Source organism: Saccopteryx bilineata, chromosome 7, assembly GCF_036850765.1.
Source record: "Saccopteryx bilineata isolate mSacBil1 chromosome 7, mSacBil1_pri_phased_curated, whole genome shotgun sequence".
In the NCBI taxonomy this organism is placed as follows: domain Eukaryota; kingdom Metazoa; phylum Chordata; class Mammalia; order Chiroptera; family Emballonuridae; genus Saccopteryx; species Saccopteryx bilineata.
In genome coordinates, this window is record NC_089496.1 from 59,996,819 (window position 1) to 60,138,088 (window position 141,270).

The 141,270-nt window shown below is 46.0% G+C and overlaps 3 protein-coding genes, 3 long non-coding RNA genes, 8 other non-coding genes and 1 pseudogene across 18 annotated transcripts; all 15 read left to right on the forward strand.

Moving 5' to 3' along the window:
- Positions 1-30,571: 30,571 nt before the first annotated feature.
- SNURF (SNRPN upstream open reading frame) lies at positions 30,572-39,071 on the forward strand. 2 transcript variants are annotated; one of them, XM_066240194.1, is made up of 3 exons: positions 30,572-30,720; positions 36,154-36,249; positions 38,150-39,071. In XM_066240194.1, exons 1-3 carry the CDS (start codon positions 30,707-30,709, stop codon positions 38,250-38,252), a joined length of 213 nt encoding a protein of 70 aa, XP_066096291.1. In that variant the 5' UTR covers positions 30,572-30,706; the 3' UTR covers positions 38,253-39,071. The 2 variants fall into 2 exon arrangements, with proteins under 2 accessions (XP_066096291.1, XP_066096290.1); XM_066240193.1 differs by lacking the exon at positions 30,572-30,720 and adding an exon at positions 31,365-31,552.
- Positions 38,231-47,258, forward strand: SNRPN (small nuclear ribonucleoprotein polypeptide N). 3 transcript variants are annotated; one of them, XM_066240191.1, is made up of 8 exons: positions 38,231-38,301; positions 43,121-43,176; positions 44,197-44,348; positions 44,661-44,772; positions 45,899-46,051; positions 46,386-46,524; positions 46,872-46,997; positions 47,096-47,258. In XM_066240191.1, the coding sequence occupies exons 2-8, from the start codon at positions 43,174-43,176 to the stop codon at positions 47,131-47,133; spliced, it is 723 nt and encodes a 240-aa protein (XP_066096288.1). In that variant the 5' UTR covers positions 38,231-38,301; positions 43,121-43,173; the 3' UTR covers positions 47,134-47,258. The 3 variants fall into 3 exon arrangements, with proteins under 3 accessions (XP_066096288.1, XP_066096289.1, XP_066096287.1); XM_066240192.1 differs by lacking the exon at positions 38,231-38,301 and adding an exon at positions 43,658-43,818; XM_066240190.1 differs by lacking the exons at positions 38,231-38,301; positions 43,121-43,176 and adding an exon at positions 43,201-43,516.
- A 624-nt stretch (positions 47,259-47,882) lies between these two features.
- On the forward strand, positions 47,883-54,228 carry LOC136311045 (uncharacterized). The gene is made up of 3 exons (XR_010726673.1): positions 47,883-48,247; positions 50,076-50,150; positions 52,382-54,228. It is a non-coding gene; the product is annotated as an uncharacterized lncRNA (long non-coding RNA).
- TRNAD-GUC (transfer RNA aspartic acid (anticodon GUC)) lies at positions 50,677-50,752 on the forward strand. The gene has a single exon. It is a non-coding gene; the product is annotated as a tRNA-Asp (tRNA).
- LOC136311423 (small nucleolar RNA SNORD107) lies at positions 52,135-52,208 on the forward strand. The gene has a single exon (XR_010726808.1). It is a non-coding gene; the product is annotated as a small nucleolar RNA SNORD107 (small nucleolar RNA).
- Positions 54,229-54,239: 11 nt separating the features above from the next.
- On the forward strand, positions 54,240-69,234 carry LOC136311044 (uncharacterized). Its single transcript, XR_010726672.1, has 4 exons — positions 54,240-66,506; positions 66,789-66,901; positions 67,291-67,400; positions 68,022-69,234. It is a non-coding gene; the product is annotated as an uncharacterized lncRNA (long non-coding RNA).
- Positions 69,235-69,571: 337 nt separating this feature from the next.
- On the forward strand, positions 69,572-77,885 carry LOC136310568 (uncharacterized). Its single transcript, XR_010726587.1, has 4 exons — positions 69,572-69,722; positions 75,724-75,823; positions 76,736-76,776; positions 77,840-77,885. It is a non-coding gene; the product is annotated as an uncharacterized lncRNA (long non-coding RNA).
- A 19,467-nt stretch (positions 77,886-97,352) lies between these two features.
- On the forward strand, positions 97,353-97,419 carry LOC136311427 (small nucleolar RNA SNORD109A). The gene has a single exon (XR_010726812.1). It is a non-coding gene; the product is annotated as a small nucleolar RNA SNORD109A (small nucleolar RNA).
- Positions 97,375-116,160, forward strand: LOC136311028 (uncharacterized). 2 transcript variants are annotated; one of them, XM_066240174.1, is made up of 9 exons: positions 97,375-97,989; positions 99,537-99,636; positions 104,379-106,004; positions 106,615-106,749; positions 107,556-107,690; positions 110,095-110,229; positions 112,090-112,180; positions 113,318-113,432; positions 114,518-116,160. In XM_066240174.1, the coding sequence occupies exons 4-9, from the start codon at positions 106,733-106,735 to the stop codon at positions 114,661-114,663; spliced, it is 639 nt and encodes a 212-aa protein (XP_066096271.1). In that variant the 5' UTR covers positions 97,375-97,989; positions 99,537-99,636; positions 104,379-106,004; positions 106,615-106,732; the 3' UTR covers positions 114,664-116,160. The 2 variants fall into 2 exon arrangements, with proteins under 2 accessions (XP_066096271.1, XP_066096273.1); XM_066240176.1 differs by having other exon boundaries at positions 113,321-113,432.
- LOC136311385 (small nucleolar RNA SNORD116) lies at positions 106,810-106,903 on the forward strand. Its single transcript, XR_010726777.1, has one exon. It is a non-coding gene; the product is annotated as a small nucleolar RNA SNORD116 (small nucleolar RNA).
- Positions 107,751-107,843, forward strand: LOC136311379 (small nucleolar RNA SNORD116). Its single transcript, XR_010726771.1, has one exon. It is a non-coding gene; the product is annotated as a small nucleolar RNA SNORD116 (small nucleolar RNA).
- Positions 110,290-110,382, forward strand: LOC136311380 (small nucleolar RNA SNORD116). The gene has a single exon (XR_010726772.1). It is a non-coding gene; the product is annotated as a small nucleolar RNA SNORD116 (small nucleolar RNA).
- Positions 112,406-112,501, forward strand: LOC136311386 (small nucleolar RNA SNORD116). Its single transcript, XR_010726778.1, has one exon. It is a non-coding gene; the product is annotated as a small nucleolar RNA SNORD116 (small nucleolar RNA).
- Positions 116,161-137,795: 21,635 nt separating the features above from the next.
- LOC136311374 (small nucleolar RNA SNORD115) lies at positions 137,796-137,872 on the forward strand. Its single transcript, XR_010726769.1, has one exon. It is a non-coding gene; the product is annotated as a small nucleolar RNA SNORD115 (small nucleolar RNA).
- A 1,509-nt stretch (positions 137,873-139,381) lies between these two features.
- LOC136311370 (small nucleolar RNA SNORD115) lies at positions 139,382-139,457 on the forward strand (annotated as a pseudogene).
- Positions 139,458-141,270: the final 1,813 nt, after the last annotated feature.

Consider the following 141,270-nt stretch of genomic DNA (forward strand, 5'->3'; position numbering starts at 1 on the left):
CTTCCGGGGTCCCCAAGGGAACCTTATGTTTGCACCTAGTTGAGAACACCGATGTTCTGAACCTAATTTTATCTCCCATTGAATTTCTGCACATATTTACTACAATATGCTCCTGTTGCTGAGCAAGTGTGTTGAATAGTTTGCTGTTACACACCACACCATAACAAAGGTCCCCTACCCCGTGCTTTCACACCTGAGCAGTGACTTCTATGAGGAGAGTGCAAAGGTAAGATTGTTGAATCAGCTAAGAGGTTTACATTTGGACCCTTCCAACCTGACCACCTTACAAAAAAGGGTTCACTCATATAACCATCCATGGGTGCCAAATAATAGCATTCATTTCCCCACTATTTTTACCTATATCCAACATAACCTTTTTAAATCTTTACCAATCTTTACCTGCCAGTTAGCCTCTTTGGACTGTATTTTCTGCTTCAGTAAAACGAAAAGTATAGAACTTCCATCACTGTGATTTCTTTTTCTTTTCTTTTTTTTTTTTAAGTTTGAGGAGAGAAGATAGTGAGACAGACTCCCGCATGTGCCCCAACTGGGATCCACCCAACAACCTCCATCTAGGACTGATGCTATGACCAACCAAGCTATCCTCAGTGCCTAAGGCCAACACTCGAACCATTTGAGCTACTGGTTGCGAGAGGGGAAGAGAGAGTTGGAGAGAAGCAGATGGTTGCTTCTCCTGTGTGCCCTGACGGGGGATTGAACCTGGGACATCTGCAAGCTGGGTTGATGCTCTATCCAGTGAGCCAGCTGGCCAGGGCCTAAGATTTCTTTAACAAAATTATTTTCTTATTGATTTTAGTGAGATAGGAAAGGGGAGAGAGAGTAACATCGATTTGTTCTGTAAGTGCCCCGACCAGGGATCAAACTGGCTACCTCTGTGCTTGGAGACAATGTTCAAACCCACGGAGCTATCCAGCCAGGGCTAGAATTTCTGTATTAAATGAGGTTATATAGAGGGAGTGCTTGGGATACTGCCTGCCTCATAAAAGGTTCTCAAGCATATACTCTTTTTCATTTTTATTTGCATCTCTTTGAGTAGTGACGAGATACAAATACACATGTCCCTGCCTTTGCTGGGAATCCCATCTGGACTCCCTGAAGCACCTGTTTGTACACACGGACCAGTGGGCTGCCTTGCCTTGGTCTTCCATGAATGGAACATCGATGGCTCTAGGTCAGGGATTGGCACAACTTTCCTGGTAAAAATGTTCAGCCAGGCACTTTCAAAACTGTTTTATTCACCAGATAGGGTGGCGGTAATCTTTGTCATTAGACGGAAGAGGTTAGAGACTGCACAAGGAAGAGATGTTATTTTCCATTTTGTGTGGTCTCTCATCAGAGTCTCTTGTAACATGTCCACTTTTATCCAGGGTCTGCCTCTCGCAGAAGGCGTGGCTTTCCTAGCGCCAGCTTTTCAGCTGAGCTGGCTTCTCTTCTTTTTTTTTTTTTTTTTTTTAATTGTTGATTGATTTTTAGAGAGGAAGAAATGGAGGGAGGGAGGGAGGGAGGAAGGGAGGAAGGAAGGAAAAGAGAGAGAGAGGTGGATTTGTTGTTCTACTAATTCATGCATTCCTTGGTTGATTCCTGTATGTGCCCTCACGAGGTATCAAACCCACAACTTTGGCATGTGGAGATGATGCTCTAACCAACTGAGCTACCTGGCCAGGGTAAGGGGGCTTCTTGAGCACTTGCCTTCTGCATTGCATGGCAGTCATCAGCACCTAGTGGTCAGCTGCTTCCTAGAGAACTTCCCTTTAGGTGTTTTCTTTTTTCTTTATGTTTCTTTTATATATTTTAGAGAAAAGGCGAGCAGGAGAGAGACAGGAACATCTGTTCTTATATGTACCCTGACCAGGGTTTGAACTGGCAACCTCTGTGGTTCAGGATGATGCTCTAACCCACTGAGCCATCTGGCCAGGGCTTCCCCTTAGGTGTTTTCATAGTGGTGTGCCAACAATGAGACACCTGCCTGTGAGTACCTTTCCCTGGCAAGTTCCACTGATGCAGCATATGGTGACTCCTGCCTTCCAGTGAACCACTGCCATGCACCCTCTAACAAGATGGATTGATACACAGTTGTAGTTAAGAAATATTTCAACATTCTCTCTTCAAATGCTTGTGTTATAGCCACCCCCTAACTGGACCTGTGGTGACCAAAAAAATAATAGTGAGCGTGGTTCCAAGAGATAAACCCACAAAGGTGAGACTGGCCTGCCGAGACAGTGGTACAGTGGATAGAGAGGACCCAGGTTCGAAACCGTGAGGTCACCAGCTTGAGTCCAGGTTCATCTGGTTTGAGAAAGGCTCACCAGCTTGAGCCCAAGGTGGCTGGCTTGAGCAAGGGGTGACTCTGTCTGCTGTAGCCCCCCGGTCAAGGCACATGTAAGAAAGCAATCAATGAACAACTAAGGTACTGCAACAAAGAACTGATGCTTCTCATCTCTCTCCCTTCCTGTCTGTCTTTATATGTCCTTCTCTGTGTGTGTGTGTGCTTCTGTCTCTGTCACACACACACACACACACACGCACACACGCACACACACACAAAAGATGAGACTGAGGGGTTGTTCTGGTCATTGCCATGTGCTTGAGCATGTCCCTGACTCCTTGCCAATGTGAAATGGGACACCCACCACCTAGGATACGCAGTGCTATCAAAATTAAATAACCACCCATTATTTTAATGTTTCAGTTTAGATCTGCATCAACTTTTCATTTTTTAAAATAGATTTTAGAGAGAGAAAGGAAAGGGGGAGGGAGAGAGAGAGAAACATCAATTTATTGTTCCACATTTGTTATTCATACATTTATTGGTTGATTCTTGTATGTTCCCTGACCAAGCATTGGACTCGCAACCTTGGTGTTTGGGGAGGACACTCTTAAGCAACTGACCTACCTGGCTCAGGCTTGAACCTCATTATTTGAACTCCACTGTCTATAGGGCCCCCTCCTCCCTCACCAGCTTGCACTGAGCTCATTCTCCTGCCTCAATGACGCCTTCAAAAAAACCTGGTTCCCAGAGCTGGTCTCCTCCTTCCCACTTCATTGGATCTTACAAATACAGCAAAAAGAAAAAATTATTTATCTGTTGCATTCCACAATGTAAGCAGTCAGTGCTCCAAACGACTCCAAAAAGCATTACTTTCTTATTTCCTTAAATTATTTGGAAGTTGACTTAAAAATTTAACGCAATAACAGAAACCATGGGAACTACAGGAAAGTTAAAGAGGGCGGCAGGGAATAATCCCCACAGGATAGACCTCCTCGAGTCATATCGAGGCCTGACCTTCAACTATTCCTTCAAAAAATCAAGAGTTTCATGCCTGTATATCTAGAGGATATTGCCCACGTTGAATTTATTTTTCAAGGCAGGATGTGGGCTAATGTTACAAAGTGAAAGAATAACCGACTCAAAAATTAGCAAATAAGCCCTAGCCCAGGCTGGTCGGTTGATTAAAAAATTATCATTCCCATCCAGCCACCAGGTTGTGGGTTTGAACTCCGGTCAGCAGGGCACAGAGGGATCAGCCAATGAAGGCATGAAGAAGTGGAACAAACTGATTTTTTTTTTCTTAATCAGTCAATTTATTTATTTATAATTTTTTAAAAACTTTATTCACTTTTTTTTTTCAGAGAGGAGAGAGAGGGAGAGAGAGGGTGGGGTGGAGAACGAGTAGAGGGGGAGGAGCAGGAAGCATCAACTCCCATTTGTTCCTTGACCAGGCAAGCCCAGGGTTTCAAACTGGCGACCTCAGTGTTCCAGGTTTATCCCACTGCGCCACCACAGGTCAGGTTCAATCAGTCCATTTAAAAAACTCTTTTTTTAAAAAAATTAGGCGATGGAAGCCCACCTCGGACTCCTGAGGCGCGCAGCTGCCCGCTGCAACGCCAGCACTCTGGTTTCTTTGTCTTCAGAGCCACACCCAGTGACTTCCTCTGCGCATGACAGCAGAGGTCACACCGCGGCACTGGTGGCCAAGGTCGCCAGCGCCAGCCTTATTTAATTAAGAACCCATGTTTGAGGTCCAGTTGATTCTCCCCCCCCCCCAAAAAAAAAAAATATTTTAAAAATAGGATTATAAGGAAAGTAAGGAAAAGATCCTTTGAAATGTTCTTTTCCCCCAGCTGATTCCATCCCTTCTGAATCACGCTTTGAAAAGGGACGCGTGGGCAGGGGGCGGTGCGAAACATTTTTTTAAGACGCGTGTTTCTGCAGGAACGCGTGGCAAAGAACGTTGTCTCCGGCCCGCCGCGCATGCTCCCTCTGAAATGCCACGCCAGCTTCCGCCTTGGGGGATATCAGAGCTCTGGGTAGCGTGAGAGCCCGGCGGAAATGCGTCATCGGTTGGCGCCGCGGGCTCCCCGCGCGGGGCACTCTGGGAGGGCGGTGTCGCGCCTACGCAGTGCAGTGTGCTCGCCACCTCCGCTTCCGCAGGACAGTTTTTCCCCCGGGAGCGGAAACCTGCGTTGTTTCCTGTTTGGGGTTTTCTTTGTTTTTGCGTCTAGGATTTACATTCTTTTTTAGAATTGACTTTTTAAAATGAGAAGGTGCATGTGCATTCTTAGGAACGCCGATATAATGCAGGTTTTTAAAAATAGATTACATAGATTTAATTTATTGTGTTGACATGCTTTCCATTATCCCACTCACTAGAACACCCGCGACCCCTGCAATAATGCAGATTTTTAAAAGACCGGTTCCCTATTTATCCTTGACTCCCTTTTGCTCAGGATTCACACACGTGGCCTGTAGGGAGTTTTATATATATATACACACACACACTATAGCTATAGAAAGCATCTATGAGCAAATCGCACTTCTTTTAAAATTATTTTGTGTTGTTTTAACCTGTGTCCATGTCTCTTAAGTCTCATTTTTATGTCTCATCTATGCATTGGTTCATATAGTTCTTAGTTGTTTTTTTTTTTCTAAAAAAAATGAAACTAGACCACCAACTTACACCATTCACAAAAATAAACTCAAAATGGATAAAAGACTTAAATGTAAGCCGTGAAACCATAAGCATCTTAGAAGAAAACATAGGCAGTAAGCTCTCTGACATCTCTCGCAGCAATATATTTGCTGATTTATCTCCACGGGGAAGTGAAATAAAAGACAGGATAGACAAATGGGACTATATCAAACTAAAAAGCTTTTGCACTGCCAAAGACAACAAGAACAGAATAAAAAGACAAACTACACAATGGGAGAACATATTTGACAGTATGTCTGATAAGGGGTTAATAACCAAAATTTATAAAGAACTTGTAAATCTCAACACCAGAAAGACAAACTATCCAATCAAAAAATGGGCAAAAGAAATGAATAGACACTTCACCCGTTTTCTTTTTAAATATATATATCGCTAAAGCAATTATCTTTTCAAGACAATGTAATCCCATAAGTTAGCCCTCTCCTCCTTTGTGGATATTTGCTCTTCTCCAGTGGTTCTGCTCAACTCTTCTCTAACCATCTCTTGCAAAGCCAGTGATTTCCCCCCATGTGCCCCCCCCACACACACCCAAAACCAAAGCTCGGCTGGGAGACCACTTGAGCAGCTGATGCTTTGTGGTCAGTTCTAAGTTGAAGCTGTTAAAGGTTTGTTCTGGATGGTGTGGTACCCTTTCTGGTAGGAGGGAGTTAAAGGACATGCCTTCTAGGTGTACTAACTTCCCTTACCACCTCAAAACAGCTTCTGATAGGACAGAGATACCCCCAGGACTTGCCCGGTGGGACATTCATACATACTGGGAGGGTGGCATAGATCCAAAGATAGTGACAATATTTGTGGCAATGCCAATTGCCCAAGACTCTCCCTAATCAGTGCCTGGCAAGATCCAACCCAAAGTCAATGGACCTGAACCACAGGCGAACTTGGTGAAGGCTTGTGAAGCAGCAGCCCTTTAAGAAGAGTAAGTAGTATTGCCCTGGCCGGATAGTTTGGTTAGAGCATCATCCGGAAGCACAGAGGTTGCTGGTTCAATCACTGGTCAGGGCACATACAGGAACAGATTGATGTTTCTGTCTGTCTCTCTTTCCCTCCCTCCCTCTCTCACTAAAACCAATAAATAAAAATTTAAAAGAGTGGTGTAAAACAGGTGAATGGAGTTGTCCCCTGAGCTTACTCAGAGGATTAGTGAGAAAGCAGGTGGCTGCTTTCCCATGCTTGAAAAACGTGGGTCCTGGGGAATTACGGCCCCTCCCAGAAAGCATTGCTGCAAGATTAGGCTGGGAGTGAGGTCTGCCTGCTCTGGAGAAGTGGCTCCTCTTTGTCTACAAAGAACACCACTAATTTTCCAGGTAAAGTGGTGGGAGGGACAGTGCTGTAGAATCCCAGAGTTTATGGGCTGGCTGCCACCCAGGCAACATGCAGGGTCGGTTTCTCCAAGTCATCCTGTAGTTCAAAGGACGCCAGAGAGAGAGAGAGAGAGAGAGAGAGGCTGAAGAGCAAGGGGAGAGAGAGAGAGAGGCTGAAGAGCAAGGGGAGAGAGAGAGGCTGAAGAGCAAGGGGAGAGAGAGAGGGAGAGAGAGAGAGAGGAGAGAGAGAGAGAGAGAGAGAGAGAGAGAGAGAGGCTGGCTGAAGAGCAAGGGGTCTGAACAGCCTTGGACTTGGTAAACAACCTTTATGGCCAGCTCTGGGCTGCTTTCTACTTGGCATGCTCCAGTCAAGTGGCAGATACTGAAAAGAACGTGGGCACAGCCACCTGGACCAACTCACTGTGGTCCTCTTTGGCCCGTGAAAACAGGGCTGCTTTTGAGCAGAACCTAAGAATGTCGGGCGTTGACATGAATGGAACCAGTATCGACCAACACCTACTGAGCACGTGTTCTGTATTGACCCCTGTTTTTGCTTTCTGTGGAATGCTCCATTTTCCAAGTTAAAAAAAATGAAAAAGAAAAAACGCCATATACAGGCTCGGTGTTTTGGACTCACATCCAAGTGAAGAAAGAGAAGGTTCCCCAACTACCAGGCATCCCCTCCCAGTCTTGACCTCCTTTTCCGACAGAGGCGACTGCTCTAGACAGTTTATCCCTGGTGGTTACATATTTAAGCGGTAGGGGTACAGACAGCTGGTAGAGTTTTGCTGACCCTTAAAGGTATACGTTTCTGTGTTTTTCACTGAATACTGCTTTCAGTGTTTTATGTATGTTGCACATAGGGGTTTTTTTTTCTGTATTTTTCTGAAGCTGGCAACGGGGAGAGACAGTCAGACTGACTCCCGCATGCGCCCGACAGGGATCCACCCGGCACGCCCACCAGGGGGCGATGCTCTGCCCCTCCGGGGCGTCGCTCTGTTGTGACCAGAGCCACTCCAGCGCCTGGGGCAGAGGCCAAGGAGCCAACCCCAGCGCCCGGGCCATCTTTGCTCCAATGGAGCCTTGGCTGCAGGAGGGGAAGAGAGAGTCAGAGAGGAAGGAGAGGGGGAGGGCTGGAGAAGCAGATGGGCGCTTCTCCTGTGTGTCCCGGCCGGGAATCGAACCCGGGACTTCTGCACGCCAGGCCGACACTCTACCACTGAGCCAACCGGCCAGGGCCTGCACGTAGGTTTTTAATTTTCGCCTGCAGGTAGTAGTTTTATCATTATCTGTATCACCCCGTAGCGCTACCCATTGCCACTCTGTGTGTGTGTGTGCACCCATGCATGTTCTATGTACGTGTCTGTGTGCTTCTGTATGTGTGTATGGATAGAGTGAGGTTAAATATACATGTCTAGATGTGTGAATGGTGCCGTCACATCTGGACCTGTTGCACGGTAGGTGGGTCCCTCTACACCTGACAACTGTGTGTGTCCTGTATAGTTCGTTGTCACCAACACTGCTTCCATGCACACCTTTGTACGTGGCTCCTCAGACCCTGATGCCCAGATGTGGGAATACACAGCACTCAGCAGGATGCACACCGGCAGGTGACAGTTAGGAAGAGGCTCCCGCAGGTCGAGCAGGAGGCTGGTGTGGGCACCAAGAGAGCCAGGCTTCTGTTTTCTGGCTGCGTACGTGCAGAACCCTGAGCTTGCTCCAGCGTGGGTGGTGAACACCGTAAGGACAACATCCCTATATTGTTTTATTTGTTGACCTCAACGGAATTGTGTGTGAAGGCTTGTACTGCAGTTACGCATGGTGGAGACCGCAGAATCTAAAATTCCAGGCTGTGGTGTGTGTTTGTTCCTTTTCACCTGTGCTGCCAAGTACATGGTGCATCTGTTAGTGACTTAATGTATAAAGGGCTCTTGGGAGAAAAGGCATTTCCAGTGGTTTATGTCATGACTGAAAAAAAAAAGTGCCTATAGATTTTGTCATTCTGCAATTCTCAGAAGCAGGGCTGGGGGCCCCCCTGCTGGACCCCCTCACACTGTGCTGCCTCCGTGCGCCCTTCCTCTGTCACCACGTCTGACAGCGGCATCCTACTTCATGAACTTAGGTACCATCCTCGTGAAGGCTCCCTTGGTGCGTGGGTTTTTGCAAATCATTTAGAAGGACGATTGGGAGGGCAGTGACCCAGAGGAATATGATGATGGCTCGGGAACATGAGAAACCACGTGTGGCAGAATCCTTACAGGTAGTAAATTTAGGTACAAAGGGTGTCTCGGGTTTTCGCAACTTCTCTACGTGCAAGGTAGTTTCAGAATTCAAGTTGTGTAACAATCGCATGCATATCCCCATTTGTTTTATTTTTTTAAATAGAATTTATGGTTGTGTTTACTTCCATAGCATGATGTTCGTGAACAGGCACAGACGCTGACAATGCAGTGGCTCTGCCCATCCAGGGTGGCGGCGTGGGAACGGAACGGGAGCCTGACGAGCAGGTCTGTGTGATTTATCACCCACGCTAGCGTGCTTCTCAGAGAAGGAAGGGGTTCTTTATACTGACACGGGGGGGTGCCTGTAACCTGAGTCTTGACCAGGAAATGGGGCTGTATGGCCGTCGGATTCAACGCAGACTTCTTACTGCCTGCCATTTCATAAACATGGGGTTTTTAACTAGGCAAACATAGTAGCTATTCAAATATATAAATAATATAAGCATATGGTTCTATACGGAGCCACCTAGCTATTCAGCAATGTAACACCCATTGGGAACTGGCTGATTTATTGGAATATCCAGAGAGCAGAATATCAAGTTGCTATTCAAATAATTAGGTAGCTCACCCTGGCTGGATGGCTTAGTGGGTTAGAGCATCAACCCCCATGCATAGAGGTTGTGGGGTTCTTTTAAATTAACTTTCTTAACTTATTGATTTTAGATACAGGAAAGGGGGGAGAGAGAGAGAGAGAGAGAGAGAGAGAGACTGAAACAATTTGTTCCTGCATGTGCCCTGACAGGAGAGAGTGAGCCTGCAACTTCTACACATCAGGATGATGCTCTAACCCACTGACCAACCCGGCCAGGGTGAACTTGTGGGTTTAATTCCCCAGTCAGGGCACATAACAAAAGGATTGATGTTTCTGTCTCCCTATCTCTCCCTCTCCCTCTCCCTCTCCCTTCCTCTCTCTCTAAAGTCAATAATTTTTTTAAAATTAGGTAACTCCATTCTATACTGATTTCAAATCCAACCTTTACTCACAATAAGATAATTGTATACATATATAAGTAAATACATATTTAGATTATATTTGTAAATTTTAAACAAATGGGTATATTCATGATGTTTTTACTTAACTTTTGTTTTGAAACCTCAATCTCTCTCTCTCTTTTTTTTTAGCAAGAGAGACAGTGACAGAGAGAGAGAGACAGAGAGAAGGACAGGCAGGCAGGCAGGGAGAGAGATGAGAAGCATTAATCCTTCGTTGCGGCTCCTTAGTTGTTCATTCCTTGCTTCTCCTGTGTGCCTTGACGGGGGCGGGGTGCTCCAGCCTGCCAGTGCCGCCTTGCTCGAGCCAGTGACCTTGGGCTCCAAGCTGGTGAGCCTTCCCTCAAGCTGGCGACCTCGGGGTTTCATACCTGGGTCCTCTGCATCCCAGGCCGCTGCTCTGCCCACTGTGCCACCACCTGGTCAGGCAAAAACAACTTCAATCTTATAGGTGACCCTGGCACCGTTGTTCACTGAGGAGACTTAACACTGATGTGATGCGTTCATCTGTTCTGCAGTTCCATATTCCAGGTTCTTAAACAGTTGTCCCCATCAGGTTCTTTATAGCATTTTCTTTTTCCTGCTGAGGGTCTAACTCAGGACCACAGACCCCAGGAAGCTGCCATACCTGTGGTAGATCATCTCCAGGCAGGAGTGGCTCCAAGCCTCCTTTGCCCTTCAGCTGGGTCGTCATTTGTAAACACCCCAGGCAGTTGCAGGGTGCCCTCCACATGCTTCCGTCTGACGTGTCCTCAGGTCTGTGATTGCAACCCCCGCCTGGTTGTGACTGCACAAGTGTTGACTGCTGTGGTCCCAGAATGGTTGTTTTTTTATATGATGAATTTTGTTTTTTAATTTTTTAATTTTTTACAGAGATGGAGAGTGAGTCAGAGAGAGGGATAGACAGGGACAGACAGACAGGAACGGAGAGAGATGAGAAGCATCAATCATCAGTTTTTCATTGCGCGTTACAACACCTTAGTTGTTCATTGATTGCTTTCTCATATGTGCCTTGACCGCGGGCCTTCAGCAGACTGAGTAACCCCATGCTGGAGCCAGCGACCTTGGGTTCAGGCTTGTGGGCTTTTCCTCAAATCAGATGAGCCCGCACTGAAGCTGGCGACCTCCGGGTCTTGAACCCGGGTCCTCTGCATCCCAATCCGATGCTCTATCCACTGCGCCACCGCCTGGTCAGGCGAATGGTTGTTTTTTAAAAAAAAAAAAACTACATCCTTCCTTCACTGTTTTGTCATTGGCATTCTGGCATAACCAAGGACTCCCCCACCCCGCCTGGCCCCTGACGGATTGCGTAGCATGGGGAGAGGTAGCAACCATGTCTCCGTGCTGCTGACAATGCTGTTGCTTTCAGATACAGAGACGGCGAGAGTGGATAACTAAACTCTACACAGTTGTGTAGGACTCGACAGGGGTAGGCAAAAGTAGGTTTACAGATATAACACCAATAAGTCACGCAATAGTGAATAAACGGTAATAAGACAAGAATAAACTCTGCTTCACATCCTCCCCGCTGTAAACCTCCTCTTGCCCACCCCATATAGATACGGATAATGTGTGTGTGGGGGGGGGGGATTTGATGTGTTTATAATATTTTCAACCCCAATCCAGTCTCCAGGGTTTTTCCTTATTTCCTCATTTGTCCATTTTTCAAATTTTTTTGTTGGGTTAATTGGGATGACATTCCTTATTTGTGCATTCTTTTTTTTTTTTTTTTTTTTTTTTTTTTTTTTAGAGAGAGAGAGAGAGAGGAAGAGAAAAAGATGAGAAGCATCAACTCATAGTTGCTTTACTTTTAGTTCTTCATTGATTGCTTTCTCACATGTGTCTTGAACGGGGGACAGGGGGCTCCCACCATGCCAGTGACCTTAGACTCAGACCAGCGGCCATGGGATCACGATCCCACACTCCAGCCAGCGACCTTGGGCTCCAGCCAGCAGCAATGCTCAAATCTGTGACCCTGTGCTCAAGCTGGTGAGGCCTTGCTCCAGCGGGCAAACTCAGGGTTTTGAACCTGTTACCTCCGTGTCCCACGTCAACGCTCCATCCACTGCACCACCACCAGTCTCGCCGTATTTGTCCATTCTCATTGGCCTCACCACCTTCCACAGCGAGAACGCTCCCTCCCCGTGAGTCTCTCCCCTTCGTCCCTGTCTGCTCCGCTCCTCCTCCTCCCCCTCCCTGGTCCTTTTCTGTCCCCTCCCCTCCTAGGGGTTCCCAGAGCAGAGGAGCATACTCCAGGCATCCTGGATTAATGACAAACTTTGGGAAATGTCACAGATAATGCAAGCAAAGGGAGAGGGGCCTGATCTAGGAGGGCGAAGGCTATGGGTAGGCACCCAGGGACCCTGTCACACGCTGTCCCTGCACAGAGGTGTCACCCGGTCCGCCTGAGCCCTGTGTAGACCCAGCCAGCCCTCCAGGGGGCTGCCACACCGTGTCCTACAAAAAGCAGAGCCACAGTTCCTTTTTTTTTTTTTTCCAAGCTGGGTCCAATATTTATCTTCCTGTTTGAGAGCGGGCACAATGTGAGTCCTGGTCAATGGGGTGATTTTCCTGTCAACACCCGTCTCCGCCCCGAGGGAAAAACACTTTTTTTTTTTTTCCAAGTAAAATTGGGTTAAGGAGGTGACACGTTGGCCGGAAGATGACCAACATGTTTATTCAAGATTGAACTTCCACCTTGAGTGAGTCGAGAGTCTCTGAGTCACCACCGAATGGGTCATCTATTAGTCTGTGGAAAACAACAGTGGGGTGGACTGAGCTATTGTGTTACTTAAGAGGGCAAAAAAGTATTTCACACAAAGAGACTTTTCTTTCATTTTGACGAGGTCCTTGATTTAAATTCTCAGACAACTGATCTCTGTCATTAGAAACCTGTGGGTCTGAGTCCCCTCCCGTCTAGGTAGATGATTAGAAGTGAGTTTTGATACATGTTTTAAAGGCTGGGGGGGTTTCTTTTATATATGTATTTTTTTTTTGTTACTGATTTTTAGAGAGAGGGGAGGGAGAGAGAATGTGGGGAGAGGAGTGAGAAGCATCAACTCATAGTTGCTTCTCATATGTGCGTTGTCCCAGGAGAGCCCGAACTCTACGTCGATCAGGCGTCCCTGACTCGACTTCCCCGTGCAGTGGGACATCCTGCTTACCAGCAGGGCCTGCAGCCTCTTCAAGACGACTCTTGAGGCGGCTATGAGGATGCTACTGTTAAGTGCCACTGGAGGAAAGACACAACCAACACACAAATTAGTTGCAGTAATCACACAGGCAGTTTATTACTCACAAATCCTTTTGGTGTGCCTGGGTACAGCTTAAGGGGGCCCCGTCGGCGTCTTTGGTCAGAGCTCAGAGCGGTGGCATGGAGACAGTCCACATCATCATCGGAGTCTGGGCGACTAGACTACTGCAGCAGGGGGCCCCTCAGCTTTAGTACCCTTTCTGGCCAACGCCTTATAACAGGTGTCAATCTACAGGATTACCACCTCAACCCACCTTTTTGGGAGTTCCTCGCAGGGAATCCCCTCTATGTTAATCTACTGAAATGTTTACATTAAACCACTTTTTAAGATGTTCTTATTTACATTAATTTACAAAGTTAATGTAAATAACACCAAGTCACTTTTTATCTGTGTATAACTTCACACACGTACTAACTGGGCTCTGCTGGAAAGTCAGAGTCTGTTTATCACATTACGGAGTTATGGCACTAAGCCACTATATTAATTCCTATCCAAATGGCATAACTTTATTTAATTTTGATAATTATTTTAATATCATTTTAATTACTTTTATATACCTTCCATATTTTTATATTTCTATATATTTAATTACTATAACCTTATATTACTACAACATGCCTTGACCAGGTAAGCCCAGGGTTTCCACCCAGGGACCTCAGCATTCCAGGTCGATGCTTAGTCCACGGTGCCACCACAGGCCACAGGTTTCAAGCGCTGTCTTGCTGTAAGGAGGACATTCTTCTTTCCTCGGGGTCCCAGAGGGCTCTCACCCCTTGCCATTCTCTCCGAGTTTCTTTCTGTTGCTGACTGAGTTTGGTGGGCACACCTTGTGTGCTTCCTAATGATAGCTAAGCGTTGGAATCAGTGCCTGTCTCCCTTCCGGCAAACCACAGCTGACTCGGACATTCTTCCTCATCACACCATGCTTCTGCACAGCCTTCGGCCTCTGCCCCTCGGGCCACATCCACACTCTTATCTGCATCCTGCATGGAGATCTTACCAATTCACTGGCTGGTGCTTGTGACTTCCTTAGCCTTATTTTTTTTAAGATTTTATTTATTCATTTTAGACAGAGGGGAGAGAGAGAGAGAGGGAGAGGGAGAGAGGAGGGTGGAGGAGCAGGAAGCATCAACTCCCATATGTGCCTTGACCAGGAAAGCCCAGGGTTTCTAACCGGCAATCTCAGTGTTTCCAGGTTGACGCTTTATCCACTGCGCCACCACAGGTCAGGCCTTAGCTTTATTGTTTAAAAAAAAGTGGTAGACCTTGGCTAAGACTCTTCCACTAAATGCACGTCCATCTCCTTACCACTCCTCTGAGCCACGTGTTTCAAAAGGCCAGCCCTTACAACACCCGTGGGTAATGAGGACAACTTTGTTGATCAAGCAGGTGTCAACCCAGAGGTGGGATTCAAATAATTTAACAACCGGTTCTCTGCCCTGGTGACAGTTTTATATATATATGAAGATATGCTGAAAGGTAATTTATTATTTAATGCATTTAATACTTAAGAACAATAAGAGAGGTACACAAAACTAGATTATGTTATAAGAAAGAGTTTTAAAATATTAATGAAAAAATATTCAATAATGCCTGACAAAAAAGAACACTGTTGGGCAGATAAAATGTATTATGCTCACTTTGTTAAAGAGGCCGTTGCCCAGGTGATATTAATGTGTGTTGAGAATTGTTGTAGCCTGAGGCTTGGTTTTGGGATTAAGCCTGTCCCACCCTTTTTGGCGTGAGGTGGTACAATCCTATCATGCCTCATAGAAGTGATTTTGTATTAGAGACTTCCCCATTATGTATATTGGATTAAGGGTTTGGATTTCTACACTATAAAATGGGAACGGAGCGGGAGTTTGCTCTCTTGGTTCCTGAGGTTAGCATGAGAGAGCAGAGAGAATAGAGCCAGCAGCGGGAGGAGGCCACGTGGAGAAGGCCAGGAAAAGCAGCCAAGATGGCGGAGTACTGAGTGAGATGCCAGTTTGTACAGAGTTTGTATCTGGGATAAGGAAGGAAATGGGGAACTGAGGAGAATAAGGCTGTTGAGCTAGAAACCTTTGATTCTAGGAAACTCGGATAAATCAGTAGCTTTGTGAGCACTGAATGTGACTGGGGTTTTGGAGCCCAGTGTGTATTTTTACTTGCCCGCCGGGTGCAAGCTAGATTAAAGACTATGGCCCACCAGTTTTTGGCTCCATGGTTTCTTTACCGACTGTCCGAATCCAATGCAAACCTGCATGAGCCAGGCAGCTCTGATGCTGGCCATGGCCCTGCCTCCTGGCTTTACAAACACCAACAACAAAACTGTTATTTAAGATAGTTCCTTAGCGCTTCTCGATTGGCATCCTCACTTGGAATTCTTCTCACCCACGGACAGAATGGACATGATGACCGTGGGTGCTTAGACTGTGCTGTTGCGCAGATGAACGTTAAAAAAAAAGAGCCAGATGTCAATGTGTGATTTCCACATGGGGCGGCTGCCCGGGCGTCCACCACCAGAGAGAGACCCCTGATGACGAGTGAGTGCCATTTTAACAGCTAGTTCACCAAACTCAACAAAAAACTAGGTATCGGTTCTGCCGAACCAGTGGGAACCGGCTGAATCCCACCCCTGTGGCAACCCCCATGTCCCAAGAAGATGGAAGACTTAGCAATACCTTCGTTTCACTTTGCTGATGGATTACTGAGGTTAAAGATTAGTAAACTGGATAAAGGGAGTGGATATGGGAGGCAGAGAGAGGTTAAATTCCTGTGGTCTTTGGTCTCTAGACAAGATCTCTGGGGGGGGGGATTCTAAGACACTGTCAGAGGGTCCCATGTGTCATGGTGGTGATAAACAGTCTCCCTGTTTTTCTGCAGAGCAAGCTTGTAAATCATTGCCCTGGGGGCCATTCCTTTCAAAGAGGAGCAGAAACCTTGACTGGAGATGTTATCTATCCTGGGGCCCCAAGCTGTTGTTTGACCAGCAAGTCACCAGTTACAGACCCACCATTTAAACATTAAGCAACATTGATCCCAATCTCACTAGGCCCCTCACCATTTAAACATTAAGCAACTTATGTCTACAGGGAAAAGGTCAACAAACTGAAGCTCTGTTAGGGGGCCTGACCGGTGGGGTCTGGTGACATTCTTCTGAGGCTGTGTCAGAAAAATAAAGAACTTTAGGTGAAAAGGCCTGTGTGGAGTGTTTGAAGGGAAAAGTACAGGTGAACCCACCTCTCCAAGGCGCCCACCCTTTGGACTTTCTCTGCCAACCAGAGAAAACGGTTTACAGAGCTGGCATGGGCATGGGCACCAAAGACTGGTCCCCAAGGGCTGGCTGGGAAGTAGGCAGTAAGGGTTCGGCGCCTGACTTCAATGTGTGGGGAGTTCTTCCTCCCACCCCCACACCACTAAGCAGTTCTCGGACCCTTGTGTCCTACCCACAATTCAACTTAATTCTGACTCCATCTGCCCAGAGGTAGCACCAGAGCCCACAAGGGAAGGGCTCAGGTCCACAGAATGGCCTCCAGGCTGTCATCTGGGCTTGTGCCTGACCACCGGGCTTCAAGTCCGAGGTGCCCACGACCCAGGACTTGGGCTCCGTTCTTCCGCGAGAGCAGAGCAGGCCCACAGAACTGGGGAGGCCAGTTTGCTCCTTCGGTGGCCTGTTGACTGTCCAGGCTGTTGAAGGACAGGGATGCAGGGCAAGGCCCCGAACAAAGGGACTTCTGTCCCCACGGGGGTGTGGGCCTGGGACCACTGCGCACGGATGGGTTGTGATCCCCCACCCTGGAGGCTCCGGGACCCTGGCCCTTTCAGTTTCTATGGAAGCTTCGCCACACAAACAGGACTCATTAAGTCACTGGCCGTGGAAGGCTTGATTCCACCTCCAGCCTCTTCCCTCTCCCCTCCCCCCAGAGGACAAGAGATGGGAGTCAAGTCTCCAAATTCCAGTCCCTGGGTTCTCCGGGCAACGGGACCCACCCCCACCCTCCCATTGTCCCCCGAAGCGGCCATTAGCATCATAAAGGACACCTTCCATTCCTCCCATCAAAGGATGTGTCCAGGGCTTTGCAGGCCCTCTGCCCGGAAGGGGTGGGAGGGTGGAGGATGGTAACCAGACCACGTTGGGGGGAGGGGGCCATAAATCACGGTGTCACGAGTTATCAAGTTACCCGCGGTATCTGGCCTTCGGGCGGGAGCGCCAGATCTCTGGTCGCCCCCACCGGCCCCGGGTCCTGTCTCAACTGGAATGGCGCCTCCCCGGCCCCGCCTCTCAGCCACCCAGATTTTTGTGTGTTTTTTTCTGATTCTTGCCGCGAACATTCCTCTCCCACGGCCCGGTCTACACTGGGGAAGCGTGTCAGATACGCCCCAGGTTTTCTGGTGTGTTTCCGTTTTCTTCTTTCTCTATGAGATGGTGTCCTCCCAGCAGAGAGCCACGGAAAGTTGAGCGTGCGATGGACGCCGGCCCGTGGGCGCCACTGTTGGCAAAGCAGCCGCCGCCTCCCCCCTGCGACCCCCGTGGGGGGTGCTGGTGTGCAAATGAGAGGGGGAGCAGTCAGACATCTTGCTGTCTGTGAGGACAGGGACAGAGGGACCGAGTGTTGAGGGGCTGGGAAGAGAGGAGTAGCCTGTGTGGGGGTCCCCAGGGGAGATGACCATTGTGTTGGGGCCCAGGGGTGAGCTCTGGACATGGAAGTGCAGGGGTTTCGGTGGAGGCGCCCAGGCCAGGAAGCTGAGCACGTCGGAGGTCCTGCCTGAAAAGCAAAGAGCAGGGAACAGAGAGGCGTCACCAGGGGTTACAGATATGCAGGCCCGTGGAAGGCAGGGCGCCTGACATGCACAGAGGAGTCTCACCAGGGTGGTCTTTGCTGAGATACAGAGGGATTTGCAGGTGATTGGCAAACAAGGGAGAAGGCGATTGTAGAGATGCACTTGGGACTGACTCAAACTGGAATCATTTATATGTTATTATTTAAAATTATTTTTTACCCGGGCCAGATAGCTCAGCTGGTTAGAGCATCGTCCGGAAGCTCAAGAGGTGGACGGTTCAAGCCCCGGTTAGGACTCATATACAGGGACAGGTCTGTGTTCTTATCTCTCTCTCTCTCTCTCTCTCCCCCTTTCTCTTTCCCGCTAAAATCAATAACTTTTAAAAAAAAGAAATTAAAGTTATTTTTGATTGATCAATTTGAGAGGAGAGAGAGAGAGAAACATTGATTTGTTGTTCCACTTATTTATGCATTCACTGGTTGATGCTTGCATGTGCCCTGACCAGGGATCAAACGCACCACCTTTTGGCATAGCAGGGTGACCGAGAACCCCAACCATGGCCCACTGCATTCATTTCTACTGGGACCAGCAAAGGCCAACCTGTGGCCAAATCTGAATGCTGCTGGTGTGTGTATGGCTTGTGAGCCCAAACGGATTTTTTATGTTTGTAAGCAGTTGAAAACAACCAGGAGAGGAATACCATTTCTTCACATCTCAGTATCTCTGGGGAAAGTGGTTTTGGAATGCGGTCATGCCTGTTAGGTTACACGTTGTCACCGTTTTCACACGACAGCCAGGCCCTGAAGTGGGTGCCTCAGGGACTCCCAGCTCTTGAAACCTGAAATATTTATTCTCTGGCCCCTAGCAGAAGAGGTTGTCTGACCTCCGATTGATACATTTAAATTATTTGTGTTGAATGCCCATGTCAGGGGCAGGCACTCAGTTTCTGTGTATGTTGTGTGTGTGTGTGTGTGTGTGTGTGTGTGTGTGTAGGGGGGATCACAAATTAGACCCCTGCATCTTACAGGTTTCATTATGGTAGGAATTAGATTTTTAAATATATTTTCTTTCTTGTTTATAAATGGATTGATTGAAGGCCCTGGCTGATTGGCTCAGTGGTAGAGCGTCGGCCTGGCGTGCAGGAGTCCCGGGTTCGATTCCTGGCCAGGGCACACAGGAGAAGCGCCCATCTGCTTCTCCACACCTCCCCCTCTCCTTGCTTTCACTCTCTCTTCCTCTCCTGCAGCCAGGGCTCAGATGGTTTGAGCAAGTTGGCCCCAGGTGCTGAGGATGGCTCCACAGCCTCCAAGCAACAGAGTGGCCCGAGATGGGCAGAGCATCTCCCCATAGAGGGGGGCCTTGCTGGATGGAGTCTGTCTGTCTGCCTCTTTGCCTCTCACTGAATAAAAAAAAATAATAATGTAATGTAAATATAAAACAAAAACAAAAATATAAAAAGCAAACTAAACAAAATAAATGGACTGATTTTAGAAAGAGAGGAAGGGAGAGAGAAAGAGAGACAGAAACATTGACTTGTTGTTCCACTCATTTAAGCATTCACTGGTTGATCCTTGTATGTGCCCTGACCGGGGATCAAACCCACAACATTGGTGCATTGGGATGACACTGTCACCAACTGAGCCACCTGGTCAGGGCAGACTTTGTGAATAGGTGGGCTTATTTGATATCTGAGTAGAAGCATTAGCGTAGGCTTTGTGCTGACCTGTTAAGGTGTCCCCGCCTCCGGAACCCCCCCCAGAGAGGTTTTCTGAAGGTTGTGCTGTCCAAGCTGAGCTATGGGTGGAGAGCCAGAGCATCTAGGCAGCAAGGATTTGAGCCAAGATCTGGAGGTGAGGGGACCACGGAGAAATGGGGACTGTATCTTGTCTTGAATGTGAAGTGGGAAACATTTTGAGGACATGGTAGGGAACAGAGAGAGTAGACACGAGAGGTCCTAAGGGGAGTGACCTATACCAGGTTGTCTGGATTGCAGGTTGTTTTTGCTCCAGACATGCCATCTCTAACATAGGTGGAGCTATATGCATTTGGAGTAAATTCAGTCAAAAGAAGTTTTTTGTTTTTAATTTTAATGTATTGATAAAGAGAGAAAGAGAGAGAGGAAGGAGGAGAGAGAGAGAGAGAAACATCAATTTGTTGTTCTACTTATGTACACATTTATTGGTTGATTCTTGTATGTGGCCTGATCAGGGATCAACCCACAACCTTGGTGTATCAGGATGACGGTCTAACCCAGGGGTTCTCAAACTACGGCCCCCGCAGGCCGCATGCAGCCCCCTGAGGCCATTTATCCGGCCCAGAAAGAGCACTTCTTTCATTTGTGGTCAGTGAGAGGAGCATAGTTCCCATTGAAATACTGGTCAGTTTGTTGATTTAAATTTACTTGTTCTTTATTTTAAATATTGTATTTGTTCCCATTTTGTTTTTTTTACTTTAAAATAAAATATGTGTAGTGTGCATAGGGATTTGTTCATAGTTTTTTTTATAGTCCGGCCCTCCAATAGTCTGAGGGACAGTGAACTGGCCCCCTGTGTAAAAAGTTTGGGGACCCCTGGTCTAACCCATGGAGCTGCCCGGCCAGGACCAAAGGAAGTTTTAAACAGGACAGATTTCAGACCAATGGAATGTGCATAGTTACACAAAAATAAGGTGAGGTGTTAGAAGGTCACTCCTGTTCTTGGGAAAAGTAAACGGTGGGTGTTTTCCATCTTCAGGACCAGGCAGAGAAGTGTTACGAAATGTGTTGTTTAAATTCTTTCTCCAGTATGCACTGATCTGGCTTTTTTTCCACTGAAGATTCCCATGAGCGCTCTGAGAGTTGTGTAATTACAAAAACCTGCTGACAGTTGCACTTATTTATACAGTATGGTTTTGTGTAAAAAGCATGTCTTCACGAATCAGAGCTGAACAAACTCTTTGGCATCGGGAGGGGAGAGGACCAGTCCTGGCTTGAGAGCCCAGTTAGTTAGAGGGTCGTCCCCATACGCAGAGGTTGCTGGCTTGATCCCTGGTCAGGGCACTTATGGGAACAGATAGATGTTTATGTCGCTGTCTGTCTGTCTCTCCTCCCTTCCTTGTTCTCTAAAATCCTAAAAGAGTTGGGAACCAAGGTTGGTGACATATTAATCTTCAGGGAGCCCAGATTTCTGATATGGGATGATTAAGTGGTGGTCAACTGTGAGAGGGTTAGAAACCAGACTCTCAGCAGGAGAGAAGTGTAGTAATACATTTGTCCTTTGCTGTCTTACATACCTCTTTAAAAAAAAAAAAAAAAAAGATTTTATTCATCCATTTTAGAAAGGAAGGAGAAAGAGAGAGAGAGAGAGAGAGAGAGAGAATAGGGCAGGAAGAGCAGGAAGCATCAACTCTCAGATGTGCCTTGATCGGGCAAGCCCAGGGTTTTGAACAGGGGACCTCGGCATTCCAGGTTGACACTTGATCCACCGCAACCACCACAGGTCAGGCTGTCTTACCCATTTCATTCACATAATGTTCATCTGTCTTGTAGCCATGCTTCAGAATTCCAGGGTATATAGATGGATACAATGTATACATGCCACATGGGGTCATTTTATTTTTTCTTGGGGAAACAAAATGTCCCGTAGAGCAGATACCGCATTTTACATTTCAACAGTGAGCCACAAGAGTCCCACTTTTTCCACGTGCCCTGACCAGGTTTGCAACCTCGTGGTTGCAGGACGATGCTCTACCAACTGAGCTGCCCAGCCAGGGCCAACCTTTTCTGTTTTCTTGCATGTGTTTTTGTTTTCATATCCAAGCTATCGTAGCTAAATGAAATGATATGATCTAGTCCCCAGTGTTTTCTAAGGGATGTATGGTTTTAGCTCTTAAGTTTAGGACTTTGACTCATCGTGTTGATTTTTGTGTATTATGTAAGGAAGGGTCTGACTCCATTTTGTGTGTGTGTACGTGCATGTGCGTGTGCATGTGTGTGTGTGTGTATCCAATTTTCCCAGCAACCAATATTTCAAAGACCGTCCTTTCCGCACTGAATGGTCTTTGTACCCTTGTTGAAATCATTTGACCTACATGCAAAGGTATATTTCTGGGTTCTACATTCCAGTGGTCTCTATGTTTTGCATTCTTTTTAAAAAATAATTTTTTTTTTTTTTTGCCTGACCAGGCAGTGGGGCAATGGATAGAGCGTCAGACTGGGATGCGGAAGGACCCAGGTTCGAGACCCCAGGATAGCCAGCTTGAGCGTGGGCTCATCTGGCTTGAGCAAAAAAGCTCACTAGCATGGACCCAAGGTCACTGGCTCGAGCAGGGGGTTACTCGGTCTGTTGAAGGCCCACGGTCATGGCACATATGAGAAAGCAATTAATGAACAACTATGGTGTCACAACGAAAAACTGATGATTGATGCTTCTCATCTCTCTCCGTTCCTGTCTGTCTGTCCCTATCTATCCCTCTATCTGACTCTCTCTCTGTCCCTGTAAAAAAAAAAAAAATAATAATAATAATTTTTTTTTAGCTTTTACATTTCCAAAGCAGCCTTCCCTAGGACAGCTATTTTGGTAGATAAGTACATCAAGAAAGGTTGTCAATCACACTTTTCTGACCAGAAACCCCTGACTTTTGTGATATAGACCAAATGGAGACTATGATGGGAGATCAGCAAACATTTTTCTCTAAAGGGACAGTTCAGAACTGGTTGGGTAGCTCGGTTGGTTAGAACGTCATCCTGATATGTCAAGGCTGTGGGTTCAACCCTCGATCAGGGTACAAATAAGAATCAACCAATGAATTCATAAGTAAGTGGAATAGCAAATCAGTGTTTTCTCTTTCTCTCTCCCTTTCTGTTGCTCTAAAATCAATAAGTAAAAAAAAATTAAAAAAATAAATAGTAAAGGGCCAGTTTATTAGACAGAAACATTTATATTAAGATACTGACTCATGTGATTGGGTTGGCCGGGGAAGTCCACAATCTTCTTCAGGTTAGGATGGCAAACTTTGGGGACTCAGGGAAAAGAGGGACACACTTTTTAGTCCAAGGCCAGACTGGAGACCGAAATCCATCTTCTTTGGGAGATCTCAGCTGTTCCCTCTTAGGTCCTTCTCCTGATTGGACCAGTACCCCCACACACTAAGGAGGGTAATCTGCTTTAATTAAGGTCTACTGATTTAGATGTTAATCTCATGCAAAGAACACTTTCACTGCAATATCCAAGTTGGTGTTGGACCAGATCAAGTTGATCTCCCCCCCCAAAAAAAAATTACCATCTGAAGCCCACCCTTTGTCAATGTGCCCCCCCATAGGCACCCCCTTAAACCATACTTATTTCCCAAAGCTTCTGGGGGTAAATGTCGGTCCCCTCTACCAAATGACTCAACCTTGGAGGGGTAGGAGGTCGTGGGGACCACCACTGTGTAGCCCAGTGTGACGGAAATGGCGGGCAACCTGGGGACCTAACACTTGTGATCGGCCAGCTGAGTGAACACAGTCTCGTGGGTTGGACCCCTGAGCCCGTGGGGGGTCTGACACTCTCTCCAGGTGGAGAACATCAGAGTGGAGTTAAATTGTAGGACACCTAGCTGGTTTCCCAGCCAATTTCTTGATGTAAAGGAAACACACACACACACACACACACACAGACACACACACACAATAGATGACAGACGTGTCCGAAGTGAATTATTCTTTGTGAGCGTAAGCGACAACGGAACACACAGGAGACGGAGGGTTCTCTATCCGGCTGTGTTCTAACCGTGTTTATGGACACTGAGACTCAAACTTGGTGTGTAATTTTCAGGTGTCACGAAACAGTTTTTCTTCTGATTCCCTCACAACTATTTAAAAAAAAAATGGATAGGCAATGTAGGTGGGATTGGGCGTCATTTTTGCGGACCATCTGGGGTGTTCCTCTCCAACGCCTGGACCTTGTGGGGACGACTATGAGGGACAGCCATGGGTAGAAGAGTTAGAGGAATGTCTTTTTTTTTTTTTTTGTATTTGCTTGTGTCTCATTTGAACCTTCTGAATAGTAGAAAGGACTCCCCCCCCCTCCCCATGCTTAGCATCCTTTGAAGCTGGTCTTGGAATTTTCCGAGAAGGCTGTCCTGAGCAGGATGTCCCCCCTGCTGTTCCCAGGTGGGGGGAGGGAGCCCACCACAGAGATTTTTCTTTCCTGGTCAGCGCTGCCACGGCCAGACTGCCCGTGCGGTGGAAGGCTGCCACCCAGCGCCTCAAAAAACGTGTTGGTGCTTGAAACGCCCAGCTTTCTCCTGAGGCTGGAGTTTTGTAACAAAACCCTTTGTGGAGTAAAAACCACAATGAAGGGGGCCATTACCCATCGTGGACACTCTTTCCAGAGAAGGGTAGTCGTTAAGAGTGAAGGCCACCAAACTGTTGACTTGGTGGGCCGACTTGCTTTTCTGAGCCTCAGTTTCCCAATCTGGAAAAGGGAGGGAGACAGGAAATAACACCTTCTTAGACAGGGGTCCACAAACTTTTTACACAGGGGGCCAGTTCACTGTCCCTCAGACTGTTGGAGGGCCGGACTATAAAAAAAACTATGAACAAATCCCTATGCATACTGCACATATCTTATTTTAAAGTAAAAAAAACAAAATGGGAACAAATACAATATTTAATATAAAGAACAAGTAAATTTAAATCAACAAACTGACCAGTATTTCAATGGGAACTATGCTCCTCTTACTGACCACCAATGAAAGAAGTGCAGCGGGGGCGGATAAATGGCCTCAGGGGGCTGCAGGCAGCCCGCGGGCCATAGTTTGGGGACCCCTGTTCTTAGATGTTGTTTGAATTCATCTCCAAAGTACCTGGAACAGGCCCTGGTGCTTAGTAAGCAGTAACATGTTTGTGAAACAGACACATGAGAAACAGCAGCTTACACAAGACGCAGGCTTCAGATCACGTCGTCTTTGTTTGTACTGCCTAGGATTTCTGCTTCTGAGTTTTTATCTCTGCAGTCTCCTTTCCAACCCTGTTGTCCACATTCCACACATTATCTCTTCTTCTTAATATCTCTGCTGCTGGAGCGAGCACATTCCACACATTTTTAAGATACAGAGAGACTTTATCTGTGACTCAAATTATTTGCCTCTTCTTTTTATAGTTTTTATGTGTTTTAGTTTTGCTACCATGGAATGGAATTTTCCAAAGTAATGTTTTTTAAAAATATATATATATTAAGTATTTATTTTCATGGGATCTGAAGTGCTTTTTTTAAATTTAAGACAAGATACACTTTTTCTTTTCCTTTATTCTATTTTCATTTAGAGACAAATCTATTTTAAAGACGTCTGTAAATGTCTTACAGGCACAGGAAACTGAGGATTTCCAAGTGGTCACAAAAACAAAATTCTATGGTGTCTTGTTTTATATTTAAAAATTAACCTGATCTTACAGTTTGTGTGTTAAGACAGTTGTCTCTATTTTGTGTCCAAGGGCTTTCCACCCTTTCCAAAGATTTTTTGTCCAAAGGCAGCATATATATATATATTTTTAATTTATTTTTTTTCATGACTGGACCTTGTTTAAAATTCAGAAAATACCCCAAATCTATGAGTACCAAACATGGCCGTCTACCATTCACTTTTCAACAAGATTTCCTTCGCCTTGTCACTGTGTTTCATGCCTTAAGAAAAAACCCTCAGGCCAGAAGAAACCCGCCCTTGGCAACAAAGGACAAGTTTCTCTCCACTCCTCCCTCCCTCCATGCTCTCCAACTTTCCCCTTTGATCAGACCTCTGCAAATACCCAGGGGTGCGTGGTTTGAAGTTGGCTTGGTCGGTCCGTTGCAAAAAGCAAGACAATGCAAAAAAAAAAAAAAAAAGCATGGCGTCAGGATGCATGCAAACCGTGATTTTATGGGGGGGACCAGCAAGTGTGTCTCAACCCTGATAGACCTCATGGTCCGAATGGAACTATTTTCTTCTTCTCTTCTTCCCCCGTTAGCCTGCCCTTCCCCCCACCCCATTTGGCCATCACGGGGAGGGGGGAGGAGAATGGGGCCCACTGCCCCAGATGCAGCCACGTGTTCTTTGTTCTTGCAGCAGCCGGAAGAATGCTAGGCCTGGGGGTGGGGGGTGGGGGTGGGGAGCGGGGATTGTGGGGGTAGGGGTCGTGCACAGGCGCTACAGGTTTGCAGAAGACAAAAACTGAAAGGGGGGAAAGGACCACCCAGGTAGAGAGCTGGGGCAGGTGCAGCATCGGAGCCTTCACAAAAGACCAGGGGCTCTTGGGAACCCTGTCCCTAGAAGCGCCCCCCATTCTCCATAAAGAAGTCCTTTTGGATTTCTGTTAAGTTCTCGATGTAGCAGGTAGATGGACACGCATTCGTTTACTCCAAACCTTTCCGCCCAAGGCCTCCCTTGTCTCCTCGCGCTCCTCCTGAGCGGCTTGTGTGTCCTTGTGAACAGACCGGAGTTTTCTTCCTCGCAGAACTTTTTTTTTTTTTTTTTTGCACCATGTGCTCATGTACTTTTTGTTTGGTACAATGTATACCTTCAAATAAAAGAAAACTTTTTTTTTTCCTTTAAAAAAAATAGAATGACAGAGATTCTTCAGTTCTCCCGGCGACCCTGGTCGGCCAACTGCCTTCTCCTTTGTGAGTGACCACATGAGGACATTTTTGTTTGTCCTTTTCTGATCATTTCCCCTTTATTTACTTTTTATTTCAGAACACTTTTATATAGGTACATAATTATTTCATAGCGTTCCCCTATACCTTCTCTTTATATGTATTATGAACAGCTTACATTACTTTGGGACATTTCTTACAATGGATAAGGCAATAGATTATTATTTTTTTTGGTGGCTTTTTTTTTTTTTTTGGTGGCTGGTACATTATTATTAACTGAAGTTCATGCTTCATTCAGATTTCTCAGATTTTCTATCTTCCCCCCCCATTTTTATTGAATTTATTGGGGTGACACTGGTTAACAAAATTATACAGGTTTCAGGCGCACAATTCCACAACACATCCTCAGTACTGTTTTGTGTGTTCACACCCCCCTAAGTCTAATCTCCATCTATCAACATATATCCTCCTTAACTTTCCTCCACCTCCTTTCAACCCCCTCCCCCCTCTATAATAGCCTTTTTCTATTTCAGGATCTCATCCAAGATAACACGTGACATTTAATATGTATCTCAAAGCTCTTCTTGGTTGGACAAGTCTCAGGAAGTTTCTCATGGTTTTTATTTGTTGATTTTTAAAATTTTATCTTTAAAGTTTACATTGAGTATTATTAGATTTTTTTTATGCCCTTGACAATTTTGATGATTACCAGGCATTTGTAGAATGTCCCTCATTTGAGATTTTAAAAATAATTGGTTTTATCGTGCACGTATCATAACATCTGCTTCCTTAAAATTGCACAATTCAGTGCTTTATAGTATAATCACAATTTTTTTTTACAACCATCCCTATATTTTTATCATCCTATAAAGAGACTCCAGAATCATCTGTCATTCCCCGCCTGTCCCTCCCCCATGAGCTGACAATCCCTAATAATTTATTCTTCGTGGGTTTGCCTACTTTGAACATTTTTCAGAAGTATTGATCCAATCAAAATAATGATCTGTGGTTAAAGTCTTTCACTTAGCATACCATTTTCAGGTTTCACTCATTCTGTGGCATGAATCTATTCTTCGTTCCTTTTTATGGCCCTGTGATATTTCATTTTATAGATAAACCATTACACGTTAATTAGTTCAAACCATTCATCAGTTGATAAGACATTTGAGTTGTTTCTACCTTTTGAGTATTACTCATGTAAAAATTCATGGGGAAGTTTTTGCATATGTCTATTTTTATTTGGGGGGTGTTATAGATGTAAAAGTAGGATTGTGGTTTATATGGTAACTTTATGGTGACATTTTCAGGTTCTCCTGAAACTCCTTTCTGAAGTGGCTACACTCTTTCACATTTCTATCAGTATGAGGGTTCCGATTTTTCCACAGCCTCCAAGAAACTAGACAATCAAGTACAGTAGAGTCAAAATTAAATATCCAACAAGACTTACTGTCTTGTTTATTATAGGTCCCCTAGTGAGTACAAAATGCCTTCTCCTTGAGCTGTTCACTTGCATTTCCCTTATTACTGGTGATGCTGGGCCATGTTTTTATGTGCTGATTGGCCACCTGTTTACCCACGTATTGGTCAATGGTCTATGCAGATCCTTTGCCCGTTTTTTATTTTTTTATTTTTGAGTGGTGAGATTCCTTTACCAGCAGTATGATTTGCAAATATTTTCCACCCTTTTGTTGGGTGTCTTTTTCATTTTCTTAATTGTGTCTTTTGAAGCAGAATCTTTCCTGTCATTATGATAAAGTCTGATGTATCTTTTTGTTTGTTTAGGTTGCTTGTGCTTTAGGCATATCTCAGAAACCATTGCTTGAATCAAGGTTACATAGATTTCCACCTATGTTTTCTTCTAAGAAATTTTTACTTTAATCTCTCCCATTTAAGTCTTGGGTCCATGTTGAGTTGATGTTTGTATAGGATACGATGTAATCGTTCTAATCTCTTTTTGGTAGATTTTCCATCTTTGGTTGCATAAAGAATAGTTTTATTCCAGGTTCAATATCCTTTAAACTCACATTTTTGAGGGTTTGATTTGGGGATACGTCTAGACTTTGGGGGAAATGGAATGGTTTGGAGTCACATTAAGGTGAAAAAGCGTAAGTCCTGACTACGAGGATATGATCCATCTGGTTTATAAACTGATAGGAATTTTTCCTATTTAAATAGCTCTCTTGAGATTGTCCGAGGCTCGAGGAGTCCCTCCTGCCTTCTTTGGGATCCCAAGCAAGCTTCTTAATGCAGTAGAGCAGCCAGGAGACTGTGCAGCTGGGTGGGTAGAGCTGTCCAAAAGAGCAGGCTAGAACAGGGAGGGAAATGGGTCAAGAAACTAGACAATCAAAGTACAGGAGAGTCAAAATTAAGTATCATCTTATATTACTAATACTTATTTTTTTCATTCTAAAAGTCATGATTACTGAAAAAAAAAAGTATAAACATTGTGAAAAACCTCAATCAAATCCCCACCAATATCCAAATCGTCTCAACCAAGAAGAATAGCCTAAAAGAAACATGACTACAGAACACAAGACATATGTTCTTTTGAAACAGGAAAGGGATGTTTGGAATAAAATGAGGAAATCTAAATCAGGTATGAACTTGAGTTAACCACAAACAGTATGTACCCAATTGCTACTCCCTGGAAAGGGCCATTTCCAGGTGGAAGCATTGCTTTATTATTTGGTACAATTCGAAGGGCCAGCACTTCTGTTGATCTTTTCATCTGTATCAGACCCTGTTCTAAACATGTTCGTTAGCTCATTGAATTGTCAATTATTGAATAAGATAAATAAAATGGCTGCTATAGTCTATAGAATTAGGAAGATAAGGCACAGAAAGTTAACTTGCCCAAGGTGACAGGGCTGTCCACTGTCAAAGCTAATAGGAGTCAACGGAGTCGGAGTCCAAAGGGATATTTTATCATCAGACTATCATAGTGTTGTGTTCTTTCATACTTTACAGTGTGCATATGTGTGTAGCATGGAAATTATGCCGACATATGCCTACGTGACATATCCATATAAAATTTTACATTGTATTGTCCTATTCACTCCCATGATCAGAATCAACTTTCTATGCCTAGGGGAATTAACTGAAAATAGCCAATATGTCAGGAGTGGTTTGTTTGGGTGGGTGGCCTGTTCTCAACTCCTTCATGTGTTACTTCCCATACATATGGAAAATGAAGTTTGAAACATTGCCATTTTTTTTTCATCAAAAACCGTGAAACATTGATAATTCATACAGCACAGCCTCACAGTTCATTCGGCCATATTACATTTTGTTTGTTTACATACTTATTTAACCCCGATCGTTGTCCATTGAGGCACATTATATAGTTTCCAACGTTTTATTGCGACAGAAGTCTGAGTTGATATCTGGTCACCTTTGCTTGAATGTAAGATCATTGTTAACTGAGCCATAGCTTGGAGGGTGGGGGGGATGATATGTGAGCCATTCCATCTGCAATAATCCACCTCCCCCTCAGTTCTCGGCAACAGACAACTGAGACAAGGGCAAAGATATGTAAAATACTATGCAGATACCGGCGTAGGTAGGTTGGTTTCCCTTTCTCGGCGTTGTCTTTGCCCAGGTTATACAGATGCAGAGGTTTTGGAGTTAATCCGTGTTCCTGACATCTGTAGACGTTTTTAGGGGGAAAATGCAATGACTCCTCCCCCATGTTGCATCCAAGTGCTATTCCCCCCGCCCCCTTCCAGATACCATTTTTGATTGGTAACAATTTAAACGTATACAAGTTAATCTTAGTTATGTCGTAGGAATCTTAGTTTATTTCGCTGTTTGTTTTTTTACAAGAAATAAATAGCCAAATGTATCTATTGAATTCTGGTTACTCTGTATTTGAGAGTTTAATTACATTACTTGCCTTGGCACTATAGCATTCACAATTTACAAAGAAAAAGAAAAAGTCAGAAATAAGAAAAGGGGGGCTGATCTCCTCAAACGTGAGTCAATGCAGGATTTTTTTAGTTAGGTTTCCTGCTAGACGGGACTTGGTATAGTTAGCTTATTTGCATTGATTGCGGTTTTCCATGTGGGTAACACCCCACTCCCCAAACCAGCAGCTCTGGAAGGCCCCCTCTAGAGAGACAGGGTGGAGTGATTGTGAACCCGGACTGTTCTCTCCAACATTTGTTGGGAAGCAAGAATGATTTCGTGCCTCATGAACCCGGGGGTCTGCGGCGGTCTCTGCAGTTCCCCTCTGAAGGGGCCAGGGCCTTGGGGGACCCGCTAGATGCCAACCCTTCGTTATTCCAGGCGGGAAGGGCGCTGGCCCCACACTGCGGCAGGACTGTGCCACTGCGGCAAGTTGCCGCGCATGCGCAGCGGGGGCCAGAGGCGCGCGGGGATGCGGGGTGCGGGGTGCGGGTCATGCGCAGACAGCACTGGGGAGATGAGTTGGCGCTGCAGCGGCCAGTCCCGCGCAGAGCTGAGCAGCCACCGGAGATGCTTGACGTCGTGGTCTGAGCAGCGGCCAGTGGCGCCATGGAGCGGGCCAGGTCAGCTGTGCGGCATGCCAAGGGGACAGTCGCCTTCTGTGCCGTCGTGCACGGTGGCAGAACCTGGTCCCGACGGGAAACCTGGGACTGAATAGACCCAGCTTCTGGAAAGCCGCCTGGGGGGGAACATGTTGGGCAGCGCGGGGCTTGAGTGCGCATTGACGGACGGTGCCCTAAGACCGCACTGACCGCACTGCCTGCAGCCTGCTGCCTCCGGCCGCATGCTTTCCAGGTGGCCCTTTGTCCTTGAGACCCGAGCCATGGTGGTGGGGGAGGGGTGCCCTGCTATGGCCGTGCTGGCCTGGCGGGGTGGGAAGGGGGCCCCAGCAGAGGTGGGTGCGGGCTTGGGGGTGGCCAGCAGAGTAGGGGCAGTGGCGGGAGGGGGTGGAGCGGGGTTGTTAGCAGAAGCGGGATTCGGGAGGAGACGGGTGTCGGGGCACAATAGCGGGAATAGGGTGTGAGTGGAGGGGGGGCGGTGGCGGGAGCCAGACCCTGGGTGGAAGGGGGTTGGGAGAGGTGGGGTCCGCGGTGGCGAGAGGGGGCGGTGTTGGGGAGGGGGTGGGGTCTGTGGTGGCGAGAGGGGGCGGGGGCGGGGCGTGCACAATGGCTGTGCTGGCTGGGGTGTGGCTGCCGCGGAGGCCCGGCGGTGACGTGGCGCCCACCCTGAAGGTAGAAAAAGGGCGAGTACGCGGCTAACCACCAGGAGGACCGCGGAGGCAGCGGGAGGAGGGTGTGGCGAGGTGGCCCGCTGCGCGGAGATGCTGGGAGGTGGCGGCAGCACGGCGAAGGAGCCTGAGAGGCACGGAGTCTGCGGGCGCGGAGCGATGCGAGGGTGCGCCACGGTGATGGGGCTCCAGCTTGCGGGGGTGGCGGTATCACGGGTCACGCCTGCGGCCATGACATCAGCGGGGAGCGAGGGTCCCCGTCTGGTATGCCGCGGTGGTGAGGTCGTGCACCGCCCTCTGCAGTTTGGACGGCTGCGTAAGCGTCCCTGTCCCTTTCTGGGGCTCCCTTGTACCCCCCGCTTTGTGCCAGAGCAGTGCGAGGTTAGTGACTTGGTGTGAACGGTTGGCTCGTTGGGTCTCCAGAGTGTGCTGGCTGGGTTTGGGGAGATGCGACACTGCTGAGTGTCCCCTGCCTGCGCGGTGGGGACATGGTGTTGGAAGAAGGGCTTGGCGCGTGGGGGGGGGGTGTCCAAAACCAGTTCCCCGTTGTGGTCTTTGTGCGGCTTCGCCAAAATGGCCGCCGCTGCAGAAACGCGAGGCGCCGCCCCTGCCCTTGCCGCAGTGGGGGAGGGGCGCGCCATGAACGCCCCCTGCTTCGGCCCCTCCTCTGCCAGGGGCTGCAGGCTCGGTCTGAGCAGTGCGCAGGCGCAGACGGTCTCGGGCTGGGCGGCGCGCAGGCGCAGACGGCCAAGGCGGGGCGGGGAGTATGCGCAGTCGCTGCTTGCCGCGCTGGCGGCCACTCCCTTTAACTGCTGGGCTGTGGTGGCCTCGTCGCTGCCAGGCTGCAGGGATGGGAGGAGGAGGAAGGTGCAGGGAGGACGCACGGGGCCTTAGCCTGTGCGGTGCGGTCCCCCCCTCCCCAGTGCAGCAGCGGAGTGCAGAAGGCGGTAAGCCAGCGGCTTTTGTCTTTTGTCTGTTGTGTGTTGGGGGGTGGGGGTGACTTCCATGCGGTGCCAGCTTGCGCAGCACCTGGAAAGGACGGGTGGGGGTCCGGGGGTCCCTGCGAGACCGAGAAAGGTAGGAGGCGGCGGGATGGCGCAGTTAGCCTCCATCTCGGGTGCGGAAGAATGGAAATTTATTTTCTTAAGTCGACATTGGTGTGCTGGTTGAATCCGAGTTATTGTTCTTTGTATACAAAGGGGATTCGGGGAACCTCTTCTGCCGCGGGGGTTCCTAAGAACTAACCTTGGAGCACCACCCTCCAGGTCTTTGTGTTCTGTAGGCTTGTAGTCCTGGAGACGGTGCTGTTCATCTTCGAATATTCTAGCCATGATGTCATCTTAATAGACCGATTTTATTGAATCGGGGCCAGGCATCAAGAACTAGCCCCGGGACGAATCAGAAAAGTGGAATTTTGAATCAATGCTTTAGGTTTTATCGTTTTTCAATTTGGAATCACTGAAAATTGGTTAAGAAGGATAACAAAGGAATCGTTCTCGTTCTGAATTTTACTTTATTTATTGATGGGGGGGCAAGTTAATGGCGCGCATTGTTAAGAAGTGTCGTTCTCTGAAGGATTTTGATGTGCTTGCCTTGTTTTCTTGCCCGTCTTACACTCGGATTGTGCAGGATTGGATTGTAATTACAAAAACGTAAACCCAGATCCTGGAGAGTTTTGCTCTGGAATTGTTTTAATTTCAAGTAGTTTAAGAGACAACAGGAGGCCAGAATCTGTTGATATAAGATTTTCCAGATTCTTGTGATTCTTAAGATTTGCATGGTTCTTTTGTCTGTGCCTGGCTGAGGGAAAGGGACTCCGATATTTCCATGATGGAGTCTCTTGTACCCACGTGGTCCTTGGAAGACAATCGCAGCCGCCATTTTGCAGCCTTGCAAGGATGCTCAGTCCCCGCATGGCGGGACCCCCTCCTCGGGGGGCAAGAATGTGAGGGCTTTGGGCAGATGGGACGGGGGTGTGTGAGCGAGCCCTTCCTTAGGTTATTGGGGGGGGGCTTTAATGTTGCTTCCTAAGGAAAAAAAACAACCTGGTTTATTCAGTTTATTTTGTATTATCTTGCTCCCCCTTACCCTGCCTCGTGACATCTTTGCAGAAATATTTTTGCCATATATGGTCACTGCCTCTGCATTCCTCCCTTTTCCCTCTCCCTTTATCTGCGTGTCAGGATGCACGGATGTTTAAATAATTTCCTTTGCACAGGATTTCCATCCAAGGACTCCAAAGCGGGGGAGATTCTTCATGCTGACAAAGAACATTGCTGCATAACTTAAAAAAAATTTTTTTTGTAAGAAAAATGTCTTGCAGGAAGCAGGGCTGGAGGGGAGTATGCCTTGAATGTGTAGGAGGGCTTTGTGTAGAGGCCATTTTGTCTCCAGACTAGGGAGCCGGAGGAGGGGAGGGGGTTGATGGCGGGCAGCTTCGGGAATCTTCTAGAAGGAGGGTGGGGAGGAGGGAGGGGCGGAGGAAGTTCTTTGTCTGGTGCGAGCCTGCGCGCCTTTTCTTGTGGAACAACAGAATGGGCAGGGCAGGGCAGTGCGGCTGGGATCGTTCACGTTGACTTTTTTGCTTTTATTTTCAATGATTCATTATTTAGGTTTTTTAAGTACTTGAATTTCATTAATGTTTTTCGAGCATCTAAGGGATATTAAGTATTGGGTAAAACATGAATGAAACATGGAGGAGAAACCATGGTGAAATGCTATCACTGCGTTTTTGCTCTTACAAGACTGGGTTGCTTTTAATTTTATAAAGTCTTAACGTGTACATATATAACATTTCCCCCCTTAAATGCCTCATTTTCAGGAGTGATGGTTGCGTAAAAAATACAGTTTGTCTATATAACAAATGCACGATGTGTATTGAGAACATACTTAAATATATTCAAAATAGATGGTTTTGCTTGTTGCTTTTAAAAATAAATTTTAGGTAATAGAGAATAATTTTTAAGTTCTGTACTCTGCTCAGTTAAACTCAGACCTTTGCATATGAGCAAACTCTAAAAATAGGAAAAGGGAAGAAACTAATTTTTTGAACATGGAGTGTTCTCATTTATGCTAGGATGAGTCAATCAACTATTAATATTCAGCAGAGGTCCATGAGAATCCTTTTTGTATATTAGTGTATTTAATTAGCAAGAGTAGGTTTACAGTTGTGAATTACATGCACCGCAATATATTTTTGAATTATCTGCCTAAAAGCTGGTAAATCTATTTTTGACCATCTTTGATGGCTAAAGAACATTTCACTGTATGGATATATATACACCTACCACGCTGGATTTTGTTTATTCAACAGTTGATGGATTTGGGGGCTTATATCCACTCTTGGGCTATTGTGGAAAATGTTGCTAGGCACATTTTAATTGCATTCCGTCTAGCAGTGGAATTGGCCACCGTGAACAGGATTAGGGAAGTTCCAGAGGCCGCATGACTTTCCACTTGCAATAGCCCTTTCTCCACTTCCTTCTCAGCTCCGAGGTGTGAAGTCATTGGCTCTGATGGGTCTTTGATTTGCCTTTCTCCCCAAAAGAAATCCCGAGTACTTTTTTTTTTTTTTTTTTGGTGTAGCTGGAAATAAACGCCCCGGTTTTTTGCAAGTCCTTGAATTTTGTGGTTTTAATACTGAGTTGTCAAGAGTGCTTGACACACTCGGGACACTAGCTTTTCCAGCTTCATTAAAAAATATTTTCTCCCATTCTGATTGTCCCCTCCCACATCCATGCAATCATCTTGGAAAGAGGCCTTTTGTTCCCAGTTTGGGGTGACATTTAGATAATGCGTTTAACCTGCCTTTAGGTACCCATCTGAAAAGTGGACTTGCTTCGTGCAAAAAACCTTATAGGTGTGATGTGCAAACGTGATCTTTAAAACGATCTCTGCTCTTGCTTGTTGAAGAAGTGCGTGATTATGTATTTTTGAAGCAATCAGGCACTTTGGGGGTGGGGTTATTATAAGGCTCGCTTTTCTGTGCCTGGCATAGAACATGAAAATCCAAAAGAAAAACAGTGGAGGCCGCAGGGAACTTAGTCGTCCTCCCCCCACCCACCAGGGTCAGCCCTCTTCTTGCCTTTTTAAAACCACCTCCCCCCGGGGCGCTGATGAGAGGGTCTTTTGTTCCAGCTCTGAAATGGCGCCTGCAGCCCCTGGACCAGGGGAGGGTGTGGCGCCGCCATTTTGTGACTGCGCTGCTGCTCGGCGAGAAGATGGCGGCGGCGCAGGCAGCCCTTTGTCTCCCGCCGCCTCGTTCTGCGCCCACCAGAGTGCGCCTGCGCGGGTGCTGGCGGACGTGCGCAGGGGCTTTATCAGCCGCCTCTGTACAGAAGGATCCGTTTAATAAAACAGCATTTCAAGTCATGTTTTTTCCAACCCACCTAGCTATTGTTTCAGGGGAACTTCAGTTTGAATAGGATGTCTGTCTAGATAGATAGACTGATTTATACGCATGTGTAAGAAGGCTGTTTCGTGTTTGCTTCCTTTTCTCCTTAGGTTAGGTTTACTAATAGGAGAAAGTGGATTTAGGATAGAACTTGGCTGTTGGGGTTTAAGATGTGCGAATAATGTGTTCATTTACCTCTTTCCCGTTTTGTGGACATAGCATTGATATGATTACAGAGATGATGGAACCTTTTAATCAGAACTCCCTCGTATTCTACAGAGCTCCACATTTAACCTTTTGGGGGAAGTACTACGTATTTTTTCCCGACCTTGATGAAATGTATTCACCTGATACTCCCCTTCCTTTCGGCCGCAGGGACCGCTTACACCTGAGACGCACTACAGAGCAGCACATCCCGGAGGTGGAAGTCCAGGTCAAGCGCAGGAGGACAGCCTCCCTGAGCAGCCAAGAGTGAGTGCCCGCCGGGCTGAAGACCGGCGCAGGGTTCAGGTCCCTGTCAAAATGGGGGGGTCACAGAGAAGAGTCTGATTGAAGTTAGAGGAGTCCCTATGATGCAGAAGACTGAAAGAACGAACAATAGCATCATTCTTAACGTGACTAGGTTGTCCTAATGTCCAGGAACATGTTAGTAAATGTGTGTGGCCTTTATTTTTCCAGACATGAGTAGGGTTTTATCTTGATAAAATTCTGTGTCCTTCCAAACTACTATTGACAGTAAGATGCTGTTTTATAATTTGAGTTGTTAATCTTTTTCTGTGCTTGGAAAATGTTCTGAGCAGTGAAGGTATGTTGTTAATATACAAATTCTTGCTCTCTGCAGCATTTCGATTTCTGTTGGGGCCCTGCCCAGTTACAATGGAAATTTACATGTTTTCTTCCTCCTAATTTAGGAAATAGATGCATGTACACAGCACTTGTACACACAGGCTTTGAGAAGGAAGATTTTGATTAAAAATTTAGGATCAGATTTAATGGCAGGAATAAGATTCAGTATTCATACATAAAGATTATGACAATTACAGCTGGCAGCATATTTTTAAAAAATTCTGTTACAAATAATTCAAGAATTACAAGGTTTTTTTTTTCAGACAAGAGTCAGAGGGAGGGATACATAGGGACAGACAGACAGCAATGGAGAGAGATGAGAAACATCAATCATCAGTTTTTCATTGCAACACCTTAGTTCATTGATTGCTCTCTCATATGTGCCTTGACTGTGGGGCTACAGCAGACTGAATAACCCCTTGATTGAGCCAGCGACCTTGGGTCCAAGCTGGTGAGCTTTGATCAAACCAAATGAGCCAGCGCTCAAACTGGCTACCACAGGGACTCGAACCTGGGTCCTCCACATCCGAGTCCGAAGCTCTGTCCACTGTGCCACCGCCTGGTCAGGCCAAAATTACAAGTATTCATAATGCAGAAAGGCAGTCTCTTTATAAACAATTTGGCGGCCACAGGGGAGTGTCCACTGGTTTACGTCAGCCATCTCACTTCTGTGTCAGAGACGTATGTACAGAAATGCTCCTCAGCACGGCCACAGGTTTGTCCTGCTTGTGACATCAGCAGCACAAGATTTGCTGCTAAATCACAAATCCAGAATATTTCAAGGGCTTTTGTCTGGGATTTCCTGCTAAGACAGGGCTGTTTGACTTAGCTGAGGACTAAGCTGCCTGGACCATGGGACTTGCTTGCTTCCGGGTAGTGACGCGGGGTGGTCATTAGCATAGGGACAGCCTTACCGGTCACCCGGGAGGAGGACTGCAGCGCCCCTAGTGGTGGAGGCATAGGGACGGCCTTACTGGTCACCCGGGAGGAGCACTGCAGCGCCCCTAGTGGTGGAGGCATAGGGACGGCCTTACCGGTCACCCGGGAGGAGCACTGCAGCGCCCCTAGTGGTGGAGGCATAGGGACGGCCTTACCGGTCACCCGGGAGGAGCACTGCAGCGCCCCTAGTGGTGGAGGCATAGGGACGGCCTTACTGTTCACCCGGGAGGAGGACTGCAGCGCCCCTAGTGGTGGAGGCATAGGGACGGCCTTACCGGTCACCCGGGAGGAGCACTGCAGCGCCCCTAGTGGTGAAGGAGCGCTTTCCAGGTAAGAGGTTCAGAAAGGAAGTCTGGTGTGGTGCTCGTGCCCTTCTAGGGAGAGCTGGTTGTGTTCCTCCTCGGGTGGGACCCCAGAGCAGGTAAGTACCTCCGTTCTCCGAGTGTGCACAGAGACTGCTTCCTGGGTTTGTTGTTTCTTCACGATGTGATGTCATGTGATCCTTACCCTGAGTAAGGGTCTCTTAACCGTCGGAGTCTCTCTGCCGGGGCGGCATCTCACTGCTGTGTCTGTCCTCTTGTCACAGGTGCCAGCCCTACCCACGGCGATCGCAGCAGCAAGTGCCCGTGGTGGACTTCCAGGCCGAGCTGCGGCAGGCCTTTGTAGCGGAGAGCCCAAGAGGTGGTTAAAGCCACGTGGGTGATTCCCCAGGTTCCTGGTGCCGAGTGCAGAAAACAGGTTAGAGCTGCAACCGACCAGCCCAGGCAGACAGGAGTCCCCACGGAGCAGGTGCTCCCAGGCCACACACGCATTCAAGTACCTTAGGAGAGCGTTGTCACTGTCCCTTGAAAGACGTCCTATAATAAGCACTTTGCAGGGAGTTTTTTAAAAGGTTAAAAAATAAATGCAGGACCATAATGCTCTTGCCACAGACATTTTTGTCACATGTCTGCATTCCATTTCATTGTGATGCATGCTTTTTAGGTAATTTTCATAATTTATATTAATTTCCAACCTTAATTAACGCCTTATGAAAAATTATTAGAAATGGGCTGTGAAAATTCTGCTAATTAATGTCTTGGACTTCCCTTTATGGGGGAGAGTCTGATATTTTCTGCTGATAGTTTGAATATATAGCTGTGAGGGATTAGTGCGTAAAACAGATCTTTTCCTCAGATGTACAAATAAAAACTAGGAACATAGGACGCATTTTAAAATTTGTACGCATAATGAAGTATTAATAAACACTGATCAGGCTTCATTGCCTTGAAAGTGTCATTCACAAACACACACCATGCATGACCTGTACTGGTCATGTTAATTTGTGCCCTTTACATTAATAGGTACACATCACATTCATTAGCAAATAAAAAGCTAAGTTATTTTCCCCGTACTTAGTTACTAACTATTCCTTTTTGGTTTTTTTTTTCCTCACTTTTTTTTTGTTTTCACCAATGTATTTCATTCAGCTGAAAAATGTAATAAAGACATGATCTATGGTTTTTCAATGTGCTCTAGATTTATTTGCAGTTTGTCTTTTTATGTTGGTGGCTTCCATTCCTAGGAAAAAGCTGTTTGCATTTTTTATTCTGATTTAATGCTTTGATTTATTTTGAGTTTATTAATTTTAAGATTGGCGTGACCTCACTCAGTTCTGAAAGGTGTAATACATGCTTTTTATAATAGGTAAGAGGGTATGTGGTGAGCATAAATGTTTTCTCATAGTTTTTCATTTTCTATTTTTATAAATATTATCTACCCCCGACTCAGTCCTGAATATAGCTACCTTGAGAACGGACAAATTTTTTTTAAGAAAAACCCTCCCCTGCTAAATTCATAATCAGCCTTCTTCTGGGACTCCTGAACGTGAATATATGTCAGAGAAATCCATTTCAGACCATGGGGGTATCTGGTCATTGTCTGTGTGGCACATGATTAAAGGAGTAAGTGCACACGTGTCCCTTTAACAGGGAAGTTTTTTGATCTCTACAGAGCAGGCCACAGACTCTTAAGTTCCTAAGGATATTATTTAAACTGCACCTTGTAATCTGAAGGTGTGGCCATCACCTCTCCTGGTCCAGTGCGGGTGTTTGAGCAGCACTAGAGGCTTAGGGTGGACCAGCACTGACCACGCACAGCTGGTTTTTCTGAGTAAATCCCTGTAACTCAGCACTGCCTGGTAGTTAGCACGAGGTCTCAGGCTGCACTGGCAGTGACAGCCAGGGGCACGGCCCACAACCTAACACGACTGACTGAGAGGAGACCGGTGTTTCCCTGAACCCCGTGGCTCAGGGCGGGCTGTGCAGGACAGAAGAGGATTGGGGTGTCCACACAGTGACCCTCACAAGGAAGAGCAAGGGGCGGGTCACGTCTCAGGCACAGTCCACTTGGGAATACATATAGGCGGGAAATTCTGACATTTTTTATTTTTTGACCAAGGGGCCAGTAGAGCAGATGGGAAGGGGGATGGGAATCACCAGTTCTTCAGTGTGGCTCCTTCGTTCAGAGATGGCTTTCTCACGTGCCTTGATCCGGCAGCTTCAGCAGAGTGGCGGACCCCTCTTGCGAAACGGTGACCTTGGGCTCAATCTAGCAACCTCAAAATTGAAACCTGGGTCATCTCTGTACCAGGCTAATGCTCCACTTACTGCCCTACCACCTGATCAGGGTAAAAATTTTATTTGATTTTTAGAGGGGGAGAGAATGAAGCTTATTAGAAGGAATCAACAACTCACAGTAGTTTCTTCTTGTACATGGCTTGATCAGAGAAGCCCAGGGATTTGAACCGGGAAACAGCATTCTAGATAAATGCTTTATCCACTGGGCCACCATAGGTCAGGCATAGGCGGGCAATTTTTAAAAGACTTGAATCCTTGATTCATTTTCTTTTACAATATTTAAACCTAAACCCATGTGAGTGATACCCAAAAAAAGCAGGAAAACAAACACACCACCTTCCACACCTAAGTTTAACCACAGCATGAATTTGAAATTCAGCTTTTAACCATTTCCTTTTGTTTTCAAAATGTCAGTTTGAACCTTGCTTTTTCAACCAGTTTAATTTCTAAATAGTTCACGTAAGTGGACATCAGTAATGTTCATTTTATTACATAGTCCTCACTATCATTTATAATGAACAAATGATAGCCCATCTATGGTTTGCGTTTCTTTCTGTTGGTGGGTTCCCCCCTACGTTTTTCATCCTGTTGGGAACGGTTCATTCTACATGTATTTGACACCTTGCATTGGGGTAAAGCCGGTGCTGCAGGAGTGAGCACGACTTGGACATCAGTGCTGCTTTACCCGCTTCCTAGCAGGACAGACTGCCCTTGGGGATCGTGTGCTAGATGGTCACTGGTGCTTCATCCAGGTCTTCATGACTAATTCACAGCAGATCCAGACAAGGAGAACTGCTTTTAAACTGGCCTTGCTTTTTCCATGAATTACTTTCCATTTGCTATCTGTTTTCTCTTGTTCCTCTTGAAACTGTTGTCCCATTTTTTGGATGAAGGGGTCTCCTTGACGAGGTTTGACTTGAGCTCTGTTGATGTTGACAGTGAAGTCCCTGATGATCTCTAATTTGTTGTATGTATTCTGGCCACACCTGACCATGTCATCTTTTGACTTTCTGGAGAATGACATTGTTATGCAGTTTTAATCATTCTCAAGTCCTCCACACTTTTCCAAAGTTTGAGAAGGTCCACGTAAGAACCTGGGATATGTGAGCAGGGAGGGACATGGGCTCTCTGATTGTCCTGTATGTCCTGTGGTGTAAGGTTATTGAATGTGACTGCCACCTCATTGCCGAGTGCTGTCATTGCTCCATTGTCTGCCTTCCTGAGGCATTTTGTTCTGTGTTCTGTGCTCTGGAGATAAAGTTGGTGTCTTTCTACATGGGTTTCATGATCATCGTGAGCTAGATTTACTGATGAGAAAACTGATGGTAAATTAAAGCCTTTTTAAAAAAATATTTTAATCTCGTTAGCCCAGGGGTCCCCAAACTTTTTACACAGGGGGCCAGTTCACTGTCCTTCAGACCGTTGGAGGGCTGGACTGTAAAAAACACCTATGAACAAATCCCTATGCACACTGCACATATTTTAAAGTAAAAAAACAAAACTGGGACAAATACAATATTTAAAATAAATTAATTTCAACCAACAGACCAGTATTTCAATGGGAACTATGCTCCCTCACTGACCACCAATGAAAGAGGTGCCCCTTCCAGAAGTGCGGCGGGGGCCGGATAAATGGCCTTGGGGCCGCATGTGGCCCACGGGCTGTAGTTTTGGGACCCCTGAGTTAGCCCCATACCTCAACTCTGCCACCATCCTTCTGCATGGATCGGTGAAGACCCTAAATCAAAAGGGAATCCAAAATTCTAAAAATAGAAATGGAGAATAATTCCTTTTTCTGCACCATTTTCTCTTACCATGTCCTAGAGTTCCACGTGGCAGTCCTCAATACGCCCTTCAGTATTTGGATGTTCTCTATTTCATTGCCACCATTTGAGTGATTGCATTTACCTTATCCTGAAATTGATTCAGTATTAGCATGCGGTCTACTGGGTTTGTGAGTTTCTGCTGAAACACCAGAGGACAGTCTCTGGAAATGTATTACCAGCCTTGGTTAATGGTACCTACTTTTATGTCAAAAAGCAAATGCTCACTCAAAAGAAATAATAGTTTGTGTTAAATATTGAATTACCACAATTAGTAGTTTGAGACCCTTGCTTAATTTGGCTAGGTTCTCATAGTAAAAAACTTTCCTTAGTAAAATGGGGGAAGTGATATTAAAATGCATTTCCTTTCATTTTTAAGAAGGTTGTCTATGTATCCCTGTAAGCATTCAAAATTTGTATGTCCCAATTTACAAAGGAAGGCTAAGTGATGACTTGCTAATACAGTCCTAGGTGAGGAAAGATGGCCTAACATTCAGAACATTGAGTGGGAGGGGAGGGAACATGGAGGTGGAGGCTGGTTGAGCCAAGAAGCAGAGGTTCACACTAAGTTCAGATAAAGAAATGAAAGGATACCAGTCAGACTGGCAAACTTGACAGGATGAGGTGTGAACTTGACCAGAAAGGGAAGTACTGCTCTAAGGACAGAACACTGGGAATGAGAAAGGAAGCTTGTTGCTGAAACATGTGAGGGTTCATGTGAAAACTCAGTTCAGGGGTACAGACAATAGTTTGCACAGAGACCGGTGAAGGCTTCATTAGTTGGTTAGGTGGTGGTCATCACATTGTCAAGTATAAAAAAGATAATGTATTGGGCACCTTAAGAGAACACACAGCTAATAGAATTTTATATCAGGTATGAATAAAAGATCATCAACCCTGGGTGCCTGCTTGGAGTGAAGGGGAGAGAAGCTTGAAGGTAGGGTGTGCTCAGGGGGCTGCAGGGTCTAGTGTTGAGGGTCCGTGGTCTCCCCTGCGAGGAGACAGGGTGCAGCCAGACCATGCTTTCTCCACAGGCTCCACCCACTGCCTGTGCCTCAGCCCCAGCTTGCATTGTTTGTAGCAGAACCTGGGTCACCCTTTGTAGCCCTCCCTTAGGTCTTACGATCCCGGACCAGTGCTGTGGACGTGGGTTCCAAGCAGCCACAAAAATGGTAAGATTTATCCCCACCTGGCCTGGGTGGAGAAGAGGGCGGGCAGGGGTAGCAGGGCCGGCCGGAGCATGGCTGGAGCATGGCCAGAGCAGAGGGACTGCTGCAGAGACGGGATTCAGTCTGGGAGGGTGTGTGCTCAGTGACAGGCGTGGTCCCCTGCTGATCAGATCAGCTGGGGCGTAGCATTCGGGACACAGTGGAGGAAATGGTCCAACTGCAGCGTGAAGGAATACATATGCCATTGCTAAGGGACAAGCCGCAGGTGAGGGACACAGTGGAGGAAATGGTCCGACTTCAGCGTGAAGGAATACATATGCCATTGCTGAGGGACAAGCCGCAGGTGAGGGACACTGGCAGACAAAACCCTTGTGGAGGTCGAGGGTTTGAGCAGCACCAGAGAAAGGGGTCTGAACTACAGCACTCTGACCCCAGCCTGCGATTCTGCTCAAGACGAGGTAAACTAGGATCCTGTTCCTAACAGGAAACAGGGTGTCCACAAAGCAGTGGAAGCTGGTTCCTGGAAGCTGGAGAAGGAAGTCTAGATTATCCACTGTGGAGGATTGTTCTAGAAACGGCCCACAGGATAGATGTCTGCACGCTGAGATCTCAGTGGAGTGGGCCCCTTGCATATACTGTGTAAAGGTGACCAAGGGGGACAGAAAGAGATTGAGGAAGGCTTATTCATGCCATGAAGGACAGGCTATTGGGGAACTGAAAAAACCAGGTCTGTGGGTTTGACAGGGAGTCAGCCAAGATTTTGATGGAGTGGAGTTCCTACCATTGGGCAGGGTGACAAGGACACCCGATTCAAGTGTCCTTGAGAGAGAGATTGGGGATGAGAACCAGGGAGTCATGGCAAGGATGATGGGAGGAGCACAAGGCAGTCTCCCAGTGCAGGGAAGCCAGCCAGGGCCCCACACTGAGCCAGGATCTGTTGAGTGCTGGAGGCACATTGGAGAGGGGGAGGGAGGAGCACCCACAGAGCAGCAGGTGACTGTCCCTCCTTGTCTCCCCTCGCAGACTGTGGGCAAGAGCAGCAAGATGCTGCAGCACATCGACTACCGCATGCGCTGCATCCTGCAGGACGGACGCATCTTCATCGGCACCTTCAAGGCCTTCGACAAGCACATGAACCTGATCCTGTGTGACTGTGACGAGTTCCGGAAGATCAAGTGAGGAGGGGCTGGGGGGTGGGGGCACGGGAGGCTCGGGACGCGTGCTGGGGCCAGCGGGCTGCTGGAGGGCATCCGGAGGGGTCACACAGTGTCGACATGTCGGCGCCGGGGCACCTGGCCTTACAGGGTCTACTGCTCTAAACGTTTCATCGGGGGACGTCGGTTACTGAGTTGAGCGGTTTCACAGGGACCTTGTGGTGGGAAAACCCAGATACTGCGTGCCCACCCCCCACATACAGATGTCGGGGAGCTGGGGAACCCTGACGCCGTCAACCCCCTGACCTTGACGTGACCTCGACTTGTCCCCAGGCCAAAGAACGCCAAGCAGCCCGAGCGGGAGGAGAAGCGCGTACTGGGCCTGGTGCTGCTGCGCGGGGAGAACCTGGTGTCCATGACGGTGGAGGGGCCACCCCCAAAGGATGTAAGGATGAAGGACCGCAGGAGGGACTGTGTGTGACCCTGCAGGGGTGGAGTGTGTGTGCCGGGATCCCACAGCACAGGCCCAGAAGAGGAGGGTCCAGGTTGCCCCTGTGGAGTGTGTGTGTGTGCTGGGATCCCACAGCGCAGGCCCAGAAGAGGGAGGTCCAGGTGCCCCTGTGGAGTGTGTGTGTGTGCTGGGATCCCACAGCGCAGGCCCAGAAGAGGGAGGTCCAGGTGCCCCTGTGGAGTGTGTGTGTGTGCTGGGATCCCACAGCGCAGGCCCAGAAGAGGGAGGTTCAGGTGCCCCCATGGAGTGTGTGTGCTGGGATCCCACAGCGCAGGCCCAGAAGAGGAAGGTGTGCCCCCGTGGAGTGTGTGTGCTGGGATCCCACAGCACAGACCCAGGAGAGGAAGGTCCAGGGTGCCCCCGGGGAGTGTGTGTGCTGGGATCCCACAGCACAGGCCCAGAAGAGGAAGGTGTGCCCCCGTGGACTGTGTGTGCTGGGATCCCACAGCACAGACCCAGGAGAGGAAGGTCCAGGGTGCCCCCGGGGAGTGTGTGTGCTGGGATCCCACAGCACAGGCCCAGAAGAGGAAGGTGTGCCCCCGTGGACTGTGTGTGCTGGGATCCCACAGCACAGACCCAGAAGAGGGAAGGTCCAGGGTGCCCCCGGGGAGTGAGTGTGTGTGCTGGGATCCCACAGCACAGGCCCAGAAGAGGAAGGTGTGCCCCCGGGGAGTGTGTGTGCTGGGATCCCACAGCACAGGCCCAGAAGAGGAAGGTCCAGGGTGCCCCCGGGGAGTGTGTGTGCTGGGATCCCACAGCACAGGCCCAGAAGAGGAAGGTCGGGGTGCCCCCGTCTCACCTCAGTGCTGGCTTGGTGAAACCGGGGGATGCACAATTCCACCTTCTGGGCACTGGGGTTGACAGGGAGTCGCCCACATGTTGTCTCTCAGTAGGGTCCTGTCACAGGACCTGTAGGGACTCCACTGGGCACGAGTCCACTTCCTCTGCAGATGGATACAAGGTGGCGTGGGGCACAGGGAAGTCCTGGGGTCTCGGGGACGCTCTCAGATGATGGACTGGCCAGTCCCTGGGTGACAAGCGCTCTTGTTTCTGGTTGCAGACGGGCATTGTCCGCGTCCCCCTGGCAGGAGCAGCTGGAAGCCCTGGGGTCAGCAGGGCTGCGGGGAGAGGAGTCCCGGCCGGGGTTCCCATTGCACAGGCACCTGCTGGGCTGGCAGGCCCTGTCCGAGGGGTTGGGGGACCCTCCCAGCAGGTGAGCAGACGAGGAGGTTCTAATGGCCAGAGCCCGAGCCTTAGGAGACGGGTGTACCCTTCTGTGTAACTGTCACATGACACTGTGGGGGGGGACCTAGGGACAGGTGGGAAGTTGGTTTGCTTCTCATTTGGATAATCAGCTTTCTTTGACTTGTTTGTTTTTCTGATGTTGAATTTTCAAAAAGCTTTTTTTATTGCTTCCTATTTATTTTGAAACACACCCTAGTTTGTGAGTAGGGTAGTTAATGGGCCATGGTCTTTCCACAAACCTTGATTCTCTGAGTGAGGTGAGGGTGCATGTTGCTGACCTGGTGTCTCCGGCCATTCCTCAGGTGATGACGCCCCAGGGACGAGGCATCGTCGCGGCGGCCGCCGTGGCAGCCACTGCCAGCATCGCCGGGGCCCCCACGCAGTACCCGGCAGGGCGGGGCACTCCCCCCATGCCGGTGGGCCGGGCCACCCCCCCTCCAGGTAAGGAACCTGGGAGCCAGGGGACCTAGCAAGTTTGGTTTTTCTGTAGCTGTGTGGTCAGTGGAAGGGTTTTGTAGAATCTTCATGTGAGGGCAGCAAGTACTCTTCAGAAGATACTGGAGTTAAGACTGGCAGCTGCCTGACAGGGGCTGGGCTGAGCCTCTGCCCCCCAGGGGTGCTGGCTCTCCAGTGAGAAGGTCTTGACGTGGTGAGTGCAACTGGCTTCCGTGGTTAGAGGTCAAGGAGACTTGGGTAAAACGACGTGGTGTCTGGGACTGCTTTCTCTTCCTGTCTCAGCATTAGCTCCGCACCTTCCTGTGAGGCCTTGTTTCCCACTCTCCCCCCAGGCATCACGGCCCCGCCCCCTGGCATGAGACCACCTATGGGTCCACCGATTGGGCTTCCCCCCACGCGAGGGACCCCCATAGGCGTGCCACCTCCAGGAATGAGACCGCCGCCTCCGGGCATCCGAGGTAAGTGTCTGTCACCCAAGCTCGGTTGGTGCTGGTGCCTGGAGACCTCGCTGCCCCTGACACGGGACCCCCCTCCCGGGTTCTGCTTCTCGTTCCAGGTCCGCCCCCCCCGGGAATGCGTCCGGCGAGGCCCTAGGACCCCCAGGTCCTCAGTCCTGTCCCTGCAGTGTGTCCTTGTGGAACTGTGTGTAGTGTCTGTGAGCTCCCGTCCCCTCCGCCGCCCTGCTTACTGTTCGCTAATAAACACTACACCGTGAACCAGCCAGGTGCCATGGTGGTTTCTTTGCCTTCTGATTGTGTCGAGTCAGAGTGAGGACCACTGGGGTTTCCTTGTCCGGAGGGATGAGGGTCAAGTCCACGTGGCAGCTCGGGTAACCAAGTTTCTAGTACTAAGAATGGTCACGATAATCACGGAAGTTTCATAAATCTCCACGCTGTGCACTGATTGGTGTTAGGTGTAATAATCTTCATACATGAGGAGACTCGTAACCACCCCTCCTGGGGGTTCAGAGGTCAGACTGAGACTCCTATTGCCACCTGAACGTCCCTGTGCCTCAGACACCTGCAGGGCGGCCACAAGCACGAGGACACGGGCACAGTCGGAACACGTGGAATAGGACATCAGGGTCTTCTCAGCAGTTCCAGACCAGTGACCCCGCTGGTCAGTGCTCGGCACGGGTGGTCAGCGCATGGCGCCATCCTGGAGGCAGAACCACGTCCTGGCCAGGTGGGTGTCGCCTTCCACACCTTTGTTACTGGCAGGGTCTGGGCATTGGGCCGCCAGGGCGGTCATGTTGGAGAGAAGTTGTGTTCCTTAAGCCCGAACACGGAGATCCGGCTGGTGCTCTGAGTCCAGTGGGTGGGTCTTTGTGACGTATTAGCGGTGTTCAGAGGGCTCAGCAGTCACTTCCAGTTGAAAATTTAAAAATGAAATTGGTAACAGGACTGGAATGATAGGCAGGTGCTGACTGGTGGGTAATGGAGCCCTGACACTGGGCGTGAAGGGCAGAAGCAGCTTTCGTGACAAGATTTTACCTGGGGAAGGATTGGGAGTGGAAGGGGCTCTGGTTAGAGGGATGCCTTAACAACCCGAGGCCCATGAGACTGTCGATTTCTGTTTCCCAGCAGGGGTTTGTGGACATTGTTCATTCTTTTCCTCTTTTAAATGATGGCCTTTCAAGGCAACATCTCCCAAGGATGGTGAACCTTTGACTTAACGCGAATTGCTGTTGATTTATGGTCACTGTCAGGTAAGGAACTTGAAAGGAGCCAGACCTTCCTTAGTCTAAAACACTGGTCAACCTGGTCCCTACCGCCCCCTAGTGGTCCTCACCCTGGTCTCTACCGCCCCCTAGTGGTCCTCACCCTGGTCCCTACCGCCCCCTAGTGGTGGCCAGCCTGGTCCCTACCGCCCCCTAGTGGTCCTCACCCTGGTCTCTACCGCCCCCTAGTGGTCCTCACCCTGGTCCCTACCGCCCCCTAGTGGTGGCCAGCCTGGTCCCTACCGCCCCCTAGTGGTGGCCAGCCTGGTCCCTACCGCCCCCTAGTGGTGGTCACCCTGGTCCCTACCGCCCCCTAGTGGTCCTCACCCTGGTCCCTACCGCCCCCTAGTGGTCCTCACCCTGGTCCCTACCGCCCCCTAGTGGTCCTCACCCTGGTCCCTACCGCCCCCTAGTGGTGGTCAGCCTGGTCCCTACCGCCCCCTAGTGGACGTTCCAGCTTTCATGGTGGGTGATAGCAGAGCAAACAAAGTATAAATAAAAAGATAGATTTAACTATAGTAAGTTGTTTTTTTTTCAAAAATTAAAAAAAAAATTTTTTTAGAGAGAGAGGAGAGACAGAGAGAGGAGAGACAGAGAGAGAAGGGGGGAGGAGCTGGAAGCATCAACTCCCATATGTGCCTTGACCAGGCAAGCCCAGGGTTTTGAACTGGCGACCTCAGCATTTCCAAGTCGATGCTTTACCCACTGCGCCACCACAGGTCAGGCTACTATAGTAAGTTGTTTTATAAAGATTTATTCTGCCAAACTTACCGAAAATGCAACATAAAGTACTTGTAAATTATTATTATTATATAGTTCAACTTGCTGTAACTCTGCTTTATAAGTTTTATAAAGTAAAGTTACTTCCCTACTTTATAAATCACCATTACTGTGGAAATGGTGGGCGGTTAGAAAATTTTACTAGTAACAGATGCAAACGTGGGCACTAGGTATAAAAAGGTTGACTCCCCCTGGTCTAAAAGATGGGATAAAACGGGTCTGCTGTATGGAACGGGTGAAACATGAGAGTGTGTCTGGACATCCCTGTTCTCAGTGTGTCTGCTGTCTGCACTGCTTTCAAATAATCGACTGATTTCCCCGTTTTGGAAGGGCAAGCAGTTGTCCTCACACAGATCTCCAGGCATGGCTGGCCTGTAGGGTTCAGTATTCGTGATCATGCAGGAGATACATACATGTGAAATATCCCCTAATAGTTCTGAGTAGTAAATGTATAGTGAGAGATTGGGAGGGACAGACACTGTCTCCTTACAGTAAGGAGAAATGAGAAGCTTGAATTCTTCATTTTGGCACCTTAGTAGTTTATTGATTACTTCTCTCATGTGCCTTGACTGGGGGGGGGGGCACTACAGCAGAACCAGTGACCACTTGGTCTGGCCAGGAACTTTTGGGATTGTCTGTGATCCCATGTCTAATTAGGTGACCCCGTTCTCAAGCCAGCAACCCCTTGGGCTTCAAGCCCCTGACCTCTTGCTCAATCCAGAGACCTTTGGGCTACTCTCTATGGTCCCAGGTCCAAGCCAGAGACCTGGGGTTTTCAGACCTGGGTCCTCTGAATCCCAGGTTGATACTCTGTCCACTTCTCCACCGCCTGGTCAGGCACGGGTGCATTTGAAGAAAGACTGTTGCAACATACCTGAGAGAGGTGGCAGTGCCTGGCAGACCACCACGGGGAGTCCTGCCGATGGATGCTCTATGTTGTATTCAGTTTGAAAGACTGTTCTGCATGACATTGTGACACAGGTGTCACGTGATTGCATGGGGAGAGGTGGTAAGGAAACTGTTGGTTTTGTTACAGGTCTGAGCAGCTCTCTTTGGGGACACACCAACATAGCAGTAAATTCCTGGTGTCTCTTCAACCTCCTTTATTCAAGTGAGTGTAAGTTCAAAGAAAACACCATTGAGCAATAGCTTCCCAGTGTCACTGGTCATGTGAACTGATTCCATTTTACACACATTGTCTACTGGGCTGGAGACATTCACAGTGGTTTAACTTTACAGAATAGTTTCAAATAGAATCCTAAAGTATAATAGTGATGCAACCTTAATCTAAACTTTCTGTAGTTATTGTTGGAATTTGGGCTTTAGTGTACTGACATTGTGATAAAGGGCCTGCTTGCATAAACTCAGTAGTCCTACGTAGTATAATCGTGCCACATCTCCAGAGTTCTGACACTTCTTTTCCAGTTTCATGCATACATAATTGATAAATTGCATTTGGTTATCTAGGTTTAGGGAAAAGTCGGCCAATGTAGTCAGAAAATTTCAAGTATAGTTGACTCTTGAACAGCATTTTTTGAAACATACAAGTCTACGTAGCAGATGGGTTTTTTCCATAAATTCAGTCAGCCTTCTGTACCTCCCACGTTTCTCAGTCCACAGATTAAAACAACCTCAGGGCCCTGGCCGATTGGCTCAGCGGTAGAGCGTCGGTCTGTCGTGCGGGAGACCCGGGTTCGATTCCCAGCCAGGGCACATAGGAGAAGCGCCCATTTGCTTCTCCACCTCCCCCCCCCCTCCTTCCTCTCTGTCTCTCTCTTCCCCTCCCACACCCAAGGCTCCATTGGAGCAAAGATGGCCCAGGCGCTGGGGGTGGCTCCTTGGCCTCTGCCCCAGGCGCTAGAGTGGCTCTGGTCACGGCAGAGCGACGCCCCATAGTGGGCATGCCGGGTGGATCCCGGTGGGGCGCATGCTGGAGTCTGTCTGTCTCTCCCCGTTTCCAGCTTCAGAAAAATACAAAAAACAAACTCAGATTGCAAACCATGTTTTCTGTTCCATGGATGTGGAGGAACAACGAAATGACATCAGGAGTTGCATTTTCTGTGAGGGACTGAAGCCTCCACAGATTTATCATCCTGGGGCTACCTAAGGGTGACTAGCTACATTTTGGGGCAGTCTGGGTTTTAAACTGCTGAGTGTCCACACCCATGAATCATGTATTCAAAGATGAGCTGGATCCAGTATCTACATCTAGAATCATTATGATCCAGAGTCATCCCCTTGTCCCCACATTTCCCGAGGACCCCACTTCGGGAGTTGGAGGGCTGAGAGAAGCATTAACTCATTTCTACTGGGCTGTCCCCGTTCATTGTGCTTCGCTGGTTGCTTCTCCTTTGTTCCCTGGGTGGGAATCAAACCTGCAACCTTGGCACAAGGGGAAATCTTCATGAAACTTTTTCAGAAACAGGTTCCTCAGATTAGAGTAGATTGACAGGTTCTATTCTAACCTTTTGTTGTTGGGGTTTTTTTGTGATAGGAATAGATAGGGACAGACAGGAATGGAGAGATGAGAAGCATCAGTTCTTCCAAGTGGCACCTTAGATTATTGATTGCTTTCTAATACGTGCTTTTACAGGGTGGGGGCTATAGCAGGCCAGTGACCCCTTGCTCAAGCCAGGTACCTTGAGGTCAAGCTGGTGAGCCCCAAACCAGATGAGCCAGCGCTAAAGCTGGTGACCTCTGGTTTCAAACCTGGGTCTTCCGCATCCCAGTTCAACGCTTTATCCATTGCACCACTGCCTGGTCAAGCTCTATTCCAATCTTAATTCTATGCAGTTCTCTTTGGACCGGCAATACTGTATTAATAATTATAATACAATATAATAATTATATTTAAACATTAATAATGTATTAAATATAATAAAGCCAGGCATGTTATTGGGCTCTACAACCTTTTTCACCACATAGCTAACGGTGAAAAGACGAGGGATCTGGCCACTTGAGCCCTCTGACTGACAATACTGTGGCACGCAAGCTGAACACGTCCTCACTGCACACAGGAGACACGGACTTGGGGCACGCCAGGTCAGAGGACCTTTTAGAAGAGGACAGAGCGTGCATTGTAGAAACATTGACTGGGTTCACGACGACACAGGACCTTGTCTGAACGTCATGATTTCAGGTTCATGAGCTTTAAAATGTCATTGAGACCCAGCCAGCCTGCCTCCCGAGACAGGACAGGAAACAGGACTCCACACGGGAGATGGCAGGATACATCAGACACCCATCTATACCATGTTCCTAAAACATCAAAGTTCTAAAAGTTTCCTCAAAGACCTTCCAGCTAATCCTGTTTTCTTGTGTGTGTGTCTTTGCTGCTGACAGCAACCACCCACCCTTGTCAGAGAGACGGGAGCCGGGACGGTGAGGAAGAAGGGGGCCAGCTGCCTCTGCCGCTTCTCAGATCAGCGTGGGAGGCTGGCGTTCAGGTACCTCACGGAGGTCCAGGTAGGAGGGCTCTCCCTGGGCCAGGAGTGCGGCCAGCGCCGTCACAGACCCCCGTCTATCTGGGGGGTGTTCAGTAACAATTGATGTTGTGTGGTTTTCTGTTTTGTTCTGCTCTTCAGTTGTGTGCACCCTGGACCAGTGAGCTGCAGTGGGTGCCCCAGGAGAGTTTTCAAAGCCTGCAGTATGTGACTTGACTAACAGGCCTCGCACTGTTTTACTTGTGTCAGATGGTAAACTAAGTTACTGTAACTCCGCCCTTGCCGGTTAACTCTGTGAAGAGTGTCGGACGTGCATCACAGTTGCCGTTCCGATCACCGGTCAGGGCACACACAGGAACAGCTCGCTGTTCCTGACTCTCTCTCTCTCTCTCTCTCTCTCTCTCTCTCTCCCCCCCCCATTCCCCTTCCTCCTCTCTCTCACTAAAATCAATAAACCTGGTGTGAATGAGTTAACATTAGACATAATTGTTGTCAGATCTTCAAGAAACAGTGTTCTTTTGGTGTGCTGCAGGATTTTAGTCACTCGTTTACATGTGCCGTGGGATGAAAAGGTTTGAATGTCACTGTCTTCGATTACTGGGTATAGGGCTATGACACAGTACATATTTCAGAAAAGGGCAGTATTACTAAAAAATTTTTTTAATGGTAACGTGTCTTTAAAAGTTTCCAGACACTCCCTCACAAGGTCAGGCCAGTGATTGAAGCCATTGGCCTGCCTGGTCGCCACACTCCAGACACGCTCTCAGAGGCAGCTAGCCCAGACGGGGCCAACCTCATCATGTTTACCAGGACTTGTCTCAGTGCCAGTGTATTTGCAGGGGTCACCATCTAGACATTGTAGGTCAGAATGTGGGCATGGCAGTGGACATGGGGCGCCCACCGCAGTGAGAGGAGCCTTCTTGTTCAGTCGACCTCGTGGAGCTCCGTGTTAGTTAGTCTGGTCCCAGGAGGCTTCAGCAGGGTGCGGGCAGTCCCCGTGGGGACATCAGGATGCTGGCATCAGTTTAACTGACCAACTGGAAGGAAGCCTGTCCCCATGGCCCCATGTCTTGGTGGCAGGGATCCCGCTTAGAAAAACCAGTTCACTGGGTTCTTGCCCCTTCACTTTTCTTGTTGTTGGCACACAGAAGGCTTCCTTGCTTGAGTTAGGGGTGATCACCGGTGCCCTGATAGCAGAGCAAAGTTCAACAGGGAGACCCCAGGAGGAGTGACTTCCTGTCTTTGAGACGACAGAACAGGGAAGGACCTGTGGTTCTATCACGTCCATGCTGTGCCGCATCGGGTTCTGTTGCCATAGCACTGCGGTTCCTTGTGTCAGGGGATGCGAGGATGCGGTTCGGCCCTCTTGCCTCCTGCAAACCCTGTCCACCTCTCCCACCAGCGACTCCATTGGTCTGGCCTGTTTTTGGACCATTCGCATGGATTCTCCCGTATTGATTTTTCTTTTACTCTTTGATTTTTTTTTTTTTGCACGATGTTTCCAGTGTAATCTAGGATCTTTAATTGGCTTGTGCTACTAAATTGGTAGAAAAAGGAAGTTCTGCTTTCTCTCCTCGATATACCACATCTCCTGTAGTGACTTTCAGAAATGTTTCATTTTCAGTTGGTTGGACAATCGCAGGAGATGGTTTCCAGGAGACCGTCTCTGGCTGTGAGACAGACACCGAGGCGCAGTGTTTTGTGAGATGGATTAAGGTTTTGTCATCTTGGTTTTCGCACCCACCCCATCCCTTTTGTCAGTTGAACAATGCTGCTTCCATAAATGCTGGTCACAGATCCTTTCCTGAAACCCGAGGGCCCCTCCCCTTCTTCCCCATCGGGAGAGATTTGCAGTCGACAGGTGTCTGCCTTTGAGCAGAGACACGCCCGCCGTCGGGGAGACCGGGGCTCACTGATGATGAGCTGTGTTTCTGGGAGCGCAGTGCCGCGGGGTCCACTGTGCGCACTCTGAGGTCAGCCGCAGGTCAGGCCCTGGACGCGGGACATGCCTCGGTTTTTTCCCTGCAAACTCAAGCTTGTGGACTGTAAATTTTGCAAGGTTCCCCACATTTATCCTTTCCTGCTGGTTAAGGGAGGACAGAGCCATAGGTTTTTGCTTTTCTTTTCCCAGGGAATCTGGGACGGTGGGCCTAGACCCACCTCTTCGCTTTTCCTTTTGTACATAGTGTCTTCTTTCTTTGTCAAAGTCTCGGTTATACTCACTGTTGTCTCTTCCCGCTGTTCTTAGATAGCTTCAAGGAAAGGGAGGGAGGCCTTGGGAACGCCTCCCGCCTGTCCCTGCCTTGTGGACCCGAGTTCTCCGAGACTTTGTCCCGCCCTCCACAAAGCGGCTCCGTGTCCCACAGGAGCAAGAGTGCCAGTTTGTTATTTGCGACATGGCTTTGGCGTAGGCTTCTTCTTTGCGTTTTGTAGCAAACCTTTTGAGAGGGAATCCTTTCATTCTTTTTTTTCTTAGTGTGATTTATTTATTTAAAAGCTTTTTTTCCCATGTATCTTGGCAAGAAGACATAGGTGGAGATTTGGAGTGTTCGGCTTGGGCTCAAGGGCTGGAGTTAGTTGGCTCTTTGCGGTTAGTGGGTCTGAGCCCTTGAGAGAAAGGTTTTACCAAGCTGTAAGCTGCCTGCAGTTTCTTTTTCTCTGAATGGGGTCTTTCAATCAACCATCATTATCTTTCTCACTCTGATGGGTAGGGGGTCTTCCTACTGTCTCTGATTAGGCTTGTGCTCTGCTTATATAGTAGCTAAGATGAGGGGCTGAGTAGTAACTTAAGTAGGGGTTTAGGGAATTACCTGTATATAAAACTTATAACCATGGACATTTGAATGTACTGAGACCTTATTCTTAAATAGTCACCTTAATTTTGTTAAGGGGTCTGCACATGTGTATAAAATATAGGTGTGTATAATTAACATGCGTGTGTAAATACAACACAGGTGTGTAAGTTTGTGTGTAAATACAATGCGGTGTTGACACTGTGACAACATGAGCAGCTGCTTCCCAGGAAAGGGGCTGTGGGGTTCCTGTAACAACATTATAACAACATTCTCTGTATAGTCGAGTTAGACAAGTGTATATTCCCAGTTCTGTCCCTTAATGTAGTTCCTTCTTCCCTGCCAGGGACTCGTGTGCATACTTACTACCTCACAGATGGGTTTGGTTTCTCTTGGGGGCATTGGTCCAGTCAGGGGCATGTGGGATGAACGGAGGAGGACACTGCAACCCTACCCACTTGGAAGGGGTTGAGCTGAGGCAGAGAAGTCAGGATGGGGCTAGGGGCCTGCTGAGGGGACATCTTACATCTGTCAGTCCTTGGGCCCTTGACGCTGGGTTCAACGTGGAAACGGTCCCTTCCTGCTAGGAGAAAGGACAGTCGTCATGGCTGACGGAGCCCATCCAAAGATGCCACCAGGCTCTGCGGGCTAGGTGTCCTAAATGTCTTGCACGAGGGAATCCTTGGAAAGAGGGTCAATTTCTGTCTTGCTGAGGTGGAGGGTGTTGACAGGATCAGAGTAGTTGTTCTTAAACCTGGAGAAGGCCCTTCTTCCTGCAGAGGGAGACTGAGGCACACACCCAGATCTTAGGGCAGGCATGGACTGGGAACAGGAACGGGAATTGAGGGGGACGGGCAAGGCAAGAAGGAAGAAGACAGTGTCAGATGATGTGTCATCTTGTGGTCCAGTGGACCCTGAGAGCAAGCAGTGCTGCGCTGCCTTTGTTGGTTGGCCATGAAAGGTAGGTTAGGGGTAAGAAAGACCCCACCACTTCTCTGCCCTGTGGTGTTGATGGTGAGCCTAGTCCTGCTCAGACAGTGGTGTGTGCAGCAGCAGTGGGTCCTCTGGCCGAGACAGCCATGCTGTGTCCATTCCCACTGTGGCTTCCAGAGTGCTGCCTGGGTTCCATCTGGTGGCCGCCAAGATAAAACCAAACCTTTCTCCCACCTCAGTGCACACGAGACCCCCTGGCCTTTGTACAGCTTTGTACAGTTTCTGATGCAGCAGTTCTGGTCCAAGACGTTGACAGATGCTGTTGGTTTAGGTACCACATAGAGAACATCTGGGTTCTACTCAAAATGTGACCACTCATTCATTCATGGGGGGGGTGTGCGGACATCAATGAAAACATGTCACAGGTGGTTTAAGAACACAAGGCAAGCAGATAATTTTTAAGGAAAATTGTCGCGCAAAAGTGGATACAAAATATATCCGCTTCATTGTACAATAAAAAGACTGGATCCCTGATAGCCATTGGACTCAAAACACATGGGTGAAACAACCCTTCTAAATTGAGGATATCTTTCCATATATCTTGACCAGAACAAATTGGCAATATGTATAAAAAGTTAAGTGCCTTGTTTGGGAAAGCAATTGTATTTTTTGACAATTTTTTGAATGTATCAGTTACTATACCCAAATTTACACTTCATTCAATTTGGATACAAATGACCAACATTTGGAAATTTCCAGAATAATCAGTTGATGTTAAAAACACATTCAAGAGTAGGATTTGGCCTGCATTGTGTGTTGACTACCCAGACATGGTCATTTCTGCCCGATACTTACCCTCTGGTAGAACGCGGAATCTGTGTTCTGCGTCTGTCATTTTGCATAATTTGAATGACTTTGCATTCAGGTGTCTTGTCATTTTTTAAAGCATCCCATTCTGGGTCATTTCCAATGGACCATAAAACTGACAATATCAATGCTTCTTTTCTGGAGTTCTGTTTTCTAGGGGTAATTTCAATATATATGTATGTATGGTGTGTTAATAGCTTGGATGTAAATAATCCTGGTTTACGACATTTGGTATTGAAACTGAGTATTATTTTGTAAATAACTCTTTTCTATGGGAATAGTGTTATCATGGACTGTGTCTGCTTGGACTTAATGAACAGTTAAACCTCGTTATTAGGGACTCCTTCCAGGCTGGGCAGCTCTGCGTGCTCACAGATTGGCTCAGCAGGAAAGGCACGCCCGGTGCACCGCCTCGTGGGGAAGAAAGCCCAGCCTGGGGACCAAGCTCACGTTTCTGTGGCTTGGACTGGGGGGAGGGGAATTACAAGAGTATGACTTTTTTTTGTTTGTTTGTAACTATAATCTGTAAATGAACTAAACACTTCCAACAAGGAGACTTCTTTCTGCCCTGGACTCAGAACTCTTGCAGAAATCTCACAGGATTGAAAAAAACTGACTTGTGACTATTTTTGTGAACATTCATGAATGCAGTGAGATTGGTTTTCTAATTTTTGTAGGATGGAAGAGAATATAGGTCGTTCTATTTTTCTAATGTCATTTTTTTCATAATGTGTAGTTTTCTCTGTGAGTTTGGACGTAATGACGTTGGGACTTTTTGATAGGACTGGGTGTATCTATTGAGTGAATTGTGGCTATCATTAATACCAGAAGTAATAACAAGAATGTCCCATCCCTTAAAAAAAAAGATGGCTAAAGTCACAATGCAGATACGTGCATAAAACACTTGACTCACTCCATGTGTGTGTTTGTCCAAGATGATAAGGTGACAATTTGGAAGAATGTTTACAAGAAGGCATAAACTGGCTCTTCTGATAATTATTTTTACGCAGAGAAGGCATTCAGGGTTCTTTCTAATTCAGCCTTGATGTCAGAACTGCTCTACCTTTTTCTCCAAGGCCTTGTATATATTTGGCATCACCTACGGACGTGCTGAGACCGGGCGCCATGGTGACCCATTCCTGTAGAGTCCATTCCTTAAATGAACACAAGGTGGGCAGCACACGAGACGGAACACACTCCGGGCAAAGTTACACTTGCAGTTTCAACTTCCATGTCCTCATTTTTGCAGTCAAGGTTTGAGTCGAGAAACAGAAGGGCATTTTATAGAGCTACCATGCCAGTCAGGAAACTTGGGGACCCGGTGGAAGAGAAAAGGGTGTCCCCTCAAGGTTCACCACTCCCATCGCCTGAGCCCACCCACTCGTGCCAGAAAGCTCACTCTGGGGTACAGATCTCACCTGTGACAAAGCAGCCCTTGTTCATTTGGAATGGATGTCTGCGGGATCAAGAACACACCATTACTGAGAATTTTGTTTGTGGGTAACAGAACTCGGCCACATTAATAAAACGCGAAAATGCATCTATTGTCACTTTGGCAAAAATACATTGTTTACGTATTCTCTTGGTTTTTTGAAATGTATATAAAACCTCTTCTCCATCCCCCTTGAAGAAAAAAAAAAGACGGGGCATTTTTCTTTTTTCTTTTTTTTTTTTAATGACAAAACACCCAGATAACTGAAGATTCTGGAAACCTGTATCTCAGTCTCATCTGTAAATATTTCACAATCTCTGTACACTACACCTGGCTGTTGATTTTTATAGACATGTAAGCACGTCACACTGAGGAGCTCTGAGAGGGGGTGACGTGCAAGGACACACAGCTGGTGCCCGGGAGGGACAGACAGACAGAGGAGGGCGCCCCACCCCCATCGGGAACCCTGTGGCCCGCTGGACCCTTTTCTAGACTCTGAGTGGACGCTCTGGAGCTACCATCCTAGCACAGAGTTCCAACCCCTCTATCTACAAAAAGTCATCCAGCCGGTCGCCTTACCTGTCTGTCCAGGGTCTCTTCACGAACGCTCTTGTCTGCCAGAGAGGCCTTTGGGACATGTGACAGACCCATGTCAGTGTTTCCGCCATATTAGAAATAAGCAATAATCAGAAATAAAGAGATGATAGAAACTGATCATGTCTCGCACATCCTTTGCCACCATCAAAACCGCCTCTTGAACGCGGGGTTTCCTGTGACCCTGCTGTTCCTCCACTCTTCGCCTCTGGCACGTAACAACCCTCAGAAGTTGTATAGCGCAGGAAGCCAACCCTGTGTTACAGCCAGGACGCGTCGGGAATCTCGGATCAACCTCTTTAACCATAAACAGGCGGACCAGGGACTTGCCCCGCAGAGAGATGAGAAATGGTCATTTTCCCAGTGCTGGAGAAGTCTGAAGTTTACTTAGGAAACTGCTTGTGGGAGTCTAAGCTTCATGCAGACTCAAAAGGGTCCTTTGGGCCCGATCAAGAGCCGCTCTAGATGGAGGCTGAACGCACACCTGGTCCATTAGAATCTGGACCACATCTCGTCATTGAGTATCACTCGACAACGCATGCATGCAAAGGGCTGCCAGGGAACTCCCATCGGGAGGCCTCAGCCCGCCCGGCAGGAGCCTGGGAAGGGACGAAGGAGCTCGACCAGCTGCAGAAACCAAGTCCAGAACATCATCGATACCTCATTCTGCCTTTCGAGTCTGTACATTTCATTGGGAACCTCTGGACTTGGATAACCAACCCCCCTTTTCTTTTTGGTTCTGGAATAGCAATTCACCAATGGTTTTACCACAAAGCCGTGCGTATGGGACACTTTTGTGCACACGGGCTGCTGGTTCTCGACTGCTAGCATTGGTGAGCAGCTCTGACACCCTTCCCACGGACTCCTCCATTGGACACATAACATGTGAATAGCTTCTTTGTAAATATGAAATGCACAGTGAATGATGAATGTGTACGAACTGTTCATTGACCTTGGGAGATGAAGAGAATGAGATGGGACATGTGATGGCTTTCTCATTGTATTCTTTTGTTCTTTGTTTACTTAAAAAGTTCTTGGAATGCATTACTCAAGCACAGAGGCCTCGTTGTTTATAAAAAAAAACTAGATTTATTTTTTTGATATCTTCAACGGTTGCTGTGATATTAGAGCCCGGTTTTCCTAGGGAAACTTTTCAGTGACAATATGTGATAAAATCGTCCCCTGGGGTAAAAACTGTTGAGGACTGAATGAATTCTAAGGATGTCTGTAGAAGCTGTGTACAGTTGTGTAAGCGTTGCTTGTGCTCAGGGATCGCAGGAATGGAATGTGGAGTGCTGGACATCGTGGGAATCGGGAGACAGGAAGGCGCTGCATCATCCTTCTGTGCGTTTTGAGAATAATGTGTATGAAGAAAAAACAACCAAATATAATTGCTTTGCGACATTTCCCCATGGTATTGTCCTTGTTGCCCTTTCGGTGAGATGTGTAGAAAGAAGTATTTTAACATGTGGATATCCAATAGTTAACTGTCAGAATACCTCTGAAGGATGTACATTTTAAAATGTGAGTGGGTTATTGCTGAGGGTTTTTTGGGGAGGGCGTGGGAGTCTGGAAACAGCTGTCACATAGACGTTCTTATTCAGGCTGCTCTGATTTTATGATGTAAATGGTCTTCTGTTCAATGTGGATTTTGTGCCGGAATGTTAGTTCTATGCTTGATAACCAAGTGTTCTTTTTTGGCTATAGGTGATATTACTCTTGATATAATAATCTTAAGCATAGAGGTGGCTGTCATTTGGATCTTCTTTTTACTCCATGCTCAGATGTTGGGAACCTTCATATACGTATATTTTGTAAATGTCCTGACGTTAGACAAGTAGCCATTTTCTTTTCCCTTTTGTCTAGTGGAATTGTTCCACTGTATTCAACACGTTAATGTTTTTCTACATGTATATATGTTATTGTAAATTTTCTCTTAAGTATGTATCTGCTTAGGATAGAAGCATTTTTGTTTGCCAAAGAGATGTTCAATCTAGCCTCTCTAAGTTCTTTGGGTCATTAGTCTCCGTTTTTAAGTTGTAAATGTCATGTCTAGACCAAATGCCTCACTGTTTATTGAACCCAATTACTCATGCTGGAAGTGACACTGACTGCTGGTCTGCCTTGTGTGTGGTTTTCAGATACATTCTCTACGTAGGAAACAGCATTGGTTTAGGAAGTTTTTCATCTGATTTAATGATAGTAGTGGACTCTCCTTGTTTTAAAGTGCTTGTCTCTAGATGTATAGGTGACTTTGTGTGTTTGAGGGACGTTCGCAATGATATATCAAACCCAAGTTCATTAAATGTGGGCTGACATAAGAATGTATTTTTGTATTATATGTATATACAATAGGCAACAGTTGTTATGTTTAAAGCATAGTAACTACTCTTATTTGCACGTTTTACCAAGTATGTAAAGTGTATATAAAGTTGAAAACTTTCCCTAGGGGTTGTTGTCAAACTATCTGAATAATTAGGCAGCTGTAAAATGGGGAGGGGGTGTTTTTTTAGAGCATTATATGTGAAATAGTTAGGCTATATATACATATATATATATATATGTTTTTTGCTTTAAAACTTTTAGACCTTGACCTACAAGGATTGTTTACATACTGTTGTGTGTGTATACCCATACACACACACCGACATGTACATAAGGTGTATATAGGGGGTTAGAACTGTTGTTCAAAGTCCTAGGAGAGAATCTCCCTGGAGGGTAAGTACTGTGACGCTGCTAGCTATTTGGTGGACAGTTGGACACGTGGACAAGAGGACACGTGCTGTCCGACCACACTTGGCGGGATCGCTATACTAGGTCTATTTGAGATGTATATGTTGGAAGGGGCGTGATAGATAGTATCGCTTTTGTACATAAACGCTGAGAATCATCTTGTAACAGTGCTTTGGGGTATGTATCCTTTCTGTCAAACTCTAGAACTCTGCTTACGGACCTGTCGTTCAGTCTACATACAGAAGGAGCATCTTTGAGAGTTGAGACTTGCTTTTTTTGAGGGTTTGTTGTCCTTGTGCTTTCTTCTTTTTCCACTAGGCATTCTTTTTTCCGCGTGTACAAATCATTGCCGCTTAACTTTTAAATAATGTAAACATGTATATATATGTATATATACATACTTTTTCCAGTGTAATTTTTGAATGTTAAATGTTGGATCCGAGCAGGGAAGTGTTTTGACTGCTGTATGTGTAACAACCAAGCATCTTTTAAAACATCTTTAAAACTTCCAATGATATATCTTACCTAGAAATACCATCTCCATGCGTAGGCGCGCACACACACACATACACACACACAGATGAGCATAATGGCAGAAATGTCTTGTTACCAACAGAAGTGTTACTTGACAAGTGTTCATTTAATTTCACTTGTGCATGTAATTTTCAAACAATTCCACCTGAAATAATAGGACATATTTTTGCTTATGGGATTTGGAAACCAGTCCTGTTAGTCAAGTCTTCAGATTGACCTGGTTTTGGAAAGCAACTTAATTGCTGAGAACACTTTGAAACATCAGAAACGAATACTATAATTAGGTTTTATTTTGTGTCTGTTCAGTGGTTCATTTTAAGGCTTATGGACAAGGGTAGTAGTTTTTTAGTATTTGATGTTTTCTGATCTCAGATGTACACTTTTTTTTAACATGGATTCTTTTAGTTTGTGTGGATTGTGGACATGCTTCTGTTTCAACAGCGGCATTCGACACTAAGGCTAAAAATGCGTGTGCAAATTTATTTGAGAATTATAACTAGATGGTTCTTTGGGGAGTTGTGAAAAAGCCGGGTCCACTATTGTTCCTATACTACACCTGTTGGACAGAGGACCATGATTTATCCCAGTATCAGGAGAGAAAGGTCATCCTTGGATTCCTGGCCCCCTGACAGTCTCCATTGGCTGTCTGAGGTTCGGAAAGGCTATTTAGAATTTATTGTCAGGTTAGTGGGGGGGAAAGTGTTTCTGAATTTTTAATCAAATTTATTGGGGTGTCATTGGTGAATATGTCACGCAGGTCTCCATTGCACACGTCTGTGGTCCATGTTCTGTATATTCCTGTATTGTGTGCCCACCACCCAAATTTTCCATCACATATTTGGCCCCATTTGTCTATTACGATACCAACGTACCCACTTCCTTTACTACATGGGTAGACCTTAAAGAATATTAGGCTAAAAAATATAAGGTCATCAGAAAAAGCTAAGAACCATGTGATTTTTTTTAATCCATATTTTGGGCTACAAAGCTTTGAAAGTATTTTTACCTAACCTGTTTATTTAGAAATAAAAATTAGTTGTTACTAAATTATGACCATTTTCATATTAAAAATACTTGTATTTAAGGAACATGGCATTGGCCTGGACTCCTGCTGTCCTAAGGTACAGGATGGAATTGGATTTCTGAGGAACACTTGCCAAGTCTCTCAAAATAATCTGGATCAGTTTCATTTGTTAAAATATGGCAGTAATGGAAACAATTTTTTATTTGGCCAAGTGAAATAATCATTTTAAAACAAAGGAATTCTAGATCTATTGAGTCTGATAAGTTATAATCCTATATTGAGTTTGACAAATTATAATCCTGTAAACTTTATTAGAAATTTGTTATTGCCATTGTCTTTCAAAAAATGACACAGTGATAAATTTTTTGATAAAGCAGACTTGGAGCAGTGCCAAAGTCATGTGGAAATTTAAAAGGAGGAAAAGACAAGATTAATGCATTTATCCCATTCTTGATTAGTCTGCCATTTTACCAAAATATGATTTGTTTACAAGTTAACAATACAACATAAACGTATTTGATTTATTTGGTGGACAAAAATTCCTGATAGCTTTCCTACATATTTTTTGTTGACTTTCTAAAAAGCATTTTTAAATTCACAGCAAAATTGAGAGGAAGGTAAAAGTTTCCCATATACTCCTGCCTATCCCCCCTCCTAAACACAGGTATAATTCATGGGTAGTCATGCCTATTAACACCCTTGACCAGAGCAGTACATTTGTTACAATGCGTTAACCAGCACTGAAACAACACAGGCACTCAAAGTCCATAATTGACAGTGTGAATCCAGGACTTGGTATTGTGCATGCAAGGGGTTGGATACTTGGATACATGACATACAGCCATTGTTACAGTGTGTATAGAGTGTTTTCATTGCCCTAGAAAAGTCCTCTGTACTCTGCCTATTGATCCTTCTGTATTTTTTTCTTTTTATTTTTTTTAACACACAAGATACTAACAACTTCTTCCAAACAGACGTTATACTACCTCTTGGAACAACACGCGTTTCTGTGTGTGTTCCCATGGTTGCATGACAAGATTCAAGACAACTTTGTAAATAATAGGCAGACACACACTCCTGAATTTGTTTTCTCTCATCTCATTTCTTCAAGATTGTATAGAGTCCCATAAAATAGGCTTTTGTAAATAATTCATTGTAAAATGTCATGGTATGTTAACGTGTTTTCCATGAGAGGTCTTCACAGTGAGGCTGCTCTAGGGTGGAGGTTGTGTTTTTCTTAAGTTTGTTCTGAGATCTGTTTGTGGGATTGTCAGAAGAGGAAAAGCTTAACAGGGAGGGTGCCTTCACTTTCAATTTCTCATCTTAACAAGAAATCTTAACATTTAATCCGTTAATTTTTGTGCTGATACATTGTAAAACCTAAATTCTTTTGTTAGTGTATTGCTGATAGGGCATGATTCTGTACTTTCATCATAGAAAAGGCATTTTATAAGAAATCACAATCTCTGCCATTGAATTGACAACAGTCTTATATTTGATTGGACTGCATGACCACATTCCAGACAGCTTTGTAAATAACGGGTACATAGTATCATTTTGAACATCTAGTTCTCTTCTAGATGATGGGAATTTCACAAAACAATTTGTAAATATTTCTTGGCAAACTATATCATATGCCAGCTTCTTTAATGTTTCCAGAGTATATGTTGTAATACCTTGCCTCCAATCACTGTAGAATTCTATTTTTGATGCTGTGACACTGTGAGAAGAGGGGTAGACATCGTCTCCATGTCTTCATTGTTAGGTTACCATGTCTTAGAAACGTTTTCTAGACTGTGTGCTTCTCACATAGAAGTGACAGCTGGGACATGTTTTTATCTTTGGGATGTGAAGTGTAAGACATGAGAAGGGAACTGTCACTTTGTCATATTCAGAATAGAATTCAATGATTTATTTAGAGATGGAGGTATTCCCGTTGCGAACCGTCATTTTGCTATGTTAGTAAAATCTGCAAATTTATGTCTGTGCAAGGCCATGTATGTTAATGTATATATATCTATGTAAAATTAGTTCTAGGAATATAGGTCTAATAGTGCTCTTTCTCATGTATTAGCTTTTTATTTGCCTTTTTGTTTATTTGACAGTTATGCGTCTCTGGTTATGCTACTTTTTCTCTGATAGCTTTTTAGAGCTTGATTGTATATTACGTGATCACAAGTGTCAGCAGTGTATCTCGGGTGCTTATAATGTCAGTCATAAAGTTATCTTAGAAAAATCCCATTCTGTATTGATCAAACTATAAATGATACCCTTTTTGAAAAGCAGTGTGATGACAATCAAAAAACAATGCTTAAATTTTGAAACAATGAATCGCACTGCTGAGGTTTCAACATTCAAACTGCCAGGCTGACTCAGAGGAAAGGTGTGCTGCGGCTCACCAGTCGCCTTCGACAGCTGAAATGCACACCAGCAAAAGAGAGAGGCATCGGATGCCTGCTTGCCTGGGAAACCAGTTAACACGGATAGAACAAGCTTGTGTGGAGATGTTTCAAGTTGATCCCTCCGTGCCGTTTCTGAACAAAAATCAGTTAACTGTCCATTCCCCAAAATGTTCATTGTTACCATCGAGGGAGAAAGGGATTTGTGCTGTGGATGACTGTTCCATCCGTGGTAACAGTGACTGACCCAGTTAAACATTTGAGCATTCTTTTTTCAAATCTCTGTAAATGCGCTGATTCTTCGCCAGTGAGCTCTGTGCATCCACGTATCGGTATACTGCTATGCGACAATCTAAGATGACTGAAGTGTGGAAGAGAGGATTTGGACGACTACAGCAAGATATGAATGTATGGAGAGGTGGGAGCTTACAACTGCTTTTTGCTTCCCTGCTTTTGAAATGTTCAAGATGTTTCAAAAGGAACTTTGAAAAGGAAAAGAGGATTTTCAAGAGACAGGCCAGCATGTGTCCGTCTTCCCACCTGGCCTGTGGAGACGCCGGGAGTGCCGGGCGGGGTCCCTCCCTGCTTCACGTGCTCCCGTGGGCTTTGAGATGGTTTCTGAGAGGAAGACGCACGTGACCAGAGACCAGTGCGACAGAGAGTGCCGGTGACAGAAGAACCGTCACCAGAGGAAGAAGAGAGAAGTTGGATCAGAGGTACGTGCCCGGCAGTATGTTTTGGGGTATTTTCTTTCATGTTGATTGTCATTAAGGGTGTCCTTTTGGAGCTAGGGGCAAGAAAGTAAAACTCTTCGTGTCTTTGGACAGTCCTATTTGCTGGTCTTGAATGACCTCCCCTCCCCGTGTCTTTGGACAGTCCTATTTGCTGGTCTTGAATGACCTCCACTCCCCTACCCCTGCGCAGTGTAAAGGTAGCCTCCTTCGTGTCCTGTTCCATCTCCTTAACATCTGACCCTGCCTTGACTGTGTGCTTCTCAGGGGAACGTGATAAAAGAGAAACATTTGTAGACTTTGCGAGGACAGCCAACACCATCAGGAACCTGTGTTTTTCTGCGGAAATCCTACCTGTGTCATCTCAGAGGGAGCCCCAGGTGAGGAGGTGCCGGATCCAGAAGTGCTATGTTCAGCCAAGGCTGTCGTGAGGCTCAGAACAGGGACCCTGGTTTACTCTGTGCTGTTCTTGGGCACCTTTGGATTATCCCAATTATGCATGACAGTCAGGAGGTGTGTTTAATTACTTCCTTAAAAGATAAATTTACCGAAGGGAACATGGCGTATCGATGCATGACATTCTTTGTGTCTTCTTCATCTGATATGCTTATATATAACCAAACCTGGCGATAATAGAAAACCTTTCCCTAAGTTGCATCTGAAAATTAATAACAAAGTTCACCCTGAGCCTCCACTCACCAGCTGTCTCTTTTTTCTGAAGAACAGCAGACACCTCTCCTTGACAGTGTCTGCTTTTTTTTCCTGCTAGGAGACGATGGTTCCAGGAAAACACATTTGGAGAAGAGCTGTTTTTACTGACCTCGTTTGATGATGCCCAACGCCATCTCCGGACCCAGGAGTGCCCCCGGGCGTGTACCTGTAAGGCGGATCAGGGCTCATGGTTCGGGGGTGGGCACTTCCTTGGGATCAGGGCTCATGGTTCAGGGGTGGGCACTTTCTTGGCTCAGGCAGAAGTTGGTATTGTGCTTCTTCCAATGCGCTTAATGAATTTTGGTAGCCAGAGGGGAAGGTTTTTCAGCTTACTGCTTAGTAAATAGCATATAATCCTGAAATCTGAGTGCTGCTTCCATGGGTTCCGTATCTGAGGGGTTCCGATCCTGCTGAGCTCTGGGATCTACTGGGAAGACCAGCAGTGGGGATAGTTCAGGCACCTAGAGGCTCTGTGGTCCAGATGGAGAAGCAACAGAGTCAATGTGGTTGGTAAGAATCACAGACAACTTGAAAGGGATGTTGGAGGGGTCTGTTCCTCTGTGAACAGAGTTAAACAAGACAGAAGTCCTCATCTGAAGGCTGTACTATCAGTTTCTGGCCACATGCTGCCCATCTTCATGGTCTTCCTTACTCTTACCACATAACCAGCCACGTCTCCCAAACAAGGGGTCAGGCTTGAACCCACGGGTTACTTATTCGTAGAAGGGCTGCAGCATTTCATTGCATAAAACACTATTGCTGGCACTGATGCCCTCTGTGTCCTCTCAGATGCCAACAGGATGGGCACATGCCACCAGCTCCTCCCACACCTTCCCGGACACCCGTACCCGTGACGGGAGCAGGCTCCGTTTTTGCGTGGCTGTGGAGCCCCCTGCAAGCAGAACCACAGGGCGGAAGAAGCTCCTGTCTGAGCAACCCTGGAGGGTGTCCTGGAGAACTGTAAGCAGGCATGTGACTGTCCCCCTTGGGGCTGTTGGACTGAATCCCCGGAGAATGGACCACGGGACGTGGGACAGAGGAACCAACAGGCGCCAACGGACCCTCCTGTGCGGCCAGGCGCGCTCTGTCCCCCTATTAACCTCACTTAGCATAGGTAGAGTTAAGCTGTAGTCATTAAAAATCACTTTTTAAAAAAATTTTAGAAGATAGATATTGAATAAGTATATAGATTTACTTTTAAGTCTTCCCTCCCCCTTTTAATTGTACACACCACAGTGTTATTTCCTGCCTTTGTATTTTTCAGTTACATTTGACATCCATTGTTGTGTATTGGTTTTTGGTTTGCACATAGTGGTCCATCACACCACTTCATGGAGGGAGGGGCCTCCTAGCATTTCCCTTCCCTGTCGGACCCACACACAGCACAACACGATTGGCTCTGTTCCCCACACGGCTCCTTACTAGTAACTTTTCTGCACACCATTTGGGTGCTGTTAAAAAAATTTTTGATAGATAAAGTGTATTTTGGGGCCCATATGTATTGGCTACCTATTTTCTCTGCTGTAATAAACATACTTTTAAAGAACTAATTTTCAATTTGTGCCAAAAATGTTATAAAATACTTTGAATTGGGAATGCTAAAGCCAGAGGAAATCCAAAATTTTTCCCAAAAATTTTTTGTATTGAATCAAAATTGTGACCCCCTAATTGTGGACACACACACCTGATCAGTATGTCTCCTGGTGTTCCTCAGAATTTCAACTACGAGACACCATCATTCTTGGGCAGTGACATTGCAGGGACATCCTTCATATTGAAACGTCACATGTATTTTACTTTCTTGTTTGCCATTTGCTTGGATTCTTTTAGTGTCTTTGTTAACTGTTTCTAAGGCCTTTTATGACAAAAGATGTTAAAACTTTTCTCTTGCATTATGAACAAAATACGGTGGGTTTTTTCCCTGTTATTTTACTGTGGTGTTTTATTCTTTTGATTGTACCTAAATTGTGTATCAAAAAAATATAATCACATTCAGTTATTACGCCTTTTGTGTTTGTGTTTTTCTTTCAAAACGTGTCCACATCAGAACTCATACATTTCTGTCTGCATTTCCTTCTACTTGGCTTCAATTATGTTTGTCCCACTTGTGTTTCCTTTTTACCTGAGTCATGGCTGTGGTTTTCAAGGATGACATCATCAAATTATTCACCTCAAACCCTAGGCAGCAGAGCATGTTTTAAACTTGTATTGGTACAGAAATCACATTAAACTAGTGACTTTCTATATTTCTTACTCCTGATGAAACTTCAAACTTACTGTTGCTTGTTAGCCTTTTCTGATCTATTGAGTTCTCATTTTCTCTTCTTTTTCAGAATATACCCTGTCTGTACTCGCCCTTTCTCTCTCAATTGATGCTTAATATTGTGCAAGTTGGAAAAAAATGCAATTTTCTTTCATTTGCACCACTTTTAATAGATAAATAAGAGCCAGTAAATCTCTTTAAAAGTGAGTCTTACACACAACTTACAGGTATGTGTTTCTATTTTTAATCGAAATTATTTTGGGATACTGTGACTAATCACTATTATTTTTTCCTGGCATTCCATATTTTTGTTGCAATGGGAATATTGAACCTGGTTTATTTTATCACAAATCAAATTGCTCACACTTTTCTGATGGCTTTCCATTGATATTACAAAGTTCGAGTTTTCTTTTCAAAATTCCTAAGTTTGCATTGTACATGTAAACAGAAAGTGCCGTTTGCTGTTTCATAATCTCACTAGTATTTAAGGTTTGTATACTTGACTCATGCGTTATTTTAGGAAACGTGGGTTTTTAACAATTTGTTGGTAGTAATAGAATGTCTTTTTCTGGATCACAGTTATAATTACTGATTAGGTTAAAAAATTAGCTTTACCTAGAAAATCTTGCATCCAGGCTGTAAACTAAATTTGTGTGTATAACCTCCCCTTATTTTAATTAATATAATTTTATTGGCAATTTCTGAAAAGATAATTCTAAACAAATAGGGTTTTTTTACTTAGTTTATTTGGCCCTACTGAAAGTGTATTTTTGGAAATAAGTTTAGCATTTTCTGAATTTGGGCTACAAAAATATTGCACACATGTATAGTTTTGAAAAAATACATTATTCTCCAATCTCTTTCATTATGTTGCTTCATATGCATAATTCAGTTTCTCAACACACTGCTGCTCAGCGCTCCATTCTCGGGGTATCACTGAAATGGGGACCCAATGTTTGCATGTCGCTGTAACAACTCCCATAAATCTGATGTAACATAGGTACTGAATTTCCTTTCGTTTTGAGATCTGTGAAGAATCTCCTATGTCTAATATTCCAGAGGATGATTTGTCTGATTTTTTCCCCTTAATTGAGATTTGGTTATGCATTTTTGGCAGGAATATTACAAAAGTGGTGCTTGTCCAGTTCATTACTAGAGGTCACATCTGTCATCTAGTGACTAGATCACCCACCTAAGAAAACAACCAAGATTTAGTTTCCTTGTATAATTTTTCAGAATGTATATTATATACCAAGATTTGGGCATACCAGTCTTTTTCAAGTGTAATCATCATGCAACTGGCTAGAAATTATAACATAATTTCATAGTGTATCACAATGGAATACCCATTACCACGTACAAAACAATTCCTTGATAAATCTTGTTAAATGTTTTAAGATGGTTAGGTTCAGATCCAAATTTGGAGAATCATGCCTTTTATTCCCTTTAGTTGGATAATTTATTCAACTTTGCATTCTTGATAAAATTTTTTTAGTTTTATTTTTGGGAGGAAATCCCAAATCTGCTGGACATGGTAGATGGCATGTTTCTGGTATTTAATATTTTATGCTGAGGTAGTTTTAAATGACTTGCAGTACACTGGTTTTACTAATTTGTTATAATATTTAGTGTTTCATATGCTTAGTCAACATTTAATTTTAACAGCATTTTATAATAAAATCATGATATCTTTATTTCATTACTGGAGTATTTGGTCTGAAGAGTAAAATGACATAAGTAATTTCATTAAGTTTTCTTCAACCTATTTTGCTAATTTGCACTAGTATTGCTATTAGGAAATCAGTACAGTTAGGATATAAAACAATAGCTAGGGCCTGGCATATAGAAATCCCAGGTTCGATTTCCAGCTGGGGCACAGAGGAGAAGTGCCCATCTGCTTCTCCAACCCTCCCCCTCTCCTTCCACTCTATCTCTCTCTTCCCCTCCCGCAGCCAAGGCTCCACAGGAGCAAATTGGCCCCCGGTGCTGAGGATGGCTCCATGGCCTCCACCTCAGGTGCTAGAATGACACTGGTTGCAACAGAGCAACGCCCCAGATGGGCAGAGCATCACCCCCTGGTGGGCATGCCGGTTGGATCCTGGTCAGGTGCATGCGGGAGTCTGTCTCTCTGCCTCCCCTCTTCTCAGTTCAGATAAATACAAAAAACATTTTAACTTTCCTAGCAATTGATTAAAATATATATTCAACCTACAAAATTTACTTGTAGTTTGAGGAAATAATCCCAGCAAATACAGCCTTTATAAGGTCTGTTTTAATTGCATTCACCTTTATACAATGTTTTATTTTTAATATTTTTATTGATTGATATTTAGAGGAAGGGAGAGTGAAAAATTGATTTCCACATACTGTACACTCATTGGTTGATTCTTGTATATGCCCTGATCATTGAACCGAAAGCTTTTGTGTATTGGGAAGATGCTCTAACAAGGGAGCCACCCCACCAGAGCTGTACCTTGTCCTTCCCTTTTAAACAGGCACTATTACATTCAGGTGTCCCCTTGAGTCTTTTTCACTGCATTGTTTTGAAATGATGCCCTTAGTTTTGTTGTTGCCATGGTGCTTCCATCTTTAAAAAGGTGTGACTGACTTTGATGACAATCAAGGTGGAGGACCACAATGTCTTCTATTTATGTGCATATCAGAGTAGGGTGATGACAGTCAACATTGAGCTCCTGAGTTGAAGTGGCTGCTGTGGTAGTTTTGCAGCTCCCCGACTTTCTGCTGAGGTCAGTAATTTTACTCTGCAGTTTTCTCGTCTCGGAAGTGGGGGCCAAAAAGGAGGAAAAGAACTTTGAAAAAGACTTCCTCAGTAGTAAGTTAACTATTCTGTCAAGACTAAAATGAGGGGCTGGCTCATCAAAGTGCCTTTTTTTCTCGGTATTTTTTCTGAATTTAGAAACGAGGTAGAGAGAGAGACTCCACATGTGTCTGACAGGAATCCACCCGGCATGCCCACCAGGGGGTGATGCTCTGCCCATCTGGTGTGTTGCTCCGTTGTGGTTGGAGCCATCCTCAGCGCCAGGGCCAACTTTGCTCCAATAGAGCCTTGGCTGCGGGAGGGGAAGAGAGAGAGAGAGAGAGGAAGGAAAGGGGGAGGAGTGGAGAAGCAGATGGGCACTTCTGTGTGCCCTGAATGGGAATCAACCTGGGACTTACACATTCCAGGCTGACACTCTAACACTGAACCAACCAACCAGGAAAGTGCCTTTCTTTCTGACTAGTCATCCTGTTGGTAATGTCAGCAGGTTTGATGTGAGCAGGTGATTCAGGTGGAATACATGCTTTGGTATAGAGAAAGGGAACAGTTGGCTGAGGGTTCCAAATGTTAAGAGAGTGCATGTAATTAGAAATGCATTTGTGGAATTAGCAATTGCAAATGTTGGATGGTATCAAGCAGAATGATGGTGAGAGTGTAAAATGTAAAAAGTTCTGTGTTTAGGAGTTTAGTATCCAGTGAGTTTACAGAATCTGCAGCCAAACCAAAGTATATCTTTTAATAGCCAGCCTTAAAAAGGACTGATGGCTGTTGATACGTAACTATGAAATAGTTTTGCAACGTGAATGCAAATAGGGTCGATCTGGGGACACCGAGAAGTCGTTCGAGTTAGCTCTGTGGCCAGACTGAAAAATAAATGTAGGCAAACACGGGGGCTGACGGTGTTAAGAACTGTGACAGAGCTGAGCACTGCCTGCCCAGGTGATGGTTGTAATCAGGAGAATTCACAACTAGAGGTTGCTTATTTGGATGATGGGACAAAATAGCAGAATGAGTTGATACGGTAATGGGTGGACAAACAGATGGTAGTGATGCCTGTCATAACAGAGAGATGGGTGGAATTCAGTACAGACCATTCCTAAATGGATGGTGTCACAAGTGGGTTGTTGGATGGGCACTTGTGTGGTCAGGATGATGTATGTGTGATTGTGTGACTGTGTTGGTGTGTAAGGATTAAAATCGAATGCTCCTATTGATACACTCAGAATGCAGATGAACAGGTTAATAGAAGGATGTCATACATGTGCATGAGTTGATGGATGTGTTCCTGCAAGTACAGGGGTAGCTTTATTCAGAGAAGGCTAATTCCTGAAGCTCAGTGACTTAATTTACAAAGATGTAATATTGTCCGGGGTATTAGAGGGCAGGCACCTCTGTTCACCGCAGTGACAAAGACCTGAATGTCAGAGAGATGGTCACCCTGCATGTGACATCCATCCCAACCTAAGGATTTAAGGTCCATTGCCCCTAGGGGAAAGCACATGGCCAGTATATCTGCAATGATTTTTTTTCTCTAGAAGTGTTATTTTTTTGTTTTTCCATGGGAAAGTAGAAAGGGGCATTCATGATGGGGCAAAAGTAGCAAAACAGTGTATTCTTGTATTTATTCTGTACGAAAAGCCATAAACCTGCTTTGGCCCCATCCTGGACTGAGCCATAGGTGTGTCTACTATAGTCTGTCTCTGGTTTTATGCACTGGGTTTATTATTTTTTTTTTTTACTACCCCGTTCTCTGTAGTAACAAAAGTAAGTCCACCGTCTCTCAGTGACACCCTGGGGTCTGGTCATGATGTGCAGTTGTTTGAGTATGGGGTCTCCATCTGTGCACCGCACTTTCCCCCAGCCTATGATTCTGGAGCCTAGGACAGGACCGCCCCAGTACAAACAACAAAATGTCCATTGTGGACAGCAAGGCTGTCGCCGGTGCCCTGTAGACATGGACAGAACACATTAGGCAGGAACTGTGAGAGCGCTCTTTGTAGGGGTGCAGGATGTTAGGGTGTCAGAGATGCTCACCTGTCCTTGCCTCTTCCTGTCCCAGCCTGGCCCTTGGGTACACTGTCCCTTCCACCATCATACTGCTCGGTTATTTTTAAGATAGCGGTGTGAGATGTATCCTCCAGAACAGCTGAAGGTTATTTCAACTCTTAGTCACAGAGTTTCATGTCTTCTTACAATGCGCTCAAACATGTAGAATGCCCAATGTGTGTCATGAACACACATCTTCACGGTTCTGCATCTCTTTTCTGCGGTGATCACACCATCGGGGTTGGGGGCGGAGAGGGAGAGGTTCACCGAAGGAGAGAAGACCCCAGGATAGGTTTGAGCAGAGGTTCTCCGGAGAACCAGCCATGGGGTCAAACCCACAGAGGTCTTATGACTGTGCAGTCGTTCTCATACAGAGGTAGGTAGGTTTTGATGTGACTGGTGACTTCAAACTGATGAATACGGATTGATATACTGCGTGCAAGAATTCATGGTGGGTGCATGTATAGAGCGGAGGAACGTAATGTATTGATGGTTTAAAACTTGGTTGTTGGAAGGATGGACGGTGGTGAGTGGAATGTTGTCCATGGTAGATTAAGTGGAGGTGGAGTTAAGAGTTAAATGAAGGGATACATGGTGGGATATTTAGAAGGCTAGAAAAGAGATGGCCAGGATCTTGATTTATGGAATTTAGGATATTACAGTAACGGGTGGATGGATGGAAAATTGGGTGAATGTTTGAATGGATGAAACTAAACTCTATAAGGTCCCGGCTGGATGCAAGGATAAAATAATGAATGCTTAAGAAAGAAAACAATGGGACATACGTATTAATGTACAGATGGAAGGGTTAATGTATGGATGGAAGGGTTCAATATGAAGTGAAAGTGTAGATGGTGAGATGCCTAGGTGTTCTACTTGGAGTGGATTGTAGAGTGGAATGTTGGATATGTACAGGCATAGGTATGTTTTGTTTTTAGCTCTATTGATGCAAATATGGCTGGCTGGCATGTAGGGACCAGTGCACAGATCAGCTACCATTGCAATTTTTTCCAGGTGGCTGGACAGATGAATGCATGCATAGACAGATTGATTTCAGAGGGATGGTACAGACATTTCGTCACTGGATAAGTAGATAACACTAATAAAGTCACATGTAAAGTTGAATGAAAAAGTAAAAGGACTTATTGAGGGATATATAGGCTAATTTGTTATTTATAAAATGAGAAAAGTTGACTGATAGGGTTCTCAAAATATTATAATGAAGAAAAACAACAAAGTCAAAACCAACTGTAGTGAGTTCACAAGAATAGTATTCTCTAATCATTTAAAAAAATATATTTTAACAATTAGGGGACTTTCCAGAAGGTTTATCAAAGAGCAAGCTGTATCTTGTATGGTATGTTGGTCACGTATCTATCACAATTTTCCCCTATTTTCCACAGTTTAAGGAGTGAGACCTCTTAGATGCTGACATTTCTGTATTGGTCCAAATTCTAGTACTTGTTTATCGTTTCTGTGGACTTAAATCTTCAAAAAATACTGGTAAGATTCAGTTACACGGTTTCCTGTTTATTTTTTGACCATTTTGATGTGGAGTCCAATTTTCTTTTCAGTGTTCTGAAATCTAAAACCATATGAATTCCATACAACATGAGATGAAGTGATAGACCATTAGATACCATAGACTGTATAAAAAGTTTCTTAGAGTTTGAGGTAGTGTTTGATACATAGATCATCCGGATTTGGGGGCAACCCTGTTTTTACCGTAGAATGGGATAAAATCTAGACAGAAAGTAATTTCTGTCTACTCAATTTTTAAATTTATTTAAATATTAAATGTTTTGAAGTGCATGAGTCTTTTTTTTTTTTTTTTTTTTTTTGTATTTTTCTGAAGTTGGAAATGGGGAGAGACAGTCAGACTCCCGCATGCGCCCGACCGGGATCCACCAGGCACGCCCACCAGGGGCGATGCTCTGCCCCTCCGGGGGGTCGCTCTGCTGCGACCAGAGCCACTTTAGCGCCTGGGGCAGAGACCAAGGAGCCATCCCCAGCGCCCGGGCCATCTTTGCTCCAATGGAGCCTTGGCTGCGGGAGGGGAAGGGAGAGACAGAGAGGAAGGAGAGGGGGAGGGGTGGAGAAGCAGATGGGCGCTTCTCCTATGTGCCCTGGCCGGGAATCAAACCTGGGTCCCCCGCACGCCAGGCCGACACTCTACCACTGAGCCAACTGGCCAGGGCTGCATGAGTCTTTAATGACAGCAGGAACTTGAATTTTATTTCTAGATGCCTAAGTTAGGGTATTGCTAATATTGATGTAGTAGATAGGCATTGATTGGGTCATGTTTCAATATGAGCTTGGTGTGGGAGTTGGTTCTTCATACCCTTTTGTTTGGTGAGTGACTGAAGATTGTTCAGATGTTTTCATGCATTCCTTTTTTTTCCTTTGTTTTACAAGCCTCTTCCGTAATAAGCAAGGACCAAAGATGTTGACTGCAGGTAAGACCATCAAGAGCTGTGTTCTGACTTTGAGGGGCCCCCTTGACTGGATGAGTGATGCGTTCAATTCTTGTATGAGTTATTTGATACTACGCTTCTGTTTTCATTCACCCTATTCAGTGGCTGATGGGATCATTTTGAGGTTACAGGTTTTAACTCAAGAATTTAGAGTTGTGTCTTATTGGTAAACAAGTCTTAATAAAACCACAAGATGAAAAAAAGGCTTTTTTTTATGAGTTAGGACCAGTAGAAAATGGTCCAAGCAGCGGGAGGAACAGATAGGTAGAGATTGTAAAAACGGGGTGTGGGGTTTTCAGAGCGATTTCCATAAAATATGATGTAATTTGCAGAGCATGTTCTTGATATGGTCTTCTATCATCATCATTTTTTTTTTTTATTAAGTGAAAGGCAGGTTGGCAGTTAGACTCCCGCATGCGCCCCACCGGGATCCACCCGGCATGCCCACCAGGGGGCGATGCTCTGCCCATCTGGGGCGTCACCATGTTGCGACCAGAGCCATTCTAGCGCCTGAGGCAGAGGCCACGGAGCCATCCTCAGCACCCGGGCCAACTTTGCTCCAATGGAGCCTTGGCTGCGGGAGGGGAAGAGAGAGACAGAGAGGAAGGAGAGGGGGAGGGGTGGAGAAGCAGATGGGCGCTTCTCCTGTGTGCCCTGGCTGGGAATCGAACCTGGGACTTCCACACACGGGGCCAATTCTCTACTGTTGAGCCTACTGGCCAGGGCTCTTTTTTTTTTTTTTAATTTTTTATCCCTGAGCTGAAATAGATATTACAAAAAGTTATACAGGCAATGGTGGTTTAAAGAACGCATCTGTGATTGAATAACATGGAAATAGTTAGGAATGGAAGGCAGGTGTTCGCATCGCCGCAGAAGGGCTGAGGAAGGAAAACGTGTGGGCGCAAAAAGCACCCTGGGCCCCGGGGGTCGTGCTCCACAGAGGAGCCACACCGTCCCTGACTTGCGCGTGACAGCCGTCTCTCAGGAGACCCGGCGAGGTGATCGACCTGTGCCCTTCCCTGTGCCATGTTTCCCTCTGTCCTAGGTGGTGAACATCTGGATGACATTCTCAAGCATAGATACCTTCTGACTCCACCCACAGCCGCGCCCAGAGGCGGGCTCCGTGTCTCCCTCTGGACAGCTGGGGGCATCTTTGTCCCTCAGAAGGGCTTGACCTTCACACCTGTCCCCTTGGGAGGAGAACTGGCCTCGCTTTGGGGCAAGTAATTGCCTGGAATGTTGTTTCGTCCCTCTTGCTCTGAGCACGCGATGCGATTTCTTGCTACTGCTTTTATTGACCCCCTTGTGCATTGTTTAAACCATGTTTTAATTTACAAATGGAAGTGAGGGATAGCTGCGGTCAGTGTAAGTATGCAACCCAAGGGTAAGAGCCAGGCTTTCTCATAAGCAGAGTGCCTCTCACGGGCAATGTTTTGCTAGCAGATGTCACAGGCCCACGGTTCTTAGGTAGGATCCTGAGCTCAGATCCTCTTAGGACATTTTGTGTGACCTGCAGTAAACTATTGGTAAGTTTCCCTTATTAGCGAACCTTATTAGTAGACTTGGCTGCCCTCACAACGTGGGCTGTATGACGGGGAGAGAGCCCAGCCTTTGCACTGACAATCTGAGCCGTGGTGACTCCATCTTGCAGAACACAGGTTCCCTGGAGTGAAACATGCCAGATCCCAAAGAGATTTTTTTTTTCATTGTTCTCTCCACTGCCTGGATCTCCATGTTTTGTCTGCTGCACCTCTGTGGGTTTAAGCGAGACAGCTGAGTTTGTTGTTGAAATTGTCTATTTCTGGAATGTAAAAAAGTCCTGTATCACCAGGGAGCAACTAACTGCATTGCCCAGCGGGTCTCTCAATAGACCAGCTTGACACCGAGGTGTATTGAAGTGGGGCCATCAGGAATGAATGGGTTGTTCAATTTAAAGCCACCTGGGGTTGTTCATCCTCCATCTCCCGTTTCTAACCAACTCCCTAGGGTGACAACAGCGAACCCATTTGTGGTGTAGTGGTCCACGACTTTTCTGAGCCGCTACAAATTTACACCGCATTTGTGACTGTTGTTTTGCAACTCTGTGTGTTTGTAATGAATCATGGACACGTATTTCCGAACAAGACGGCTTACCTACAGACTTTTCACTGGATGTAAAGCGTGTATTCTAACGGGCGCATCCGTTTCTCTGTCTCAGAAAGGCAGGGTAACTCTGCTCTCGTTGGCGCATATAAGGTATATAATTCTGTATCTGCCATGGCAGCTGTGCTCCTAATTCTATAAAATGGATTTCCTGACGTTGCATTGTGGGGTCATGAGCTCTGCACCCTTCTGATCCCCTGTCAGTTTGGTCGTATTGCCCTTGAAACCTTCCCGAGGCTGGCGCGCAGCAGCGGTGGAACGGCAACGCTGGTTTTCACGAGAACTTGTACACGGTGGATGTTAACCGATTCTTGACGTTTTCAGCCAATCTGATAGGTGAAAAGACTCAAGTTGAAGCAGCACATGGCCCTGGATAGAACAGCCCTTACAGTGATGGGCGATGGATGGACAAACACAGTACTAGTTAGTCCCACCTATCCCTCCAAGCACAAGGGTCAACCCTGGTGGTCAGACGTAGAAACCTAGGGACCTTTTCAAAGCCCGAAGCTTCTTGGAGGTTTATCGACTTCCTGCGTCTATCGGATGACCCGTGTTGACCTCTTTGACTTGACATTTTGGTAGTGATTTTAAGACTTGGAGTTTCAAGTACCCTGCAGAGAACCCGTATACTCCTCACCCAGGCTCTTTGGCCGTGTTCTCTTTCTCTCCCTGTCCCCTCCCTCTGTCCTCCTCACACCTTCTTCCTGGCCCCTTGCAATTGTCTTTACCTCATGAAGGATTTGTAAGCTTCAGCTGTTGTGCCTCCTCAACCCGCAACACTTAAATATCCCCCGAGATAATTCTAGAGCAGGGGTAGGTAGTCAACCTTTTTTTATCCCTACCCACCCACTTCTGTATTTCTGTTAGTTGTAAAATTTTCTAACCGCCCACCGGTTCCACAGTCATGGTGATTTATAAAGTAGGGAAGTCACTTTACTTTATAAAATTGATAAAGCAGAGTGACAGCAAGTTAAAGCATATAATGACAATTACTTTCCAAGTACTTTATGTCAGATTTTCGCTAAGTTTGGCAGAATAAATCTTTATAAAACAACTTACTATAGTTAAATCTATCTTTCTATTTATACTTTGCATACATAGAAATTACATTAGTTAATTGAATTATTAGTGGGATCCCTGAGGCTGATGCTGGGGAACTAACTATTGAATATCTGGTTCAATTTTTGTGAGGAACAAACGAAGGTCTGCCCTTTCGGAAATATTCAGGCAGTTTCTTTCTTTCGTCATAATATGATTAACAGCCCTAAATCCTGATTCCACAAGATATGAGGTAGGGAAAGGTATCAATAAACTGAATACCATTTTCCGCATATTTGGATATAAGACTGGCATTTTTTTATTTTGTCATAGGTTTTCATATCCACCACTGTCGAATTTATGTTTACTTTCTTCATCATATCTAATTTCTAAGAGTTCTTCTTGGCAAGTTGTATCAGCCTCTTCAATATTTGCGGTAAAAGGATTTTTCATCCAGTCATATACCTTCAATTTCAACATATCTTCAAATCATTTTTCTGTGTCCAATTTAAGTTCGTTGAGGTGGCTACTGAATCTGTCAATATCCTCTGGAGTTACATCATCTTTTATAATGATAATTGAGGAAACTGATGAAATTCTCTCTTCAATAGATTAGGATGAAGTAGTTCAAGTTTGTCAATAAATAATAGCACAATACTTTGGCAACCTATAAGAAGTTATTAGCTCCTTGAAGCTGCAAATTGACATCGTTAAATCTCTTGAAAATATCTGCCAAGTAAAAGGCATAATTCTTTACTGTTTTTAACTGTTGACACAGATTGGTCTCACTATTACTTTCGAAAAATTGTATGACACTATCATATAATGCTACAAATCTAGCCAAAGATGTACCCTTTGACAGCCACCGAACTTCTGTGTGCAAAAGTAACTTAATAAAATCTTCATTATTGTCCTGGCAAAGCTGCCAAAACATTCTATCACTCTTTGCATTGGATTTGATCTTGTTTACTGCTCGAATTATTATAGTTAATGACAAATGGAGACTTGTACTTAGAGATGTTTTCCTACAAGATGTTGTCTGTGCACCACACAATGAATACATAAAACATTTGGCACTTCCTGCTTCAAATAAGCAATAGATCCACAATAGCGACCTACCATTGATGGTGTTCCATCAGTAGCACATGCAACAATATTATTCAAAGGAATATTAATTTTTGTAAAGTATGTTCTCACAGTATTAAATATAGATAATCCTTTTGCATCTGTGATGAGATTTATTGCAAATAGCATTTCTTCTCATAATATATTATTTTCATCAGAGTAGCGTACATATGCCATCAATAAAGCATCATTATCTGCAATGGTAGATTCATGGAAAATGAAGAGTTTTGGAGAATACTTCTAAGTTTGTTTTCAACATTAACTGCCATTTCATCAATTTGTCACTTTACTGAGCTATCGCTTAGGGCGTTTATAAAATTTGAGGTATATCAGCTTTATTGTTGAGATAAATTCTTTTATAGAGGATATTATTAGTTTCTCTAATATTACAGCTTTTTACCACTTTTTGCAATTATTTGTGAATTGCGATAAGTGGCAATTAATCCATCTTCGTTCGTTGTATGTTGTTTCTTAAATGATGCAACGACAGTTGAACGATTTTGAAATTTTTTATATATTTCCTGAAAATATTCAATGGGTTTGTCCTTGTCATTTGGATGCTTTGTAGAAAGATGTTCTCACAATTAACTTGGCTTCATTGCCTCATTGGATAATGTTTTATGGCACAATAAACACATTGGGTGTTGTTTATTTGCAACAGATTCTATGAAACCCATCTTCAGATACTCTGGGGAATAGCCACGTGTGTGTTTTTTTTTTTTTTGTTTTGTTTTTGAGACAAGGGCTGGCGATATTTCACAATATTTTGTTTGAAGCTGTAAGCACGTGCTTGCTCTCAGAAATCTAACTTATGTACTGACTTTAGTTTCGATTATGTAATGATTTAGCTTCACATACGTGAACAAAACTTAGGCGCTTGAAGTCTGTTGCCTGGTCGCGATGTTACCAGTGTCGTGGTTGAGCGAGAGTTTGTCGAGACGAGACTGAGTTATTGAGTATCCGTGGTGGTGCGTTTTATAAAATTTTATGTGGCGGGTGTTGGCCAATGGCATCACTTCTTTGCGATCGGGGTGAAGTAGCGAAACATCGGCTAGTTTTGGCAGTCCAAGAGGGGGTTCCTAGAATGTCACCCTATTACCCTAAAATCCGGGAATCAAGACGAAAACGTGAGTGAATTGGTGTCTCCATTGTTTGGCAGTTTCTGTTGTAGAAAGAAGCGTCAAACCATGGAGTTCTTTGTCTATGGGGTAATAAAACGACGAACTAGTTTTTGGGCGACAGTAGCGGTCATAAACTGCCCGCCGGATCAGGGAGCAGGTGCGGACCCGGGGTCAGGTACCTGGCCGCTCACAGATGCGGGCCAGGTGGTCACGAAAGAGGTCAGGTGTGGTCCCAACACAAGTGCCCTGTAACAGAGTCTGACCGCTGCCCTGATCTTGACTGGTCAACAGTAAGTCGATTAGTATGGAATTGAAGCGCTGTTTGGTTGCTCCACTAGCGCCCACCATGAAAGCTGGAATGCCCACTAGTGGGCGGGAGGGGACCAGGTTGGCCACCACTAGGGACCAGGTTGGCCACCACTGCTCTAGACTTAGACACGTCATGCGTCATCAAGAGTCAAGAGGTCCTTAAACATGTTTTCCCTCTGGTAATCTCTCAACTCGTGTTTTCTGGGGAAGAGCCTCCTCACTTCGTGCTTGGGGCAAAAAATCTCCTCCCTAGGAAATGGCTATGTTTGATTCCTAATGACCGTATCAACTGCTTGGGTTTTGGTTTTTTAAAAATGTCCAGATTTGGACGCCTCCAGGGCTGAACGTTTTTTGTGTGTGGACGTCCTAACACAAGTCAGGTAGGACCCAGGTCAGTCCCGATGAGTTAGCAACACTGGAGCTCAGGAGGCAAGTCTCGCGGCTGTTTTGGTCATTGGGCGGAAGGTGTTCGTTGTACGCTGGTTGGATGACCTGGAAGTGTGGAGAATCACTGAGCATTGGGGAGTATTTTTGAAGATGTTGTCCATGCTTTTTAATCAACTACCGAGCCCTTCTGAGGAGATGAGACTAGAACACCCATAGGAGGATTGGGGTCCCCCACGTCTGAGTGTCACCGTCAACTGGGCTGGGGAGGGCTGTGTTCCTCAGAATGTGTGGCAAGAAAGACAACAGTGCTTCCCTTTCTTGTGTCCATCTTCAATGTATGGATTGAGATGTTGACTCTGAAGGTTGAAATATGACCGAGGGCTATGACAGTGGGAGGGGAGGTGGAGATGGGAGACTGAGATACTTACTTTGGGTTCATCAGGGGGAGGCTGCTGTCCCTTGTGGCTGTGGGAAGCATCCGATCTAGAGATGGGCTCTCTGTAGGGGCAGGAATAGAGCCACCTGAGGACTAGCCTCTCGACATAGAGGAAGATCTGTTACAGGAGATTGTCACACGTGACCAGAGTCATTGAGTGGAAACCAGGGGACCCAGGTGGCTTTCGCCTTGGTGTCTAGAGGCGCGGTTCAGTTTGGACGTGAAGAAAGAGCATATGATGGATTTGAAGTGGGAGCGCTGTCTGGAGAGGGGAGGGGAAAGGGTACTTGTTATGTTTCTGAGTGGCAAGAACAAATCAGAGCCCTCTGAGTTGGCCCCGGGAGGATGTCACCCAGGCCCGCCGGACACAGACCCAGGCTGCGCTCATGTGAGGTGCTCACAGCAATAATGAAATGAAGACGCACCTCTACGGTCCCATGTGAGAGCTGGTGGTCTTCCCTGTCCCCATGGTCACCGTCGGGGTCCCCACTCACATGGCATCTGTCTGCTCCTGTGTTCCTAGGCCCTGGCGGAATTCCTCATGGAGGCCCCGTTGGGGAAGGAGCGAAGGAAGGAAAGGGGCAGGGGGCCCAGGGGGTGCAGCCCAGTGGCCGGCACAGAGGTGGCATTGGGCAGCAAGGTAGACGGGCCAGGCTGCTGTCTGCCAAGCCTCCACTCACTCCAGGGTCTACTTCCGGGGACCCAGCAAAGGTCAGCCGACATCACTCGAGTCAAGGAGGCCGGGTGAAAAGTGACCTTCCCCGGTCGCATCTGGGACACTTCCCATCACTCACTCACTCACTGTGCGATGTCATCCCCTGACTGACGGTTTAGAAACAGATCCGGAGATTTTTTTTCTGCTCATGCCTTTTGGTGATAGCCACCGTGGCTCTTATTGATCTTTTTAAAATTAAAGTGATGGGGGTGGCACGGACGAAGAAGCTCTGTGAATTGTTCAGCACGGACCGTTCCCGCCCGTGACAAGTCATCTGTGTGTGTACTGCATGATGTGCCTGCCACCCTTGAGCTTAGATTGTGCTTGATGTCTCTTCAGCTGCACGGTGCTGTTCTGTGTCTGTGTGTGTCCGTGTGTCCGTGTCCGTGTGTGTGTGTGTGTGTGTGTGTGTGTGTGTTGAGTAGACTAGAATTAACGAGCTCCTCTGACAGGAATGTTTTCCTATTCGTGTTTACCTTGGCAAACCTAGCACCTACGTAGCCCATATACACTTTAATAGCTGCATTGACGAAGCTACTTACTTCCGTGTGTGAGTGAGTGAGAGAGAGAGGTCGATGAATTAGCCAAACAAAGGGCAAGCTTGGTAAGAGTTGACTGACTGGGACCCAGCAGGAGGCTGGGTGGGAGCTTCTGGGTAGGGGTCCCCCCCCCCGGCCGGGATGGAGGAAACAGCACAGGTTCTGTGGACCCTGCATGCTGAGCTGGGGTGCACAGATAGGGACCAGGTAAGAGGTGAGGAGGGAGGTCACGGGGGGACCATTGGTCTTTGCAGACTGGCCCCGTTCAGCCTGTGTGTGCCGGAAGCCAGCTTGCCTTTGATCTGCCCGGCTAGTTTCATCACTAGCGTAATGCCCTTAAAGCTTCATTTGATCCCAAACGATAAGATTTCCTTCCTCCGAGTGGTTGTGTGTGAGCATGCGTGTGCCCTGTTTTCGTCCTCCATTGACCTGTTGGTGGACACTTAGACTCTGTCCCTGTCCCTCGGCTGTGGGGAATCGTGCTTCTGTTAACAGGGCAGGATTCGTATCTCTGTATCTCTTTGAGGTTAGTTTGTTTCCTTTGGGCATACATCCAGAAATGACTGCTGCATGCGATGGTAGTTCCACTTTTAATTTATTTTATTTTATTTTATTTTTTTGTATTTTTCCAAAGTTAGAAGCGGAGAGGTAGAGAGACAGACTCCCGTATGCGCCCGACCAGGATCCACCCGGCACGCCCACCAGGGGGCGATGCTCTGCCCCTCCGGGGCGTCGCCATGTTGCAACCAGAGCCACTCTAGCGCCTGGGGCAGAGGCCATAGAGCCATCCCCAGTGCCCGGGCCATCTTTGCTCCAGTGGAGCCTTGGCTGCAGGAGGGGAAGAGAGAGACAGAGAGGAAGGAGAGGGGGTGCCTCTCTTGTGTGCCCTGGCCGGGAATTGAAAAGGGCCAGTTCCGTTTTAATTTTGCAAGGAAACTTCACACTGTCTTCCCTCCCAGCTGTACCCGTGTAGGTTCCCACCAGTGGCATGCAGGGATCTCCTCTTCCCTGTCCTCTGACCAGCATGTGCCATCTCTGGTCGCCTTTGATAAGAGACATTCTCACAGGTGTGACCTGACAGTTCACTGTGCTCTGGATTTGAATTTCCCTCATGATTAATTATGGTGGGCACCTTTTTTTTTTTTTTTGCTTTATTATTTTTAAATTAAATTTAGATCTTAAGTTTAATGGGGTGACATTGAGCAATAAGAGTACCTAGGTTTCAGGTCAACATCTTCTATAGCGTTTGACCAGGCGGATTGCATTGTGTGCCCGTCACCCAAAGTCACATCATTTTCCGTCACCGTATATATCTGTCCCTCCCTCCTCACCTCCTGCTGGTGGGCAGCGTGTTCAGTCCCTGTTGGCCTTTATGTCTCTCTTTGAAAAAAAGTATCCACTTTGGTCTTTGTTCCTGGGCACTTTCAAAATTGGGTTATTTGTTTTTTGTTTTCCTTATTATGTTGAGTTCCTTGTGTCTTTTGGATCAGATAAGTGGTTTACAAATATTTTCTTCTGAACTTATTTATTCTAAAAAAATTTTTTTGGTGGTGTCCTGAAGTTTCCTGCCCACAGTCATTGTACCACAGAATGACAGTTCACTCTCAACAGTAGACCACATAGATGATGGCGCTGACAAATTTCTCTCATGGAGTGATGATGTCATAGCTGCCATGATGTCATAGTATAGCATATTACTCAGGTGTATATATAGATATAGATATAGATATATAGATATAGATATATATAGATATACCCATTTCTTTTTTCTTTTTTTTTTTTTTTTACAGAGACAGAGAGAGAGTCAGAGAGAGGGATAGACAGGGACAGACGGACAGGAACGAAGAGATGAGAAGCATCAATCATCAGTTTCTCGTTGCACATTGAGACACCTTAGTTGTTCGTTGATTGCTTTCTCATATGTGCCTTGACCGCGGGTCTTCAACAGACCTAGTGACCCCTTGCTGGAGCCAGCGACCTTGGGTCCACGCTGGTGAGCTTTTGCTCAAACCAGATGAGCCCGCGCTCAAGCTGGTGACCTCGGGGTCTCGAACCTGGGTCCTCGGCATCCCAGTCCGACGCTCCATCCACTGCGCCACCGCCTGGTCAGGCTCTATAGATAGATATAAAGGATAGCACAGATTACTGCTGTAGTAGGTCATGCCATTGAAGGGTTTCGGCCTTTCACTTTGAGTGGGATGTTTGCTGTCAGCTTGTATGTGGTGTTGGTACTACCATCCCCTGCTCCCACTTTGCTAAGAGTGTTCTATCCTAAATGGATGCTGTATTTTTCGTCAAGTGCCTTTTCGGCATCCATTGGGATTGTTATGTTGCTTTCATCTTCGCTTGGTCAGTGTGGTGTGTCTCGTGTCGATGTCAAATCATCCGTGAATGAATCCCACGTGCTCGTGGTGTATATAATCCTTTTAATCGGTTGTTGAATTTGGTTTGCTGATATTTTGTTGAGGTTTTCACGCCTGTGTTCATTAGGGATACCGGCCTGTAATTTCATCTTCTTGTGTTGTCCTTGTTTGGTTTTTGAATCTGGATAATGCTGGCTTTCCAGAACGAGTTTGGAAGCATTCCATTCAAAAGGTTGGTAATTATTACATTGTTTTTGTAGAATTTATCGGTGAAACCATCTATCCTTAGAACTTCTTTGTCGGGCAGTTTTTTGGTGGCTGTCTCAGTCACCCTGTATATAGTAATCAATCTGTAGATTTAGAGTTTCAATTCAGTCTTGGTAGGTAGGTAGGTAGGTAGGTAGGTAGGTAGATTGTCTATTTCTAGGGATTTATCCATTTTTCCTAGATTGTGAAATTTGTTGTTGTATACTGATTCATACTATAGTATAATGTACCTCAAAATAATCTTTAAAACAGTAGTGGACCACCTATACAGCGATGGTTCCACAAGAAGACAGCAGAAAGATTCCTGTTGTCTTGTGACCCAGTAGCCGTCTTAAGGTTGTAGCACAACATATTCCTGTTTTGTGGCCGTCTCAGTCTATAAATCGTAGCACTAGCAGCTGGAAATATCTGGGAGCCCTCACCTGGGACCAGGTGAGCTTCCCAAAGGACATCACCCGTTGGTAAACTAGCGTGGCAGCTGGAGGGAACCCTGTGGTTCTCATGAGCATGCACGATGCCCCAAATGATCTGTTATCCAAGCCAAGCAAGACCTAAAACAAAGGAGCCTTGGTGTGAGGGGTGGGGGGAGGTAGGCTGGCTCTTCATCTAGAACTTGGCCGGGCAACATCTTCCTGCCAGGTAGGCTTTGTTGCAGGGGGTGCCTCCACAAACAAACAGCGTACGTCAGTAAATGTGTGTATCCATCACCCATTGAATCTGAACAAAGTAAACAAACCAGCAGACCGGAAACGGATTCAGAGAGACAGAGGACATTGTGATGGTTGCCAGAGGGGAGGTAGTTTGGGGGGGGGGGACAGGTGGAAAAACTGAAGGGATTAGGAGATACCGACTGGTTGTTACAGAACAGTGACAGGGACGTAAAGTACAGCACCGGGGAAGAGAGTCAATAAAGAGTCTGACAACTCCGCATGGTGCCAGATGGGCAGGTGAGATCTATTGGGATGGTCGCTGAGTGAGTTCGAGTTAGATGGTGTCTGACCCCTGGGTTGTACACCGGAAAAACGCACGTGATACTGCATGCCCGCAGTCAAGGGAAAATGAAGAAAAATGATTTTTAAAAAGAAGGAAGCATATGTCAGGCAGTTGCATTACAGAAGGAAGAGCCGGCGGTCAAGACTGACACGACAATGATCTGTCTGTGGTACGGCTGGTGCACACATTCCGACGGACCTCCCGGTCCAGACGGGCGTAGAGCATCCAGTCTCAGATTTCTCAGCCCATAGCCTCCTGGTCGAGGGGCACGTGACCGTGGTCCCTGGTAACCCTTTGTGGTTATATCCAGTGTTCTGTCTCTCTGCCATTTTATTTGATGTAATTTTATTTGAATCTACTCTCTTTTTTCTTGATAGGTGTATGTAAAAGATTTTCTGTTTTTGGTTATCTTTTCAAAAACAAAAAAACTAGCTCTTAATTCTATTTATATTTTTTCCCCTGTTGTCTTGTTAGTGTCTTTTACTTATTTCCTTTTCTAACCTTTGTTACTTTATTTCTTCTGTTGACTTTGGGATTCATTTGTCTTTTTTTTTTTTTTTTTTAGTTTCTTGAGGTGTACAGAGTTTGAGAGATTTTTTTCTTAACATTTATTATAATAAATTTTTGTTTAGAACTATTTTTGGTGCATCTCATAAATTTTGGTTATGGTATGTATTTATTTTGTCTCAAGATTATTTTATTTTATTTTATTATTATTTTTTATTTTTTCAAAGCTGGAAACAGGGAGGCAGTCAGACTCCCCCGCATGCGCCCGACCGGGATCCACCTGGCACGCCCACCAGGGGACGATGCTCTGCCCATCTGGGGCGTTGCTCTGTTGTAACCAGAACCATTCTAGTGCCTGAGGCAGAGGCCACGGAGCCATCCCCAGTGCCCGGGCCATCTTTGCTCCAGTGGAGCCTTGGCTGTGGGAGGGGAAGAGAGAGACAGAGAGGAAGGAGAGGGGGAGGGGTGGAGAAGCAGATGGGTGCTTCTCCTGTGTGCCCTGGAGAATCGAACCCGGGACCCCTGCACGCCAGGCCGACGCTCTACCACTGAGCCAACTGGCCAGGGCCTTTGCTTATTTTTTATCCATGTAGATACTCTATCTTTTGACTGTAGATATTATTCCATTTATATTTAAAGTAATTATGGATACTTTTGAATTTACTAAATGCAATTTTTAAAATTGTTTTTCCTGTGTGCTTTGTATTCCTTTATTTCTTTTCTCCTCTTCTGCTCTGCTCTTTCATGAGCAGGTGATTTTCTGCTTTGATGCCCAGCTTTTATTTTATGTGTATATAGTCTAAGCTTTTGCTTTGTGGTTAACCTGAGGCTTGCCTAAAATAGCTTTTATGCAGATCAAGTCTATTTTAAGTTGATAATCGCTTCAAACGCATACCAGTGCTCCTCTGCCACAGCATGCTGTTTTTGATTTCATGATTGGCCTCCCATTTATATACATTGTGTACTCATGAACACATGATTGTTATCTTAGTTTTTTTTTTTTTACATTTTTATACCTCTTCTTGTGATAGGTCATTTACGCCATTACCTCAGAGTGTTCTGAATTAACTATATATTTCCCTTTCTTAGTGAGTTTTATACTTTGGTGTGTTTTTCTTTTAAGAAATATGGTGGGGTTTTTTGTTTTTTTTTTCATTTCTACCTGGGAGATGACCTCAACCATTTGTTATAAGGGTGGTCTCTGAGTAACGGTCTCCCTGGAAAACCTTTCTGTCTGTCTCTTTTCATTTTGAAAATTTGATTTGCTAGGTAGAGTAGCCTTGGCTGGCAGTGCCCCCTGCTCCTCCCTACCCCCCACCCACCCACCCACCCTGTGCTTTGAATATATCAGCATCCCCCTCACTTACTGTCATGCAATGCTTTGGCTGAAAAATTTGCTGCTGCTGACCTTAACAAGTTATTTGCTTCTGCTGCTTTGAAGCTCTTTCCTAGTCTTTAAAGTTTGGACTGTTAAATTATTCTATGTCTTTCTTGGTGCTAGTGCCTTGGGATTCCTCTTCTCGGTATCCTTTGGGACTCTTGCAAATGAATATAAGGTTCTTAACCTTATTAAGAGGGAAATCTGTAGCCAATTTGTAAATAGGCCTTCTGCCCCCGTGTCTCTATCTCTTCTCCTTCTTGGGGACTCGGTAATTCCTACATGAGTAAGTTTGACGGGTGCCCCATACATCCCTTAAGCTGTTTTCGCGTTCTGGTTTTCTTTGCCTTGATCGGATTGGAAGACCTCCACTGCCCTGTCCCTCACTTTCGACTGCTGTCAAACCCCTCTGTTGACTATTTCTTGTTCAAGTAATTGTCTTCTCCAGTTCTGTGACTTCTGTCTGGCACTTAAGATAGTCTATCTGGGTTGCTATTCTCCTTTTGTTTAGGCATGGCTCTTCTGACCCCTGTGAGCATCGTTAGGGATATTATTTTACACCCTTATCAGCTAAGTCATTTATCTCTACTTGATTCACATCTGTTTCCGGGTGGTGGTCTTTTGTGTGGGACATACTCCTTCATTTTCCTTGGCTTTCTGTGTTGTTTCTGTGCAGGAGGTAACACGGCCGCCCCTCCCCCCAGTCTTGGCAGAATCATCTTACATAGGAGACGAACCTTGCTTTTTCTTGTCGCTTGACTTTGTTTTGTTATAAAATGTCTCTATCTCTGGTATGCCATTGTTTTGAAGTCTACTTTATCTGAAATTAATATAGCCACTCTAGCCCTCCTATACTTTCCTTTTTTTTGGTATTTTTTCTGAAGTGAGAAGCTGGGAGGCAGACAGACAGACTCCCGCATGCGCCCGACCGGGATCCACCGGCACGCCCACCAGGAGGTGATGCTCTGCCCATCTGGGGCGTCACTCTGTTGCAACCAGAGCCATTCTAGTGCCTGAGGCAGAGACTATGGAGGCATCCTCAGCGCCCGGGACAACTTTGCTCCAATGGAGCCTTGGCTGCGGGAGGGGAAGAGAGAGACAGAGAGGAAGGAGAGGGGGAGGGGTGGAGAAGCAGATGGGCGCTTCTCCTGTGTGCCCTGGCCGGGAATCGAACCTGGGACTTCCATACACCAGATCGATGCTCTACCACTGAGCCAACCGGCCAGGACTTAGCCCTTGTATACTTAACTGTTTGTATGGTGTATATTTCATTAGTTTTTACTTTCAAACTGTATCTTTTTTTGTGAAAAGTCGTTTTAGACAGCATATAGTTGGGATATGTTTTAACCTTGAAGAGTTGGTGTGTGCTTATTTACCTTATGTTTAATATAATTATTAGAAAGTTGGATTTAAGTATACCGTTTTTGATACTGTTTTCCTTTTATGTGCCTTCCCCTCCGGTGTCTTTTATTCTATCTTCAGTGTGTGGGGCGGTGAGTTCTTCTGTTCCTTCTGGTCTGCCTTGCATTTGATTGATTTTTTTTTTAATTTTATTCACCTTTTACCTTTTTAACTCTCCCTGTTTGGATTTTAGTAGGTGTTCTACTGTTTACAACATACATATGTAGTTACTTATCTTTTAAGAATAAATATTGCATCACTAAATATAAGAATTTTGTAAATATATAGGCCCTTTTTCCTGGTCTCTGTCCCATTTTATGATAGTTATCCTATATGTATATTATATGTACATATACTTACCTGTAGGGTTTATTCTAGCCAGTGGTATAATTGTTTTCAATGGCTATATTTATTTTAAAGACTTTAAGGGGGAAAATATTCATATTTACTTAAATATTAATGATTTCCAGTGCTGTTCATCCTAGTCTGAAGATATGTATTTCCTTCTATGATCATTGTTTATCTTCCCAAAGGACTTTTTCTTAATTTTTCTTAGTTTTCTTTTGTCTAATAGGTCTTTTTTTTTTTTCAGCCTACTTTATTGAGAGATAATGTTACTGACCGTAATTGTGGTTTGCCTTTTTCTTCCCCTATTCCTTTCAAGATAATATTCTACAGTTTTCTGGTCTTCATTGGATATAACCCTGTACTTCTTTGCTCAGGGTGGTATAGAAAATAGTTGAATCAAAAGTTTTGGGTTGCAAAGCAGGATATGATTGATTCTTTAACAAAGGGTAGTTCTGTAGAATGAAGAGAAAAAGGTTAGTTTTATTATGTTTTGTTCTCTGTATGTCTCTGAGTTTTGATTAAAAAAAAATAAGTTTCTTTGACTAGGATTTGTTTATGCTCTTGTCTCACCCAGAGCATCATAACCAAAATAATCACTACATATTTTTTAAAGTGGCTTCTTTTGCTTTTATAGTATTTGTAGTGAAAGATTAAGAGAACAAATGGGCGACTGTTAGAGAGAAAAAGCAGTAAGAGAAAAAATTAATTATCGTCCCTTTGCTAAATCTCATGCCTAAGTGAGTCATATAAACAAATACTCCTCGTTATCCTAACCTAACCATGTGAAACCCCACTGTATAAAGGGAGTGGGGTGATATAAACCCCTTTCCAGTTATAGCCGATAAATTATAACATTTCTCCCACATTTTCCAAAATTGGCTTTTTGTTTGTTCTGCGTGGAAGGGTGGAGGAGGAGAGAAAGAGAACCCACAACCTGCTAACTTAACATTAAATTTGGGCTACCTTCTTATTTTAGGGTCCATTGAGAATATGGATGTATGTATGGTTACTTGAAACTCACATGATCCAATTGTGTTAATAGTCTATGAAAGGCTAACTCAAATTAATTGGGAAAAGACAAACACTCCCAAGATGGAAGGATGTTAAATGATCAATTGAATACCAGTATTGCAAGTGGCGAAGCGCCCGTAAAAATAGGTCCAACCGTATCTCAATCTTTATAATGAAATAATTAAATACAAGGGTGTGTGCCCACAGACACGCACGCCCCATGAAACAAATCAACAATTTGTTGTCTTTTTTTTTTCACCTATCAGATTAAGAGGTACAAAGCGTGGAGAATTTTGAACTCCAGGTATGTTACTGTCTTTCCAGAAGACAGCAGAAAATGTGTATTAGATGGAAATTAGCACATTTTGACTTAACCATTTTTTTTTTTTTTTTAGAAATTTACCTGTAGGGTATTATATATAGGTTGTGTTCAGAGATGTGTGTAAACTCAATAGTACTCATTGCGATCTTAGTTGTACTTGTAAAATTGTAAGCAATGTGTTTATCAAGTCGTGCTGCTGGGTGAGTTAGTAATGATTCATTTGCTCAATTAGCTCTGTAATCGGTGATACCTAGTTACATATGTGCAAATTAATAGATGTGAAAAAAATCTGGGTTTTTCAAAAGTTTGTTTTCCCACCAGTGACTAAATTACCTTGTGTTAGGCATTACTATTGTATTCCATTCGTGTGATGTGATACGTGTATGTACTTCTTCAGATATGGTCAATAAACTAATACTATAGGAAGAATATTTTTAAAATGATGATAGTGACTTCTGGTCCTTATTTTACTGTTTCACTTGTGGGAGTGTTGTCTGTATTTTCAAATATATTTATTTTAATTACATATAGCACTTATTGAGTTCTTAGTATGTTATCGCACGCTGAGATGAACACTTTTATAGATGATCTTATGTAATAATACTTAGAATAACCATGCCGCATGGTTAAAATGATTTCCTTTTAAAAAATTAAAGAAGCTGAGTTTGAGATTGAGTTTGAGTATGGAATTTTATCCTATTCTTAATTTTAAAATCACAACTTTGTAAAGGAATAATTAAAAATACTCCTATTTTTTCCTGAATCACTGGAGCAAAACCATGGTTTTTTGGTGGGAAAATGCACATTTCTGAGGTCATATTCACTCTCCCTTTGACTTGAGGGTCAGAGCCATGAGAATTCTCACGTGCGATTTCTCAGGCTAACAAGTGTGAGTACTGAGATGTCACAGGCGCAGGAGACAGGGATGAGCAGGACATGGATTTGTGGAAAATTCTGTGGTGTAATCCTACAAAGAAGGATCTCTAGAAAGAGGTACTGGTGCTTAGGAGGTGGGCCGCCATCTTTCCCTGCAGAAACTGACACGGACTAGTGAGATACCATAGGGACCGAGATAAAATTCCAAGAGAAATGGCCAGTAAGAGGCGTGTCACTAAATGGAAGAAACTAACCTTTGGAATAGACCCAACAGCAGGCAAGGCCAAGACAAATATTGCAGATATCAGGGGGAAAGTCCATCAGGGTCTCAGAGTGAAGAAGCAATCCCCCCAAGGATATACATGAAAATGCCACCAACATCTGTTGGGAGTATTTTTTTACATTTGTAATTTATGACCACATGGTCTGGATTCTAAACCATCTACTCACTTTGGAATGTGTTTCCCACAACCAGTTCATTGCCTTATCACCCCAGTTCTCTGTCTTTATTCGGATGCTTTTCACATCATAACCTTTGGTGTCTTGCAAGGACAATGAATTAGTCATTCCAATTTAGGCGTGGTCACAGTGGCCATAGTGATAAGCAGGGGACTATGTTAACACCACCCCAGTGGCTAGAGTATATTTAGAAGTTTGGCCAGTTTATAAAGTAAAGGGGGGGTGGTGTGCTATGTTATTCTAACTTCTCCTTTTTATCTCCTGGTATTCTGAGAGCATGGACTAGATGTGATACTCCCAGGGAAATGCTGGGAATATGGAGAGCAGGAGATAAGGACAGGAAGGCAGGAGACAGCATCACGATGGGTCCAGGCTGTGTCGGTCAAGGAGGTATGGTGGACAGTGAGCAGGGAATCCACCTCTGGCTTGGACTTGGACGCACGTTGGAGATGTTTGGATGCCGTCAGTCTCTTCAAGGATGAGGAACCTGGTTAACGATGGTAAGATACTGACAGTGCTGTTAAACTAACATGAACAAGTGAAGGAAAGAAGGAAGGAATGGTTTAAATAGAGTAAAAAGTAAAAGTTCTTTGCAGCAGAAAACTAGGAATGGTAATAAGGTAAAAAACCAACATTTTGGGCAATCATCATCGCAACTGCCTCAACCAGGAGCCATCCAAGGATGCTTCAATGTCTTGAAGACGATTTGAGGAGAAATAAGGTACTTTTAAGGTCTGCCGCGATCTCCTTCGTGATCTACAGTGTGTCCGTCAAGTCATGGTGCACTTTGACCGGTCACAGGAAAGCAACAAGAGACGATAGAAACGTGAAATCTGCACCAAATACAAGGAAAACCCTCCCAGTTTCTGTAGGATGATGTGGCAGCATGTGCGCATGCGCAGATGATGACGTCTCACCGTGTATACAGCGGAGCAGCCCACGGCCATGCCAGTCGAGATGTGGATGGTACAGAGGAAAGTTCAGTGTGTTCTGTGGCTCACTAAACTCGAGTCCGTGACCAAAGTGCAACGTGAATATCGGCGCGTTTATAACGAAGCGCCACCACATAGGAATAACATTATTCGGTGGGATAAGCAGTTGAAGGAAACCGGCAGTTTGGTGGAGAAACCCCGTTCTGGTAGGCCATCAGTCAGTGACGAGTCTGTAGAGGCTATACGGGATAGCTACCTAAGGAGCCCTCAAAAATCTGTGCGTGAGCCCACATCGAACTGCACTGAATAGGTATGAAACTGGGAGAGTTTTATTTTTTCTTTTTTTTTTTTTTTTGTATTTTTCTGAAGCTGGAAACAGGGAGGCAGTCAGACTCCCGCATGCGCCCGACCGGGATGCACCCAGCACGCCCACCAGGGGGCGACGCTCTGCCCATCTGGGGCGTTGCTCTGCCGCAATCAGAGCCATCCCCAGCGCTGGGCCAACTTTGCTCCAATGGAGCCTTGGCTGTGGGAGGGGAAGAGAGAGACAGAGAGGAAGGAGGTGGGGTGGAGAAGCAGATGGGCGCTTCTCCTGTGTGCCCTGGCCGGGAATTGAACCCGGGACTTCCGCACGCCAGGCCAACGCTCTACCACTGAGCCAACCGGCCAGGGCCGAGATTTATTTGGTGATAGATTTCACATTTCTATCGTCTTTCGTTGCTTTCCTGTGACCGGTCAAAAGTGCACCATGACTTGACGGACACACTGTAACTTACCAGTTCCAAGAAAGAAACCGCTTTATACTGAAGAACCTGACAGACAGTGAGTATCTCAACAAAGTGATGGAAGTTAGTGCAGTAATGGGACCACGTGCTGTCGCTTTCACACCACTGAGGGAAATGTTCAAGATGAAGTCTTCAGGCTCAATAGATGCCGTAATGGACCCTCGCCTTCATTCAGGATTTCTGTAAAAGGACGTCAGAGGGAACCTTGGTGACATTCTAAGGGAGGCCGTGCCACTTTCATCTTAGCCCTCTTCTGTCTGTCCCCTCTAATCCCCTTTTCCATTTCGTTCTCTTTGTAATTTCCATTTTACAAACGGCCCGTCTCATCTGTTGATGCCTGTCCTTGGTTGGGTCAACTTAGACGCGCGGTTTGTAGTAGATTTTTCAGTTTCTCTCTCTCTCTCTTTCTTCTAGCCCCATTGTCGTCTGTCCTTTCCCCTCATCGCAGAGCGTCCTCATCAAGTCTTTCTTCGAGGGAAGACAGCGTCAGCCTGTCTCACGCAGAGATTACCTGGCCATCAACGGTCGTGAGCAGCCAAGCCACTGCTGACTTGTGTGTCAAGGACCAGAAGTTGCAGAGGTTCCAGTGTGAGGAACGATGACGCCAGCATTCCAGCTCTGGTACTTGCTTGTTCCAGGAGTTTCGTGTGTTTTCCTGATCCAATTGATCGTTCTTTGATGTTTTGCTGCAGGTGCAAGGCGAAAAAAAAAAAAAAGTCACCATACTTCAGGGAAGAGAGGTGAGCAGCTAGCTACTCCGGTGCTTTTGAAATGTGTCTGTGTGTGTCTTGTGGTCAGGGATGTCAGCACTTGAAAGTCTTGGGGCACCTTCTCCAGGGCCTCAGGGAGAGCATTGCATGGTAGGGGTTTTTTTTGTTTGTTTGTTTGTTTTTTGGCAACTTTGTTCAAGGAATCTTCGTCATTGATTCTTTCCTTTATGACATAAGAATTTTTTTTTCGAAGCCAACTTGGAGCGTGTGGGCTGCACTTTCCCACCCTCTGTTCCGTGGGCCGTAGGCGACAAGCCCGCATGCGGGGAGCCTGGCTGCGGAAATGCTTATTTGTCGGCCAGTCGGGGGGGGGGGGGGCAGGGGGGTCTTGTCTGGATCAGTGATGAGCGCAGTTGTCTGAGGACGCTGAGAGACTCCTTGCAGATGTCAATCTGAGATCCAGATCTGGGACCCCCTCGCGGGACAAATAAGACCGGCCAAGCCTGGCTTGATGTCGCGACCCTTCGGTGGTGACACAGCCCGGCTGTGCGCAAGGCGTGCGCACCCTGTCCGATGAGGCGGGAAGCCGCTTTGGATGTGACCGGTGATCCGAGCCTTGCTGTGCTCTGTTCACGGTGAACAGGGTGTTGTAGACACAGGTCCCGGTATTTAGGGACTCACTCGGTTCTGGAATAACGAGCCAGAGGTGTCTCATTCGTGCTGGGGGGAAGAGGCGGGAGCCCAGCCTGCCTGTGTTACTTGTCAACAAGGGAATGAATTGCAGTGCTTTGTCATTTCTACTCTGGAGTATGTCCCGAGATGATGTCTTTGCATTTTCTTCATCCTTTTCTTCCCCGGAGGCCGGAGAGCTGGCACGTGAGGACCTCCCACATCAGAGAACGGAACGGAGGTGCTGCACCAGGGGTCCCTGGGATTTCCTGCCCCGTGCTCTGGGGCCACACCCTGAGGTCTCCGTGTTGATCTGTTGAGGGTTTCCTGAGTGAATCTCTGCACAGTGTGTCCTCTTTCTGGTGAGTGCCTTCCCTCTCATTTCTCAATTTGGAACAGAGTTTTAGGATTTTGAACAATTGTTTATTTTATTCCTTACAATTCCATATTGCCGTGAAACATTCTTTCTATGAGAATAAGCCACAAATTTCCAATTATTATGGTTTCTGAACGGTGACTCGTGGTGAAGAGCATTGCATGCCGATCACTGCATTCAGATCTATAACATTATGGATCATTGCTATGCTTCTGTCATTAAGAATTGAGATTTTATTTTTTATGTTAAAAGTTACATGTTAAATTTTATGAGACCTTTCTAAGGTCATAAAGACTTGAAATGGCCCTGGCTGGTTGGCTCAGTGGTAAAGCGTCGGCCTGGCGTGCAGAAGTCCCAGGTTCGATTCCTGGCCAGGGCACACAGAAGTGCCCATCTGCTTCTCCACCCTTCCCCCTCTCCTTCCTCTCTGTCTCTCTCTTCCCCTCCCACAGCCAAGGCTCCATTGGAGCAAAAAGATGGCCCCAGGCACTGGGGACGGCTCCTTGGCCTCTGCCCCAGGCGCTAGAATGGCTCTGGTTGCAACAGAGCAACGCCCCAGATGGGCAGAGCATTGCCCCCTGGTGGGCATGCCGGGTGGATCCCGGTTGGGCGCACGCGGGAGTCTGTCTGACTGCCTCCCCGTTTCCAGCTTCAGAAAAATACAAAAAAAAAAAAAAAAAAGACTTGAAATGATAAAGAACCACAAAGCACTTTATATATATATATATATTTTTTATGAAAAACAAACAAAATAAGTTAAACAATCCATACTTCGTTGGCCTCACAAAAGGTTTTTAGCTTGGATTAATCAACTGGACAGATAGTGACATTTCATGTATTAGGTCATATGAACCCTTGTTTGTTGTTAAAATTGAAATGTCCACCAATGAGAACAGTGGTCTATATATTCTTTGGCATTATTTTTGCAGAAATTCAGTTTTTCTCTAGATAAAAGTTTTTGTAACAAACTTTCTTCAAGTTTTCCACGAAAGTTGCTTGCTTGTTTATTTATTTAAATCTGCAGTCATTGCTTCAGAGCCTATTCAGGGCATTCACATGAACCTGAATATTAATAAAATAACCGTGAACATTAACAATTGTAATATCAGGGGAGGAAAGGAGCCCTACTAGATACTGAAATGGACTCTAGAATATTCATCATTAAAAAAAACCCCACATAATTTAATTTTTTAAAAAAAATCATAGAAATGTACACTCGAAATCTGTATAATTGCATTAACCAATGTCAACCCCAGGAAATTTAATTTTAGAAAATGCTTGATGATAAATATGAATGACAGGAACATTACAACACATTTTGATCTAATAAATATGATTATACAAATATTTACTTGTATATTTACCTGCGTTAGTATTGATACATAAGTAGATTTGTGTGGATGGCTGATGTCTCAAAGTATAGAAGTGTATTGACATCCATTATTTATGTAGTAAATGGCATGTGTCAGGTGTTTCAATCCTCCATTTCCTTAGTGACCTTTCTTCTAATTGTTCTGTTTTCATTGCTGAAAGTGGGATACCGAAGTAACCAGATATTATTGTGGACTTGTCTAATTTCCCCTTCAATTCTGGAGGACGGTTTTTCTTCAAATCCTTGGGAACTCTGTTGTAGGTATGTGTGTATTTTCAAGGGCTATTAGGTCTTCTGAAGGGGTTGACCCTATTACTTATTTATTATTGACTCTTATAACAATTTTGTGTTTGAAGACTTTTTTTCTGCTATTAGTATAGGCATTACAGTTCTCTTTAGGTTACTATGTTTATGATATACATTTTTAAGTGATTTTTCCTTTCAACCAATTTGTACATTTAAATCTGAAGTGTGTCTCTTGTGGATAGCATATAGTTGGACCATCTTTTTTAACCCAGTTTGCCAACCTCTGCCTTTTACTTAAAATTTTAAATCATTTATATTTATTGTAGTTGTTGATATAGAAGGACTTTTACCACATTGCTGTACATTTTCTCTATGTGTCTTCTATGTTGTTTTATCTTTTATTTTGTGTGTGTGTGTGTGTGTGTGTGTGTGTGTTTAAAGAGATATAATTGAGGGTACTATTTTAATTGCTTTATTTCTTTGTTTTTTAAATATATGTTTGAGTTATTTTCTTAGAGGTTGCCCTAGAAATAACAGTTAACACTTAATTTATAACAACCTAGTTCAATTAATACCAATTTAATTCCAATAATATATTAAATACTTGTTTCCATCTTGCTCCATTTTCTCTTTTTGTTGTTGTTGTCACGAACTATGGTTTTTTTTGTTTGTTTGTTTGGGTTTTTTTGTATTTTTCTGAAGCTGGAAACAGGGAGGCAGTCAGACCCCAGCATGCGCCCGACCGGGATCCACCCCGCACGCCCACCAGTGCCCTGGCCGGGAATTGAACCTGGGACTTCTGCACGCCAGGCCAACGCTCTACCACTGAGCCAACCGACCAGGGCCACGAACTATGCTTTTATACATATATTCAGGACAATAGACTTACTATTTTTATGTAGTTACTTAAAAATATGATAGGAAAAAGAAGTTACAAGAAGACATTAATACTGACTTTTTGTCTTTCTGTGTAGTTACCTTTACTGTTACTATTTATTTCTTTTTTTTTCCCCTTTCATTGAGACAGTCAGACAGACTCCCGCATGCGCCCGACCGGGATCCACCCGGCACGCCCACCAGGGGCGACACTCTGCCCACCAGGGGGCGATGCTCTGCCCATCCTGGGCGTCGCCATGTTGGGACCAGAGCCACTCTAGCGCCTGAGGCAGAGGCCAAGGAGCCATCCCTAGCCTCCAATGGAGCCTTGGCTGCGGGAAGGGAAGAGAGAGACAGAGAGGAAGGAGAGGGGGAGGGGTGGAGAAGCAGATGGGCCCTTCTCCTGTGTGCCCTGGCTGGGAATCGAACCCAGGTCCTCTGCACGCTAGGCCGACGCTCTACCGCTGAGCCAACCGGCCCGGGCACTATTTATTTCTTGATGGATTCAAGTTACTGTCAGTTACTTACTTATTTCAGCTCCAGGACTCCCTCTAGCATTTGTTGTAGGGCACATCTGCTCTCAACTTTTTCTAAGCTTTTGTCTTAATTCTCCATTTCTATAGGAAATTTTTTTGTCAAATAAAGAATTCCTGGTAGAAGGTGTTTTTGTTTCAGGACTCTGAATGTATCATCCTTCTGCATTCTGACCTCCTTTTTTTCTGTTGAGACATTCATTATTGATCTTAATGAGGATTACTTGACCTTGATGAGTCACCTCTCTGTTGCTGCTTTGAAGGTTTTCTTTGCTTCTAACAATTTCCATTCCGATGTGGCTTAGCATGGATCTTTTTGAGTTCATCCTACATGGAGTTCATTGGGCTGCTTGTATAGGCAGATTACCATTTCTTCATCAGCTTTGAGAAGTTTTGGCAATTATCATTTCAAATATGCTTTTTGTTCCTTTCTTTCTTCTCCTGTGATACTTCTGTTTTTTTTTAAATTTTATTTATTCATTTTTAGAGAGGAGAGAGAGAGATAGAGAGGGAGAGAGAGGAGAGAGAGACAGAGAGAGAGAAGGGGGGAGGAACTGGAAGCATCAACTCCCATATGTGCCTTGACCAGGCAAGCCCAGGGTTTTGAACTGGCGACCTCAGCATTTCCAGGTCGACGCTTTATCCACTGCGCCACCACAGGTCAGGCCTTGTGATACTTCTTATGCTTATGTTAGTGCACTTGATGAGACCCTCACCAGACTTTGAGGCTAAATTATTTCCCCTATTCCTTTAACTGGGTAATTTTAATTGACATATCTTTAAGTTTATTTTATATATATTGTGCTATAATGGAACAACTCTGGAAAGTAGGACATTACCCCCTTCCTGGGGCTTGTTGTTGGTTCTTGTGGTAGTAGTTGTTCTGGGTGTATGGCCACAGAAGACTGTTTTCGGCCTGACCTGTGGTGGCGCAGTGGATAAAGCGTCGACCTGGAAATGCTGAGGTCGCCGGTTCGAAACACTGGGCTTGCCTGGTCAAGGCACATATGGGAGTTGATGCTTCCAACTCCTCCCCCCTTCTTTCTCTCTGTCTCTCCCTCTCCTCTCTAAAATTAATAAATAAATTTTAAAAAATTATAAAAAAGAAGACCTGTGTTCTATTACATCATTGGCCAGCTAATAATTGCACAGAATCTTCGTTTGCAAACCTGAAAACATGACTGCATCTCCCTATATGTGCAGAAAGTCCCTCTGTGTATGATGGGATATATCTTTAACACCCAGCCAGGGATTTAAAACTTCCCTTTGGCCTCGAATTTTGATTCCTCAAGGTCTCAAGTTCATCTCTCAGGGTGAGGTGAGGTCTCCAGATTTTTCTGAGTATAAATGTTAGCTCTCCATGGGAGCTGCCCGTATAAATTCCCCAGAGTACACTGGGTCTTCTCTTAGCAATTATTCCGCAAGAACCTCCCATTCCCCAGCCTCTCCCTGTAGGGTTTTGGTCAGTTTATATATTTCCATTTTTATTGATTGATTTTAAAGAGAGGAAGTAGGGAGAGAGGACACACAGAGAGAGAGAGAGAGACAGAAACATTGATTTGTTGTTCCACTTATTGATGCATTCATTGGTTGATGCTTGTCGGTGCCCTGACTGGGGATTGGACCCACAACCTTGGGATATCAGGATGACACTTTAACCAACTGAGCTACCCAGCCAGAGCTAGTCAGTTTCTTTTTGGATAAAACTGTTATCCATTGCACCAGGAAGCAGCAATAACACTTAAATCACCACCCATCTATCCACTACAGCTGCAGTTTTCAACCAGTTGTGCCACAGCGTACCATGGTATGCCGAGACCATTTTTAAAACATGCGATCTCTGTCCATTTACTTTATCAGGGGCAGGAACCTCATTTTACCTAGATTGCCAAATAAAAAAATGGCAACAGCAACACAATCCCTGTTCGTCGGTGTGACTGAATCAGAATGATACCTTTTTTTTTTTTTTTGTCAGATTGGCAAAAATTATATTTTTGGTCATGTTGTAGAATTTTAGTTACTAGTTTAAGTGTTTCTTGTGATTAAAAAAAAAAAAGAAAAAATGTTGAAAATAACTGTGCTATCGCACTGAGTGCATTCTGACTTAGGAGAAACAAAGCCGAGGCCTTGACGTCGTCTCTCAGGGAGGCAACCTAGAAATCAAAAGAAATAATTACAGTTCTGTGGAGATGAGGCCATTTCTGCTGTCTCTAGAACCTACGTACCAGTAACACGGTCTGTTGTGTTTAAAATACCAATGAGCTTGGGAGTATGAGATGAGATCAGGGAAAATTAAAAACTATAGCGTTCCCTGCCCTGGCTGGTTGGCTCAGTGGTAGAGCGTCGGCCTGGCGTGCAGGGGTCCCGGGTTCGATTCCCAGCCAGGGCACACAGGAGAAGCACCCATCTGCTTCTCCACTTCTCCCCCTCTCCTTCCTCTCTGTCTCTTCCCCTCTCGCAGCTGAGGCTCCATTGGAAAAAAGTTGGCCTGGGTGCTGAGGATGGCTCTGTGGCCTCTGCCTCAGGCACTAGAATGGCTCTGGTTGCAACAGAGCGACGCCCCAGATGGGCAGAGCATCGCTTCTTGGTGGGCATGCTGGGTGGATCCCAGTCGGGCTCATGTGGGAGTCTGTCTGTCTGCCTCCCTGATTCTCACTTTGGAAAAATATAAAAAAAAAAAGTATAGTGTACCCTGGTTTCAGATATTAAACCTTTTTTTTTTCTTTGTTAAGAAACTGGCCCAGTAGCTCAATCGGTGCCCTGGTCGGCAAACTGAGGCTCGTGAGTCACACGCGGCTCTGTGGCCCCTGGAGTGTGACTCTACCACAAAATACCAAGTGCGGACGCTACCTCGATAAGGAATGTACCTACCTATATAGTTTAAATTTGGCTCTCAAAAGAAATTTCAATCGCTGTACTGTTGATATTTGGCTCTGTTGACTAATGAGTTTGCCGACCACTGTTAGAGCATTAATCTGATACATGAAGGTTGAGGGTTCAATCCCTGGTCAGAGCTCATACAATAATCAACAAAGGAATGCATAAATAAGTGGAACAACAAATTGATGTTTCTCTCTCTCTCTCTCTCTCTCTTCCTAAAAATCAATGAGTAAATTTTTTTTAAATTAAAAAAAAAAAAGAGACCTAGTTTTTGGGTGAGTTTCCAGATTTCCAAAGTTGATTCCTCATATATTTGGAGTAGCTCTTATGACGACATGGTCACCCGCATCACTTTTCATTTCCTGTTTTATTTCTCAGTCACTGGTGAGGTTGGATATATTGTAATAGCTTGATTGGTCCACTTGTATGTCTTCATCGGAAAAATGTCTCTTAAAATGTTTTTCACAGATTTTAATCGGGTTATCTGTCCTCTGGTTGAGTTGGAAGAGTTCAATCTATTACTATGAAAACAAATGTTTTATCAGAGATATAATCTGAAAAGGTTTTTGTATGAAGCTCTTGGTTGTATTTCATCTACCTAAATGGAGTCCATTAGACACAAGTGTTCGTCAAGCAAGCTTATGTTCATCTGTGCTTGTTTGTGAAGGAGATATTTGCCCTACCTATCCTTACAGTCTTCGTAATGAACTAGATACGTGAGTTTGTCCTTTGGAATGGAAACACTGCAAAGAATGGACAATGTGGGGACTCCCATGTTGCGATGGCTAAAAAGTAACATGAGTAAGACTTGTGCTCCATAAAGATACCTGGGAACCACATACACACAGTATTTGAGTCCATTTCACAAGAGTTTTGTGTTCCAGTCAAGATGTTACTTTGACCAACTAGGCTTGAATTTTCTGAGAAGGCACTGTGCCACAAAAGCCCACAGGTGGAGGAGCTCCCAGACTGTGCTCTGTTCCCATCAGGGCTTGCCGTGGGGCGTAAAACAACACACCGGCCTGATGAAGGTGTTATTTGTGACTGAGCCTTACAGGGACTGCCCTGAAGTCAGTTTCTCAAGCAGGCATGATGTCTCTAAACCAGGGGTCCCCAAACTTTTTACACAGGGGGCCAGTTCACTGTCCCTTAGACCGTTGGAGGGCCGGACTATAAAAAAAACTATGAACAAATTCCTATGCACACTGCACATATCTTATTTTAAAGTAAAAAAACAAAACGGGAACAAATACAATATTTAAAATAAAGAAAAAGTAAATTTAAATCAACAAACTGACCAATATTTCAATAGGAACTATGCTCCTCTCACTGACCACCGATGAAAGAGGTGCCCCTTCCAGAAGTGCGGCGGGGGCCGGATAAATGGCCTCAGGGGGCCGCATGTGGCCTGCGGGCCGTAGTTTGGGGACCCCTGCTCTAAACTATTCTGGCAGAAGCAAGGCGCTCCATTGACCAAGAAAAGAAGACCTTCCTCTTCTTTTTAGCAAGAGAGACAGAGAGAGGAACAGATAGACTGAACGGGGGAGAGATGAGAAGCATCAGTTCTTCACTGTGGCCCTGGAGTTGCTCATTGATTGCTTTCTCATATGTGCCTTTGACCGGCGGGGCTACAGCAGAGAGTGAGCGACCCCTTGCTCACGCCAGTGACCTCGGGGCTTCAAACCATGCTCTGTCCACTACACCACTGCCTGGTCAGGCAAGACCTCCCTCCTCTTTAATGGCCGAAGGGGTGTGGGAGTCCGGGAGGAACTGTGGTCCTGCGTGTGCACCACACCCTTGGGCTGCTCACAAGGAAAGCGTCCCTCTGCCCCAAGTCCTGCCGTTTGATTGAAGACTTCAGACCCCCACTAGAGAGAACTGGAACTGTGTGTCTCCAGCGGCATGTGGGGTTTCACACCAACAGTGGGCAGACACGTCCACCTTCTCTGGGACGTGGATCCGGTGTGTCAGGCTTGTAGAGACCCCTGAGGTCATCAGGTCCCCGGTAAACCTGCTACGCCCACATTCCTGAGTGTTCCTGCATCAAGGATGCACGTTGGACTGACGATGGCTCCCTCCTGTCTGAGGGCCCCGGTAAGTGAAGACCGCAGATACCCCTCCGGTATCCTTCTGTTCTGCTGGGGGGTTTGACTTGGTTAGCAAGAAGAGGTGGCCAGCCAGAAGTCCCATGGCCACTTCAGATTGAGATGGGCCGGTTTGGTCCTGGGCCCCTGTCAGCTGTGCCAGACGTGATGTTGGGGTTCATGTTTCTGTCCAGGGAAGATCACCTGTGAACACGACAGGGAGACGATATCCACCTGACGTCACACCAGCCATGGGCACAGAGGAGGTGTGACTTATTGAGAAATAGCAACAGCAAAGGAGTTCTTGACTCTTTTAGATGTCCCTCGAGGTCAGAGTCGGATGATTTCTTTGAAGGTCCGGTCCTCTGTTGTTCAGAAGGACGGTGTGCTGCAGGACATCTGGTCAGGGGGCAGAGTCCTCTGCCCAGGACCACGTGCACACACACCTGCTTACCTACCTGCCCTCGGGGTCTCACACACGCCTGCACTCACTCCTCAGGGACAGAGGTGTGCGACAGACAGGTGCAAGGATGACCTTGGAGTAGGCTGGTGTGATTCTTGTTACCCGAGAACCTGGGTGCATGTCTGAAATGTGCGTGTGATTTCTCTCCACGTCCCAGGTGGAGTGGCCGTGCAAGGTTCACCATCAGCCGTGAAGAGATAACCTCCCTCGCCTTTGGTGACAAGAGGTGTGTGGGTGTCCCAGAGGAAGTGTGCCCACGGCTGTGCCCCGTGCCCATGGATCACCCGGGAAGGTGAGCCTTCCTCTTCCCCTCTTGTCCCCGGTCAGTAACACAGGACCCCGGAACGTGCTTGGATCAGTGATGAGTCCCCTCAAAAACATTCCTTGGAAAAGCTGAACAAAATGAGTGAGAACCCCAACTGTCGTTCTCATCGGATCTGAGGTCCACCAGCACGTTCAGTGCCCCAGGGACTGTAAGAGTGAGGGGCAGCTTCCCCTGGTCACACACATGCATGCAGAACCAGGGGTATCAGCATCGGAGAACCCCTTGAGTGACTGTCAGGATTCTCATGTCATTAGTTGGGTGTTGAAGATCAATGGAGCACAGGTTAATGGGTGAGGCGGTGTCTTTGTCTTGTCAGGTGGCTCTTATCTAGTTGGAAAGTTCTCTAGTGTGGTCATGACACAGCCCCAGTAAGACAATGGCATGTCTGTGTCCTGACCTGGATCTTGCTTCAGATGTAGCCCTTGCGGTTCAGTCTGTGGAGATGGAAAGCTCCTGTACTTTCTGATTAGAGTTCTAGAGCTGATCGTAACGGTACCTGGATGTGACTTGGGGCTAAGTGAGGAAATTGTAGCTACCTTGGGATTCCGGGCCATTGGCAGCTCCTGTAATTCAATGACTCACCCAGACCACATGCACACACAGCTGCATCCCTGCCCTCGGGGTCTCACACACGCCTGCAGTCACTTCTCAGGGACAGAGGTGCACGAGAGACAGGTGCAAGGCTCACCTGGGGGAAAGGTTAGCCTGATTCTTGTTACCCGAGAACCTGGGTGCATTTCTCAAATGTGCGTGCGATTTCTCTCCACGTCCAGGCGGAGTGGCCGTGCAAGGTTCACCGTCAGCCGTGAAGAGATGACCTCCCTCTCCCTCGGTGACAGGAGGTGTGTGGGCGTCCCGGAGGAAGTGTGCCCACGGCTGTGCCCGGTGCCCGTGGATCACTCGGGCAGGTGAGCCTTCCTGTTCCCCTCTTGTCCCCGGTCAGTAACACAGGACCCCGGAACGTGCTCGGATCGATGATGAGTCCCCAAAAAACATTCCTTGGAAAAGCTGAACAAAATGAGTGAGAACCCCAACCGTCGTTCTCATCGGATCTGAGGTCCACCAGCACGTTCAGTGCCCCAGGGACTGGAAGAGTGAGGGGCAGCTTCCCCCCCCCCCCGTCACACTCACATGGGCACCATTCAGAGTGTCAGCATTCCAGATCCTGCAGTCTTGCTGTTGTATTTTCCTTGTGTCCATGTGGCTTGAGGATGAGTTGTTGGGACGAATGGCCGTGTTTTGTCCACTTGGCTGGCACCCATTCAGGGCCCAATGAGTAGGGAGTGGGGTCAAGGCTGAGGCCATGTGAGCTCAGGACATGGATCTGTGTGGGCCAGGTTCCCAGTGCAGATGTTGGTTCTGGGGTGTTGTGTTCAGGAAGGGAGGAAGGGGAGTTAGTTGTACGGTTTCTGACAGCCCATGCCAGACCAACGCTGTTACTTTCTGGGGCCTGGTCAGGAACTGGAGTCCCAGAGTGTGCGTGGCCGGGCGGAGGGGTGTGGCTGTGTTGCTGCAGCTCCCTGCTCCTGGGTTTACCACACTCACCCCGTCCTCCTGGAGGACGGCCACCGGGGACGGTTCTGGGGACCATGGGCAGAGTCATCATGATGTTCTGATGACGTGGACGATGACGTGAACGGGAAGGACTGAGTGGGAAAGGTCAGGTCGTGTGTGATTCCATCAAGTTGCATGGGACACGATGTGTCTTTCTGCACCAGCCGAGTGTACTCACTTCCCAGGGGATATTTCTGGTCCTCCATGAGGCTGTCCCTGGGTGATGAAGCAGAATACCTGGGGGTTTTCCTATATGTGGCTGTGGCACCTCACCTTGGTCACGTGACATCCCCACATGAGCGTAGTGGCAGAAGTCTTCAGGGCGTGTTGTGCTGTGCCGCACGTGGCACAGGAAATTGATCGTGTTGTTTCCCGAGGACTCATGTTCTGCGTTCTGATTCCCAGTGCCATGAAGATGTCCCCAGGCCTGTGACTTTAGGGCAGCCACCTCTGATCCAGATGGCAGAGAAAAACCTTGTTGACCCTTTGCTCTTGTGAGACATGGATATTTTTATGTCATGGTATTCCCCCGAAGACGTTCTGAGAACTCTTTTGGCAAGGGTGTGTCCTATTACGTTCCCATGGGTGGTATGTTTTGTGGAAGAGTGTCCCTGAGTTCCGTACTACCAGCTCACCAGCCCAGGACAGATGACCTCCCGGCAAAGGTCCCCATGTCTTTGGGAGGAAAATGTGCTTCCTCTCCGTTCTTGTTCTTGAGCATGGAAGAGCATTAGAGCTGTCGTGAGGTCAGTGGTGGTGATGACCTGCCAAGGGAGTTGGGTCCACCCTGAGACCAGTGCTGTTGACTCTCACAAAATCCAAGTGTTCGACGGCGTCCCCAGGCTGCGGCCCCTTCTGCGGCGCAGCGATGGAGGCGATGTTTTTGCAGGCATCAGGATCCTCCTTTGGTCAAGGCAGCTACTGCAAACATTTCTGCCGAGGTCGGGTATGACTTCTTCCTGGATGAGGAAATGCCCAGTCCCTGGCGGGGACTGAGCCCTCAGTTTCAGGGGAGTTCCAATGGGGGTCCCGTCGGGTGCAGAACAGCCATTCTTGTTTTATTTAACCTGATGAGCCACTGAGGACAATTCTCCTAAATGAACTCAGTGTTTTAGGTGCAGTGGTTGGCCGCTTTGGGAGGAAGAAGGTTTACTTCTGCCTGTGGGTTGTGTCTCAACGAGATTGGTTTGCTCAGCTCCCTGTTCATGTGTTTACCGTAGTCATTGACGTCTTAGTCAGGAATCTGAGTCCCAGGACGGGGTCGTTCTTTCTTGTGGACAGGTGCAGGCTGGTTTTTATTAAGTGTGCACTACGTGTGCCAGTTTGCAGGGACCAGCCCAGCCCTGCGACTAAGGTGATGTGAAATCCTGGATCAGGACGAGAATGAACGTACAACGGGTGTGATATGTTCGGACGGAGCAGTGGTGGAAATAACCGTGTCTCTTAAGCGTTTTAGAAGGTGTCTGAGGACAAAGTTGTCTTCTGTCTTTGAAGGCCAGTCTTCCTTTGTTGGGAAGCAGGGTGTGCGTCTGGGGGACGTGCTTTGTCAGGTGCTGAGTCCTGTGCCCATGACCACATGCACACACAGCTGCATCCCTGCCCTCGGGGTCTCACACACGCCTGCAGTCACTTCTCAGGGACAGAGGTGCACGAGAGACAGGTGCAAGGCTCACCTGGGGGATAGGTTAGCCTGATTCTTGTTACCCGAGAACCTGGGTGCATTTCTCAAATGTGCGTGCGATTTCTCTCCACGTCCAGGCGGAGTGGCCGTGCAAGGTTCACCGTCAGCCGTGAAGAGATGACCTCCCTCTCCCTCGGTGACAGGAGGTGTGTGGGCGTCCCGGAGGAAGTGTGCCCACGGCTGTGCCCGGTGCCCGTGGATCACTCGGGCAGGTGAGCCTTCCTGTTCCCCTCTTGTCCCCGGTCAGTAACACAGGACCCCGGAACGTGCTCGGATCGATGATGAGTCCCCAAAAAACATTCCTTGGAAAAGCTGAACAAAATGAGTGAGAACCCCAACCGTCGTTCTCATCGGATCTGAGGTCCACCAGCACGTTCAGTGCCCCAGGGACTGTTAGAGTGAGGGGCAGCTTTTCCCCGGTGACACACATACGCGCAGCACCTGGGGTGTAAGTGTCAGAGAACCCCCGGACTTAGAGTCATGATTTTCAAGGCGTGTGTTGGGAGTTTCTGACCAATGCTGTTTGAGTGAATTTTCAGTCTTTCTCTCTTGTCCGCTAGCACGTGCTCTAATGTGACGATGGCACTGGTCTGTTGAGACCGTGGCAGGGACCTGTCCTTCCCAGGTTTTCAGCTCGGGTGCAGCCTTGGGGGAGGTCTGTGTGTGGAGCCCCAAAGCAGAAGCGGTTCAGTGTCTTGATTAGAGCCCCAAGTCTTGCAATTTGGGAACCTGTGTTTGTCAGGGACTCTGTGAGGGTCCCGGGGTTGGCGTGGGGTTGGCCGCAGGGACAGGGGGACACGATGGGGCCATGGTGACACCGCTGGCAGCGTCCCTGAGGCAGGGACTCCCCCAGTCCTGAACCTGGCTCTGAGATGAAGATGCCTCCGTGGCTGACGGTCTAGACAGGAAGGGGAGGCGCTGGAGGTCACGTCGTCGGGGGGCTCCACTGGGTCCCCTGACCCGTGACGGCTGTCCGTCCGTGTCTGCGTTCAGTGTGTTAGCCAACATCCTTTCTGTCCTCTTTGCCCGTTGGTAGGGAGCTTCCCAGGCCCACGTCCTACCTGGGAGGTGGTCATTTTCTTGGCAGGGAAGTCTCCAGTTTTGTTCAGAGGGGCTGAGGTTGTCCAGGGGCGTCCTGTGGGCACGGCCGAGACCGTGGGCACTGCGATCCCACACGTGTGCTTCCGTGGACAGATTCCCCCCTTGGAGAGGGCTGGCGGGCCTGGTTCAGACGCCCCGGGGTTTAGTTCTTCCTCCTGTCGTCAGGGGTGGAACTCTGCAGCTCACCGTGGCCACGGGCGATGTTCCTCTGCTGGGGAGGGTCGCACTTTGGCACCCACAAGGTCAACCTGTGCCGTGTCCGTGAATGGCATTGCCGCCTGGTTTCAACTGGGCTTTTGTTCTGATCCTGGGGAGGGAAGACCACAAATACCCATCTGTTACTTTTTGTTGCTCCCCCTGAGAGCTGTTGGCCCGAGGAGCACAAACAGGTGCCTGGCTGGAAGCTGCTCGGCCACCGAATATTGAAAGAGGGCACTTTGGACCTGTAGCCAGTGGCGTGAGGCTCTGTGTCAGTGTCCTCGGGGTTTTTATTGGTGGCCGCCGCACTCCTGTCAAGGGCGGTTCACTTGTGACAGTTAGCAGAGACCAGGTGTCTAAGATGACTCCGTGTCTGTGGTCAGTAAGAGCGTGCACACAGAGTGAGTGTGCTTTTTTTAGTTCCCAGGTGGATATCGTGAGGACGTCCTTGGCCTATTGTAGCAGCCCCCTGGAGTCAAAGGTTTTGTTCATTTGTTTTTAAGAAACAGTTCCCTGTTTTGTTTAGTTTTGCTGTGTTTTCTCGTGGGAGTCTGAGCACGTGGCCAGGAAAACAGTATGTGGGGTCTGCTTGCTCATCTCAGGAGACCTGTGCCCACAGACACGGGCATCCCTGTACACTGACCTGCACACGGGGTGTCACCCTCAGGGACAGAAGTGTGTGACAATCAGACACTAGACCCTCTGATGGGGACGTGGGTTAATTACCTGGGGACCTGGGTGCATGACTCAATGCCTGTTTGATTTCTGCCCAGTTCTCAGGTGGAGGGTACTGCAAAGGTTCACGCGTGTCCCAGAAGACGTGTGGTCCTGAGGGTGCAGCCTGCCTGGCGGTCACTCTGGAAGGTGAGTGTCCCTCTGCTCCAAGTTCAGCCATTAGCTTTAAGATTTATAAGAGCTGCTGAATTTTGGGTCCTAAGGTCCTAAAGGGCACAGGGTCCCTCCAGGAGTGGACTGAGTGTCCCTCCCGTCAGTGCCTTCGCTCTGGACCTCCAGGCTGACAGGAGGGCTCTGAGGTCACTTCTTCACCCAGCGAACTTCCTAAATGACCCAACGTCCCAGAACGTGCTCAAATCGATAATGACTCCCCTCAAATGCATTCCTTGGAAAAGCTGAACAAAATGAGTGAGAACCCCCCAACCGTCGTTCTCATCGGATCTGAGGTCCCCCAGCACGTTCAGTGCCCCAGGGACAGTGAGAGTGAGGGACTGCTCCCCCCCACCCACCCCCCCGTAACACTCACGCGCTCCACTCAGCAGGTCAGCATCTGAGTGTCTGCTTTCTGGGGGGTCTGTGGCTTCACCTCCTCCATCGGGCATCTGTGACTCAGAGGTTCTGGCTTGGTCACCCAGCCTCTGTTGGTGTGGTGGCCCCCGAGTCCCAGGAGCCAGGGCGTGTGGCGCTGGCCTCAGCCCAGTGAGCTCATGGCATGAATCTGTGTGGACTGGGTTCCCACTTCAGATGCAGTTCCCAATGGTCTGTGGCAGGGGTCCCCAAACTTTTTACACAGGGGGCCAGTTCACTGTCCCTCAGACTGTTGGAGGGCCAGACTATAAAAAAAAATATGAACAAATCCCTATGCACATTGCACATATCTTATTTTAAAGTAAAAAAACAAAATGGGAACAAATACAATATTTAAAATAAAGAACGAGTAAATTTAAATCAACAAACTGACCAGTATTTCAATGGGAACTATGCTCCATGTTATAACTAACATGGCCAGTGAAGCAGAAAAAAAAAATCGTCAAGAGAGACCATTTTCCATGGGATGGAGGGGATGCTGTAGGTCTGGGCACGGCAGAGACACTAGCTCTGTGCTGGGTGCTGGTGTTGATGTGGGAGGAGGTGTAGAGCAGGGCGCTCCGGCCTCAGAGCTGGGTGACAGTGAGAGGCGGCCTCTCGACGGAGAGCACCGTGCAGAGCGCCGTGGGGTGACTCCCAGCACCACGCTGTGTTTCTCATTTCTTTCCCACCCCTCAGAAGACGGCATCCTGGGACTCCTTGGGGAGTGAACAGTACCTGTCCGTCCCTGAGCTGGGGCTCGTCAGACCCAGAGCCTTTCACCTGCCCACTGTCCGCCGGCCACCCTCTGCAGGTGAGTTTGTGTCAGACCAGTTCTTGCCTTCTACCAGCCGCCGTCAAGCTCCCAAAGACTGATGGCTTTGAGTTGAGTTCTGCTTGACTCCTAGAGCCAAAATGCATGATGAGTTAAGGGGTATGGCTTTCCTTATCCATCTTTATAGCTTTTCTTTTATATCATTTTTTTTTATTTTAGTGAGAGGAGGAGAGGCAGAGGCAGACTCCCGCATGTGCCCGACCGGGATCCACCCGGCACGCCCACCAGGGGGCGATGCTCTGTCCATCTGGGGCCCTTGCTGTATTGATCGGCAACCGAGCTATTCTAGCACCTGAGGCAGAGGCCACAGAACCATCCTCAGGGCCTGGGCAAACTTTGCTCCAATGGAGCCTTGGCTGCAGGAGGGGAAGAGAGAGACAGAGAGGAAGGAGAGGGGGAGGCGTGGAGAAGCAGATGGGCGCTTCTCCTGTGTGCCCTGGCCAGGAATCGAACCCGGGATTTCTGCACGCCAGGCCGACGCTCTACTGCTGAGCCAGCCGGCCAGGGCCCCTTCATAGCTTTTCTACACCTCACTTAGTACATTTCCTGTGCCTGTGAAGGCTTTCCTTCACTTTTCTTGTTCGATAAGCAGAGCTTCCCCTTGAATGGAGCCACTGTGTTACCAGGGAATTGCTGGACGTATGAGAGACAGCAGGCTCTCAGGGGCTGATCAGACTGCCTGGCGGACAAGTCGATTCGTCTAAAAGAATGTGTTTGTCGAATGAATGTGTTGACCTAGAACTCTCAGAAGCCAAATTCAGAGGCAAAGAGACAGATACAAGCCTGAGATGGTTGGGGATGTCCATCAGTGCTTAGCCCAGCCAAGGGGAGACACAGAGTAGCCCCACTGTTTGGCATTTCTGAATTTGAGGACATGTGAAAGTCATTTTTCTGGCCCAGCTACTGGACAGGGGGCTTTCTCTGTGTGTGCTGGGTCAGTTTGCCCCCAGCACATGTTCAAGAGAGCAGGAGGATTTCATAGGACCCCCCCCCCCTCCACGGACCCTTAAGCCTGGACAACGTGTTCCTCACCTCTGTCCATTCTCCCCACTGCGTCCTCACAGGTGGACTCGTCACTCTGGGTTCCGTGCCATCGACCGTCCGCGTCCTCTCAGCGGTGACTCGGCCTTCCGTCTGCATGGGGACGCCTCTCTGTCCTGCGAGGCAGCGGACACCTCCCGCAGATAAGACATGCTTAACTGAGACATGATCATGTTGGGATGTCATCGATGAGACTTTAATTTGGGCGTGGTGAACTGTTCCCCTGGCCGCCACTTTGACTCAATCCCAGGAGCCTCAGTAGAGGAAATATTATTGCCCAAGAAACTCAAAATCGTGGTATCCCTCAGTGCCCCCATAAATAGGAATTCATTAATTTCCATTTGCCGGGTGGTACATTTAAAAAAAAAAAAGTAAGGTATATTACAAAGAATCTCTGCACAATTTTTTTCTCCCCCCAATTCAAAGCAAATCTAAATATCTCATACATAAATTACATGCCCTCCCCTCTCCTAATTCAATTAAGGAAGCTGTGTGCCTTCTTTTAAGTGGAGAGATGTGCGCACACACACATACACGGCACACACACTCATGCCACACGCTCACAAGCTATTCTGTGGGGTTCAGAGAGTGGGACCACATTGTATACATTCTTCCAAACACTGCCTTTTGGCTAACTTTTTTTTTTTCAGAGCCTTCTATTTTAACAACACACATCGGTGTCATTTATTGAATGACCGCATGACTGTTTCGTAGCTCGCGCGTCATTCCGTGTTTTTAAACATGTCTCATTTCTAGATCTAGATGTTAGCCCCCAATTTCTGTGCAGTGCCACCTCCCTCCAGATCAATCACTCTGCCTTTGTCTCTCATACCGTGAGAAATGACCGAGCACTGGAAATACTCAGGATTAAGAATACGCACATTTTAAATTTGGAAAATTATCCCACAATTCCCTTAAAAATGAGGTAGCACCTTGATCCTCCAGTGGCAACGGATGAGGTTGCTGGCCCTCCTCCAACCTCACAGATAACGGATTTCACACATATTTAAAACCTTTGCCAATGTGAGAGCCCAAACTATTGTCTTAAATTGTATTTCTTTTGGGTTTTTTTTTTTTTTTTTTTTTTTTGAGTTTGATCATTTTTTCATATGTTGATTCGCCATCTGTATTTTTTTTTTCTAATTTCCTCTTTGTGTCTAATTTTGGGGGTTGGGGCCGGGGCTTCCATCTGTTCCTTATTTTGAAGAGCTCATTTATTTATTCTCGGGAAAACAAGCTTGGGGTTGTCAAGCATTACAGATATTTCTCCCACACTTTCGAACCTCGTTTTTTTGTGACAAGAATGTGTACGATTGTTCTGTGTCCAAGCACAACCATGTTCGCTTCTCCAGCTTCTGAATTTCATGTCATTTTTTTTTTTTTGGAAAGATAGTTGATACTGATTCCATAAAGCCTATCACCTCTGTTAACTTCTGATTATTTTATGGGTGTTTTTTTTTAATTCAAATTTCTTAAACCATGAGAAAAAAAAAAACTTTCTTTATTTGAAAATCTCAATGTTGCCAAGTGATTTGCCATTTCCTGAGATGATTTGCCAATGACTGCCCATTTATCTGTAATGCCATCCTGCCCTGTGCCGTACCCGCCATCTGTGACCAGCTCCATTTCTGTCCTGTGGGTCTGTGTGTCCTTCTTCAGCCTCCTGTCTCATGTGTCTGCTCGTGGGAAAAAAAAAAATGACAGTTTTAGACTGCAATCTCACCAATGTTAATAAATTAACTTATAGGAGAACTGGTTTTTTTTTTTTTTAATACTATACATCTTCCCGGCCAAGGACAAGGTATGTCTTTCTCTTTATTCAGTAATTTTCGTTACGGTTAATATTTTTTCACTGTGCGAAGGAGGCATTTTCTTGCGGTTTATTTTTTTGATATGTGTGTGTGTGTGTGTGTGTCTCTCTGAAAGTTTTGGGGTTTTTGGGGGGGGATGTGGGGGCGGGTTAAGCGATCACCTTCCTCTTTCTTATGACTTTTCAGGGTTTTTTTTTCTTCCAAGTATAGACGAAATCCTTTGCAAATCCTGTTCGTTTTGATTGACCCCTTCCAAAGCAATCTGGGTTTCAGTTTCGTGGGATAAAAGTTCACAGACTGGTCCTTTCAGAGGGGCTGACACGATTGTGGGGATGGTCTCCACCCTTGATTCAATTAAATGTTAATGGATTGCTTCTCGGGTTGGGCCAGCACATGGTTGCTGGTCTGAGGATCCCAAAAATCTCCTGGGAAAAGCTCTAAGCAAAGTGGAGTTTCGGAAACCGACCCCAGCAAGGGCTCACACCACTCCAACGGGGGGGGGGGGTGTATTTGTGTTTTGAAAGCAGAAAGTGATGGCTTTGGGATCTGGGCTTGACCTGATTCAAGGTGGGCTTTTCACAGAAGGGAACCAATTACAGATGGGCCGAATCCGTCGTGCTGTCGTGGGGCGTTGGTAAAGGGGTCAGGGCCTTGCTGTGTGAGTCTAGGTCATCCCATTTTCATCTGATAAGTGAGCTGCTCTCTTTCCCATGGGAGTGTGATGTAATCGGGGACGTTTTTTTAGAGGACCAGATGATGAAATGTATCGGTTTACCATTCTGTCTTGTTATAGGATTTGGCTTGGGGTGGTATCGGGCCTCAGGGTCTGTAGGTAAGTCATCTGTAGGGGGTCACTATGATCAATGTAAGATGCTAATCTGAAATTTGTGATATTTTTGAGTCTCATTAGTAATTGCAGCCTCTGACCTTTTTATATATTTCTTAGGAATTTTCATCAAAATCTCATCAAATACTTTTTGGCATAAACGGGTGTGTTTTTTATTGAAACTTCTGTTTAAAATTATTGTGAAATAATTCATTTTTCTATGACTGAAATTTCCTCTTCTTGCTTGAATGATCAAACCCTATTTATTTATTTATTTATTTATTTTTGTATTTTTCTGAAGCTGGAAACGGGGAGAGACAGTCAGACAGACTCCCACATGCGCCCGACCGGGATCCACTCGGTACGCCCACCAGGGGCGATGCTCTGCCCACCAGGGGGCGATGCTCTGCCCCTCCGGGGCGTCACTTTGCCGCGACCAGAGCCACTCTAGCGCCTGGGGCAGAGGCCAAGGAGCCATCCCCAGCGCCCGGGCCATCTTTGCTCCAATGGAGCTTTGGCTGCGGGAAGGGAAGAGAGAGACAGAGAGGAAAGAAGGGGTGGGGATGGAGAAGCAAATGGGCGCTTCTCCTATGTGCCCTGGCCGGGAATCGAACCCGGGTCCCCCGCACGCCAGGCCGACACTCTACCGCTGAGCCAACCGGCCAGGGCCAAACCCTATTTATTTATTTAAAAAAAATTTTATTTAGAAAATTAAATTTAACAGGGTGACATTGATCAATAGGACGACATAGGTTTCAGGTGAACATCTCTGTAGCATCTGAACTGTTGATGTTGTATACCCATTACCCAAAGTCAAATCATTTTCCTATTTGTTTTTTGTTTTTGTTTTTGTTTTTGTTTTTTATTTTTCTGATGTTGGAAACGGGGAGGCAGACTCCCGCATGCGCCTGACCAGGATCCACCTGGCACGCCCACCAGGGGGCGATGCTCTGCCCATCTGGGGCGTCGCTCTGTTGCAATCAGAGCCATTCTAGCGCCTGAGGCAGAGGCCACAGAGCCATCCTCAGCATCCGGGCCATCTTTGCTCCAATGGAGCTTTGGCTGCGGGAGGGGAAGAGAGAGACAGAGAGGAAGGAGAGGGGGAGGGATGGAGAAGCAGATTGGCACTTCCCCTGTGTGCCCTAGCCAGGAATCGAACCCAGGACTCCCGCACGCCAGGTCAACCCTATTTGTTTTTTTTTTTTTCTTTTTTTTTTTTTTTTTCTTTTTTCTGAAGCTGGAAACGGGGAGAGACAGTCAGACAGACTCCCGCATGCGCCCGACCGGGATCCACCCGGCACGCCCACCAGGGGCGACGCTCTGCCCACCAGGGGGCGATGCTCTGCCCATCCTGGGCGTCGCCATGTCACGACCAGAGCCACTCCAGCGCCTGAGGTAGAGGCCACAGAGCCATCCCCAGCGCCCGGGCCATCTCTGCTCCAATTGAGCCTCGGCTGTGGGAGGGGAAGAGAGAGACAGAGAGGAAAGCGCGGCGGAGGGGTGGAGAAGCAAATGGGCGCTTCTCCTGTGTGCCCTGGCCGGGAATCGAACCCGGGTCCTCCGCACGCTAGGCCGACGCTCTACCGCTGAGCCAACCGGCCAGGGCCCCTATTTGTTTTTTATTAAATGTTTTACTCTATAAATTCAGTACTGAATCATTCAGAGTATCTGAATTTAAATTAGAATTTTTTGAAATTCTAATACCAGTTCATGAAATCGGTTTCTAATTCCCTGTTTTGTTCTATTTTTGTCATGCTTTGGTATCATATTTTCCAGCTGTGTTAAAAGAACTTTGAAGGTTTTCTTCTCTGTGCTTCGAGTGGGTTAAAAGCTCTAGCATTAATATCCCCATTAAGTAGAGATATCAATTAAGTCGTCCCGAGTCCCCTCTGGTTCGGGTGGTTTGGCAATAGAACTGAGGCTACCAGAAATTTTTCTCACTTTTTTCTATGATTATTGCTTTGTTTGTTTGTTTTATACCTTTTCTTGTAGAAAAATCCCAGTTTAAGCACATTTTCAAACACAATCGCTTGACCTCACACAAGGTGTTTTTGGTCACTCCATCAATTTCTGTTGTTTCTCCCATTTTAGTTATTTCTTCTGTGTCTTTTTTTCCACAAAATATTGTACGTTAGGCTCATGGACTTCACTGCTTTCCCTCGCCCTCTCTCCTGGTCAGTTTGGTGGTATAATGTTTTCTGTGTTTCTTTTTTCTTCTATGTTCTAATTTATTTATATACTTTTTCGGTATTCCTTTGTGTTTTCACCTAATAAATTCTTAAATGTGTCTCATCCATTTATTTTCAGTTGCTCTTGGTAAGGAAAGATTTTCCGTGCCTTGTATTTTAGAAGATGTTTCGTTACGAACGCGCGTTGTGAACTTAGAGCGTGGACCGAGCAGACACCCGTGAACCTGACAACTCCGGTTGCTGCTGTTGTCAGGATTATAGTTACTTCATGTCGCTTTTTAAGTATTTCCAAATAAGTTAGAGAAATCATCACACTCCCTTCCTCCAGAAGCATTTATGATTTTTTTTTTTTCATTTCGAAACTCAATGTATGGGTACAAAATTAAAAATTCACCAAAGGGTATTCAGTGGAATGTACTGCATTCTGGGCTGCATCATCATCTATTCCCCTTCCTAGAGTCAACTAGTATTAATAGTTTCTTATTTTTCTTTTCAGACACGCACACACACACACACACACACACACACATATATACTCATCATACACACGCATCTCAAATGTGTACATGTGGATAAACACACAGACACACACACTTTCATCATGTTTCATAATTTTCTTTTCCATGTTTATGTAATGTCCACTTTTTCTTTTTTCTTTTTTCTGAAGCTGGAAACAGGGAGAGACAGTCAGACAGACTCCTGCATGCGCCCGACCGGGATCCACCCGGCACGCCCACCAGGGGCGACGCTCTGCCCACCAGGGGGTGATGCTCTGCCCATCCTGGGCGTCGCCATGTTGCGACCAGAGCCACTCTAGCGCCTGAGGCAGAGGCCACAGAGCCGTCCCCAGCGCCCGGGCCATCTTTGCTCCAATGGAGCCTTGGCTGCGGGAGGGGAAGAGAGAGACAGAGAGGAAAGCGCGGCGGAAGGGTGGAGAAGCAAATGGGCGCTTCTCCTGTGTGCCCTGGCCGGGAATCGAACCCGGGTCCTCCGCACGCTAGGCCGACGCTCTACCGCTGAGCCAACCGGCCAGGGCCACTTTTTCAATATTTATAATTCAATGAATTTTTTAAAAAATGCATGCTCCTATGACCACTACCCTTGTCCAGGAAGGAAGGATCTATTTTTTTGTTTTTGTTGTTGTATTTTTCTGAAGTTAGAAGCGGGGAGACAGAGACAGACTCCTGCATGTGCCCGACCGGAGTCCACCCAGCATGCCCACCAAGGGGCGATACTCTGTCCATCTGGGCTGTTGTTCCCTGGCAACTGGAGCCATTCTAGCGCCTGAGGCAGAGGCCATGGAGCCATCCTCAGCGCCCAGGCCAACTTTGTTCCCGTGGAGCCTCGGCTGCGGGAGGGGAAGAGAGAGACAGAGAGGAAGGAGAGGGGGAGGGGTGGAGAAGCAGATGGGCGCTTCTCCTGTGTGCCCTGGCCGGGAATCGAACCCGGGACTGCCACATGCCAGGCCGACGCTCTACCCGCTGAGCCAACTGGCAGGGCCGGAAAGGATCTTTTTATTGCTTGAGACCCTCCCCTGATGAGAAACAATGCTCTAATTCCTATTGTCATTGATTAGTTTTGCCTGGCTCTTGACATTAATACAAGTGGAATCTGCCCCGTGTGCAACTGGCTTCTTTCTCCCACCAGAACGGTGTTGGGATACATCCATCTGACTCCCCATGTCAGTGGGTTTTACACTCTGTTTCTTTTAGTGGAGAGAAGTAACGTTCCATTGAACGGGTTTCTTATCACTTTTTAATCCATACTACCTTTGATGGGCGTCTGGGTTGTGTCTAGTTTCGAACTACTTTGAATATGTGAACAGATCTCTGTGGATGTTTTTGACCATCAGATAGGTTTTGCTTCACTTTATAAGAAAATTGCCCAAAGAGCCTTCGAAAGAGGTAGAAACGCGTCACACTCACAGCAGGTGATATATTATTGTATTTTCAGTTTCTCAGTGTCCTCACCGACATTGGCAATTGTCATTCTTTTAAATCATATCCTCTGGAGTGGGTGTGAGCTGGTAACTTTACTGCGACTTCAATTGAAGTCACTAAGAAGATGAGCAATTTTTCATGAGGTTCGTTGCCAGTTATCATCTTCATTAGTAAAACTTCTGTTTAATTTCCCCCCCCCAAAAACTTTAGTGATTATTTTGAAATAATTGTAGACAGATAAAGAAATTTGTAAAAATCTTGCAGATGATTTCTATACATTTCTTACCCTACGTTCCTAATGTTAATATCTTGTATAACCATGATTGTAGCATTCATTCGTAGGTAGCAGTTATTGAAATCTGAAAATGAACACTGATGGGACACTTCTAACTCGTCTGAAGACCATGTTTGATTTGGGCTGGTGGTCCCATTAAAGTCTTTGTTTCTGTTTAGAATCCAAATCAAGGCCCCCACATTGCATTTATTCATCATGTGGCCTCTGTCCTTGTCCTGTCCACCCCCTCCCTCCCCAGTCTGACAGAATTCCTCCATATTTCCTTGTATTTCATGACTTTGAGGCATTGGAGGAATGCTAGACTGTTGTACAACAGCTGTCATTTTTTATTTGTCTTAGATTAATCCTCGAGATTAGATGGGGGGGATGCAGCTTTGATGAACATAGCAGGAGAATCTGTCCCCTCCCCACTGTGAAAACCTTCTTGTAATCGTTACCTCCATGGAAGAGGGAGTTGTATCTGGAGAGAACTCACAGCTGAAATCACGCCAATCTGTACTCTTGGAGGTTATGCTGGGTCTATGGTTTGTTTGTTGTTTTTTGTATTTTTCCAAAGTGAGAAGCTCGGGGGAGGCAGGCAGACAGGCTCTCACATGTGCCCCCCCACTGGGATCCACTCGGCACACCCACCAGGGGGCGATGCTCTGCCTCTCCGGGGCGTCGCTCTGCCACGACCAGAGCCACTCTAGTGCCTGGGGCAGAGGCCAAGGAGCCATCCCCAGCACCTGGGCCATCTTTGATCCAATGGAGCCTTGGCTGCAGGAGGGGAAGAGAGAGACAGAGAGGAAGGAGAGAGGGAGGGGTGGAGAAGCAGATGGGCGCCTCTCCTGTGTGCCCTGGCCGGGAATCGAACCCGGGACTTCTGCATGCCAGGCCGATGCTCTACCACTGAGCCAACCGGCCAGGGCAACAATCTACTTTTAAATAGCAGATATATCTAAGAAAAAGTCATTAGACAGATTAAAAATTATATTGAACTAAGTCCAAATAAAATACTACTTACAATTGGTGGGATGCAGCTAAGACATGGCTTACAAATTTTTGACATTAAATTCTAATAGAAAAGAAAAATGATCTAAAATTCATAAGCAAATATCTACCTTAGAAAAATAAAAGAATACTTTAAGCCTAGAGCAAATGGAAGAAAATAAAGATAATTAAAATAGAAGTAAAAAAAAAATAGAAGTCAGTGAAATTAAAAATAGTAGAGAAAGAGGCCCTGGCCGGTTGGCTCAGCGGTAGAGCGTCGGCCTAGCGTGCGGAGGACCCGGGTTCGATTCCCGGCCAGGGCACACAGGAGAAGCGCCCATTTGCTTCTCCACCCCTCCTCCGCGCTTTCCTCTCTGTCTCTCTCTTCCCCTCCCGCAGCCAAGGCTCCATTGGAGCAGAGATGGCCCGGGCGCTGGGGACGGCTCTGTGGCCTCTGCCTCAGGCGCTAGAGTGGCTCTGGTCGCAATATGGCGACGCCCAGGATGGGCAGAGCATCGCCCCCTAGTGGGCAGAGCGTCGCCCCTGGTGGGCGTGCCGGGTGGATCCCGGTCGGGCGCATGTGGGAGTCTGTCTGACTGTCTCTCCCCATTTCCAGCTTCAGAAAAATGAAAAAATGAAAAAAAAAATAGTAGAGAAAGAAAGCTAGTTTTTAAACAAAATCAATAAAATAATCAAACCTCTAGGCAGACTAAGGAAAGAAATAAAGAGAGAAGACACAAATGCAGTATTAGAAATTAAATGAGATCCATCAGTTATGGTCCCATGGGTATTAAAAGGATAATAACAGTATACTAAGAACAACTCTGTGCCCTCACATTGGGTAATTTAGATGAAACGGACCAATTTCTCAAAAGCCAAACCACGAAACTCACACAAGAAGAAGTACATATCCTAAATATCCCTAAATCTATTTTAAAAATTGAATTCATAATTAATAGCCTTCCAAAAAGAAAATGCCAAGCCCTGGTGGTTTTTATCAAACATTTAAAGAAGAAATGTTACCAATTTTTCACCACTGCTTCCAGAAAATAGAGAGGGAACATTTGTTAATTTCTTCCATTAAAACATTACGATCCTACTCTGACTAGGCAGTGGCGCAGTAGATAGAGCATTGGACTCGGATGCAGAGGACCCAGGTTCAAGAGCCAAAGATCGCCAGCTTGAGCATGGGCTCATCTGGTTTGAGCAAGGCTCACCAGCTTGAGCCCAAGGTCGCTGGCTTGAGCAAGGGGTCACTCGCTCTGCTGTAGCCCCCCCTCTTCTGCCAGTCAAGGCACCTATGGGAAAGTAATCAATGAACAACTAAGGTGCCGCAACAAAGAATTGATGCTTCTCATCTCTCACTCTTCCTGTCTGTCTGTCCCTATCTTTCCCTCTCTCTGTCTCTGTCACAAAAAAACAACAACAACAGCAACAAAAAAACATATTATGATCCTAACACTGTAACCAGATAAAGACATTCAAAGGAAGGAAGACTACATACCAATATCTGTCAGGAGCATTGACACAAACACCCCCAACAAAAAAAAATATATTAGCAAGTGGAATCCAACAGTGTTCAGAAAGCAATTATATACCACAACCAAGTGGAGTTTATTCCAGGTGTACGAGACATTTTGAGCACTAGGAAAAAAAATCAATGGAATCTATCACGTCAGAATGCTACAGAGAAGTCGTACAGTCACATCACTAACGGCTGTCAAAATGTATTTGACGAAACCCATCACTTGTCTGTGACAAATGTCCTCAGTATATGAGGAATCCAGGGGAGTTTTCTTCATTTGATAAGGAACATCTAAAATATCTTAAGAGCTAATATCATACGTACCATGGAGAGGCTTTGAGTTCATGGCACGAGAAAGGCAAGGAAGCCCTCTGGTATCACTCCCGGGCAGCTTAACCCTGGAAACCTTAGCTGGCTCAGTGGAAGAGCTTTAGAGCCATACAGGTTGAAAATGGGGAAACAAAAACTGTCTTTATCCAGAGATGTCATGTAGGTTCTCTATGTAGGAAATCCCAAAGAATCTACAAAGCAAAACTAAACAAAAACCACTGGGAGATAAATGCATATATCAAAAGGTTAAATGATGCAAAGTTAATAGGAAAAAAAAAGTCAGTTGCTTTTCTGTGTTACCAGTTATGAGCGATTTGAATTTGAAATAAAACTTTAAAAGCCATGTACGTATATATACACACACATATATATGATCTAAATGCAGAAAATACAAAAATGGTGATAGAAATTAATGAGGATTTACATAATGGACAGATTTAAATCATTCTGTGTTCATGATGGATTGGAATGCTCAGTATTGTTAAGAAGTCAGTTCTTCCCAACGTGATCAATAAATTCAATGCAATCCCATTCAAAATCCCAGCAAGTTCTAAAGTTTATAGGGAGAGACAAGAGAACCGATACAATACTGAAGAACCAATTCGGAGGACTCACGCAACCTTATTTCAAAACTTTTACTACAAATCGACAGGAATCAAGACAGCATGGTATTGGCAAATGAACAGACACGTAGATCAATGGTTGGGGGTCGAGTGCTCAGAAGTAGATACACATAAATATAGTTAATTGATCTTTTAATTTTTTTATGGATTGCTTTTAGAGAGAGAAAGAGAAACATCGATTTGTTGTTCCACTTATTTAGGCATTCATTGGTTGATTCTTATACATGCTCTGACTGGGGATCAAACCTACAACCTTGACTCATTGAGAATGATGCTCTAACCCAGTGGTTCCCAACCTTTTTTTTGGGGGGGGGGCCATGGACCAGTTTAATGTCAGAAAATATTTTCACGGACCAGCCTTTAGGGTGGGACGGATAAATGTATCACGTGACCGAGACAAGCGTCAAGAGTGAGTCTTAGACAAATGTAACAGAGTGAATCTGGTCATTTTTTAAAAATAAAACATTGTTCAGACTTAAATATAAATAAAACAGAAATAATGTAAGTTATTTATTCTTTCTTTGCGGACCGGTACCAAATGGCCCACGGCCCAGTACTAGTCCGTGGCCCAGGGGTTGGGGACCACTGCTCTAACCCACTGAACTACTACTTGGCCGGGGCAGTTAACTGATCTTCGACAAGGACATAAAGGAAATTTAGTGCATAAAACGTCTTTTCAGTAAATAATGCTGGAACAATAGGATGTCCATATGCAAAAAGGCGACCGAGACCTTATATGTGTTTATGACAGGTTGGAAGTCAATGATAAACTTACAACTGGAAATTAATTACAAAAAATAACTCAAAGTAGGCCATAGCGCTTAATGCGAAATGCAAAACTATAAAGCTTCTAGAAGAAATCACAGGAGGAAATCTAGGTAACTTGGGTATGTATCAAGAAGTCTTAAAACTTAGCAATGAGAAATACAACCCACTTAAAAGCGGGCAAAAGATCGGACCATCCACCTCAGTGCAAATATACAGATGACCAATAACCGTATGTAAAGATGCTCTACATTCTCTGTCTTTAGGGCGATGCAAAATAAAAAGATATCACGACCCTGCTAGAGGAACGGCTACCCACCCACAGACCCACCGTACCAGTTGCTGGTGAAGATTCAAGCAACAAAAGTTGTGGATGTTGAGAAAGAAAAACGGTCCCAAGAGGCAGCGTGGCCGTCTCTTACAGAGCTATAAAGTGTCTGGCCATCCACCGAAATGAGTTCAAAACAGAGGTCACACACACATAAACCAGCCCATGAATATTTTTAAAGCTTTAGTCCTAATTGCCAAAACCTGCCAGAAACTCAGAAACTCTTCTGTAAGTGAATTGATTAAAAAAAACAACACTGTGGCCCACCCACAAGTACAAAAAGACACTGGTGAATCTGAAATGTGTGTCTTTCAGTGAAAGAAGTCAACATGAAAAGGATATATACAGTGTGTCCCCATTTAGATGACATTCTGGAAGGCACAAAACTAAAGATGAAGTAAACACATCAATGGTTGGCAGTGGGGGGAGGTCAGGACCACATAGGTCAAGTGCAGGGAACTGTATCCTATTCTGTAGGATACAGTAATGATATGTACATGACACCGTGCCTTTGTCAAAAGCCATTGAACTTTATGGCACAAAGAGGATGCTTTAACATACACAGATTTAAGAAAAAAAAATCATTTGGGAGGATGGAGGATCCTGGGGTATGGAATACAGAATGTGGAAAAAAGAATCTACTGTGTTATACATGTCTGAAACAATCTCACTGATGGGATTGGAAAGGAAAAGTGATGACTTAAGTAGCCGAGGGGATTAGTGGGATGTGTGAGACGAAAAGCAAAGTGACTGAGATGTAGTACTACCTCCTCTTGACAAAGCGGTTTCCTGTGGGGGTGTGTTAACAACTCTGGAACTCTGTCTAGTATATCTGTACAAGAAAGATGGTGAACAGATGGTGTAAGGTTTCACCGTGGGAGTGGAAGGTTATAGATAAGCAAGGAGAGGTTAGAATGACTCATGTGGTAATGGGTTAGAGTTGAAAACAATCAGTGTGAACTCACGCGGAACATATATGTTTATAGATACGTATATATGCACAGTTATTGGACACATCCACATTTCCTGACTTGGCAGCTGAGAACATCTAGAAACCATGACTTGGTTTTCCAATACCATTCTTCAGCGAAACAAACCAGGAGAGAGGAGGGGGGAAGAGAGAGAGAGAGAGAGAGAGAGAAACATTGATTTGTTGTGCTACTTATTCATGCATTCATTGGTTGATTCTTCTATGTGCCCTAACCAGGGATCGAACCCACAACCTTGGTGCATCAGGACAATGCTCTAACCAACTGGACAGAGTTTGATCTGGGAGGATTTTATAGTGCATGTGCACACACACACACACACACACAGATGAACATATTTCACACTTATATCAGAGCCAACCAAAAGAGCTTCCAATGGTCAAAGCTGGAACAGTCTGAACAAAATAAATAGCTTAGCATGGGATTATAACCTAAAGTATATAAAATAAATACCCATGAATCTACACAAATATAAAAAAATAAATAACTAAATGGTGGGGTGGGGAATAGGGCAGTTCCTTGTGCGGAAGGATTTGAAATAATCTCTGTAGATATTTTGGCTTCGAGGAGAGGGGCAATGTAAATCCTCACTCAGGGGCAGGCTATGCACGGTGACTTCCAAAGAGCACAGTATTAAAAAGGCAGGTGGGGGAAAAAGCCACGTCCTAGGGAAGAGCCTTGACCAAGGCTACTTCAGACAGGTCATGCAGGTTGATAGTGTGTACCCCTCTGTGAGTTTCCTCCCCCAAACCCATCATCCCCGTCTAAAAACGAGATGATGATAAGACAGCTCCCGCTTGATGGACATCTACACAATACAGGACCCACTGTCCTCAAAACGGGAGGACCGTCAAACCAAGAAAAATCTTAAAATGTGTCACTGTCCAGAAGATCCTAAGTAGACAGGACAGTTGAAGAAGAATGGGGTATCTTGGGTGGGATTATGGAACAGCAGTAGGATGCTAGGTAAAAAAAACAAGGGATATCTGAATAAAGTGTAGACTAGACTTTAATTAATAATAATGGGTCAATATTGGTTAATGGTGTGACCAATACACCATACTAATGTAAGATGTTAAAAATATGTGAAATGGGATGTAGGGCACTTGGGCTCTAGGCTGTCTTCACACTTTTTAGAAATCTAAAACTATTCTAAAACAAGTCTATATTTTAAAGGAGTTTAAAATCATTCAATGCCACTCATGACAGTAACATGAGAGAGAGGAAAACTCAGATGATCATCTCAAAAAAGAAAGAAAAACATTCAATAAAATACACAACCCGTTTCTCAAAAATTTCATGGGAACCAGTCATTTAACATTTTTTTGAAAAATGAGATAAGTGGTATTTGCAGAAGAAGTCAGTTGCAAAATATTGATACGGGAGATACTGAAAGCTTTTCTTCGTAGTTTGGGGAAAAACCCAGAACATTCCTGTCACCATTTCTAATCAACAGTAAACTGGATGTCCTGACGCAATAATTCATGGAAAGGGAATAAACAGGGTCTAAGGATTAGAAGTGAAAAGGTATACATTTTATTATTTACAAACAACAAAATAATGTCTATATACGTGTGTGTGTGTGTGTGTGTGTGTTGGTATATTTTATAGCTATCTACCTATGTATCCTGAAATAATATGAGCATAAACAATTAGCAAAGTTACTGAATTAATAAGCAAATAAATACAATGAAATGCAATTCTGTATGAAATAACAAGTGAAACATGAAAATCTAGAAATTTAACATTTTTTCAGGAACTACAGAAGTAGCAACCGCATAGGAAAAGATCACCAACACTACACAGCATGATTGAATGGAGGTAAATAATACCCTAGAAATGAGGGAATGCCGGCCTGACCTGTGGTGGCACAGTGGATAAAGCGTTATGACCTGGAATGCTGAGGTTGCCGGTTCAAAACCCTGGGCTTGCCCGGTCAAGGCACATATGGGGGTTGAAGCTTCCTGCTCCTCCCCCCTTCTCTCTCTTTCTCTCTCTCTCTCTCTAAAATGAATAAAATAAATAAAAATTAAAAAAAAAAAAAGAAATGAGGGAATGTAACATTGACATAGGCAGATTCAGTTACCTATAGATGTTAATTCTGCCCCAAATTCATTTTAAAGAGTTAATGCACTAGCATCCCAAATATTAATCCCATGGGTGTTTTTTTTTGGGGGGGAGTTGTGGGGTTTTGGGATTTTTTTTGAAATTTTCAATCTGATTTCAAGAAATCTGTAGGAGATGCAAAGAGGAGCCAAGGTCATCTTGATGACCAATGTGAATTTAATTTATGTGACATGAATTATGTAACAAAATTCCAAGGCCTTGTAAGGTTATAGCAGTTAGACTGAACTGACAGAAGGTTGAAAACTATGCCCAATGGGGTAAAACTAGAGAATCTGTGAGAATAGATGTGATTTCTCAGTTTATAATTAAGCTCCCACTGTTTTATAATGTGAAAAGGTGGTTCGATGGTTGGTTGGTGCTAGGGATTGTGAGCAAAGTTTTTGAGTCCTTTTAAAACCACACAGAGAAATCATGTCTAGGTGTGATGTAGACGGATATGAAATGGGCAAAACAACGTTCTTCTGGAGGACAGACAGACAACACAGGAGTGTTGGAATGGTTTTTTTTTGGGGGGGGGAGGAGAAGAAAAACACTCAGATAAAATCCCAATAGCGTTAAACCCTAAAGGTGGACATTGATGAGCCATTGCATCCAAATTAAAACTTTGGTTTGCCGAAACACATATTCAGTGAAAGATCATTACACAGGAAAACAAAGTAAGCATTTACATTTAAAAAACTGGGAAGATATTTAAACACATAATATCACAAAGGAGGAGGTACCTGGATAATAAAACATATGAAAAGGTTATTAACCATGAGGGGAAAGCTCATGCAAGCAGTAAACACTTGGCAGAACATATTTTTTAAAAATTTAAAGTCTACCTATATATGTGTGTTTAGAATACCCTCAGCGCCCGCTAACTTACTCCCAGGGACACAGTTAACCAAAACTCATGCATGTATACCCTAACGTTACATATATGTGACTGCTTAAGACGGGCACCGTTTCTCATAGCAAACAACCTGAAGACAAAGTGCCCATCCAAAATTGAAGGGATAAGGAAACCTTGGTTGGTTGAAGTGTCATCCCGAGGTACCAAGGTTGTGGGTTCGATCCCCAGTCAGGGCATATTACAGGAAATCAACAAATGAGTGCATAAATAAGTGGAACAAGTTGATGTCTTTCTCTCCTCCATCCTCTCTCTCACTAAAATCAATAAATTAAACATTTATATTTTTAATGGAGAGGCTGCTGTAGTCAGAGAGAGTCAACGTGGGGAGTTGCCTTCAGTACGTGATCCTACCCTGGGAATATGAAATGATTGCAAGTGATTGAGTGTATAAGCTTCACCCTCGCAGAAGAGTTCTTGGAAAAAGATGAATGACAGACTCCGTACAGAATGACCACATTTTTTTTTTTTTTGGAGTTGGGCTAATAAGCACAAGGTTTCTCTATAAATTCAGGGGCGGGGGGTGGCAGGGCACAGGACTGGGTAATTAATACATTAATAGTGTAGAGTAAGAAGCTAATGAGTGAAGCTAAAAAATTCTTTAGCCCAGGAGTGAATCATCCTTTTTCAGAGTTTAGTTGAAAAAAAGGAATTTTCAGTCATGGCAAGTATGAAACACAGGTTGAATGAGAATGACTTAAAAAGGAAATTAATCTGGGCCCTGGCCGGTTGGCTCAGCGGTACAGCGTCGGCCTGGCGTGCGGGGGGACCCGGGTTCGATTCCCGGCCAGGGCACATAGGAGAGGCACCCATTTGCTTCTCCACCCCCCCGCCTTCCTCTCTGTCTCTCTCTTCCCTTCCCACAGCCAAGGCTCCATTGGAGCAAAGATGGCCCGGGCGCTGGGGATGGCTCCTTGGCCTCTGCCCCAGGCGCTAGAGTGGCTCTGGTCTCGGCAGAGCAACGCCCCGGAGGGGCAGAGCATCGCCCCCTGGTGGGCAGAGCGTCGCCCCTGGTGGGCGTGCCGGGTGGATCCCGGTCGGGTGCATGCGGGAGTCTGTCTGACTATCTCTCCCTGTTTCCAGCTTCAGAAAAATACAAAAAAAAAAAAAGGAAATCAATCTGGAAGGCCTCCCCCCTCAATGGTTTCAGAGAGACATACTGTTGACCCTTAAACACAGAGAGGGTCAGGTCCTTGACCACCGTTGTAGTGGGAAATCTGCATATAACTCCCATGGGTCCTTTGCATCCATGGATTCCCAACTTTGAAGTTGGCCCGTAAAAAACTTGACTATGAACTACACAGTCCAGTTGAAAAAAAAACAAAAAACAGCAGCATATAAGTGGACCCCTGCAGTTCAAACCCATGTTGTTCAAGTGTCAACTGTAATTCCAAGTGAACTTTTGGACTAATCAAAACTAGTTTCTATGATATTTAAGTTTTTTTTAAAAAAGAAATGTGGGATATTATTATGGCTAATTCTTCTTCATGAAGATATGATCCTTATGACAAAGATGTTATTTTATACCCAAGCTTGGCCTTAAATTGATAAATCTTGTGATTCATTGGAATTGTTTCTATGGTGCATAACTGGTTAGATCTAATTTCATAGACAGAAAAACTCATTTCTGATAGAGTACGTTGAGTTTGCTAAGGTGTTGTGATAGTTGGGTATCATAAATGAACGACTTACAGTGGAAGGACCTTAGCAGTTCACACCAGAAGCTTAACATTCAGGTGTTATTTTAAGGGGGAAATATAGGCTATGACTGTCGCCATGTCTTTCTGCTCTGGCTTTCTGGAAGATACAGCCAAGGGGTAGTTAATGATAAGATTTTATTTCTATAGACAACAAGTTCTCGAGGCCAAAGTATCTTATTTGCTTTGACTTGATTGCTTGGTGAGTCCCTGATGTGTATATGGAAGAATCCGGCCTTTTCGGAATGAGGGACAAACTTCTCACATATGAGTGAAGTGCAATGCATTTCTCTTTCTCTGTCCGACTTATTTCACTGAGCGTATGCCCTCTAGGACCATTCCTGCCCTTTGCAAAGGGTAAAAGTTCATGCATTTTTAAAGGCTGAGTAGTATTCCATTGTGTTTATGTGCCACTTCTTTATCCCCTCGTATATTGATGGGCCCCTGCCTCCTTCGCTAGCTTGGCAATGGTAAATAATGCGTAAATGAACACAAGGGGTTCATCTATCTTTTTGGGTTTGGTGTTGTGCGTTTCCCTGGCATTCTGCTAGCTCCGTTTCCCTAAGGGCAATCCAGCCTCTTGAACGCTCAGCCACACCCCTCTCCGGACGGGGCATCCCTATTGGTGGAGCAGCGCCTGGGCGGGGCCGCTCTATCAAGGCCCTACTAGCTCCGCCCTTTCCTGGGCGGGGCCAGCCTTGCGGGTCTGCGCACGCGCCGCGGCGCTCGGGCCGTCGTGCCGTGCGGAGCGATAACTCCGGGCGTGTTCCCCGGGGCGGGGTGCTCCCGTCGGGCCTGCGACGCCGCATTCGTGGGGACCGACGGCCGGGCAGGTGCGTGCCGCTGCTCCGCGGTGTGTTGGGGCGGTGGAGGCCCCCGCGTGCGCTGCCGGGCGGGAGCGCTGCTGAGCAGCTGTGCGCGGCACGTGTGGCGGCGCCGGCTGAGGCGTCAGGCCTCCAGGTGTGGGGCGCTCCCGGTGCGCGCGCCCGGGCGTCCGCTCCCGGCTGTCCGTCTGCGGGGTCCCGCTCCCGCTCCCGCAGGGGACCCGGGTGGCGCGCCCGCCTGCTCGCTCTGCAGGTGCAGGGGTGATGTCGGCGATGGCGTGCACCTGGGCCCCCGGCCCACCTGGGCGGAGAGAGAAACACAGATGGGTTGTTCCACTTACTTGTGCATTCATTGGTTGATTCTTTTTTGTGTGTGTGACTGGTTATTCCACTTATTTATGCATTCATTTGGTTGATTTTTTTTTTGTGACTGGTTATTCCACTTATTTATACATTTATTGGTTGATTTTGTGTGTGTGTGACAGAGAGGAACAGATAGGGACAGACAGACAAGAAAAGAAATGAGATGCGTCAGTTCTTCGTTGGGGCATCTTAGTTAGTTGTTCATTAATTGTTTTCTCACATGTGCCTTGAAGGGGGTGGGGGCGATGGGTACAGCAGAGCAAGTGACCCCTTGCTCAAGCCAGTGACCAGCCCGATGAAATCGGGGTTTTGAACCTGGGTCCCTCGCGTCCCAGTCCGACACTCGATCCGCGGCGCCGCGCCACTGCCTGGTCCGGGCCATCGGTTGCTGCTTCTCCGTGCCCTGACCGAGGATCGAACCCACAACCTCAGCATGGTGGAACAGTGCTCTAATCCAGCCGGAGCGTCGTCTGCTTTTTCATTGGGTTGCTTCGTTTTCTGGTTATTGAGTCGTCTTAGTCTTCGATACATTTTGGACGTTTACCCTTGTAGTAATTGTCATTGGGGAATAGCTTCCCCCGCTCAGTAGGTTTTCTTCCATTTGGTTGAGGGTTTCCCTGGCTGTGCAACAACTGTTGAGTTTGCTCTAGTCCAGCGGGTCGCGACCCCGGAAATTTCCGATGGCTTTAGGCGACCCCTGTGTTTTGGTCGTTGGATCCCCACCGGGGTCGCGACCCGCTGGACTAGAGCAAATGTATTGTATAATAAATATGTATTTTCCGATGGTTTTAGGCAACCCCTGTGCTCTGGTCGTGGAGGTCGCGACCCACAGGTTGAGAACCGCTGCTCTAGTCCCATTTGTTTGCCTTGCTTGAAATATGTGAGGGGGGAAAAAATTGCTAAAAAGAAATGTCAGGCCCTGGCCGGTTGGCTCAGTGGTAGAGCGTCGGCCTGGCGTGCGGGGGACCCGGGTTCGATTCCCGGCCAGGGCACACAGGAGAAGCGCCCATCTGCTTCTCCACCCCTTCCCCTCTCCTTCCTCTCTGTCTCTCTCTTCCCCTCCCGCAGCCGAGGCTCCATTGGAGCAAAGATGGCCCGGGCGCTGGGGATGGCTCCTTGGCCTCTGCCCCAGGCGCTAGAGTGGCTCTGGTCGTGACAGAGCGACGCCCTGGATGGGCAGAGCATCGCCCCCTGGTGGGCAGAGCATCGCCCCCTGGTGGGCGTGCCGGGTGGATCCCTGTCGGGCGCATGCGGGAGTCTGACTGTCTCTCCCCGTTTCCAGCTTCAGAAAAATACAGGGAAAAAAAAAAAAAAGAAATGTCAGGTTTTACCGCTTATGTTCTCTTTTAGGAATGTTACTGTAGGAATGTTACTGTTTTAGGTCTTACATGAGTTTATTCTTGCATATGGTTTTAAGAAGTGGTCTCATGTCATGTGTTTTTGTTTCGTTTTGTTTTTTTGTGCATATGTCTGTCCAATTTTCCTAACCCTCATTGTATGTTTTGGCTTCCTTTGTCAAATATATATATATTTTTTTCATTTTTCTGAAGCTGGAAATAGGGAGAGACAGTCAGACAGACTCCCGCATGCGCCCGACCGGGATCCACCCGGCACGCCCACCAGGGGGCGATGCTCTGCCCACCAGGGGGCGATGCTCTGCCCATCCTGGGCGTCACCATGTTGCGACCAGAGCCACTCCAGCGCCTGGGGCAGAGGCCACAGAGCCATCCCCAGCGCCCGGGCCATCTTTGCTCCAATGGAGCCTCGGCTGCGGGAGGGGAAGAGAGAGACAGAGAGGGAAAGCGCGGCAGAGGAGTGGAGAAGCAAATGGGCGCTTCTCCTGTGTGCCCTGGCCGGGAATCGAACCCGGGTCCTCCGCACGCTAGGCCGACGCTCTACCGCTGAGCCAACCGGCCAGGGCCCTTTGTCAAATATTAACTGACCAAATAGGTATGGGTTTATTTCTGGGTTCTCTATTTAATTCCGCTGATCTCTGTGTCGTGGGAATGGCAGTACCTGCTGTTCTGATCACTACGGCCTTGTAGTATATAGAATCTATATATTATAGATCGATACCAGGTGGCATGAATCCTCCAGCTTTGTTCTTTTATTATTATTATTATTATTATTTTAAGATTGCTGTTGCTATTTGGGTTCATTTGTATTTCTATATAAATTTTTGGATTATTTATTGTAGTTCTGCGGAAAAACACCACTGATATTTTGATAGGGATTATGCTGCATTTTTAGATTGCTTTGGGAAAGTTCATATGTGATGCTATCCAAGTCCAGGAGTTTTTTTTGTTGGGAGTTTATTATTATTATTACTGCTTTGATTTTATTGGATGAAATTGATCTGTTTAGATTTTCTAATTTCCCTTGACTCAGTTTTGGGAGCTTGTATGTTTCTAGGAATTTGTCAGTTTCTTCTGATTGTCCGATTTGTTGGCAAATAATTGTTTGTAGTATTTTAAAAAATATTCCTTTATATTTCTCTGGTGTCAGTAGTTATGTCTCCTCTTTCGTTCCTGATTTTATTTGGGTCTTCTCTCTCAGTGAGTCTGGATAAATCTTCTTTATCTTTTTAAAGAACCAACTCTTTGTTTCATTGACTTTTTTTGTATTTTTATGATTCTATTTTATTTACTTCTGCTCTGATTTTTTTTTTTTGTGTGTGTGTGTGTGTGGCAGAGACAGAGAGAGTCAGAGAGAGGGATATATAGGGACAGACAGACAGGAAGTGAGAGAGATGAGAAACATCAATTCTTCGTTGCGGTTCCTTAGTTGTTCATTGATTGATTTCTCATATGTGCCTTGACCGGGGGGCTACAGCAGAGCCAGTGACCCCTTGCTCAAGCCAGTGACCTTGGGCTCAAACTGGTGAGCCTTGCTCAAACCAGATAAGCTCGCGCTCAAGCTGGTGACCTTGGGATCTCGAACCTGGGTCCTCCACATCCCAGTCCGATGCTCTATCCACTGTGCCACTGCCTGGTCATGCTGCTCTGATCTTAATTATTTCCTTCCTTCTGTCTTCGGGCAAGTTTTCAGATGTATGCAGAGATAGTAGATTGAGTGAGAACTCATGCTGTCTTAAAGACAGGTGATGAACAGAAGCCATGCACCAAAAGATTAAGCTGAGGCCCTCAGAGTGGTAGGTTTGTGGCACCATGTTAAAAGTCCCTTTTCCCTCTATAGCAATGGGTTCTTGAAGCAAGAAATTTCATGAGAAAGTCCAAAGAGGCTCCATAAGATGACCTATCAAAGGAGCATATCATGCCTTTATCTTACACTTTCTCCTTGCTCCATATTACCCCACAAAAGACCATATTCGAGATCAGAATAGGAATATCAAAAGATGCTTGTAAAGAAGGAGGCCCATGCCTTGAAATTCAGGGATAGAAGTGCACCCATGGTCAGTTCCCATGAGCCTTACATGGCAAAAACAGTTGAACTTTGGGATAAGTGAGTATCAGGTTCTAGAAAATAAGGATTCAGCATTTCCATTGGCAAAATAGTGGGTTTTTTTAAATGCCCATGGTTTTTCATGGATGGCTGGCTCACCGGTGATTCATTTGAATCACCGAAATCTGGCCAATCGAGTCTCACTGGTAGTGTTTCCTTTCCAGGTATGGTAGCCTCAGACAATGCCAGGTAGAAATCCACTCTTAAATACCTGGCGATAGACGTGAGCTGAGAATATTTGAAATGCATTGTTGAATTTTTACCTTGACTTCAATTTGCACAAAAATGAGGCATCCAGTTGTCTATCCTGGTGGAGAAACACTTGCATTTCTTCCCAGAATGTGGTCGTGTAGGAACGAGAATGCTGAACTGGAAAGACACGGCTGGTGCTCAGACCCCGCCTTGAAAGATTCCATGGTGGATGGAATTATTCAAAGACCTATAGCTTTAATGTCAGACAGGAGTAGTGTGGATGCTCCTCCCTTGTCAGAACAATGGCCTTGTACGTGTGGTGAAAAGATATGAACTGTTTTTTCCTGCATACTGTGAAACAATTAATGGTCAACCTTGTATTAGTCCAATTGTTCTTTAATTCATCCCTCCCTCCCTTCCTCCCTTTCTCCCTTCCTTCCTTCCACCTTTTCTTCCTCCCTTCCTTCCTTCCTTCCACCTTTTCTTCCTCCCTTCCTCCCTCCTTTTTTTCCTTTCTTCCACTCTCCCTCCCTTCCTCCCTCCCTTCCTCCCTTCCTTCCTTCCTCCCTTTCTCCCTCCTTTTCTTCCTTCCACCTTTCCTCCCTCCCTCCCTCCCTCCCTCCCTCCCTCCCTCCCTCCCTCCCTCCCTCCCTTCCTTCCTTCTGTCCTTCCTTCTCCCTTCCTCCCTTCTTTCTTCCCTCCAACCAACCTTCCTCTATCCAATCTTCATCCTTCCTTCCTTCCTTCTTTCCTTCCCTCCTTCCATTCTACTTTATGTCTTTCCTTTTGTTTTTTTTATTCTAGTTTTTTTTATTTACACATTCATATATATTTTAGAATGATCATTACCACAAAAAGGACCAACATGAATGAGCATCATTCAAAAGAGTGATGGCAAAAAAAAAAAAAAAAAAAAAAAAGTGATGGCTTATGAAATTTAGACAACTGTCTTATTCCTTATTCTCCAGGTCATATTTTTTTTAATAAAAGGATTTTCATTGAGACTAGAGCTTGGCAGGCTCTCTGTGTCAGCACTCTTCCAGCAGTGGAGTCATGCAGGTCACAAGGTCACCTTGTCCTCAGTTCCAGGAATCGTGCCAGGTGAGCATACGAATGTGCAGTTGTCAGATATCTGCCTGCGAATTGCTGCTGTTGGGTCGATGATGATGATACTGTCTTGAAGAGAGATGATGACATAAAAATCAAGCTTTGCAGGATTACGCCAAGGCCCAGTGTAGTGACAACATGTGGCACCACATTGGGGAGTGTTATTTCCCTCAGAGCAATGGGGTTGTGTGGTTGAGGCAGGCAATTTCTGGAGGGAGGTCATGAGCCTCTACCCGACCCCTTGCATGTGAGCGTGGTCGACTTGTGTTCAGAGGCTGTGACGGGGCCCCATAGTTCGTCCCTCACAGACGACCATGCCCAAGGCCAAGGTCTCAGCGTCTCTCTCTCTCCCTCTCTCCCTCTCTCTCTGTGTCTGCAGTGAGGCCTGTGGAAAGGTGGTGGTGGTTGCCTTTATGTTTCAGGTGAGTGGATGTTCTAAGTCTTGGATAGAGACCAGGACAGAATGAGTGTGAGCAGGAGGCTCTGTTTGTCTCAGACGAGAAAGGTGTTGATGCCGTCTCTTAAACCTCAGTATCTACACAGCATGTACTCTTTGTGCATGTCAGTCTGGGCAAGGGTACCTGTAACCAAAGATTTTTCTCCCTTTCTGAAGGGAGTCAGACTGAAGAAGGCTTAACTTCTTTTTCAGTCAATCCTGAAGACCTCTCCTATCATTTGTGGGCAACCTGTGGCCAGTTACTCCACAGACTTAATGCATGGCCAGTGTTGGAAATGTAAAGATGTTTGTGTACAAGAGGACATGCCCTTGGTGGTTTGCGATTGAATTTCCCCAGTGATTCCTTCCCCTGGGCCTACGTTGCAAAACACTGTAGAGCTTTGGGAGAAGTGAAGGTGATCTTTTAAAAATGTTATGGGCATACCATGTCCATGGACAGAATTATGGGCACTAGACACTCTAGTTCTTTTTGATTGGCATTTTGAGATCTTTTGCCTAGAGTGAACTCTGGATGCTCATGTCCCCAAATAAATGTTAGTTCTCGGCTTAAGGTTGTCATCAAGGATGTCAGATAATGTTTAGTTTTGGAATTCGGGAAATGAGCAACATTGAGGGCCTCCTGGTATCTGTATGTCCTGGAGTAATTCACGTGTAAGTTCATGTTGTCATGCATCCTTTTATCATGAGTCATAGGTCTGGACTTGTGAGAATCTGAGATGTATCATTTTTCATGTCAGGGGCTTGTTGTATGTGTTCTGTTCACCATTCATGTGGAAATCCTATAAATTTGTCTGTGTGTGTAGGTGTGAATGTTTCTGTCTTTTGGGGATGTATAATTCCCCACCTTTATTCACTCGATTGTTCATTCTATGAGTTATTGATTTATTCATATTTGGGTTGATCATTACCTCAGATAGAAGCAGCATGAGCTTCACTCCCAGTAGTGACGGAACAGGTCCTTCAGAAGGCTCTTTTCCTCCTCCTCCTTCAGATCACGTCCCCAAGAAAGACTATGGTTTGGCCTCAAGCTTCCCAGGCTCTCTGTGTCAGGCCTCTTCCAACGGTGGAACCATGCACATCTCAAGGCCACCGTGTTGTCCTCAGTTCCAGGAATCGTGCCTGGTGAGCATACACATGTGCAGTTGTCCAGATATCTGCCTGTGAATTGCCGCCGTTGGGTCGATGATGATGATATTGTCTTGAAGAGAGATGATGACATAAAAATCAGCTTTGCAGGATTACGCTGAGGCCCAGTGTAGGTGACAATGTTGCGGCACCATGTTCAGGAGTCTTATTTTCCTTTAGACCAGTGGTCGTCAACCTGGTCTCTACTGCCCACTAGTGGTGGTCAACCTGGTCCCTACTGCCCACTAGTGGTCGTCAACCTGGTCCCTACCGCCCACTAGTGGGCGTTCCAGCTTTCATGGTGGGCGGTAGCGGAGCAACCAAAGTATAAATAAAAAGATAGATTTAACTATAGTAAGTTATTTTATAAAGATTTATTCTGCCAAACTTAGCGAAAATCCGACATAAAGTACTTGGTAACTAATTATTATTATATGCTTTTTCTTGCTGTAACTCTGCTTTATAAATTTTATAAAGTGACTTCCCTACTTTATAAACCACCATTACTGTGGAACCGGTGGGCGGTTAGAAAACTTTACTACTAACAGAGATACAGAAGTGGGCGGTAGGTATAAAAAGGTTGACCACCCCTGCTCTAGAGCAATGGGATTGTGTTGTTGATCAGGCAGTTTTTTGAAGGTCTCCCATGTGCCTCTCCCTGATTCCTTGCACGAGAACACGGCCGGCTCGTGTTCAGAGGTTTTGATGGTGCCCATCGTTCTTCTCTCCCAGACGACCAGACCCGAATCCAAGGTTTCAGAGTCTTTTTCTCTCTCTCTTTGTCTGCAGTGAGACCTTGTGGAAAGGCGGTGGCGGTTGCTTCAATGTATCAGGTGAGTCCCTGTTTTAAGTCTTGGGTTGATACAGAAACAGAATGAGTATAAGCAGGAGGCTCTCCCTTAGGCAATAAAGATGTTGGTATCTTGTGTTAAACCTCTGTATTGATACAGGGTGTATATATATACATATATAAATATATATATAAATATATATATATTTGCGTGTCAATTTAGGAACAGATCCCTTTAAAACCGAACATTTCCTAATTTTTTAAAAGGAATCAGAATGGAAGGTGAGTAATTGGGTTTTTTTTTGTTGTTGTTCTTTTTATGGAATCGGAAAGAACTCTCATGTGATGTGGAAATTTTAAGGCCAGTTACTCCTGTAGACTTAACACAAGGTAAAATGTCATAGTCAGTGTTGGAAATGTCAAGATGTTTATGTTCAAAAGGACACGCCCTGTTGGTTAGTGACTGCAGCACTGATTTATTACCATGAGCCTACATTGCGAATCAACGTAGAGCTTTGAGATATGGGAGTAGGAGCTTTTTGAAAACATTATGGGCATACCATGTCCACTGGCTGAATTGTACTCATTTGACTCTAGTTATTTTTGATGGGCATTTTAAGATCTTTTTGCTTGAGTGTACTCCGGATGCTCTTGTCCCCAAATAAGGGTTAGCTCTCAACTTGCAATTGTCCTGCAGCAGTGGTGGTCAACCTGGTCCCTACCGCCCACTAGTGGTGGTCAGCCTGGTCCCTACCGCCCCCTAGTGGTGGTCAGCCTGGTCCCTACCGCCCACTAGTGGTGGTCAGCCTGCTCCCTACCGCCCACTAGTGGTGGTCAGCCTGCTCCCTACCGCCCCCTAGTGGTGGTCAGCCTGCTCCCTACCGCCCACTAGTGGTGGTCAGCCTGCTCCCTACCGCCCACTAGTGGTGGTCAGCCTGCTCCCTACCGCCCCCTAGTGGTGGTCAGCCTGGTCCCTACCGCCCACTAGTGGTGGTCAGCCTGCTCCCTACCGCCCCCTAGTGGTGGTCAGCCTGGTCCCTACCGCCCACTAGTGGTGGTCAGCCTGGTCCCTACCGCCCCTTAGTGGTGGTCAACCTGGTCCCTGCCGCCCACTAGTGGGTGTTCCAGCTTTCATGGTGGGCTGTAGCGG

Bases quoted from the DNA above. Each gene is read 5' to 3' on its own strand.
- SNRPN (XM_066240190.1), top strand. From the start codon at position 43,382: ATGGTCCAACTGCAGCGTGAAGGAATACATATGCCATTGCTAAGGGAC. The intron at 44,349-44,660 runs GTGAGGAGGGGC...ACTTGTCCCCAG, and splicing joins GACGAGTTCCGGAAGATCAA to GCCAAAGAACGCCAAGCAGC. The intron at 46,525-46,871 runs GTAAGGAACCTG...CTCTCCCCCCAG, and splicing joins CCGGGCCACCCCCCCTCCAG to GCATCACGGCCCCGCCCCCT.
- SNURF (XM_066240193.1), top strand. From the start codon at position 31,479: ATGCTGGGAGGTGGCGGCAGCACGGCGAAGGAGCCTGAGAGGCACGGA. The intron at 31,553-36,153 runs GTGCGCCACGGT...TTTCGGCCGCAG, and splicing joins GGGCGCGGAGCGATGCGAGG to GGACCGCTTACACCTGAGAC. The intron at 36,250-38,149 runs GTGAGTGCCCGC...CTCTTGTCACAG, and splicing joins GCCTCCCTGAGCAGCCAAGA to GTGCCAGCCCTACCCACGGC.
- LOC136311028 (XM_066240174.1), top strand. The intron at 107,691-110,094 runs GTGAGCCTTCCT...CTCCACGTCCAG, and splicing joins CCCGTGGATCACTCGGGCAG to GCGGAGTGGCCGTGCAAGGT. The intron at 112,181-113,317 runs GTGAGTGTCCCT...CCCACCCCTCAG, and splicing joins CCTGGCGGTCACTCTGGAAG to AAGACGGCATCCTGGGACTC.